The 133,261-nt window shown below is 41.2% G+C and overlaps 2 protein-coding genes across 7 annotated transcripts; one reads left to right on the top strand and one right to left on the bottom strand.

Annotated features, from left to right (window-relative positions):
- The first annotated feature begins 19,917 nt into the window (after nt 1-19,917).
- CAPN7 (calpain 7) lies at nt 19,918-52,331 on the top strand. 6 transcript variants are annotated; one of them, XM_050970261.1, is made up of 22 exons: nt 20,002-20,142; nt 21,939-22,145; nt 24,119-24,227; nt 24,850-25,007; nt 27,271-27,338; nt 28,427-28,627; nt 29,032-29,118; nt 29,814-29,940; nt 30,270-30,355; nt 32,040-32,133; nt 33,724-33,870; nt 35,522-35,628; nt 37,142-37,262; nt 37,522-37,666; nt 39,180-39,279; nt 40,940-41,075; nt 41,545-41,620; nt 43,837-43,982; nt 44,715-44,777; nt 47,161-47,291; nt 48,476-48,568; nt 48,656-52,331. In XM_050970261.1, exons 2-22 carry the CDS (start codon nt 22,143-22,145, stop codon nt 48,798-48,800), a joined length of 2,343 nt encoding a protein of 780 aa, XP_050826218.1. In that variant the 5' UTR covers nt 20,002-20,142; nt 21,939-22,142; the 3' UTR covers nt 48,801-52,331. The 6 variants fall into 6 exon arrangements, with proteins under 6 accessions (XP_009084414.1, XP_050826219.1, XP_050826218.1 ...); XM_050970260.1 differs by lacking the exon at nt 20,002-20,142 and adding an exon at nt 20,173-20,524; XM_009086166.4 differs by lacking the exon at nt 21,939-22,145 and having other exon boundaries at nt 19,918-20,142.
- Nucleotides 52,332-53,431: 1,100 nt separating this feature from the next.
- Nucleotides 53,432-104,934, bottom strand: SH3BP5 (SH3 domain binding protein 5). The gene is made up of 9 exons (XM_009086165.4): nt 104,769-104,934; nt 102,595-102,657; nt 92,416-92,544; nt 73,127-73,291; nt 65,059-65,189; nt 61,120-61,162; nt 58,979-59,198; nt 55,548-55,808; nt 53,432-54,875 (listed from the first exon to the last, which is right to left on the bottom strand). The coding sequence occupies exons 1-9, from the start codon at nt 104,847-104,849 to the stop codon at nt 54,694-54,696; spliced, it is 1,275 nt and encodes a 424-aa protein (XP_009084413.2). The 5' UTR covers nt 104,850-104,934; the 3' UTR covers nt 53,432-54,693.
- Between the last annotated feature and the right edge of the window lie 28,327 nt (nt 104,935-133,261).

The following is a 133,261-nucleotide window of genomic DNA, read 5'->3' as shown; positions in this document are numbered from 1 at the left end:
TGGGACAATTCCCTGAGAAGTCCTGAGCATTCTCTAAAAAAATCTTTCTCTATTTTACACCTTTCCTTCGCTCAGCATGAGCAACCTGCAATTCCTGTAATGCATGATAACGAGACAAGCAGAGCTGTCCTTGCTGCCTGCCAGGTATCAGAAGTAAAAACTCTGTAAGACTCAGATAACAAATTTTCTGACACTGCTATGTTGCTTGCCCCAGCTCCCAGTACTTTGCTTCCGGGAAATCTTCACTGAAAAGTCTGTGGTTTTTACTCATAAAGCTATTTTTAACACAGAATAAAATAAAACAAATGGCTGAAAACCTCATTAGTTGAAAATTAAATCTAACCAGAATTGCATTTACAACACCTACCTAAGACCACAGTTAGCTATTCTGAGAGCCTGATAAGCTTTCACTTCCTCACACTCTGTAATTAGCTATTTACTAATCACACCCTAATTTAAACTGCTATATTGAGTTGAAATTAATTAAAGCTTGCCTCTAAGTGTATGAATTCAACTAGACTATCCCAAGTTGTCAGTAATGAACATACCTATGCACATTACTATGGCTTTAAACGCTCATGTTTTAGTTTCCTCTAGAAAGAGGTCAAGCTGAAGGTTACATTTCACCTTTCATCCCAGATTGGGGAAAGAATTTTAAAACCGAACCCATTAAATGGAGCTGTGAAACTTTAGAATCTTTAAACCTTGAGGTAAATGAGTTCTTACTTAGCAATGACTCAGTTTGACCCAGAACTAGTTCACTTTCAAACTCTTAAATACTCTGTTCTTTAGCCTCAATAAAAGAAGAGCAGAAGCCTCATACCACAATTTGGGACTGTAACCAATAACCTGTATATACACAGTTCACAGCAAAGTAATGTACTAAGGGATTCCTACTAAGGGATTTGTTAAAAGGGCTAAAGGAGGCCAAAAGAACTCCTTCGTATGGATGAGTAATTTTCCCACATCAGAAAGTTCTCATGGAACTAGATAGTTGTTATTGTTTCTCTCTCTCTTTCCTATCTGTTCTGGCCTTGGACTTTGCTGTAGTATCATGTCAGTATCAAAGAAATACCATGGCAGTGCCACAGATCAAATTTGTTTACATACAGAAAAGAGTATAAAAGCAATCAATAAAAAGCATTAGAGCAGGAAACAAAAAACCCTTCACAGACCTTGTAAAATGGGCCAGCTAAACCCGGAGGAGGATACAAGTAGTTTTTCATATCCTTGCCAGTCCCTTTGACTGGAAAGTAGACAAATGTCAACAGCATAAAGGCAAAACCTTACCCATATGTGCTTCACTGACTCATTTAGTAAAGGATATTAAGTGAACTAAACACAAATATTTCATTCATGAAAACAGCTTCTCAAAGCCAAAAGTTCTTAAGAAAACCAGCAGATGTGACTCTCCTACTTCCAGGAATATTGAGTGGGAAAGCATCCTGTCCACAGGAGGAAGTACTCAAACTCATCTGGAATAAATTATTTTTATAACAATTCTTGTTTTACAATAAAAATAGTATAAGTCCTCTCATGTTGAACTACCACAAAGTGGGGAATTTAAAATTGAGGACAACAGTTTGTATGCAGCATTACACAATTTTTAAACCATCAATCATTCACTAACATATGCTAGATGTACCTTTGAGATTGGATTCTAAAAGAAGGAACTTCCCAGTGGTGGCAAGATGCAGATCCTTGCTTTATAAAAACTTAATGCTAGAAAAATCTTACCTTGCAATAGTCAATAGAAGTAAAACTTCTGCCAACATACTTGTTTAAAAACCCCACCTAATTATCCTCTCATTTCTAGTGCTGTCAATAATTCATTCTTACCAGAACCGATCACTTTTGATGGCAGGAAAATATGAAGCTAGGAAGAATAAAGACTTTTGCTTGTGAATATCTTCACAAGACTACAACATTACCCATAATAAGTTCAAGGCTCATGTTGTTTTGTCAAATGAACATCTTTGTAAAATGCAAAGAGACATACGCATTTCTGAAGAATCCTGATATTATTACTAGGTGCATATTTTACTTTGAATCATTTGGAATGAATTTTGTTTATCCAAAGGCTCTTTTCTTATTCATTGACATGAAGGAGATTTGTTTGACTGAATTATACTGTATTTGGAAGAATTATGTAAATGATTGTATGCAAGCCAATTAGAGCTGAGTAACTTTGTGGCAATCATCTTTAAAACTGCAGCTGTTGTGAAACCAGTGAAAATTAAACAGCATGTTTTATATATTGCCACATCAAGAGAATAATCCATAATAAATTCTGGAAAGCAAGTGTGGCAATCTGACACTTTCTCAGTTGTCTGCATGCCTATACAGGTAACGTAGAAAATGTGCATTGTGACACTTGCTATATACTGAAGTCACAATGCGCTGGATAAAATGTAAGCTTATTCATATGCAAACATTCATTAATAAGCCTCAGAAATGCTATCTCACTATAGCAGATATTGAAAAACAGTTTTGTGAGGAGATAAGAAACTTAAAAATGTAGCTTCATATGGAATCAAAATAAGACCAAAATTCCAGTTTTTCCCTGAAGGTAAACAAATTTAAATACAATTTGGCACCTCTGAAGTGTTGCATTTTCTCAAAAATCAGTGTTCTCTGATTTTTTTTAATGCTATATTAGGAAGCTTTTAAATGCTGAAATGAGCTACATCACACATGCAAAATGAGTGTTTGTCATACATGACTAGTCAGTATTACATAGAACTGTCTTGGCAGATGAACGAATATCACTTGAATCTCCAAACGAATGCTGAAGGTGTTTGGTTCTCTTCCTTCAAAGCCTTGTCTCTGATGTTCCAGTACAGCAAGAATTGTGCACATAAATTCTTTCACCATTATTTTATAATGACAATGTCCACTGAAATTCACTTTATGCACACTGAATAGCCTACATAGAAAATGTATTTTGACATAACATGCAATTAATAATAGCCATGGATTTTGGCCTCTACAGCATCATCTACCCTCTGTTTCCCTAGGACCACACAAAAAAGAACCCTCTGTTTCCCTAGGACCACACAAAAGAAAACAAGTATAGCATCAATGTGTTTTTCCCTGAGCACTATTAACATTTCCTGGACAATGTTTCAGTTCAAGACTACCATATGCCTCTAATTATTTACTGATTAGAATTCTTGCATGAGCCATTATGTTTCTACATTCTTATTTTGCTTTGGAAGGTTGTAGGTTCAGTTCAGGTTTAAAAGGGCTTCTAAAGAAATACTTTTACTTTGTCTGGTGTCAGGAAAGCTAAAAATAAGTGGAATCTTGCACACTGTCCTGCACAACATAATGACATACAGATAATTTATCTGCAATTCAGTCCCTTTTTTAAAACATGCTAATTACTTCCAAACACTGCAACCAGAGCTCTTGGGTCTCAGGACTTCTGCTGGTCAGCGTGACCCCGAGATGTGTCAGAAAGTCTCTTTTCCCAGCCCAGCTGTCGAAGAAGGAGTCAGAACTCTTCAGTTTTCGTTCTCAAGGTTGTTTACTGCTTCTTATTTATAAAATTCTTTCTCCGGCCTGCCGAGGTCCATTCAGCAGGTCAGACAGAGGCACACTGGCCACCCTCGGGACGGTGTTATCTTTTTATACTAAAAACTACATGTACATTATTTACCATAACTTCCCAATACTTATCATCTATGTTAGGCAGTAAGCTTCTACTCTATACCAATATAAAAGTGCCAACATCACAGCAGAAAATGGGAGCCAAGAAGAAGAAGAAGGAGAAAGACTGGACACACCCAGATTCCTCCATCTTGCCTCCTGAATCCTGATTCTAAAACCCCAAAAATCCATTTTTCACCCCGTGACAAATTATTATTCTCCTTAAACTCTCTTGACTTGTAATTCTTTATATAAGGTTGGTAATTGTTTTACCATGGGTCAAGATTAAACGCACAGGGGTATTGGGCTCTGTGCCAAGGTCTCTGAGTCCCCTGGGCAGGGTCTCACATCCTCCAGGGCAGTCAGAGGAATTTCCTGGGTTCTGACACCTGGGATCCTCTGAAAATTGACAAGTGGGTTGAAATACCACCCAGAGACATTGGCCTCAACAGAGAGTAAAGTTCCCTTTGATGAAAGGGAGACAGCAACCACTATGTTACCAAATTTATGTTACCAAATTTGTAGGTAAGAGAAATGCTTCTTCATGTTACAGAAATGTTTGAGATGTCTCAAACTTAAATGGGAAAAAAAATTCTGAAAGCTCAATTGCCCACATAAGAGACATTGGGTTTTCTGTTCCCTTCAGAAGGGAGTCTCACCCATCTTTTTTTTCTTTATGGAAGCAGTTTTGATGCAGGGAGTAGAGCAACTTAACCTCAGGGACACCCCCATTCAAGATGAATCATTATCTTTGTAATTGTTCACTTCCACTTGTAGAGTCTCACACCTACTGTGCAAGGGCATCTGGAAAGGGGGGGGACAGAAGGCAAGGACATCTGGAAAAGATGGGATTGGTACACATTCAGGTTCCTTAGCTGGTCTTAAACCTGATCTTCTCTTAAGGGGCATTTAAGTGGGCATCTTCCCAGTCCCTACCTTTGGATTCTGGAATTGGGTGACATGACTGGAGCACTTACTAGTGAGGACCGAAGGAAAAATGTTGTCGAGTATCTCAGTTTTGCATGTGTCAGTCATAGACAGGTCCCCCGTTTCCCACTGATCAGGCAAGGTGCAGTTTCTTTCTCTTCCTTTTTTGTCCTAAGTACCTGAAGAAAAACTGGTTCTTATTTTTAATTTCCCTAGCCAGGTTCAGTTCCAGATGTGTCTTGGCTTGCCTGATTGCTTCCATGCACCCTGACTTTTTCTCTTCAGCATTTTATTTTATTTTCAAATTGGTTTAACTTTCAGCTGCGCCATCAATTTTTTTGTTATTGTTGTTTCCCTAGGAAACATCTTCTAAGTATCATACAGTCTCAAAACCCATACAATTTTTGCTCTGTTTTATAGCAATCAGGTGTCTCAGGAAAGACAGGCAGCAACTTTGCTTTTTTTTTCCCAATTTATTTCCTATTCTGCATATCCCTTGGGATACAAATCAACAAAAAACAGTTTACAGTCTTCAGTTTACAGTAGATAAGGATCTGGTGTACAGATGGGGCTTTCATTCCAACCTCTCCAGTAATGTCTTTCCTTAGAAGGAAAAGGAAAAGCTAATGCACTTTTAGATTGCCCGGCACAGGCAATGACCAGCTATTTTAAGAGTGACTCTACAGGTCACACTGCTTCAAGATACAAGAGAGATATTTTGCTTTATTTCCAGTGAAAGATAGATTTAGTAGGAAAGTCCATCCCTTCTTAACACAGTAACTGGAAAAAGAGAAAAAGCTAAAAGTAGTATGAGCTAATAATGCCATGGTATGCAAGGCTAAACTGGAACAGAGATCACATGAGTAACAATTCATGCAGATCTATCCCTGCTCCAATCACAAGGAGCTCTATATAGTATGGACTACATCACACCAACTAATGGGGCAATTGCACCATTTGGAATGGTTTTAGGGATGTAGTAGCTTTAATTCTATTTTTTTAACCTTTTACTGAAAAACTGATTTCCAGCATTAAATACTGTAATGTTTTGCTAGTCTCTCCTACATTTTGGGGTAGGGAGCCCAATGGTCAGAAAATGAGTCAGACACTGCTAAATGTTTGCCTGATCCATCATTCAAACTAAACCTACTTGCAGAACACCTGGAAAAGTTTCTGGATCATCCTGATCTTGTAGCACGTTCACATGATGACAGTAGACAGGTAGTGTAGTTAATCCTGTACAGATAAAAAATCCTCACTTCCTAGGAAGGCAAAAATTCTTCATAAAAACAAATTTTAAAAGCCTGACTTTCAAAGCTTCTTACAAATATCTCGGGCTTAGCTTACAACCCTGCAGTGACATCTCATGGCTCCATAATAGCTCCAGCAGTGAACACATGCTGGAAGAGGACACTGACAAAACTGAGGAACACAAATATCTATATGTAGAAAACTGGGTAGCTGGCATTGCTATGGGATGATCTAACCCCATTAGCTGGTAACACCAGACTCATTTATCCTCCCCAATAAACCTAATACAAAATACTGCCTGTTACAGGGCATGTACATCTGTTTGTATACAGGCTTGCATCCCATCTCAACGATGCCAGTTTTAAATAAAAGGATGTAATGGATGCGGAAAATAAAATTACAAGAAACTAGGCAGGGATTAGTGAAGTTAAGGAGCAGGGTCAGAGGAAAAATTGATTCCTACCCTTCCTAACACAGACAAGCTACCATGCCAAGAGGTCAATGCCTTAGGTAGCCACCTGTTTCAAAGGAAAAAAAATGACAGTCTGTTAGTTTAAGAAGCCTGGAGCCATCACATGAATATCATTACAGGGAGCTTCATACTTGCATTGCAGAAGCCAGCTAGAGGGGAATCAATTCCATGTATTAATAAAGTTGACATTTTCTTGCAAAGAAAAACTATTAAAATGCTCAGTCAAAACTGAGGACTAAACTCATTCCAGTCTAATCAACCACTGCATCTGTATATACCTTTTCAAAATTTAATTCAAGATCAGTCTTTATTCCTTAATAAACTCAAAGCACAATATCATTTTCCAGGTCAAAAGAAACTACTGTATAATTTATTATCTCATGATGAATAGCAGAACTTTTAACTAGGTCTCTTGGGAACGTGTTTTGGGGTTTTTTTTCCGGTGCTGGTACTTCATAACTGAAAACAAACTGGGGAGGTGGAGGGAAAGCAATAGGCAGGCTTACCTCATTGTTGCTGTGGGTAGTTTTTGAGCACAAAACAGTTTTTGTGTAATTATTTTAAAAGGGATCAGACTCAGGTTTATGGTGAAAAGTCTGCTGTCCCAGCATGCCACCCTTGCATCATTCATTCTTTACTCCAGTGGCTTAAATCTTCATCATGTCTTCAGGGTCTTGATATGAATGTGTGTGCACTGTTTAGAAGAACACACAGTGAGCTTTAAATAGGCTCTATTTCTGTTTCATTATTTTGGTGACCTACTACAGATATTGAAATTTCTGGGTATTTAAAAACAGGCAATGCAAAAAAAGTAAAACCTCTAAAGCTTTAACACTCAAAGGAAATAATATAAACTTTAAGGCTATAGATTCTGCATGATCTCTACACTCCTAGCTTTTGACACAGGTCATTACTGAACTCAAACCTTGCTGTGGCAGCTTTGGTATTGAGTGAAAATTACTTGGATTTCAACTGTAGGACACATGAAGAAAATCCTCAAACACCAGTTTTCATACAAAAGAAAGGAAATTAGAACATCTGGCAAAGTGAACTCTGCTATGTTCCTAAGAATGGAGAGTTCATTGAGATCTGTTTAACTGGAATACTTCCCACTTGGCTGGTACATAAAGATGAGATGAGATCAGGTTAATAAAACATGCACAATTGCACACCTTTACTACTTATCTTGATTTCCCTTTATTACTTCATAACAGATATCATTCTCTAGTAAACATTTGTTTTGTTTGGGTTTTACTTCTGTTCCTGTGACATACTGTTTGGTTTTGAAGATTTTGATCTATTAAAGAGCCTAACTTCATTGCAGGGCATTATATGAGACACAGAAAGAAGCAGCAATGTTTGCATTTGACTGGACAACACAGACCATTCAAGCCCATGCATTTCTTTTCCTGCTCTTTTTTTCTCTCATATGATCAAACACTCATGTCTCCATTGAAGCAAATAACAGTGTTTTCAGAGATCAGCAATAACTCTGCAGATTCATCCAAGCATAAAGCAGGATAAAAAGGATAAATGAAAGGTATGGAAAGACATCCAAGCATAAAGTGACTATGCAGACTACTGGAAAAAACCAGACAACTGAGTGAAGATACGATGGGTGTTCATAAAGTCATGAGCAACTTGGAGACAGTGGCTCTTCAACAAAAGGACAGGATATCAACTGAAGCTAGATGCTGGCAGATTCACAGCAAGCAGAATGGAAGCTCAAGTACTGGGTGCTTAAGTTGTGGAATGCTTTGCAGCAGGGTGCTGGGATTGCTAAAACTTCAGATATGCACAAAGAGCCAATGAATTGAGAGTAAATGAATCAGAGGGCATTAAAAATCCACCTTTTATCTCTAGAAGTCTCTAATCCTGGAGCATTACTACATTTCTGCTGGGTTCTTTTACTCTTCTCTCACACAGACTTTCAGGGATAGCAGAAAAATTATTTGAAAAAAAATTTATGAACCAAGGATTGGCTCAATTTTTTTGATGAAAAATTTATCTTCATACGGAACACAAGGATTCTTTTTGGGACTCAAGTTAAAGATCATTGCAGAAAGCCTGAATTCAAGCTCTAACAACAGGATCTACTTTTAAAAAAGTGTACGCACATGTCACTTGTAAAACACAGCAGAAAGACAATTTCCTGCAAGATACACTGGGGATTTTTTGCCCAAATGAGTTATAACTTCCAGGCTGCTCCAGTTCCAGTTCTAAGCTGCTTCTTTGTTTCTAGGCAGCCAAACAGTCAAAGAAATGTTCACCCACCAATACTGTTGGAGGTCTAGTTTTGTTTTCCAGACAGTGCTTGCTGCCAACTTCCTTGCCTGCAGTAGTTTAAAAATAAATAAAGCACAGAAATTGTCTTAGTTCTGAGGGACATTTTCATATCATTATGCTGTTCACTTGTCTGAGGCAGACACAATTTAGTTAAAAACCAAATACCTTATTGGCTTTTAACTTGAAAAATTCAATGTATAAGTAAAAACATAAAAATGAGACCATCACATGCAAAGCCACTACTATGTACAAAGGTTATAGGATATGACAGCCAGATTGGAAGGGACATTTCCAGGTCATGGTTTCCTGTTCTTAATTCCTTCTGATTGTACTCAGCCATTTTATTTTGGTAGCTCAGAGCAGACATGCTGCAGCAATGCAGATTATAAAACCCACTACTTGCTAGACTTTATTCAGTATTGTTTTACCACACAGTTAAATCCTCTACAATGGTCCCACAGGACTAAAGGGAGACTCTGTGCAGAAGGAAAAAAAATAATAATTAGGTTTGCTTTTGAAAAATGGACTAGATTTTTTTGGCATGCTATTTTTTTATTAATATCTGGAAAGTTATGGTTAGGTTAAGACATTCCCATGCAGTGCACCTACATTTTCTCCTAGTGAAATTTTCAAGGGTAAAGTAAAAGTTTAGGATTTGCAATAACTGAATGAGGCCCACCATTACACACACATTGGTGTCCTCAGGACTTCCATGTCATTATTTTTTTCTGCTGCATTCCTATGCAATATAAATGGCATTATTTTAGCACTCATCATGGAATTTGCCTGCTGCCTGCCTAATAACTGCTTAGAACAATGTTTCTGGCCTCCTTTAAAAATGCAAACTCAAACAAATAATGTAATTTGATGATTGATGAAATCATGTAATTTGACTTAAAAATGGAAAAAATCTGTTGTAAAAACTGGCTTGACACTGGAGAAAGCTGAAGATGTACATTTGGTATCTACTCCAAATGCTATCAGATTTGTTCTCTGCATCAATTCATGAGGAAAATTTTTCTCAGAAAAGTGACAATTACCAAGATGGGTCAAAACTGTCTCAGAGTAATTGTACTCCATCCTCCCATTACAATTATTCTGAGCAGTTTTTCCTCATTCCTTCATACACATTTGTTCTTTTCACCTAGATTATATAGCTTAAGGACATGAAAATGTTTTTACCGCCAAACTATCTCCAAAATTCAGTCAGATGTCATTAGTACAGTAAGGAAGTTCATTCATGAAGGAAAAGGTTCTTCAAGCATCCAGTATCTTTCTCACCTGGAAGACAGTTATAAAGAATATGGTTATTTGATGAAATCCTGCAAGAATCTACTTTAATGAAGAAGCAGTACTTTAATTAAAGCCAAATTTTCGTTTTTAATTAGAGTAAACAAATCAAGCAAAATATAATCAAATTTTTACAGACCAACCTCATTAGCAGTATTGGCAGGAGGATAAACTACCCAGTCCTGTATCAAACCATCTTACTTAAAAGCCACAGAAACCATTACTGTGATCCCAAGGATTTCACCAAATAATCAGCCTCTCCACAGTCCACTGAGCTGACCTTGTTAATCAAGTCCAATGAACGTGAATGTTCTTCAAACTTTTGCCATTGTTGGGCATTTCCATACTTAGATGAAAGTTGAAATTTAACCCACTTTGATATATCTATATTTATTAGAACTGTTAAACTTGCTAACAAATCAGAGAGAGCAATCAGAACCTGAGTACAATGTGAGATTTAGGGGGGTGGGTGGGGGTGTGAAGATTGTAGTCAAGAGAGACCAATCGTGCACCTGAAAGACACAGTCTCAAATAAGGGTATGATATGCAAACAAAATTACTGTTAGGGAAGGTCAAGTGCAAACTCAATGAACAGTTGTCCCATTTACATAACCCTCTAAAAGACAATATGCACAAAGCAGTTTTACCTTCTCACTGATCTCACTATTTAGTATTGCTTTCACACAGTACTTGGCACAGCACAGCTGATACACATCAAGTTCAGAAATTTAATTTTGCTAGTAAAATGGCAAAAATATGTTCTTACATGAACCTGCTTCCAACAACACTCTTAATACCCAAACCTTCATGAGAGCAGCAGCCACAGGAACATACAAACTGTACGTGAAGGACAACCCACAGGAGCCATCAGTGGTTTCTGACCTATGTCTCATTGATCAGCAACAAGGATCTTCAGCAAGGGTCTTCCCAGCCAGATTCAGCAGTTACTAGCTGAGGCAGTAGGGACTGTTTCCTTCTGCAGCTGTGGATTTAGCTTAGCCCAGGGTACACCCTTTGCAAATAGAAGAGAGTAACTCTAGAAAGGGAATTTGAAATCCATGTATCCTCTATATGGGTTTTGTTACCTTCCAACAGGTTTTCAGTTGTGCCTTACAAATATAATATCAAGCAGTAGCTAATCCAGTCCAACTGACTGCCTTTGTTTTACTAAGTTATCTGTTGAAAAATTTGAGGAGGAAAAGTCTTTATTTGTAATAATCTCTTCTTTCTCCTCAAGCTGATCCTTTATGAATACACTGGGGTATAAAGAACTGGGTTTTGGTAGTGGTGGTGGGGTTGAAGGAGTGGTCTCAGTGAAAACAGGTATGGGACTGCCTTGTGTCAAAAACAGCTGACCCAGCAATAGACCCACTGCACAATGAAGCCAAGACAGGCAAAGTTTGTCACACCTCTCTGAAAAATATTTTAAGAAAAGGCAGAAAAATCTAAGACTGTGAATACCAGTGTATGGTGAACAACAAGGTGACGGCATGCCATCAAGTGCAGGGGCATGCACCAAAGCTTGCCCAAATTGATCCCCGTGTAAGGCCAAAACAGAAAAGAACGACTTACAAACACTCTGGAATGGAGATACCATTAAATGAAATGCAATTGCAGGAAAAAAAAAAAAATGGGAAATTTAGTGACTACAAGAAAATGGACCAGGATTACATCAGGTGCAGTGCAAACGACCAAACCAGGCCAAAACTAACCTCACAGATGTTGCAAAAGCAGGGGAAAAAAATCAAGGAGGAAGACACAACTTGGAGGTGAAGATAGGAGGGACATGGCATGGATACTTAAAAAAAAATTAAAAAGGAAAAAATCTTCCCCAAAGTCAAAGCCATCAAAAGGTATGGCATGCCATTAAGTGCAGGGACATGCACCAAAGCTTGCCAAAATTTATCCCCGTTGAAGTTCGAAACTGAAAAGAGGCACTGTATGCTGGAGCAGGGACAATCCCAAAGGGATTAGAGTCAGCGGAGAGCTCACACCTGAGCAAAGCACACAACACAGCAGAAGAATAGAGAAACAAGGAGCAGCAAAGAGAAACTGTTACACACTGACCTCTAACTCTTGCATCATACATCACCCTCTCTTAAAATACTACATGTAACTTGCAGCAGTAACAAGAGGGGAGGGAAGGTGCCTGGACTGAAGTTAAGCCCAGAATAGGGGGAAGAAAAGTGTTTTCACAAAGTGTTTAAACGTTTGTTATCTTTGTTTCCCAATGCCCAAAACATTAATTTTTTATGTTAATGGGCAATAAATTAATTTAATCCCCAGCTGGAGTCTGTTTTGTCAACAGTAAAGGGTGAATTATTTCCTTGTCTTTATCTTGACTCATGAGTTTTCTCACTCCTGTTCATCTGTTTTCTCTGTTCCTCCCCCAGCCCTGTCCTTTTGTGGAGATAGAAGTGTGAGAGCTTGGCTGCCAGCTAAAGCCAACCCATCATGAAGAGGAATGTGTCTAGAGTCTTAAATTTTTAATTACCTGGGAGTACAAATTTGACAGTATAACAAGCTGTTGCAGTAAAGGACTTCCTTGATTAAATTCAAGTTTCATGCAAATAACATTATTCATGCTAATTAAAATGCCTTTGTCAGAAATGAGAAAATAAATAGCACTAAAGGAACCTTTAAAAAAGGCCCACCTCACCCAATGCATGGAGTCTGAATTTTAATTTTTCTTCAAAAAGGAAATAAAATATCAACCAATACTAATCCTTAAGGAGTTGCTCCTGGTAAAAATTTGATATCCTATAAGGAAGGCTTTCTTTACAGAAATGTTTTTCAACAGATGACAGAGACCCATTTGAGCATCTATTTTATAACTCTTCTGTCCTTGAAATTGAGAAAATTAACTAGGGCTATGTAAAATATTTTGATAAATTATTATCAATATATATTTCTCTCTTTTCTTCCCTCTTTCTATAATAAGGATCACAGTCCTGTCACCATGACTATTTTGAAACAGATGCCACAAATTACAGCCCAGAAAGCTGAGAACCAGTGTTTTAAAAGTGTAAGGAGGAACATTTTGCTTTTAGAAAGTTGCATTACTTTTTGCAATAAACTAACAAATAAATTTTGGAGGACTGCAATGATCTCTGCTGAAACTGTGTTACTTAATTAAAAAAAATCTACAGAATCTATAGTGAAATGATTTTTTATTTCATATTTCTATTTCTCCTCTAGTGTTTGGGGGACCAATATTTCTGACCAGTCTGAATACTGGATGTTTGACTACAAAAACCAGATCTAATTCTCTGTGATGGAGTCAAGAAAGCTTCAAAAGCAATATTAACTCAAGCAACTTTAACCACACTCATAGGTAAATCAGAGTCAAACTAAAAATGTATTTTTAAAATTTCTGTTCCTTTAACCATACAAAAAATTCTAGCTTCAATCTAATCATAGATGGACACCTAGTGGTCTAATATAATTGATTCCTTTATTCAAATAGTTTCATAATTCCAAAGCCCTATGAATAGAAGGGATTTCTAGCATAATAAAAATTAAAATATCCTATACAATTTTAAAGACTTTATTTTCACCTATGCTTTTCCTGACATCTTATTCTCATAAAAGTACCATCTGCAGCAATCAGGAGTCTGGGTTCATATTCAGAAGCCTTCGATCAAGGAAAATTTAATTTTGTACTTAATGATTTTAATATAATCAGTAGGTAGGGGGTTCAATCCTTAAAATAGAATACTTATATAGCCTATGTAACAATAAATTTGTCGTACTTTGCACAAAAATAAACCAAGATCAGTTAGTCTGTTTAAGAAAACATTTTATGCACTGGAGAATATAAACAGACTTGCTCTGGAACAGCCAAGCAAACCAGGCCCATAAATATAGATATAAGGAGTTGCTCCTACGTAGCAAAAAAAGGTGGGCAAAGTTTCCCTAAATTATTGCAGAATCCATTTAACACTTGTGTATACATATTCAACAAGTTATTGATGAAACAGGTATTAATATTCAAAGATGTTCTGAACAAACAGCAGCCATTCTTTAGTGAGCTATTTTACCTTCCTTAGCTTCTTGTCACTTTGCTCCATGCCTCTAAGTCCTAGATCTCCCCACGTCTTTAAAATATAAACCATCACATGTCTAAAATAAATACCTGACAAATTATGTACTGAATCAAACTGCAAAACACAAATCCACAATTTTTTTATGTAGGATAAAGAGATTATTCAACATACTTCAATGACTAAAATAATACAAATTACATGAAGGGAGAGGAGGCCAACACAGTGATCAGTTTTATTTATTTTAAAGTAGTAACAACTACCATAATCTTGCTGCACTTGGAACTAAAAAAAGGAAGAGATTACCTATGGTCTGACTAGACATGAAACAGCACAGTCCATGGAAGCAATGAGAGAACACTGTCCTGGCTAAGCTACAGTGTCAAAATATGAACAGCGTCTCAGGAAGAATGTTTGGAAAGCAACTTGTAAAAGGAGAGGAGAGCACTTGGGAAAGGATGTCACTCATATGAGAGTAGAAATCTGGATGACAGTTCCATACAGGGGCACTTAAAAGCTTCCCACACAGTACTCTTCCTTAACAAGTAGAGGAAGAAGTAACCATTGGTAAAATATAGAGGATGCTGATTCTTCAAATGGTGAACGGGGAGGCCCCTATGGAACCTGAACACAGCATTTCCAACTTCTGTTTCTGAACAAGGTGGTCTCCTATTGCAAAAGTTCACAAGTCACCGAAAAATGGCAAGAAATAATAAGGTGAAGAGCCAATGGTGCATTAGAGTATGCAATCTGGGAGAAAATAAACCCCCTTGCATTTCACCTTGATCTCTAGTCCTTAGAGATCAGAGGTGCTGGGTGCAGGTAGGCTGAATTTCTGATTATAACCAGTTTGGCTCTGTAAGTCCAGTCACATTCAATAAGAACTTTCAAAATCACAAATTCATGACTGGTGCAGTTTATTGGAGCAACAGAAATAAAGATTTGGAGCAGCCATTGATAAATGCACTTATTACATTAGTGATAAATATATCAAGGCTATCTGGCAATTAATTAAGCTAAATTAACAACTCAAACTAAAGCAACAAACTCAGCTTTTCACTATACTTAACTTCACTGCTAATTAGATTGGTTTCACCAGAGGATGCTCTGACACAAGTCAGAATCACAAATCTTACCAAAAATAGGCCTACCAGTCTTTGGGGAAGAGAGAGGAGCAAGCCCAACAACTTGTCTGTGAACTGGGGGTCATATTTTCATCCTGTCCATGGAGGATTCCAAATGTCAGTGTTATATTTTTGGGTAAATGGGGGTGGGACTGTAGTCAAATCTAATTGGTCAAATGTTGCTGCTGCCACAGGTGGGGGGGCAGCCCCTTTCTCATTTCCATATTGATGGGTGTATTTTTTCACATGCAAAGGAAGGATGATGAGAGGCTTTTTGACCTTTGGTCAAGCTGAGCTATAGGACTTACAGATGAATGAAAGGCAGAATAGAACCTTGACTCTTCAGCATTGCTTCCTCTCCAAAAAAGTCAAAGCAGCAGTAAAGGCTGTCTAATCTCTGCCTAGTAGTCTGCTTCCATCAGCATGTTAAAACCATACATCCTTATCTCCTCAAAGGACCAGATACACACTTCTAACAAGGCCTGTTACACCTGGGGGAGCAGGATTCACATCTCAGGGTCAACACCCCTGTACAGAGGAGTCAGTGCTCTCTGTGCATCACTGGGACAACATTTGGCTGGGAGGCCTCTGCTTCACCCCACACATTATGTTGGTAAGCCTTGCTCTATCCAGGTGCAAGAGAAAATGCCCCTGCTCACACTGGCTCAACCAGCCTCAACAATTCTCTGCAGCAAGCCTGGCAATTTTCCACAGCCAGTGATACAAATAGTCTGGTTTGTGAAAGCCTGCTACTGAAAGTTGTGCAAGGATCTCTCCTCTGTATGTATTAAACAGCCTGAGAAATTATATGCTGGTAAATCACAGGGGAAAAAACACCACATTATGTACATAATGACAGATGCTAAACCATCAATTCTTTCTCAGAAAAGCTGAGTCGTTCTGGACAGTGCTCAGAACTTGGGTCAATGCTAAGCAGTGGCTAAAAGTGCAAATAGAGTGTTAGGAATCCTTATGAAACAGAAGAAAACAATGCAAAAGGATATAAAATTAATGAGACAACTCTAATACTGCACACTATTCTGCTCACTCCATGTCAAAGGAAACATTGTGAGATTAAAAAGAGATTAAAGGTGTGACAAAAAATAATGGTAGGAAGATAGAGTAAAGAACATAAATTTATGGGCAAAATAAAAGATGTGAGTGATAGGATCATAATTTTTTATAAGAAGGGGAGAAAGGGTGGGACAATGCACTGAGAAACAGCATGGAAGTTGATTTATTATTTTGGGGTTTGGTTTATATTATTTTAATGGAATGTTATACAACAAATTTAAACATTCCCACTAAATATTTTGAATGCCAAAATCAAAATGTGCTAAAGCAACAATTAGACTAATTAATTGAAAATAAGCCCAGCAAGCAGTATCAGAGGGAATAATATGAGTTCAACCCACAGCCTATGGAAAGCTGAGACAAAAGCCTACTTTGACTTTATCTTGCTCCTGTACTCTTTCAACAGGCACCAAGTGCACTCCAGTCAGAGGAATAAAGGACCAGAGTAACTCCTGTTCTGCCTCTGTATTGCCTCAACAAAGTGAAAGTTACTGTGGAGGAATTCACAGACCAGATCATATCCAAGGTTTGTATCTTTGGGGTTTTCAGTGCCAGGGGTGGGGGAAGCACTGAAAGCATTATAAAACATTAAAAAGCTTTGGCTGCAGTCAAATGAAAATAGGTATGGCAATAGGCAAAATTTAGGTAAGAGGCATCACCATCTTCGTGCAAACATCTATCCTTACAACATATGTTTGAAAAAATGTGGAAAAGAGGCAGAGAACAGAAAATCAAATTCAGGAGGCAGGAAGAGGAGTTGGGAGACAGCAAATTACAGCATTATGTGAGACAAAAGGAAAAGAGGGATGAAAGTATCTTCAGAGGAAGAACAAACGAGAATGAACTGATTCTGTCTTGTCAGCAATGAAGAACTATGACACAGAAACAGAGACCTGAACTTCTTCATCTGATACTGCCTCTGCCAAAAGGCATGGGCTGGATGGAATAATATTAAGATAACATACAGAGCTATGATCTTCCCAGAGAATATTAGCTGTAAAAGGCAGCCAGGAAGGAAAGAAAGGAAGCATTAGATGAGATTAGGAAGGAAGGCACATAAGGCAAGTAAAAGGTGGGAAGTAAGGGATACTCAGAACAAATATCACCAAAGCAAAGAAAAACTGAGGCAGAAGAGCACCTGGATGTGGAATCGGGATTTGTGACAGTGGAAGAAGGGGTTTAACCATCTTAGTTAGTGGAAGTGGTTTTCTGCACAGTATCTTGGGAGTCAAGAGTTAACCATACAAAAATTTAAATGTCTAGGATACAACAACATCAATTGAAAGAAATTAAAATCTTAAAAGAAATTAAAAATCTTCCTCATCTAGAGAGAAAACAGGCCAATTTTAATATCTGGCTCCAAAAGTAAAACACTACTACATGCAAAAGGCAAAACATTTATATGTGTGAAGTCCTGGCTACAGTCATGACCTTAATAACTTACTGTACTTTTAAAAGCCTTTTGTAGAAATTTAGAGAGGATTAGTAAGAAACAGAAATAAACAAACCATTTATTATGTGAAAAGGGCCAATCACAGTGACCATCAAATAGTTAAAAAAATAATTATTCAAAGCGATATTTTTGAATCCCAATTATCTGGAAGAGGTCCTAGCTTATGTTACAGAATAAGTGGTTTGGGCATGTAGATTTAAGTAAAGAACAGCATTATCTGTTGTTCTGCCCAGTTCTGCCTCCTTTGCATCATGCATGTCACTCTGAATACTGCAGAGTTGCATTTGATCCATAAATGGTTTAGTCTGAAGCCATGATACACAAATTAATTTTAGGCTATGCAAGTTACACCACTGTGTCTCAACATCAAATTGAAGCAGACCTTGACTGAAACTCCTTCTTCATTTTCATGGTATCATTACAGAAATATGGAACAAATAGAGCTTTATTCAGAAAAACCCTTTAGTGTAATGTGAATCTTTCCTGTGCTCAGACAAAACCCATAAAATTCATATACTTTGAAAGTAAAAAGTAACTTTATAAGGAGCACAACCAAAAAGGAAAGCCATGAAGAACACAAGAACTTCCCCCTATATGGCAGATCACAAAAACGAAGTTCCTTTTTGCGCTAAACATTACTGTATTTATAAAAATGCAGTCAGTAAAGCACAAAAGGGATAAAGAAGAGAAGAAGACCGATTGGGAACACTTAACTCTTCACTTAAGAAAATTACAGGGAAAATAACAGATTTCAGTACCTAGTACTTCAGCATTTAGCTGCACCTCCAACTAAATCTATAATCAGAAAAAAGGCTGAAAAGACACACACGAAAGAGAGCTGCAGAACAGAGAGTATTTTTATATCTCATGAAAACAATGCCTTGCAATAAGCTGTATTTTCCGGCAGAAATAAAAGCTTGTAGAATCACAGAATTGTCCAGGTGAAAAGGAACCTCGTCCAGCCTTCTGTAGGAAGGGGAGCATAGATGAGACTAACACTCTGACTATACCCTCTTGAAAACCTCCAGCAATGTCCCCAGGGACACTGTTCCAACAAATGGTCAATGCTTCTATAAAAATTTTCTTTCTTATGTTAAGATGAAACTTCTCCCAGTGCAACCTGTTGCCATTAACACTTTGCCATGTGGCTCCTTGTGCACGGACCCCACTCCTCAAGAATTCCACCCCTCAGATTTCCCCTGATTGCCTCTTATGGTAGAAAAAAAGAGAAAATCCTGAACATCCTAGCTAAGCAATTTAGGTTACAAAACTGCCAGCCCGATTTTGTTGGTTTTAACGAGGATCAATGCAATAAAACGGGGCTTTTTGTTTGCTTTCCATTTTACACCTATATGAAAAAGAGATGCACACTGAAAACATTCTCCTTTAAAGGCTAGAAAACCCAGCCTCAGGGGGGATTCACCATGTCCACCTCTTAAAAATTGAGAGATGGAAAAAAAGAACAATCCCACCCTGCAACCCCTGCTCCACCTGCTTCCTTTGCCCGTGGCTGAAAACAATGGGAGAGAAGGGATAGAAGAGAATCCCAGGAAGTTCTTTTCCACCTATATTCGGCACTGGTGAGGCCACACCTTGAGTGCTGTGTTCGATTCTGGGCCCCTCAGCTCAGGAAGGACATTGAGGTGCTGGAGTGAGGCCAGACAGACAATGGAGCGATGGAGCTGGTGAAGGGTCTGACACCCAAATCCTGTGAGGAGCAGCTGAGGGAGCTGCGGGTGTTCAGCCTGGAGAAAAGTAAGGGAGCCTCTCCTCTCTCCGGGGAGACCTCTACAGCTCCCTGAAAGGAGGGCGTACCCGGCGGGGTCCTGTCAGTGACAGGGCAAGACAACGTAGTCTTAACCTGTGCCAGGAGAGGTCCAGGTTGGACATTAGAAGGAATTTCTTCACCGAAGGAGTGATTAGACACTAGAACGTGCTGCCCAGGGAGGTGGTGGAATCACCGTCCACGGAGATGTTTAAGGCTGGACGTGGCACTTAGTGCCACAGTCTGGTTGACACGGAGGTGTTCGGTCATAGGTTGGATTCGATGATCTCAGAGATCTTTTCCAACCTAAGTGATTCTGTAATTTTGTAATTCTGTCACCACCGCACAGCTCGCGCTCGCGCCTCAGGCAGGAGCGCGCCGTTCCCGCCCACCGCCTCACAGGCCCCGCCCGCCCCCGCGCGCCCGAGCACGCGCAGCGCAGTGAACGCGGCCAAACGAGGCGGACAGGCCGCTTTCAGAGCTGGTGGGCGTGGCCACATGAGGAGCCGTGCGGGTGGGGGCGTGGTCAGACGTGGGGGCGTGGTCAGACATGGGGGCGCGGCCGACGGGCGCGGCGGGGTCAGAGAGGCGGGGGAAGCGGCCGGGCGGGCGCGGGGCTGCCGGCGGAGGCGGGGACAGAGACAGGGTGGGCTTCGACGGGAGCTGTCGCCGCCGCTGCCGCCGGCACCGGGTGGGCGCTGGCCATGGACGCCACCACGCTGGAGCTGGACGCGGTGAAGTTCGCGAAGCTGGCGGTGCAGCGGGACCAGAGCGGGCGCTACCAGGAAGCGGTCTTCTACTACAAGGTACGGCGGGGACACGCCGGTTCCCTCGGGGCGCCGCTGTCTCCTTCCCCGCGCCGCGGGCCGCGTGATGCTCTTGAGCTGCCGGAGGGTTCGCGCTCCCCCCTTGGCCCCCCCGAGGGCCGCAGAGGAGTGTTCGGCACCCCCGCGGCCCGGCATGGCCCTGCAGGCGAGGAGAGAGGCGCTGGGTCAGCGCGGCCGCCCCCGCCCTCCCCCGGCGGGTGTGCCCTGGGAGCGAGCTGTTCGGCCCGGGGAAGACGAGGCGGTGCCCGCCGAGACGAGAGCGGAAGGCCGTGCGTGAGCGTCGAAAGTTTGTCGGTGTTCGGAGGAGCCGCGTCCTTCAGGGCGGGTTGCGAAACGCCTTTTCCCTGCGTCCTGTTTTCAGGTGGGAACGAGCGCTGCCCGGGCGCTGGTGTTTACCCACAGGCTTAGGGGAAGCACTGCAGGTGCTCGGCTTAAAAAGCGGGAACGGGCGCTTCTTCCAGCTGCTGGAGACACAGCCCCTTCAGCCCCTTCAGTGCTTCTGGGAAGATTCATCGTAACCTAAAAACGTCTCTGCCCCGCTGGTTTTACACGTTCTTTCCTGGCCTCTCCCGAAGCCCTGCTAGGCCAGAAATACTGATCTGCCAGGCCAGAAATGCTGGCCATGTAAGCGCTGGGCATTTTGGAGAATGACAAGTGGACATACTGCCGCTCCTGGGTGTGCAGCTGGAAGCAACTGTCTTGTACAGTCACCAAATAAATAGAGAGGTCTGTGGTGAAATACGAGATGCTCAGCAGTAAGACAGCTTCAGATCACAAGCTATCAGTGACAAATTTTTAACTTCGTGTGAATATTCTTTCCGTTAGGGACCAGATTTTATTGTTTCAGTATAGTTTCAGGTTGGTGTAGCTAAGGGTATAATGAGGTTGATTCCGTGTCTTACTAAATATCTGTAGGTTTACTAGTAGTATTTAGTGGTTGTTGTGCAACCATTAGGCATTTTTCACCTATGTAAATTGTTGCTTTATGTGTTGTAAAGTTACATTAAAGTTCCATGTCGCATTGACTTCTCACCTGCGAGAAGCCTCTTTGAAGCTTCTGTTTATCCTTATCACAGTAATCATTCCACAGATTCCATTATCCTGACAAAATTATTCTCTTCCAATATTTTGTTAAGGGATCTGTAGCCTGTAGCTGGTCTTTTATTTCTTGAGTGCAAGGTGTCTGTGAAATGTTTAAAAAGCACCATGTTAATATCTTGGTGGCCTATGCATGTAAGTGTGAAAGAATAGGAAGAAGAGTCTTTTTTTTTTTTAACCCAGTTGTTAATTTTTAGAGGGCTAAATTTATATATGTAAACCTTATATATGCAAAAGTTTTAGTTGCCCATAATAACACCGATAAGTTCTGTGTTCATCAGCAGCAGCATGTGTGCATGGTCTGATAACCATGTGCAGTACTGCTTTAGTACCATGTATCTCTCCTTTTATCTGGAAGAAATTACTCAGTGCTATTCAGAATGAAAATATCTTTTTGTACAATTCGTCATCCCTGTATGCTTTTGAACATACATGTGTGGAAAATCTTTTTCACCTGCTGCATACAGGTGATATTCTTGCTGAGTGGAAAAATGCACCCCTGGCAGTCTTGGTGCACTTGAAGCTACTCAAGACAAGAGGGTAACCTAGGTATGTTTGGCTTTCCAGATGTTGCCTGAAAAATCATTGCCATGTTAGATTATACAAAATAATTACAAAATGTCATTCATTATTTCAGGGATACTTTATTTGTTTGTTTATTTATTTATATATTCCAGCACAGTTGAAGTAAGCTCTGGCCTGTCACCAGCTTTCTTATCAACCGCTCTAAGAAGTTCAGAGCCCACTGGTGCAATTACTAAGCATGTGGGAAAGCTTGGGTACTGAACTGGCTTCTGCAGGAATTTGACCTTAAGGATGAAATATGGAAAATGCTACGGTTGTTTCCATAGGCAACACCAAGACGTGTGAATGGAGTTTCTATGGTTAGCAAGTGTGCTTTGCTTCCTGCTACCATGTAACTTTGATAGATGCCTAGGGGAGTGCTGCATGTAAGCCAGCTTCGGGCAGCTTGCTAATTAATGGTACTCTGCAGAAATGTCAGGATCATATTTGGACACCGATGACTTCAGCCAAAACTGCTGAAGGCTGTTGCTGAGTCTGGCTGTTGACCAGCTGTTAGCAGCTTGCAGACTGATGATCTGTAGTAAGCTTAGTGTGACTGTGGCACACTACTCATCACAAACAGTAGTGATGCTGGAGAGATCATAAATGCTAAGTCTGAATTGCACATCCATCTGGTCACTGGAAACAGCTGGCATGCTGGCTCCACAAGCAGTCTGTCAACTGCTTCAGTCCTTTGCAGATTTGGTTTATAAAAGACTTGTTTCCATTGTGTTTTCATCTTAAAATCAGGCAAAAACAATTGTGCTTGAAATCACGGAAGCAACATCAATTATACACTGGTTTTGTAGCACTGGTTTGGAAATCCACATTTTTTCTTTACATCATATGTAGACCTCATACCTTTGTGGTACAGCACCTGCTTTGTCAGCCTGTACTCACAGTATGTCACAGACAAATATACCCATCCCTTGAGCACATAGCTGTAGTGCACTTTTTTGCCCTGCAAAAAATAGTGTGCTAACCTTAATGGGAGTTAATTGCTACATATAAATGGTACTTCTGCTTACCCTTGTGTGGCTGTTTTGTGTGATGTAGTGGGGAGATGGATGTTGGCAGGGAGCATGCAGTAGGTTCTGTGATGTTTCTCAGTGAAAATTTATCCTGTTAACAACTACAGGCTGTGTCAGGATCAGTTTTTAAGTTTGGGCAAACTAAACTGATGGGTACGGGAGTAAACTGCTAAGCTTGACCAAAATAATGGCCATAAAACACACGAGGGAGCCCTGGCCATGGATCTGTGCTTGCCCTGGGCAGCCTCTCTGAGCAGCACCTCTGTGAAGCAGCTCTCTAGTTACTCTTCTGCTTTCTGCCTTCCCAGCCTGCCTGCTACCCAACCACCTCCTCTCCTCTGCTGCTGGTGGGAAGGCAAGCGCTGCCACAAAACTGGGGGGTTTTCCCGTGTCAATAATGGGGACAAAACAAGGATTCTGTCCTCATTTTTGTGGGGTGACAGATGTTGATTCTCCATATGGTTCGGAGGCTGTGTCGGCTCTGGCTATTTATTGCAACCCTGCCAAACCTTACGTGTTTTTCATAAATTCAGTGAAGGGATAGAGAGCTTATGCAACTGAAGGCATTTTTTCTTAATAGATTTGTACAGGATGGAGAAAGCCTTAATGTGGGTAATGTACTGTGCTTCTGAGCCAGAAGCCTGTGCTCCCTCCTGAAAGCAGACTTTCACCCAGTTTGTATTTTGTGTACATACAAACATTTAAAAAGACAAGTCGGAGAAGCTTGGAAGCCTCACATTTGTAGATGTTCCAGATTGGATAGCTTTATGTGAGTAATAATAATTTTTAAAAATTCTTTCTAAACAAAGAATCTTGGCATTTGATTTTAAAAAGCTTATATATTTGTTTACTTTCGTTATTACCAGATTAAATGTAAATAACTGGAATAGCTGCATTTTTCTCGTAACCTTAAATCCTCAACTTTGAAACCAAACTGATTTCAGTGCATGCTTGAAGAGGTTTACTTAAAATCTCCTAATTTCATACATTACTATATAAACAGGCCTAAGATCTGATCTTACAGAACTTCTGAATGTTTTTGTAGTCTTATAGGTTGTCCCAGATGTGAGAAATTAAACATGATCTAGCTTATAACTTGAAACTTTTTCTTTTGAGCAGAATTTCCCTGCAGTCTCTGAGTCTTTTTGCAGATGTAAGGGCTTGCTTTCATGCAACTCATGGCTGCTGTAGGCCCTCTGTTTATGGTAAGTAATTTTCTAGGCAGCAAACATTAACTTTGTCTCCAATTCTTCTCCCTGCAGGAAGCTGCACAAGCCTTGATTTATGCTGGGATGGCTGGGTCCAACTTGGAAAACATTCAAGAAAAAATAAATGAGTACTTGGAGAGAGTTCAAGCTCTCCATTCAGCAGGTGGGTAAGGAGCTTTCTAATTAAACCTCTGCTTAAATTAATTGAGTAGAAAGTTGCTTGCTGTTGTGAAATACATATCAATGGTGTTTGCTCTGTTTTTATTATAATGATTTTCTTGTCCTTTGTGAAGAATCACAAATACAACGAGCCTATCGTGCTTTGAATTCTGAAAGATCATAAATTAAGCAGAGACTGACTTTCTAAGGACTTGGGTGTGGTATTCTTTGCTTTTAAATATTCTGAGGAACCACATCTGCAGAACAAATGTGGGAAAGGTCATTAAGTGAGATGGACACTTAAGTATATTATTATAGGTGATGGATTTTCACAAATGATGCAATATTTTACATAATTAAACATTCTTGTTCTCTATGCAGTATGAAAGAGATTTTACTTGCATTATTTCAAATCTGAAATATCCTAGAAGCTAACCTCTACTCCGGGGAAGTGTGCTGGTGCTTCCTTCCCATTGCATAGATGTTTTTAGCAAAGTTTAGAAAGATTTTGTTACCAGACAAGAAACAGACATTCCCCTTCTAATTAGAGCTGCTAGTATTTTGGTGACATGTTCAGCAGACATGTAAAAACATGTAGAAGACTAAATACTGTTTTTTTCTTCTAGTTCAGTCACAGAAGACAGACCCTCTGAAGTCAAAACAACAGTTGGACTTGGAGCGTGCTCACTTCCTAGTTACACAGGCTTTTGATGAAGATGATAAAGGCAATGCAGAAGAAGCTATAGAGTTGTACACAGAAGCAGTGGAACTCTGTTTGAAAACAGTATGTTAAGCTACAGGTTAACTTGGTGGAATTATGTGATGGTAAGAAATTCTTCCACTCTCACAAATGACTGACCCTTAAAGGCTGGCTTGAAAATGGAGTACCTGTATTTGTAAAAACTACCTTTTAATTTTTTTTGTTTGTTTCACTGTTTTTGGGGTTTTTTTTTATAGCGTTTCTTCCAGTCTTTGTTATATGTTGCTATAGAACACTGTAAATTTATGGGGACTTGTCATTTATGTGGTTTTTTTCTGAACTGGATTATACTAAAAGCTAGAAATATTCTGGGATATTTTTCATGTTGATTTTTGCCCTGGAGCAAATACCACAAAAACAGAAATTAAAAACTGTTAAAAATGAAGATGACTTGCCAATGTGTCAGCTGTATTAATTTCTGACTACATTAAAGGAAATCATTTAAGGGAAATTCATGTGTGTAACATTTTCTGAAGACATAACAGTCCACAGGTGCCAAAACTATTAAAAATACTACTTGATTACTCAAGTGTTTAACACTAAAGCTGTTATGAGTGAATTCAATTCACACTGAAATTAATAAGAATGAATTGGCTGTTACATAAACAATGAAGAATATAATTACAGGTACTGCTTTTCTCCTTTAAGTCCAGTTGCCTTAACTAACTCATTACAAGAAGAGCTCACCATCATAATGTAACTCCACCAAGTCTGTTTTTCTTTTTCTCTTCTTTTCAATGTTATAATATATATTTGTGGGTTGGTGAGGGTGTTATATTACTGTTGCTACATGCTTTAGTAACATCATTCGAGGAAAGAATTTAACAGGTTTTACCTAGGCTAAAACCCCTGGTGATACAGTGTAACCAGATCAAGAGTTAGTAGAGATGCTCTAGTTTTTCCACTTGAGCTGTTGGAGCAGAACATTTTCAGTCTATTACATAACATTTACTGCAGCAGCATGCTCCTTTTTCTCTGCTATGTTCCTCCTCCTGTTGTGTCAGTGCATGCAAATATTACTGAAGTCAGCCTGAAAATATCTCTTATGAACAGCTGCATTTATTGGGTATTTCATTAGGTACAAGATACTGCTGAAGTTTCTTTTAATCTTGACTAGCATATTCTTTTGTTGACATGATGGTAAGGTTTGTCCCTTGGGGCAATCCAAAAGTACTTTCTTCTTCCCAGGGTGAAAGGAGATTTAAGGGACTCTGCTATCTTGAAGCTTTACCCCCATCTTTCTCCTCAGTATATTCAGTGGGAGAGATTTGTTTCTTCCTTACCCTTGAAGTACTCAGAGAGCAGCCATTGCTCCTCTTCTGTGGCTGATTCCTAGATAAGTGTGCTGTTGTTCCATCTCCACTACTTACCTTCATAAATCTTTAAAAGTCTTTTCCAACCAGGAACCCCTGGAGTGTTATTTATTTGCAAATTAAAGAGTGTTATTTATTTGCAAATTAAAGTAGTTGCTTACAGAGGGTGTTTCTAGTTTTGTTTCTTGGGGTGAAAGTAGCTTGCTTTTTGTATCCTCAGTTGACATCCCTGACCTGGAATAATTGGTCAAGGCGCAAAGCTAGAACCTTAAACCTGCTTTTGGGTGCCACAGGAGAGGCCACACCTCATGTTGTGCCTCCTGCAGATTGTTTGGCTGCAGAAGCAGTGCTTCATCTGTAAGGAAGACAAAGTGTAAAATGTCATAAATGACCTCCCAAATGGGAACAGAAGTTAACACTCTTCACATCTTTGTCACCCTGTCCTAGGTTATTTTATGCTTTTGATTGCAAGTTAAAAATGTTCTTGCACCACTATATTGTCTGTTTGAAAACAAACTTATTTTATGAAAGTAAACATCTAAAATCTTTTTCCTAAGTTATCATGATCATTTTAACACATTTGGGGAAAAGAATCAAAATACATCCAATCTCAGCAGTAAATGCAGCATTTTGGTATGTATTCTTTCTGCCAATAGTGTTTGAATACAAATAATTCTTCTGGCAATTCTTTTGTGTATGGACTGTTTTTTCCATGCTGAAGAATTTTAGACATAACTTCCATTCTATCCAAATTTCACTAGAACAGCAAAATGGTATCTGCTTACACAGTATTTTTTTATGTTGAATTTAAAAAAAGAACAACAAACAAAGCAAAATATTTGCTCATTTCAAGAAGAGAATTGGGAGAAATAGCTAGTTACTCTTTGCTGTAATCTAGAAGTACGACAACTGAGCTAATGAAACATGTTGGTAGTTTTTGGATGTGTAGATTTTTCTTTAATTTTGCACTTTAGGCTACTGAAACCTCAGAAGCAGGCCTCCAGTCCAAACTGAAACAGCTGGCTCGACAAGCACTGGATAGGTGAGTACTGCTAAAGTTAGTAAACATACTTGCTGTCAGGTCTAAGTGCACCCTCTGAATTGGATTCTCAGTCTAACGTATCTGTGTGGATTCGTGTAGACTAAGCTCCTGCAGAGTTCACCTTGGAGCCAGTTGCCAGCTGATTCACTGCTGAATGTGGCAGCAGTTGTGCCAACCCTCTGGAAATCTTGGGACATGCAGAATTAGGAAAGGACTGTGTGCTTGTTAGAACAAATGCAGTATTTCAGAGATATAATCCAGAGTACTATAATTATTGGCCTCCATAAAAGATGCTGAATTCATGCTAGCAGGAAGTCAAGGTGTCAGTGTCCCTTCATAAGGAAGACAGCTTGGAAACTGAGAAACATTTTTCTTTACAATAGCAATCTAATTACATAGGATATGTGTAATGAAATCTCTGAAACAATTTACACAAGTATAAGGTCAATGTACCTTTTTTTAAATCAGCTCTATGATGGTAAATCCCAGGCTGTGTTGGGCTAAATTTCAGTATAAGCTGAGTTTTAGCACTTCTCAGGCTGTGTTCAGGAAAAAAATCCCAATATTTTGTATGTGTGTGATTATCCAGAAGCTTAATGCAGCAGTAACAAAATATGGCTCCTGCATACACAGTGTTCAAGCAGTTAAAAGACTGAGTTGTGAGAATGCCCATGGATTTTACTACTATTGTCCTGCTAGACAAAATAAATCTGGAAGGTATGAGAGGATGCAGATCAGTTTTTTCTCAGTGTTTCAGTGATCTTCTTCTGAAATTCCACATAATGAACACTTACTCAAATTCTCCTATTAGCATAATTTAGAGGCAACAAAAATCTAATGAGTTCTGTCAAAAGTAGCTAGTATGAGTTGGAATGCTACATTTTTAATTGGTTCAATAAAATAAAAATAAAGAAGTACCAACATCAGAAATCGATTTTTGTTTTTTAGAAAAAGTAGTGTTGGTCAACTGAGGTATTTGCTCATTCCATTTAACATATGTGGGAACATGAACCAAGAAAATCAATAATTGAACTGTAGTTATATTTTTATCACTGTTGTAAAGAAAATGCATTCTTTATTTGCTTTAGAGCAGAAGCACTGAAGGAATCTATGTCAAAGTCATCTCAGAAAGAAAAGTCAACTGCAGCCAAACCAAATCAGCCAGTCAGAACAGTCTTTCCATTGGGACCTGATTTTTCTTTAAATGATAAACCACAGACCATCAGAGCAGTACAAGCTAGTGAATCTCAAGGTCAGAGATACACTGCAGAGGAGATTGAAGTACTCAGGTAAGTCTAAGATTTTCCAAAATGAGTTCATGGAAGGTGTGATTCTGAGAAGCCAAAGTGCAAAGTTGTTTTTATAGATTGTACAACTGCTGCTTCACTGGAAATAAAAGGAGCATAATATTTTATATTACTCTGCCTTCTATTCCATCCAGTTCCTTTTACTTTATTTGTAGCTTATTTCACCTATAATAAAAATCAATCTATAAAACCATTAACCTTAATTGTGACTTTTGAAAACTATCAAACATATAATGTTCAAGAGGTAGTGGTCTTGTTTTTAGAAGCGCTGTGTATTATTAGTTTTTAAAAACTTATTTTATTGTTACCTTCTGCAAGTTAATCTTCAGAAGATGCTTGATAGGTTTGTAACTCTTCTTTTTTGTTGTTTTTCTTCTGACTTGCAGGAAGACTTCAAAGATTAATGGCATTGAATATGTACCTTTCATGAGTGTTGATCTGAGGGAACGTTTTGCCTTCCCTATGCCTTTTTCGTAAGTATGCTTCAGTTACTGAGCTTCATTGTTTTTATTTTCAAAACTTTTCCATATTTGGTATTTCTGTATTTGCTTTTTCAGGGTTTAAAATCATTTACATAGGCTTTTAAGCATATTTTAAGCATAATTCAGGCAGAGATGTTTAAATACTACCACTTCCTTCTTCTACTTTCAACTTAAAACTTTATTGTAGGCTGATCCTGCTCTGTAGTACTTTTGCACTCATGTCTTCAAGCCTATAAGGATAATATTATATATGGCTTTTTGGATTATTGGGCTGGGCTGGCAGCTTGAGTCTGTTTTCTGATGCTGCTCCATGCTAATGAGTTTAGCTCTGTTGCCTGTAAAATGCAGGTGATAGCTGTTTCTTCTGTAAAGGGCTATTCCAAGGAAGAGCGTGATATATAACAGCTAGATTTTCATTTATAAGAAAAAATAATAAGTTAAGATTACACAGCAATAATAGACAAAGACATTTGAGGTTGGTTGATTTCTTTTTTTAACATTTTTGCCTTTTCCCCCCTTAAAAATCACAAACTTTGAAGCAGTGTTCCTTGAAATTGTTTTGCAGCTTTGTAATTGTTCTGTGCATATTTTGCACCTATATGACATATTTAAGACTGCATATACCATAAAAAGCTCTGCTAAACTGCTATTGACTTATTTCTACTTTTTTTCTCTCTTAAATCTAGTGATAAGTGTGGGAAGCTACCATTATCCCCCAAGCAGAAAGCAATGTTTTCCAAGTGGGTGAGACCAGATGACATAACAAATAACCCTACGATGATCTATACAGTATCAAGTTTCAGCATAAAGCAGGTAAATTGTTCCCAATTAAAATTAAAATCTGTGCTGCTAGTGGTTTATCATGGGGGACCTCGTTCAAAAAGGTATCCCCAAATATGAGAGTGCTTTCCTTGGCTCTTATGAGGTTAAATAAATGGAAAAAAAATTTCTCTGTAGGGGTCTCACGTGAGCAAGCATACATTTTCTGCCTCTTTATTAGTGGCTTTGCTTCTTTTGGTTTAAATCCTTCCCTTTTTAAGGGAATTACTAACTGACTGTTTTCCTTCCCTCTACACACTGCATTCATCTCTCAGTATCTGAGTTATTACTGAATGTCCTCACTGGTTTTCTTCTCTTTGTAGACAATAGTGTCAGATTGTTCTTTTGTGGCATCACTAGCTATCAGTGCAGCATATGAAAGAAGATACAACAAAAAATTGATCACAAGGTAAGTAGCTGTTGCTTTTTAAGATCTTTTCAGACTTAACACTGCCAAGCTTTTGCAGTCTGTTCTGTGACACCTGTACACAGTCAAAACCAGCATTTGTTTCACTTCATCTCCCTTGGACTTGTGGTTTCAGCACTTCTAAGCTGGAAGCCAACTTTATATTGAAACAAAGGGTTTGTTAGACAAATGTTTGTCTAACAGCAAAAAGCTGTTAGACAAACATTCCTAATAAAAATTTTGAGTCAAAATTTGGATCAGATTGTGAATTTATTCACCACAGACATGTTCAAAGAAACAACAGTTTTCAGACATTTATATATGCTCTAATATCCAAGATTTTTTATAGATACTCCCAAAAGTCTGCACAATTTGTTGCATCATGGTATAGGTGTTTTGTTTCTTTTATTAGTACCAGAACATCTCATTCTGTCTTTGTTTAATGGATAACCCAAGCTTTATCCAGCCAAGCAGCACTTTATTAAATTTGCTGTCCTGGTTAGACAATTACCATTGATTAGGTTTTCTAGGGTGTAACAAGCCTATGAAGTGGCTCCCCTACTGTACCTGTAGTGCATTAATCAGATTTTCTGGGGTATGTAGGCCTTTGACTCCTTAACTTGCTCAAGATAGCTTTCTTTTTCTATGACATCTTATTCATCTCTAGTTATATGATAACCATTAAACAATTCTTTATTGAATTTTGTTCTTCAACTGTTGATTGAGTTCTCTAAGGGGTATGGGTTCATGGAGTTCCTTTCTGCAGGTACTGTGAGGTAATTTCTCAGGGTTTTTTTCTGACACTCAGCCAACACAGATCTAAATCAAAGCCAGCTAAAATTATAGTCAAACATTACTTAGCTAATCAAGCATAGGTCATTAAATTTTTTTTTAAAATCACAGAACTCCTGGCTATGATATAACTTGCTGTCAATATAGGTATGAATACAGACACTGGAGTCTAACTTCAGATGTGCTTTGAGGAGTAAGCAATAGTTTGGAAGGATTTTGTATTTGTTTGGGATTTTTAAAATATAAACTTTATTTATAATACCCTCTGGTTTAATTTTTCTACTTTGTTCACTGCTGTGCAACAGGTGGTCCATTTTACAACTCATTGTAGAATTAATGTTAACAACACTATCTCAGCTCCACTCAATTGGCATCCTATGATAAATTTGCCATGGATTTTCTGGACTTTGCTAGGATGCTCTTGCCAGACCAGTATGTGAATGTTTTTGGATTGTTTTGTTTTAACCTATTCTTTTCGGAACTGAATTTATATTCTTTTCAAAGTTCTGCACTGCCTTCTCCTTCAAAAGTTTGACTTGTCATTCAAGCAAATACTGTGTTTATATTATAGATTTGTAAATACTGCTTGTTTAATCATAAGATAAATTTTGTTTGCCTTGCTTCTGTTTGAGAAACAGGTGAGTTATGTTCTTTTTGCTACTATATTAAGTAGAAAGCTGCAGCAAGAGCAGGGCCTGAAAAAATAAAACCAATTTAAACATGATCATTTATACTAAATTTGAGTTGCTCTTCATTAAAAATGCAATATTTCTGCTCAATGTAAATTCTATAAACAGATTGTGTTAATCCCACTTTTATCATTATAAGTGTAGGTACAGCCAAGTCATTTATGTAGTAATTTCCTCCTTTTCTTTTTCTTTTTTTCTGTTAACAGTATAATTTACCCTCAGAATAAGAAGGGGGAACCAGAATATAATCCATGTGGTAAATACATGGTGAAGCTTCATATCAATGGTGTTCCTAGAAAGGTAACTTTTTTGGGGGAACTTACTACTGTTACTGCATGAGTCATATGTTTTAAAGGCTTGATCAGCTTCACTATGAAGTGCTTGCATAGCAAAAGATTTAGGCAGGTGTTTTTGGAAAGTATTTTTTAATTGTTAAACATTTTTGAGATTAATTTTTAGTTTTGAAGTATGCAACCACATACTTCTGTCTGTACATCTGTACTTCTGTAGACATTAATAAAAACAGCCTTACATTAAATTCATGTAAAAAATGCCTTATATTACTTAACAGAATTGTGAAAAGCAAAGAGGAACAAAGCTATGTATCTCCTATTTATGAACTAAATGTGCACTCTTCCACTCCATCTTAGAAAGAATTAAAAATTACAGAGAGGGATATCAGGAAGAGTACAGATACGAAATGACCGTAGAGGAATAACTTGATTGATAATTCAAGCAAGGCTTTGCTCAACTACAGATTTTTAGTAGGAAAAGGAAATGCCTGAAGATAAAACTTTGCAACTCACAGACAACTTCATTTTCTTTTCAGTGCAATAAATAAGAAGATAAAATAATGTGTTTCTCCACATCATACTTAATTGTAGCACAGATCATAGTGACTGATGAATGCTTATGAGAGTTCAGAAGTTGAGTGGTCATATTCATAGGGTGGGGAAATAGGGAAAACTCCTCAAAGGCTCTTAATTGTCAAAATATAACCTCTGGGTCAGGAAGTCCTTGAGCTGCAAAATTCTGGAATCTGAATGTTCCACGAAAGTATAATTTTTGTATCTGCCTTGCTCTTAATATTCTTTCCAAAATATCTCCTAAGGGCTGCCTTTTGTTAGGATGAATGGCCATTTGCTCTTCTATGAAAAGGTCTATTCATTCCTGCACAGATAGGATTTGACCAGAGAATGTGCTGTGTTGGTAGCCTGTATTTGTAATGGACCAGTGCCAACAGGAAACTGAAACATCTATTCCGAGAAACTGTTTCAGGTTACTGCAAATATGCAGTGAGAATCTGCAATGATGATGAACATATAGTACCTAATTTAAAGAAGAAATGTTAATACTGTCAGAGCTGCTGCTTTGAGGTGTTCTTCCTTTTCAGAGAGAAGAAACTTAAATCTGGAACTAGAGGCTATGAAAGTGATATGACACAATTTTTTTCCCTGAATATAAATAAATATTTATGTCTCTGCTGGCTACCAAGCATTGTCCATGCTCTGATTCCTAATTAGATGAGAAATATTGTTGGGCTTTTCTTTACCTTTTATGCTTGTAATTGCATGGAACCTTTCTGCAAGTGCCTTTTGCAGTAGCTATTGCACACTTTATAAGAGTGTACTGTCACCATCAGTACACTCTTATAAGGCAGCCACTCACATGTCACCCAATTAGACCAGTGCAATCAAGAGCTGGCAGTGGAATTTCTTTTTGACTTGGGCAGACCAATGCAGGATTGATAGAGGTGTCCATATGTGAGAATAATGGTCAGGTCTGGCTGTGTCTGAAAAGCTTTGTATTAATGAGGATTTTGTTTTATTTTCTGATTGCTTTCAAAATACGTTATTAGGTTTATGATGATTTTTCATTCATTTCACACAGGTAATCATAGATGACCAGTTACCTGTTGATCATAGTGGGGAACTTCTCTGCTCTTATTCCAATAATAAGAATGAATTATGGGTGTCACTAATAGAAAAGGCTTACATGAAGGTCATGGGAGGATATGATTTTCCTGGATCAAATTCTGTAAGTATGAGATTATTTCTAAGAGGAAAAAAATTCACTTAAATAATAATGGTTAAAATAATTTAATTCTAGTGAAATCAAAGTGAACAGCTTAGGGAGACAAGTATTTGGTTTGACATTTTCTTTTTTTTTTTTCTGTTTCTTTCTTTCACAAATATTTTTAGTGGTGCTTAATGAAATTATTCCATCAAATTAGAATGAGCAAGACATCTTGATGGTCAAAGTTAATCTTAGTTCTCAGATTTCAGTATTGATGTTTGTGGGTACAAAGGGTTTATATAGAGTCTAAATGGATGTGTTGGGTGAAGTCAAATTCTCTTTGCTCATATCAATACTGCTGATTTTGGTTTCAAACTCTTTCAATAAATAGGGCAGTTCTCCCTTATTAGGTAACAGAGTCAGCTAGGAAAGGAACAGTCTAGACATTTAGAAGGTCTCTGTAGGGGAAGCAAGTACTTTGATCTGTGCAAATTTGTTTATCAGATTGTTCCACCCATCTCCATAAATATATTTTGGGTTTCTGTAATGTGGTTACTAAAGAAACAGTCAACATACAAGTGACGTGCAAGTTATTCTTTGAAGAGGAATGGTTTGCTGAAATGGGTAGCCCATGTAATTTGTTACTTAGGAAGCCTTTCTGATTGTAACTTCATACTACTAAAATTTTAAAGATTTTTTTTTTAATTGATGGTGCTAATCAGTGTCTTGACAATCACATTCTTGGTGGATATACTTAGTAATCATCACCTCTTGAAAAATTGTTATGGAGACAAATGTGGCTTTGTCTAAGGGGTAAATGTAGCACATATTTTTAAGTGTCAGGCTGCTTTGTTTTGGAGGAAAAAAGCTGGTGAGAATAACAGTGTTATATTCCCATTGACATCCTCTAACTTGCTATCTGGAAAAACAGCTTGACTGGTGACATTTAATCTCCACCCTTCCTGCCCCCTTCACTTTCCACTGCATTCCAGCTTCCTTCTGTAATCAGGGTTACTTATAATCAGGCTGCCTTCGATTTGTAATTCCTCAAGTTCCCACCCAGTGCTGGTTATTGATACTTCAAGTATTTACAGTCTCTGCTTTTGCTTTGAGGAGTACAAAGCAAAAGAATAGGAATTAAGCAATATTTCAAGGAGTTGGGAGATGAAAGCATCTTTTTATGGGAATACATGTCAGTGTCAACTTTACAAAAAAGAATAAAAAACCCAAATCCTGAGTTTTAGAAACAAAACATAAATTATTTAAAATGCATATATAATAGCAAGGTACCAAAGTGCTTCTGAGATATGCTTTAAAAATCTGTAAATCAATGAAATAAGTAGAACAGATCACACAATTGAGCATGACTGATGATTCTGATGTGCTTCCATTCCTCTGGAATTCCAGTTTAGTTCATCAGTTCACTTTCCAGCTTTTTTTTTTTTAAGCTACTTGGAAATGTTGTCCTTGTTTAATCAAAGATTTTTTTGTTTGTTAGTCTTAATCTTGACGCTCTTATGTGTAGAGCTGTATTTGTAACTTATTTCAAAGAAACTTTGTTTCTTTGAAAGAAACTTGGTTTCCTTCAAGATGTTTTATGAATTGTGTACAGGCATCTTATGTTTAGATACGGATTATCTGTTCTGATTTCTTTTGAATACTTGCATTTCAGAATATTGATCTCCATGCACTGACAGGTTGGATACCTGAAAGAATTGCAATGCACTCTGACAATCAAGCCTTCAATAAAGACAGCACTTTCAGAATGCTTTATCAGAGGTAGACATTTGTTCTTTCCTAAGTAATTAAAATGCCTGCTGTGTTGTAGCTGTGTTACCACTGTAAAAGCAGTAGAGTCACCACAGACACTTCAACAGCATTTTGGTACTGCTACAAATTGTGCTTTATAAAACTTCCATGTGATTTCTGGAAGAAGAAAAATTGAGGTATTGGTGGCTTTGTTAGAACAGAAGATTAAAATACTGGGGAATTTTGTGTGATGGAATTCTTCTTCTATATGTATAAATAAAAAAATAATAACCTTTTCCTTGATAAAGAAAACAGAATATAAAGTCAGAGAAGAGCAGTTTGTAACCAATATACCAGTTATATTATAACTGGTACCATTTATAATCTATACCAGTTAAGTGTTTAAAAAGAAGAAGGATATGTGTTCTGTGGTTCCACACAGCTCCCTAGAACTATATTGTATCTGCTGTCCTCAACAAGCAGATATAATAGTGTTTCTAATTGAATCACAGGGTTATGCCCAATAGTAAATCTCCTGAAGGAGGAGCAAAAGTCTATCAAAACTGCAATACTGCTTTTCAGACCTACCATAGCAGTTGCATTTGGTGGTCTTAAAGGTCCAAAGTAAATGATTCTATTGTTTTGCTTATGGTGAAAGATACAGCTGCAAATTATAAATGGCAGGTATACCAAATACTTTGATTTCTTTCAAAATGGTTTTGTGCAGCCAGTGTTATGTATTTCAGTACAGTAGAAGGGGGTTATTCTGTTGACTGAAACATCTGCATTCATGATAAAAGAGTCTTTCCATAGAATTTTTTCAGTTGCTTAGGAGCTCTCAGAGCTGCCAACAATTTTTCAGATGTTCTAGTGTTGTAATTTGAAGGAATGACTAAAGTTAGGATGGGATCTAGCCATTGGAATATTGCTATTGTTCACCTGGAAATGTGTTGATCCGTGCTGTCCAGTGATCCTGTAATCTGTCTAGGGACACCAAGTGTGTACTTGGATTTTTAGGTAGGCTGGAAACATGTTAGTGTGTTTTCCCAACAGTAATTGTTCCAAAATTAACAATTGCTATTCAGGACACTAAACACCTGCAAAAGTATAGAAGCATGAACTTCTCCTTCTTCAGAATCCTGGGGGTGTGACAGACTTAATAATGTGCTATATGCAGTCATTGACTGAGTGGTGATGAAATGACATTTGTGCTCAGCTGTGGATCTGTGAAGAGTATCTTAAAAGTGACACAGCTTCAGCAATCAGCTTCAGGTTGATAAATGCTGAATTTTGTTTATGAAAATATGGAATTATATTAAAATAATATTTTTAAATTAAACTGTATACTTAATTGTGAAGAAAAATAGTTCCACTTTCTCAGTTGTTTTTCAGGAGTAGTTTCTGTTGACAAAACCCCCTATATCCTAGTTGTTATAAAGCAGGGTCATGCTAATGGGCAGTGTACAAACATGCTATTGTGGTGTCTGGCAAATGTTAGATTGTGGGATTTATTTAAGCTATTTTTTCACCTCTTTTTGAACAGATTTCACAAGGGAGATGTCCTTATCACAACAGCAACAGGGGTGATGTCTGAAGAAGAAGGAGAAAAATGGGGCTTAGTTCCAACCCATGCATATGCAGTCTTGGATATAAGAGAATATAAGGTATCAAATGAAGGTGGAGGTGTTTTCAAACTCCTGCTTGAAACCCACATGTGTTTCTAGGTTTACCCTAGATGGGTAGCTACTGGTTTTTTTCCTCTAATGGCTAATATATTTGCTTTTGTCTTTGACTTGGACTCCATTGGGAAATTTCAGAAAACTTCATGATTCTGTGTTTTTGTGATCCATCTAAAAGCACTTTCAATATGTTAAAATGACCGTGACAAGCTGAATTGACAATTTTAATATGTGTTTTTATTAGGGACTTCGATTTCTTCAGCTAAAAAATCCCTGGAGCCACTTACGTTGGAAGGGACGATACAGTGAAAATGACACAAGAAACTGGACCCCAGATTTACAAAAATACTTGAACTTTGATCCCAGAACAGCTCAGAAAATAGACAATGGTAATTAGGTTTTAAAAGTCATTATCTTTTTAAATAGTGTAGATCTTTGTGGTGAATCCCTGCAGGAAGGTGGAATGGAATGTTTAAGCACAAGGAAAGTAAAACAAATACTAGAAATTAAATAGTCCAAAAGTTCAGGAAGTATTTGTGTATTTAAATCTGTCATTTCAGGTTTGTCTGGGGTTTAAGTAATCTAGACTGTTAAATATATATCTCAAATTCATGGACAAGAAAGTACCTCCTTGGTTAAGTGTGCCGTGTCAGTGTGTGGGAGTTCAGTGCAGAGAGAACATTCTGACAATAAGCTGTGTAATGCTGCTTTTTAATACGTGAGTGGACTTTCTGTGGGTTTTTTTCCTCTCCAACGTTTTCAAATATGTATCTACATGCTTACTGTAATCAGTATTTAAATCAGTCTTTCTGGTGCATCAGCTGCATTTTGCTTTCAGAAAGATGTTTCTGCTTTTTACTGTGTCCTAGTTGCTGCCTGCAAATCTCTTAGGGAGCCCTTTTGTTCAGTGCCACTGTTTTTACAACACTGTGCCTCCAAATCCATTAGATTATAGCATTTATTGATAACCTTGTGCAAGTGCCTGATGAAAACCTTTGATTCAAACATAAAAACAGCAGTCCTGGATTTGTGGCAGTTATGAGATAATAGCTTGTTATTTATTTACCAATTTATTTAGTAAATAATTTGAAGCATTTGGTTGTTAAAATTTTATATTAAATTACCTTAGTAATTCCAATGGAGTTATTCCTTCTAGTTGGATTTACATTTGGTCTTCTTGTTTCTGTGTAGTTATTATTACTGGTTTTTAGTGCTGCAAGATCTGCAACTGCTCATGAAAGAGACATGATTTATAAGGCTGCTACCATTTTAGAAGTTTATTCCACTAGGAATTCGTTGGCTTGAAGACACTGTTGTTGGCTGGAGTTGCAATTAAGAGAGCTGTGGAGAACTAGAATAAATGCATGAAAATGTTGCAAATATACAGCAAATTTAGGGTGCAAAACCAAGTGACATAGGTGTTGGATGAAGTGTCTTAGAAATACATTTGAACATACTCACATGTTGGTTGAATACTTGATTATGCTGGATGACTGCTGAAGTAGGTTGTTGAATTGCAGGAACCTCTTTGACTGTGTATTTTATTTTTTTGGTTTTAGAAACCTAGGAAAGGGGAAATCAGGTCAGAATCAGCTAATGAGGTCTCTTTCAAAATAGCAGATTTTCTCATACTTTCTGCTTAGTGCTTAAGAATGGAAAAGCATTCTGACAGCTTCAGAAAGTCCCTGATAATAAGCAGAGACTAATTTGTTTTTTCCTTGCTTTAACTTGGTTTGGGGGGCAAGTTTAAATTTAGCAATTTAGGCAGTGCAGACATTACTACTACATTTTGCAGATATGTGTACTTATATAAGCTGTACCGTTTGCTCAGAAAGAGACTTTTGAGAAACAAGTAAAATCAAGGTATCTGTTAAGAAAATAATAACAGCATTTCCTTTTCAGGCATTTTCTGGATTTCCTGGGAGGACCTGTGCCAGTACTATGATGTTATTTATTTGAGTTGGAACCCAAGTCTTTTTAAAGAATCTACATGTATTCACAGGTTGGTCCAAAAGATAAAATTTTTGTTTCAAACTCTCAGTAAGTGTTCTGTTGTGATGTTTCCTTCCTTCAATTCTTCCAGGTTACAGCTAGGAGCTTGAATTCCAGCCCTGTTCTTTTGAGCCTGACTTTACACTTTCTCAGCCCAGGCTTTGTTTTTGACTACTTCTGTAACAGCAGTGGAGCTCAGTGACCCTTGTGATGTTTCTGTGGAACTGCAGCTGTGTAACCAGATTCTAACCTCAGTCCCACATCTCCTTATCAGAATAAAAATCAGATTTTTGTGCAGTCCAGCTCTAAGCTGTGCCTAGATAGTGCTTAAGTGACCTAGTTATTATTTGGAATTCTTTTTTTTGGCCATTTGCAAGTGAGCTCTGTGTTGTGCGTTGTCTTCACAGGGTGTGTTCACTGACATCAGAGTAGTTTAACCAGTTCTGGGGTTTTGCAGTTGTAGCTATAATAAATAATCTTCCTTGCCTGCTGATTTGTTTTCTGAGTGTGGTACCTGTCTCTTACCAAATATCCATTACATTCAGGGGGTTTGTCTCCCAGTTGGAGGATGTGTGTGTATATGTGTCTCCATTTTGGAAAGCAAGGGTTTCTATACTTTTGCACTCCACTAGACTGCACTTTGCCACTGCTTCCACACTGTCCCTGCCTGTGTTAGCTTTGCACAAGCTCCTTCATCCACAGTGTGACTGCTGAGCTTATCTGTAAAGGCTTCTTCCATCTTTGCACTCCAATTATTTCTAAAATAGATTGTGGTGATGTAGCAAGATGAGATAATGTGTCTGCTAATGTCAGAGCTCACCTACTGGTCTGTCTGTCCTTATGTTATCAGCAATTGTCCTCCCTCTGTGTAGGAAAAAGCCTTAGCACAGTGGCAGTTGCCATAAAATGGAGAGTAACAATGGTGATATTTTGAAGCTTTTTCACTGCAGCCTTCCACACATGCTGTTCAGTTTTACAAGTGTGAGAGGGACAAGGAGACTTAGGAATAGCTGTGTACACTTCTGCTTCCAATGTGCCACACTATGCGTTCAGTTATCAGCACTTCTTGTTTTTTTTCTCACTGTATTTTTCTTGTCTAGACACTTCATGAGGCAGCAGGAAGATTCTGCAGTAGGGCACCTCAAAGATCTTTAACACTTCCTGCAGGGCACCCTTCCAAGCATGAAACAGGGCACATGTTAAAATAAAAATTGCCACAGAAGAAAAAAAAGAATGGAGGAAAAAATTTGGCAAGCTTTTGAAACCAACCATAGCAGATAGACAGATTTCTACAGTTACAAAAGTATAGGTGGTTTTCATTTAATATTGGTGTGTGTAATCACAGTTATGGTTGTGTAGCCCAGGCTGCTCAAATGGTTCAGCTTTTTCTGTGCTTTGTGCGGTTGCAGTCACCAGCCAGGCTGTTTGTATTTAGCATTTTTATTATCATACATGTATTGTGATGAACTCATTTATAAAACAAGGTTCTCAGATAATGCTTCTGATGTGACTGTTTTGTGTAACCACTGCCATAGATTCCAGTAGAAAACTAGGCTTTGGTAACTTGTTACTGATAATATCACACTCTGCATATGTGTAGGAGTTGGAGTTTGTTTCAGAGCACAAATCAGTTTCTCACTGGTCTAATAACGTGTCTGTATCACTTTCAGTACGTGGGATGCAAAGCAGGGCCCGGTGAAGGATGCCTACAGCCTGGCCAACAACCCTCAGTACAAGCTGGAGGTGCAGTGTCCACAGGGTGGTGCTGCTGTCTGGGTCCTGCTCAGCAGGCACATCACTGACAAGGTGCTGGTTCTGCACTGCAAGCTCTGCCACAGCTTCTGTAAATCTTTCTGTATGGCTTTCTCTTGTTATTTCTCTTATAATTGCATAGGCAGTCTGTTACTGCGTGTGTTCAGGTGTGTATGCCTGTTTACATTTGGAATTTTTTAATTCAGCAGGTACATGTACCTCCAATTGAAATAGAGTAAAATTTGAGCTAAGTGATTCTATTCCATTGTAAAGGTTCTGAAGTAACTTTGAATCCTGGGGCCTGACTAAGTTAAATTAGTGGATGTTTGTTTACTTCAGGCATTTGAAAAAGAATTTTGTTGGGTATCCCAATACATACAAATATCACATCATATTGTGTGCTGATCAAAAGGGATGGTAGAAAATGTACTTGACCCTGATTAAGCATTCATGATGTTTCACAGAATATCAAAATTCTGATTTGTGTGGGTTTTTTGTGGTTGTGTTTGTTATTTTTTTATAGGATGACTTTGCACACAATCGGGAATTCATTACAATGGTTGTATACAAGACTGATGGCAAAAAAGTTTACTATCCAGGTTAGTGTACCTTAATTGTCAAGAAGCTGGTTGTAAATAAATTAAGAAGCACACAGAATTTGGTGGAGAGGAAAGGCCCTTTTTTCTTTAAAACTAGATGCCTCACTAAGAGGTCAGTCTTCTGAAATCATTGTTTTGCTCTGTTTGATCCTACTTAAAGTCTACACTGAAGGAATAGGCCATTCTAAACATGCTGTAAGCTCTCTTAAGAGGTCTACATAGTCCTGCTGACATTTACTTTGATGCAACATTTTCTTTATTTTTTCTGGTTATTTTTCAGTTCCAGTAGTTAATGTTTAGAGGGAAAAGATGTTGTGTGTTAGTTTCTCTGATAGCATAATTATTTCCTACATTTATGAAATTATTTAAAGGTGTGCAGCTTCCACAAAATGAAAATAATCAGGGTTAATTGTCCCATGGATTTGGCTTAGTAAATTACCTAAGCAAGCTTATGAAATAAGGTGAGCATATTTCCAAGTATCAGGTATGGAATGTTAAAAATGTTCAAATTTTATCATAATCTCACTCTTGAACATTATATGTCAGATTCTTTTCACCTTGAGGAGAAGTGGTTTGCTGTAGCTGTGAAGTAGCCAAGTATGCTTTGTTTCAAAAGAGATAGCAGATCTGAGACACAGGGTGTAAAGGTAATGCCCAGGTTGAATAGATAGACAGAAACTTTAAGGTAGAGCTAGTAAGATCATCTTTTTATTTATTCTTTCTGTTAAGTTAGAGATGGCTAGAAATGTTCCTTGGAATTATTCAATGAAGGTGCATCCTAAAACAAGTGGGATTTGGCCGGTTGCTTTTATAGATTGGAACCTCTTTAGAACCAGGTTTGCATTCAGGTAGCTGCTCATGCAACAAATCCCTTAGTAGATTTTAAAGCTTTTTTCCCCAAAGAGTGGAATTTTTGGGACTTTTTCTATTGGAATGGCTAATGAGCATTGCATTGTTTGCATCTGATCTTGTTCAGTGAACTCTGCTGACCAATTCCTCCAGAATCCAAGCTTCCCTGAGAGCCCAAGTCTTTCTGTGGAAAGATCTGTTGACACCTGACATCATCTGGTTCTGCAAGAGCTCCTCTGTGAGGAGAAGTAAACGCCCAAGTTGCTTCTGGTGTTCCTGGTAGTTGGAGCAGTGCTTATTTTACATGTGTGCCTCACTGAAAATGTTCTTAAGTGAGCAAAGCCAAAGACAATTGTGTAGTAGAGGGAATTGTTCAGTTATGCTTGAAGGAGACAGCCTAGCCAGACCAGTATCAAAATCTGAACGATTCCTATGTTTTGTCTTGCTATACAAACTCTTAAAAACTTCTGATCTCACGAGCTCAAACTTGTTTAAAACCTTTTTCCATGGAAATAGATTGGTCAAGCTGCAGTATTATTTTTAACCATCTGTTAAAATGAGATGAGAACAAAGCAGCTTAATCCTTTGGCAGCAAGGCCGAGATTTCCCATTCCTAAGCTTCTTATTGTTTTATATTAATCCTTTCCCCTCTCCCATGTTGCTTTGTGGAAGAAAATAAATGGACCTGATCCTGAGCCTATTGAAGTAATTGGCTAGACTTGGTCCTGCTTCACTGAAATTAAAAGAAGTCTGGAAAGAACCAATTAGAGGCCAAATAACAAATTACACTGTCTAATTATAAAAGCAAACATTTGGGATCTTTGTAAGTACCACATGTGCATTGGTATTGAGATGCAACTACATCTGTGTAATGATCCCAGGGATTTGAAGAGAGAGGGACAGAAAGCGTGTGTGATTTAGTTAAAGGAATTAACATGTTTTGAAGTATTGTTTACAAGGTGGCCAGAGTTTTGGCAGCTGGCATTCTGGAACTGTCCAGCCAATGGAGAGAGAGCAGACGCTTCAGAGATTTTCAAAGAGTGCTTAAACATTCATTATCTTTCTCTCGAAATTTCAACATAATTACAGCAGTCTTCTTTGAGTAGTGGCATTGGTGGGAGATGGATAAGCAGTCCTTGCACGTCTTGGGATTTAAGCTGTACTTTCAGGCATGGACTTTGTGTCTTGTCATGTGTGATGTACCTCTCCTGAAAACAGCAGTTCATGTTAAGACTGTCCTTTCTATGGGTAAATCTAGAGGCTCTCATCTGTTCAGAGCACTCGGGTCTGCTCAGTCTAATCTTAGAAGTTTTCCAAGCTGGGGGGTTTTTTGGTCAGGAAAAAGTGTTCATCCTTTTCTTTTTCAGCTGATCCTCCTCCTTATATTGATGGTATTCGGATCAACAGTCCTCATTATCTGACCAAGATAAAGCTGACCTCTCCAGGTTCCCATACCTTCACCTTAGTGGTGTCCCAGTATGAGAAACAAAACACCATCCATTACACCGTCAGGGTATGTGCTGTTGTTTCATAATGAATGTAAGCAATTAAACTGTAAAGTGTCCTTTGTTTTTAAATTTCATTAAAAGGATATTTCTGAATTAATATTGCTATCCTGGGGAGGGAAGCAATGACTGTTGGAGCAGAAGCACTGGATGACGTGTTTGATAATGTTCTCCATTTGTAGTAACAAAATTTTCGTAACAAAATCAGCTGAAAAAATACTTTCTAGAATAAAAAAAATATCCATGTACAGGCAGATCATTGGCTCTCTATGTATCCAAAATAAACCTGTTTTAGATCCTGGTTAAAATTTAAAGGTTTTTCAGCTCTCTAGGTCTTGACTTAGGATTTGGATTTTTCTCTTAACTGCTGAGTCACATAATGATCAATGCTAGATTTTTTTTTTTTTCACTGAAAAAAGAGTAAAATGCAGATTGTTTCCATTTTGCTTTTTTTCTTGGTTGGTTTTTTTGGTTGGGTTTTGGTTGCTTGGGTTTTTTTTTTTTTTGTGAGGGGGTGGGGGGCAAGGTTGTTAAGAAAATTAAATGGAACTAAGTCTTAGTCCCAGCACTGTTCTGAATTTTGAGTTTGACACAGGGTCATCTGATGGGTAATACCAGCATATAGTAAACAAATACCTAAAAATTTTGTGTAGGCAATTCTGTTTTCTTTTAATTTGTCATGGTTTTGTTTGTAAAGTGCAAAATAAATGTGTGACCTGCTGCTTCTTTTTACAACACAGGTGTATTCCTTGTGCAAGTTCACCTTTTCCAAGATTCCTACACCTTACACCATTTCCAAACGGGTAAAGAAACATTTTCTTTTGTGCATCACTGGTTTGGATTTCCATATTCGAGATGTACAAGGTTTTTAAATATATTTTGACACTACTGCCCCACTCCACCACAGAGTGTGTTGTTGCAGCTGTGCCATTGCAGACATGCTGCAAAGCCTTTGTAGAACAGACTGGCCTTTGGAACAACAACCCATACCCTAATAAGTCATCACTCTGCAGAAATCAGGTTGTGCTGGTAATGGTGCACAGTGAAAACCCCCCAGAAGTGTTGCTCATTTCCCCTTGGGATAGTTGCATGATTTTCTTGGAAAAACTCCTGGCATGATGGGACAAAATCAGCAATGCCAAACTAAAGGCACCAGCAGCAAGACCATAAGAAACAAACTTAGGATGGCAATATCACAACACATTACTGTTCCTAAATTTTTCAAAGATACCTCAAAGGTCTGTAACAAGTGGAATAAGCACTCCTGTTGCCAGACAGTATCTAGGAAGTACATCCATTGTACATTTCCTGAGAAAGTATATCCATTATACACTCCCTGAGAGTATAGGAACGGGAAGAGAGTGAAAAACTTGACTGAAACTAGGTCAGAAGCTCAGGCAGTTTTGGGGCCAGCTGCTGTTCCTATTTCAGCTGTCAACATGAGCTGCAGTTACCCCTTCAGCTGAAGTATAAATATAGCCAAGAGCTCACAGGATAAAGTAACTTGCATGTATTTTCATGTTTTAGCAGTTTTATCCTCAGGAAAGAATAAACCAGCAGTTTTACCTCTGTACTTACCATGCAAACCCTGGGGAATTCTATTGTAGTCAGAAGTCTTCTGTCCAAACAGTAACTTGTTCAGGAAGAGAGAAACAAGGGAGTTTGGGCCACAGTGGAACAGTCCATTTGCCAGGACACTCGTGCCTGAAGCCCAGGACTGCAGGTGTGGTCAGGGGGACATGCTGGCTTGCAGCTTGGCTCTCAAGTTCAGACAATGTTCTATACCATCTGTTATTTCTGGAGCAGTCCCTTGAAGCCTGTTCTAGAGAATGGTGAGTGAATAGAGAGATTCCTGAGAACAGCAAGATGGTTTGCTTGGTTCTTCCCGAAACCATTGTCCTAGAGAGCTATTAAAAACGGGGTTTACTTTGAGGATGTGTTTTAAGAGGTCAAAAACATATTCAAGGTGAAAAGGCCTGTTTGAGGAGGGACATCCATTTTATGTTGTAATACATTTGAAAAGAGAATTAAGTATGTAGAAAACTCCTGTTGATTATTTGAACATGTCTGTCTAGTATTAAAAAGAAAAAAGGTATGTTCTACCTATCCAATGCCAGTTCTGTCTTTAGGATTGAATACAAAAACTTAGTTGCCTGTATTTAATGCCTGTTTGCTGACTGCTTAGCAGTCATCACACTCAAAAGCAAGCAGAGAACTAAATCACAGTTTAGCAGTAAAACAAGTTCTGTTAGATGTCCTATACTGGAGTCAAGTGGTCACCTCTGGAGCTCACCAAGCCCTGATGGGATTCCTGGAATTAAGTGCAGCAGAAGTGGGAAAGGGCTAGAAAGCTCCACAGCACACAGCAGTTTTAGGTTCCTGGGTAGTAGCATGGTAGGGGGCAAAATTCCCCTTGCTTCTGTACTTACCATGTTTGAGAGCTTTGGGCACTGAGTGGAGAAATTGAATCAAAAGGGAAAATGCTGCCCCTTGCTGATTTGACAGAGACAGGAGAGATGGATCTCAGCTATAAATCTGTGGGAATGCCTGGCATGCCTTACGAGTCTAACCTTTCAGTTTAATGACTAGCAGGAGGAACTTGGAAACAGATGGCCTGCTTCTCAAAGTCTGAGCAGCATTTTTCCTCTTGAGTGTCTTTATCCTTGCAGAATCTGTCCTTGTGGTTATCTTGTCATTGCAGTGCTGGCTCTCAGAGTGCACAGAGGTGATGGACAGGGCTGGAGGCAGAGATCTTTAAAAGAAAAGGTTACAACACTCTTGGTGTTGTACTGCCTGTATTGCTGCTGTTTCTCATTTAACCCAACAGGGGAGTGTCTGAGGACAAAAAAAATAACCTGTGTAGTCTAGTAGGCATGGGATAGATGGGAATGTGTCTTCTGTTAGCTGCAGTTTGTCACAGTCAGAAACAGTCACTCAGTGCTTGTTTAATGTATGCTGGAAAAATACAGTACAGGGATGGGATGTAAGGCTTTGATCAAGGGGGAGGGGGAACTGCACGAGACTTCGTGAATGCTTAACACCATCTCTCACTTCACTTTAAAAATTATGAGAGCTCACTAAAGTCAGCAATCTCTAAAGTGAGAGGACCCTCTAGTCTTGTTTGTGTGTATATATAAGCAATAGAAATCCTCAGGATCTGTTTTCTGTACTCCTGACTTTTTTCAGGTTAATGGACAGTGGAAAGGTCACAGTGCTGGAGGATGTGGAAACTTCAGAGACACCTACAAAAATAACCCCATTTATCAATTCCAGCTAGACAAGAATGGACCATTGCTAATTGAACTACGGGGGCCGAGGTTTGTAGAAAATAATTGTGCATCAATACAGTAAAAGCATTGCTTTCAAAGATAAAGCTTTGTCAGTATCCCCTTGGGGAGGGTGGGAAGCTCATGGAAAATCCAGAAAACAAGGTGTGGGAGTTGACTCAGATTTAGTACTATTTGTTTCTATCTTTACCATCAATAGTGTTTTAAATCTACACATTAACTACTGAGGGAAATCCTTGACCTATAAGGAAAGCAGCAGCCTTCCTTTCTCTTTAAGTTTTGGGGTCTGAGCAGAGCTAGGGAAGAAGGTATAAAGGATTTCTTCTTAAAACTAATTATGATCATAATTCCTTTTATTTTGTAGTAGAGCTAATATGCAAGATACTAAACCCTTCCAGCTCTCAAACACCTCTGAAAGTGCATTTTCTCTGCTACTAGTAGGACAGGAGAAGTGCTGGATGTCAATGTCCCATAAAGTAGACTTATGCAGGCCAAATTCCTTTGGCACAATTTAATGATTACCTCAAAATACCAGTGTTCAGTACTTCTGAATAGCAACATCTCCTGACCTGCAGTCAACTTGTTTATCCTTTGCAAAGCTGTACAGTGGGCCCTACAAAATGGCAGAACTTTTCTATCTCTCCTCCCCTCTTTGAGGAAACTCCTTCTCTCATGAAATGAAGATGAAGGCAGAGGTGTGGCTGCCCAGTTCCATGAATTGAGCAGTTATTCATTTGCATTTTTTCCTGCACTTGAACATCATATTTGGGTAGTTTGAAGGACAGAGGCAATGGTGCCTGTCACATGCATTAACAGGAGCAGACAAAGTGTCCCAAGTTGTATTGCAACATGAGAAATTCTGCTGAGATCACTGACACTAAGTCCTCTAATAGCAACCTGATCACACCCCAGGATCTCTGCCATGTGGTACAGGAGTGTGTCACATGCTTAACTACTTGAATTCTGCTTGAGTGCCCAGGCAGGCTTCTAGCAGGCATTTTCCCTACAGTCTAGTTCTAAACCTGAACTGAGTTCTGTCTTCCTCCAAATACTACATTCATGTCATGGTAAATTTGACTTAACATTTTTGCCACAAATGTGACAAAACTTCTAGATGTCTTTTAGTTATACTGTGTAGTTTTTAATAACTAGCCCTCTTTGTGGTAATCCTGCTGAGCCAAGCATCTAAAGCAAGTCTGTGGTGTCACTTGCAGGCAATACAGCGTTGGTTTTGAACTTGTCACCGTCTCAACAGTGGGAGATCCTGGTTCCTATGGCTTTCAGAAAAAGAGCAGTGGTGACTACAGGTAACACTTAATGAAGTCTTAATGAAGTATAGAGATTTGAAACATACTTTAGATCCCATTTCTAACAGGTAGTTTTCTTTATCATAGGTGTGGATTTTGCTACTTGGAGGTGGAGAACACATTTGCTGGAGTTTACAACATTATCCCCACCACATTCCTGCCTCAACAAGAGGGTCCTTTTTTCTTAGATTTTAACAGCACTACTCCTCTTAAGGTGTCACAGCTGCAGTGAGGAGACAGAACTGTGCAGTGCTGTTTAAGGAGATGGTTTTGATCTGTCCTGCAGCCTGAGAACAGGTGAAGAGCCCTTATTACACCTGCACAAAAGAGAGTTAAATCCTGAGTTACAGCCAAAAGCATGGAATGACAGATTGCCAATTAATTGTGGCAGGCAGTTAGCTGTGGGTTTGCTGCTATGGTCCAGGAGTGAGCACTGTTCAATGGGCTTGGGAATAGGCTAAAATGCATATATTCAAATGAACCAGCAGAAGAACTCAGTTTATTGCAGCTGTTCCACACTTTGAATCAAAGTCTAGTGAGTTACCAGAAAAACAAACATTGAAATTCCCTCCTCCCCACATAGGGTATATGGGTAAAGATTCTATTCTTAAAAGTAAACATATAAGAAAAAATATTCTTGTGTATTCTGCTTATTCAGTCTCAGGACCAAATAGCTTTCATTACATATTTGTGCTGCTATCTATGTTTTCAGCACTGAACTGGTTCTCCCATCTAAATGTAAATGTACTACTGCTGAGCCAATAGTATTCCATGTGTCATCTTCTCTGGAATATGTATATAGGAGTACAGGAAAGGAAAGGTTCCAGCTTTAGCTATTTCTAAAAGCAGAGCAATTGCTTTGCTCATGTTATGTGTACCTTGAGAGCTGTTACTTCATATCTGTATGACTTTAGTACATAATACAGCATGAGGTTCTGTGGCTTTCTTCCTGCCATCTGCCAGAGCCAGGTTGATCCTGATGAGCAGGAAGGACAGGAGGTTATCCAGCAGTAGTGACCAGGCAGTGCAGCACAGCATTCCCTGAGCAGCTGTGAAAGGTTTTCATCTGAAGATCCCCTGTAAGATTCATTGTATCTACTGAGGCTAGTCTCAGTTGCTGGTGCAGGGAGATGGGGAACTGCCCACCATCAGCAACTCAGCAAAGAAATATTTTTTTTTCATCACTTTTGTAAGTATGCATCATGTAGGGAAGGATCATTTAAACCTCTCTCCCAAGACACCACAGCTGCAAGGAATGCACTTGCTGATTCCATTATGCAAGACATCTTTGAAAAGATACTTTTTTCCTTTTAAGTTGAAACCAGTGAAGGAATTGACCACAGCACAAGGTCAGTGTCATCAATAGAAGCAGGGTCAGAGTTCTTAAGAAAATAGTGGAGGTGAGATTATTGCAAAACAAGTTATTTTTTTAAAAGACTCCCCCCCATGTGTGTTCATCCTCTAGATCTGTATAAATTGTATCTGAAGAGGATTCAAGATGATAATTTTTTATTTAATACAGCTGCCTCAGAGATCCTGAAATCGGATTAAATTTTGTCATTTTTATAAAATTTACAGTATTTCATAATTGGGGGAGAGGGTATTTTTAAAACAGCCATAGGAATTTCGTTGCCATTCACACTGGTTTGGCAGTTTTACAAGCAAAAAGGTAGGATTTAAATCTTGCTTTAGGTTACAGGTGTCACTTGGCCATTGGGAAACTGAACACATATTCTACAGGAGCACCAGAAATAGCTGTGGGCTAAAATTATTCCCACAGAAATCTGCTATTAGTCCTCTCCAGAAAGTAGAAGAACCTTTTGTTTCATTTCCTCCATCAGACAGCTGCTTAACAAGTGTCTGGCACTGAAAGGGCAGGGATAGCTCCTGCCTTGGAAAACACATGCCTTGCTGACTGCAATTCTCTCAGAGACCATCTGGGCTAGGCAATTTGTGACAAGTTTGTGACTTACCTTCTTTTGCAGGGAAGCTTCTGATGGTTATTGCAATAAATCAACAGAAGGACGAGCATGGGCACAAAGAGACATGAGAAAAAACCAGATTAGGTTCTTTGTGGTTATGCTTGGCTTTTGGAGTATGTGCCAAGGACTGCTTCACCCCTAGAATGTCAAAGTTTCATTCAACTCCCATTTTCCCTACAGGTTTCTGTTAGGTTTTTAGCTGAGGCTAAACTAGAGTAGCAGTGGAGTACTCCATGTATCTCATCACCTCTTAACTTGGAGGTACTGAAGAAGTCTCAACTGAGTATATTTTTGGCAGTACAAAAGGCAGATGCCAGAAGTGCCAGCTTCCAGCACCAAGTTCTTGCACATTCTCTGCTGTTTGAGATCAAGCTGGTAGACTTGCCTAGAGGAAAATCTGTTGTTGTTCTTCAGTAGTTGGTTTCTATTCGGCAGGAAGGAGTTTTTCTTTCTCTTTCCCCCTGAGCACAAGTTAGTGCCAAAGCTTATGCTGCAAGAAATGAGCATAAGGCTCAGCTTCCGTACTGTGCAGAACTTCACTGAACTGAAAAGTAAGAAATGTACTCACTTCCCTAATGCCAGGCAAAGACATTAGGGCCAAAGGATCCTGTCCCCACTGGGATATGCCAGTATTTCTTACACATGTGGAACAGGCAGTGGATTGGGCTCATCCCCATTAATGCACACGACTGAAGCTTAGTGTCACTCTTATATATATAAAGCAAAGTCTATTCAAATATTGCACCTGCATAGGTACTAGGATGCCATCACTGTGCATTTCCCTCCAGATATAGGACAGAACACTCAGGTGAAGTATTTAATATTAAAATATTAAGTATTTAAGTACTTAAAATATTAAGTATTTAAGATTAAAATATCTATATAAATTGCAGTCAAGGGATTCTGGTTATGGCAAAATAATTTTACAATAAAATTTTCTTGCCCTTTTTTCTTAAGAAAAAACATTGATGCAAGCATTTAGGATTTGCTTTAGTGTTTTCTGTCAAATATATACTATAAAAGTATTTTCCACAATTAAGTCTGGAAAAATTATTGCAAAGTGAACTGATCCTTAGATTTTAACATGACCTCAGGCCACTAAGTTAAGCTTTTCTTTTCCCCTGTACTGTTTAGCATTTTTTGAGCCATATGACAGAGAACATAGTTTGTTCTGTTTGTTTTGTTAGGAAGACACAGGTTAGCCCTTGACTGATCCAATCCCTCAGTTCCCAAAGATTCAGTGAGACATAGTACCAGGGATGAATGGTATCAACAGCTTCCATCCCAACTGCCCCAGACTGTGAGTCTGAGTTCAGTCCTAGTCTCCTGCTGCAAGCTTCATGTAACTATTTTGTACAGTAATTATGCATTTAACCACACACTCTCTGCAGCCTTTGAACAGCCACCTATTTAGAGCTAAGTTTGTGTACATACAGTAGAGGTTTTCATCGCTTCATCTAAAAGGACACTGAAATTGTTTGATAATACCAAAGAGAAGTAGAACTCCTAGGTTAACATTTGCTTTATACATTCTCAAGTCAGGGCAGATGAAGCAATCATGTATACTTTGATACACCAGAGGCTTATTTTTATACCCATGAAGGCAGCTACCATCATGTTACACTTCAGGATCCATGAAGAGCTTAAGTAACTGGAGAAAGCTTGTTCATTTGCTTCTACTCCATAGCAATGTATGTTCATTTAAGTCTGTCATATTTATAATTATGGCTTTTATGAAGTTTAAAATAAAATGAGTTTTCCATTAATTTATTAGACACACAGTTGTGCCTGTTTGCTTGCATGTTTGAAGGGTGATTTACCTGCAGGGTCTGGGGCTCACCAAAGGAGGAAGGTTGCACCATGATCTTTCAGCAACTCTTGCAGCAGGGTGATAGAAAAGGAAGGGCAGAGTGGGTTCCACACCCTTTCAAACTTCCAGATCAATAGTTTTACCCAGCTGGGAGAAGAACCCAATCAGGACACAGGCAAGGCAGCACACACACCAAATTAATTCATTGTGCCCAAGTGGGGGAAGTTTGGGTTTCCAGTCCAAACTGGCAAGATGAAGAGAAATTTGATAACAAGAGAGGTTAAAAAAATAAAATCAAAAAAAAAATCACCACCAAAACAACCATTCAGAGAACCCAGGAACATGTAACAGGTGTTGACTGGGAGGTCTGCAAAAGTGAAATTCAACCACAAAGACCTCAGCTAGTTTTCTAACTGAATGCAGCACAGACAACAGCTCAGCCATGAAAGTTTAAGTAGAAACACTTAATACAAATGTGGCCCTCCTGTAACTGCTTTTCATATTTAATACTGCCTATCCCAGCTTTTTCCTAAGTAATGATCACATCAGAAGGTGGAACCACAGATTTCTTTCCTAAGCATTTTCTGTGCCTGGGAACTGTTGGCAGTGAAAGGTTTCAGCTTTAAGGTCTTCAGAAGATGTAAACATGTTAATGTCTAACACAGAAACAGCTTAGCAGCTATAATGTGATGAATCTATTTTTCTATGAAAACAGGATTCTTTGCCTCCAATTCTGCATGGCTTTACAGCCCATTTCAGCAGCATTATTAGGTAAAGAGGTCTTATGTAACAGAATACCTCCCTTCTCCTGTACACTAAGGAGGTTTTGGAGAATCTGACTGAAGCTCTGGTCTTGTGGCACAGTTCAGAATAAAATGTGAGCCACATAATGCAGCGATTTGGGAAGCTGGAAAGAGACACCAGTTGCCCACATACCTCAATGGATTCTAACACCAGCGTGACCTCAGCCTGCAGTCTTCAGCTGGAAGTTGATATTTAGAGGCTAAACTTGCTGTGGGAGAAGATTGGTTCCTAGCACTTGAGATAAACTTCACTTGCACAGACTCAAGATGTGGAAAACAAAAATGTTTACTGTAGTGTGAAGAATTTTACATTAACTTTGAGAATAGATACACAAGCTGTGGCAGGGATGAAATACAACAGGACTGCAAAAACAGAATAGAAAATACTTTGGGCAATACTAAGATTCCCATCAAATCAACAATATAAACTGACATTTTAGAGAAAATGGTGCTTTCAGAAATGCTTAGTCACCAAAACTGAAGAGTCCTAGGATTTTTACTACCACTTATTAGCATAATTATCAGACACTACTACTGCCTAACAGCTGCTGGCAAAACATGCCCCGTGCCCTTTCTAGTTTTATTCAACATTTTGTCTAGGGCATACTAAAATCCCAAGTCCCTTTAACAGTTATAAACCCCCACACAGTACAACCTACAGAGAAGCTTAAGAACACATTGTCAATCTACACTGGCAATTCCTTTTCTTCATGCATATTTCAAGGGCAAACCCTTATCATAATCATCCTGAAAACATCTATGACTCCCATTTTTGAGGGGAAAAAAAAAAAAACTTAAAGTGCTGAAAAATAATTCTTCTCAGGGAAGCAGAAGGGCAAGGGGCCAATCAACTCTTTTTGGTCACTGGAATCACCTGCAGAGTCCAAGCCAGACTCAGGAAGGTGTCTAGAAAGGGCCTCCCACTGCTGGGCATTACCATCCCCTTCCTGTCATCCATCTGTTTTATAGGCTTTTAGAGGCATGACTCATTTTATTTTCTGTGAGCACCAAGGGAAGAGTGAAGGCTTTCAGACCCCACACATGCAACAGCTTTCCTGTATACAAAATATTTCTACAGTTTCAGCATAATAAAGACCAATACAGATGTTTAAAGATTATGCCACTTGTACTCAAGAGACTGGTTGTATCTAAAGAGCATTTCATTCTACAAAACCGAAGCCAAACCACTCTCTGCAAAAGTCTGGCTTGAATTTCAGACCCCCGACTGGCATGAATTTACACGGGAACATTACTAGTTATTGCTTCAGCCAGGCTGCTACAAAACAATTTACAAAGTCTGTGAAATATGAGCACAGCTTAAACATTTGATAACTCGTCCAGCCTATAAAGGATTTACTGAATAAAAACTTCAGCCCTCCACATCAATTAAACTTCTTAGTGCATTTTTAAATTCTCAGAGTAAACGCTTAAGATTTGGCATATATTATTGGCACAACGTTCTTCAAACACTTAGAAGTTCATGTATAAATATTCAGACTCCCATTATTCAGGACAGGGCACGAGAAGGCCTCAGCCAATCTGGGCAGCTTTCCTGCCCGCGCAAATTCCCTCTTTGATTTTCATGCACTGCAGGGAGAGCTGCTTCATTCGGTTATCCAGAGCCAGCCCTTCTGTGGAGCTGCTCCTGGTGCTGCTCCTGTTCTTGTTCACTCTGTCGCTTGTCTTGTTCTCAGCCCCTTCTGCCCTATCCCCTGCAAAGAAAGGATTAAACTGGATGTTAAACCCGGATTTCATTCTGCAAGTTAAGCTTCAAGCAGGTGCCTCTGCAGCTTCCTTTGCCAAAGCACACAGAAAGTACAGGAGCAGAAGCAAGATGCTGTAACAAAACCAAGTTGGCCTTCCAAGCCCGGCTCATCCTGTGCACTGCACCAGCAAATTAGTGAGAACAGCCTTAAAATGGAGCAGACAAGGGGAGTGGTAATCCTCTAGTCTGAGTTAGTCAGCCAAGGCTGCCAGAGCCTGCAACAAGCTCCTTCTGGCATGTTATTTTTTGTGGGGATTTTGGTTTGGTTTTTTCCCCCTGGAAAGCAAGATTTTCAAAAAGCAGGACAGTAATTTAAATAAATGAGCTCAGACTTTCCTCCAAAAAAATGTACCATGAGAATCCCAGTGATCACTTATTTAGTGAGAAATCTCAAACCCCTGCACTAAGACAGAACTGGGGAACACTCCCAGCCAGGAGAACAGTAATTAATACATTATAGACATCGCTGTTAACCTGAGACACACGGCCTTCCACAATTGCCTTCCCCTCAGAAGCAGCCAGCAGCTCTCAGCATTCCCTAGCATATGCCTAGGGGAGCTGGGAAGGTTTTCCTGTTCCCTTTATGAAGCTGAAGAACACTGGCCCCAGCTGTGCATACCTCTTTCAGCTTCACACTCGGGTGAGGAGGCCCCACTGCATTCGCTCCGGGGGCCCAGGACAGGGAAGATCATCCCAAACTCAGAGAGGGAGACAGGGCTGGGCAGGTCCAGGCTTCCAGGTCGTGTGGCAGGAGGAAACTGAGTGGGCACCTCACAGGGACTCGTAGGACCAGAGCTGAAGCTGGACACTGACTGAGTTTCTGAATCTTCTTCGGACACAAAGCTGCTGCCGTTGTCATCCTCAAACACTTCTGAAGCCACTGCAATATTCAAAGAATATTCCAGATAGTAATTCAGCCTCCCCTCCTGCACCTTCCCAGGCAAAGGCAGTTTTTCAGGTTTGCATCTTCCATACACAGACACACTGCTAACCCATGGGCTGCCCCCTCTGAAAACAGGTTTTCTGTTCCCTGTGCAAAGCCTTAGCCAGGTTCTGCCCTATAGAACCTGTCAGGCCCTGCAAGGCCAGCTCTGCAGCAGCTACTGCTCCTCATGCCAAGAAGCTCTTGGATTTTTACCAGCCCTGCTGGCTTTGTTCACTTGTGGTCTTCAGTAGACAACTTAGGTTAGAGCCTCATTCCCTCCCCAGCACTATCTTGATCCCTGTGCAGCCTCCTGGTTATTTAAGGGCTAATTAGAAAGAGACAGGTCCCAAGATTTCTTTTTGAATGAGGATCACCAAACAACACCAAAATAAAATTTAAAAAAAACCAACAAAACAAAACATATATTATTTTCCCTGCTTGTGTTTGCTCAGTTCTGATTTCTAATTAAAGCAAACCCGCTCCAAACTGTCTGTCTGGGTTAAGCTGCAGGGTCCTTATGAACAACCAGAAGAGAAACCCATTAAAGAAGGTTCCATTTTGTGCAACAAGGGTGCAGATTTTGCTGAAATTCAACACACTTCAGAGGCTCATTGCAGGCTGGGGACCAAAGACTTCTGCACACAGGCAGTCCCATTGGGATCAGAAGTTTCTCTACCCACATCAGTCTCTACACCACACAACAGTGTGCTGGAATTTCACTGGCCTGAAGAAGTCCCAGACACAGCAAGACATCCACAGTGACCTGAGGTTATCTTCAGTTCCTCCTCCTGGCAATTCCTGCCATTGTTAGCCAGGCTCAGAATCGCCTCGGAAGAGCAGCAGGAGCAAAGCAGAGGTGTTAACAAAATGGCTCAAAGGAGAAGCTTCAAAGAAGTTCTCCTGTCACCTTGGCAGCCTGGGGCTCACAGGCACCACTAGGACATGAAGGTGCCAACAGAGGCTGTTCCTGACATTTTTATGGCAGAGATGTTCAGCCTCTTTCTGCTGGACTTGCAGATTGCTGCACTTGCACATTGCAAAATTGACCCCAAAGGCTTCAAACATAAAATGGATAACATTATCCACCTTCCTGAGTCCTCTCCAGGGCACTTCATACTCAGAGACAGCTTTTCTTGTGGTCTGGGTTTTGTTGTTTTGTTTTTAATGAAGTCAAATCTAAGACTGCAGAGGGGCCTTTCTTCTCACTTGCTGTGTTCCATCAATATATGGTGAGCAGTACAGATAACTTTGTCGGGGAGAAAGCAATAAAAGTTTTGGCAAAAAAGATGTTTCCAATTAGAGTCCTCTGCTTGGCAAGAAGTACTGACATCAGGCAATCTACACATGGCACAGCTTAAACTGTAGCTTCCTTTTCACTGTCTAAATTCACCATAATGCACAGGAGCATCTGCAAGGGCCAAGAAACTCCTGCTGATGACGAGATCTTTTATCTGACTCCAGCAGACAGAAATCAAGATACAAAAGGACCTTGGTGGAAAGCTCCCCTCACATTACAATGAGAACTTAATCCAGGCTATTTGATTATTTAATCCAGTCTGCTAGTCCTGCCCTGTCATAACCCAGTTCTGTGTTGGCACCAGACACAAGCTCATGTCCTTCCACTCTTGTCAGACTGTGCCATTCAAAGAGAGGGATGAGCCCATGCTGCTGGTCCTTGCCTGAAGCCTCAGCAGCAGCCAGGGGAGCCAGCACTAATATTAACATTAACTTTCCTGGCTCTTTCTGCCCCTGTATCCCAGGTCTCTGAACTCCTTCAGCACAAAATACCCTAAAACTCAGTTATACCTGAGGCTTTCAAGAGGCCTTCTGCATGAGGAGGGGGAGTTGCAGGTATCTAAAAGAGACAATTCCTGCCTAGGTTGGAGAGAGTCCACCTCAAGGATTAAGGGTGGCAGAAGATAAGCAGCCATACTGAAACCTGGCTGCATCAGCTTTCCAGACACAGCCCTCCCTTGGTGCTGCAACTCAGGTCCCAGCTGCACAGTACTGAGTGAGAGCTCCAACACATCGTGCAGAAACTCCTGCCATGGCAGAGGGTGGAGGCCAGCCCAGGGCTGCTTCCCAGCTCCTAAGGCTGTACCATGGACCTACAAGGCCTCAGTGCCAGTACACACTAGGGTTTATGGGGAAATTGCATCTTCTGCCTCTGGGCACCAGGGTTGTGCAATCATCAACTCCTGCAATCCTGACCTAGACTTTCCCCTGTAGAAACAAAGCTGAAATACAAATTAAACTGGAATTTGTGGGACTGGGCAGCAAGAAAAATACTTCCTGCATCAAGAAGGGGAAAAAGTGTCCAGGAGGGAGGCAAAAGTAGGCCACATGTAATGTCCATCTATCCACTTTCACCCAGAGCCAGGACAAATGGCTGGGTGACAAACTCACCATACAACAGACTTTGCAAGACAAGGTCCCCATGTGCCACCAGAGAGCAGAGGTTACCTTGCTTGTTTGGAACTTCCTTGAAGGTTGTTGCTGTCCCACATTTCTCCTACAGAGCCCCTCAGCACACTGCAGCAGCATATTGCTGCTTCTTCACTTCCCTTGCTCCCAGCACACATGCTCTGCTGAAATCACACCTAGGCAAAAGACTCTACAGCACAAAGGAGCTTATCCTTACATGCTTCCCTGGGAGCATCACACCCTTCTCCACTACTGTAGCCACAACTTTAGCTCCCTGTACTACAGGCCCAGCACTGGAAGACAAGCACTTGACCCAGAAGGTCTGTTCCCAGACTGGCTGAATGATCTGCCACAGCCTGCAGCCTCCCCAGGCGAGTCACTGCCAGCAGCACCACTGGTGTAAAATTAGACACAAGCTTTGGAGCGTGTTCATTTTGCCCCTTTCATACAGCACTGTGCAAAAAACTACAGGGATGTTAAGGGAATGGCTGATGCACTTTAACTCATTATCCTTTCCCTTGAAAATTGGCTATTAAAGAATGTAATCAACTCCTGCAATAACAAGAAGCATCACAACTTAGCCACAGTCTCACAGCAGCCAGCAAATTTCAAAACTGCAGAATACACAGAGCAGCCCTAACGTCAGCATTCCTTACGATGCCCATGGGATGTTCCCAGGCAGGAGAGTGCTCTGTACTCACTGGAGACGGTGTCTGGCTCCGGCTTACTCGCTGCCAGGTCTTCCACAGAGGCGTTGCTCCCCTCGGCACCCACGCCACACCCTCGGGGCCCCATGGCAGTGGACCTTCTCCTCTCATGAATCTCATCTGAGATCATCTCCAGATTTTTCAAGGCAGTCTTATATTCCCCCTTTGCCAGGGCCAGTTTGGCCTGCAGGTCATCCACTGTTTTCTTCAGTTGCTAACAAGGGAGACAGGTATTAGATGGACCTTCACTACAAACAAGGCACAGCACGCGGTTCCCTCTTCCATGCCCAGGTGCCTTGGCTCTGCACAGGCAAGCACAAACTGGGGCTGGTATCTAGGGGATGGGAGAGTTCAGAACTCAGAAGCACCCTGGCCCAAGCAGTGCCACTTGTGAAGGAGACAACAGCAAAGGAAACCATGGGAGCCAGGGGCTGGAACTGCCTCTGGAGTGTGGTCATGGCCCCTGGCTAAGCACAGAGCAGAGGCCCCACTAAGATGTGAGCAGGCAGGATCTCTCCTTAACAGGAATGCAGCTCTCAGCTATGTCACTGCTTATCCCAGAGCCACCCCTAAGGCTTACTGGCAGCCCCGGTCTGCAGGGCCCAGCAGGGCTGGGGGTCACCCCCCAGGGGGCTGAGCCTCACTCTCTGCTGAGCACCAAACCCATCACTCCGGCCCACACTAAACCTGCAGAGCAGAAAGCAGCAAACCTCAAACCCTGACAACCTCAGACCCTGACAGCTGTAACACAGCAGTTCCTGTGTCCCCAGGCACAAACACCACCCCACAGCAAGGGCAGAAGTGTTGTGCATCCTATTTCCCAAAGGGAAAACACTGCTTGTGTGTCTGTAGTTCTCTCAATGCTTGCTTTTAATGCACAAAAAACCATCTGTGCTTTTTTCATATGGTTTACACAATCACCTTGCTTCAGGAGGGCACTGAGCAGCTGCCATGGAGAAGCAACAGGCCCACAAACAGTGTGCCTTTGCCCGTGGAAAAAAGGGAATTTCTCAAAAGATGCTTCTAGGCAGCAGGGATTATCGGCCTGGCAGACAGCCCAGGGCAGGCAAGGGCTCAGCTTGATGCAGCAGCAGCTGCAGGCAGGCAAGGCAGAGGAGGAAAGAACACCCAAGCCTGGAACCTGGCAAGGAAAAAGGTGCACACCAGAGTCTCTGAGGCTTACAAAATACTGCTGAATCTCTGGCAAGAAAGGGCTCGCAAAACCTTTGTGGGATATGCCTTGCACCCTAGACAAGGAATGGAAATTCTTTTCTAGCTAGGATCCTACTGACCCAGCACCCCACTGGAGCCTTCCTGCACCCATGGCCAGCAGTCCAAGGCAACGTGCTCCACTCAAACCCTGTGCCCATCCCACACAGCAACAGCACTGGCCACTACCCTGCAACTGTGAGGAGCCAAAGTCCCCCATTTTAGGGGCCACATGCAACAAAAGTCACTCAAGTAGAAAGAGAGTGATTCTTGTATTTGAATTTGTAGGGCTGCTCTGTCCTTCCATCCCCAGCAGCTCCAAGACTGGCTGTAACAGCAGGGATTACCACCCACACAGAACTGCCATGCCTGGCCCAGGGCCACTACACCCTGCAGGGCATGTGCTGTGCCCAAGCACTGGCCAGACACTGCTGCACCACACAGAATGCAGTGCAGAGATGCCAAAAAGCCCTGGAAGCCTAGCCAGCCAAACCCCAACTCAGAAATTCACATCTGCATGGTTTTTGAACACTGCAAGCAGGTTACTTATTCTGTTAATTGATACAGCCAGTGAACATAAAAGAGCATCCCAAGTACAGTTAAACAGTCTGAAGCATTAAACAAAGGGGGGAAAAAATGAAACCCACAACAAACAAATAAATCCCAGACACATTAAACTACAAGATGCAAAGATAGTCAAACTGTACTCTTTTGGTTCTGACAGAGTTCAAACACTCTTATTTCACACAAGGAAACAAAGACTCTCTTAGTCTTTTATCTTTAAAATGTGCTTAGCAAATTGCTCAAGAGGTTTTGAATTGGTTTTGTAGAGAAACACAACATAGTTGTCAGAGCACTTTAGATGCAATTTCAGTATTTACTGTAAGCAGCAAAGAGTTTCAGATGGATCTGAATTACATACATACCTCTAGTTGGACATAGTACTTCGCCTTGAGTTCAAAATAAGGTCTGTAGGAAAACAAAGAAGAGTTGTTTACAATCACTGGGACTGAATGCCATGTACTGGCGTGGGAGTTGCTCTCTTTGTAGCATTAACACAGCTATTTTGTGTATCACTGCTATCCCAGGAGACCACTATCCAGATGATGGAACACCTACACATGCTCTCAGTGTCTCTCTCTTACTCCCTAATGCATCTATTTCTCATGGGTCCTTTGACCTAAATACAAATTGCAAAATTCCAGTTTTTGGAGTTGACAGCATAATTCCTCCAGGCCTGGATTCAGCAATATATTTAAATGTAACATCCAACTTCAGGCATAGGCATCCTCTCTCTACCCAGCTACTTTCTGAGCCCACAGCACATGTGAATTCCTACAGAAGCTGAACCTTCTCTGTGTTCAGGTGTGGGGGGTGGAGGGGCAGTTCTTGGGTTTTCCAGTGAAGGAGAGGGTGTGAAGAGAGGTCAGAGCACCACACACAAGGGCACAGCACCTCCCAACAGTGGCCCACCAGGCACTTCCCTAAACCTGCTTATAAGGTTGCAAGAGGACAGGGGTACAAGAGGTGCAGTACAAAGCCTAGAAACCACTTTCCATCCTCAAAGTTTTGAAGCCCACAAGCCAATATTGTCTGATACAACTCTGAGAAGGAAGAAAAAAATAGCCCTGTTATTTAGCAGGGCTCACCACCCTCTTCCCCTCTCTGAAGCTCTCCTTGAAAGTAGGGGAGAGATAAACAATCAGATATGCCTTACATGAAATCATGAAATAGAATGTGAACTATTCCTGTTATGCTTCTACCCTGACAGCAAGGCTCTTCTGAGCTCTAAGCCCTACTGCAGCTGCATTTTGGACTGTGCACTAGAATTCAAGAATGTGAAACATTGGCTTTCTGATCCTATATTCTTTGAAGGGTTGAATTCACTACACTGTCACAGACAAAATAACTGAGTTGTGTTTCCATTAGAGTAGGTTATTTCCAGCTCTGATAGTTTAAGCACCCTCCCACCATCACCAGGAGCACATAGCCAAGTCTCAATGCTTCCAGTGACACCAATGCAGCCAAAATGCACCTCTGCCTTCCCTTAGTGGGACATCACCCTGCCAAAGGCTACACAGATGCACTGCCAGACCAAATAAAACACTGCAGTTGAGAATCTGGATACAACAGATAAAGGATCCAACAGCCCTATCCCAAAGCAATGGTAGCACACAGATACTGACAGAATGATGTTGCAGGGAAACATGCACAGGGAAAGCAGTGAAACCCACTCACCTCAAAGAATCCTGATTCTCAACCTTCCCTACACTGGTGCCAGCTGGGAAGAACAACCAGGCTCGAGTCCTAACCTCCCACCAGCTTCCACAAGCCTTGGGAAAAGTCCCCTCTCTATCAGTGACAAGCACAAGTGTCTTTGCATGCTGTGAAAAAGCAATCCACACATGCACATGTGTGTGTACACAAACCCATCCCTGTGCACAGAGGAGCAGGAATGTCTCATTGCAACAGGTGAGAGAAACCCCAGCTCAGCAGCACAAAGGACACCACGAGCCTGCTGTGCAGGAGCTCACACACAAACACTCCTGGTCATTCATGGCTCACACACAGCTGGGCACCTGGTGCCAGCAGGAACCAGGGCACTGACAGGGGAGGCACTCCCATGTCCCAGGGTCCCTTCATTCCCTGACATCCATGGCCCTGTAACCACTGAGGGCTGGTCTGTAACTCAGCAGGGCAGGAGAGCTGATCTCTGGTGTCCTACAGCTGAGCCCAGGGCACTGCACTGACAAAGTGCTTTTCAAGTCAGTGACAGAAGAGTGAAAAGCACTCTGCCCAAGGCACTAGAGCAGAAAGTGACTTCCAAAAACCAGCTAACACAGGCAAGTTCATTATCCTACAGCTCAGAGACACTGAGCCACAAGATCTGGTAACTGTTAAGAACATGCAGCCTATGCACATTCATAGATCACAAGCAAGTAAGCACCCAAAAACTAAATTAAAAGCAAAACCAAAACAAAACTACCCAATAATCCTTTGCTCATCAACTTTACCCAGTAAATCATCTAAATTACTTTCTTCCAGGATGCCCCAGTCTTGCTTTCAAAACAGTAATGCTTTAAGCATCTTAATCCCAACTGAAGCAAGGAGCAAATGCAAATCATTTTCTGCCCAAAAGAGAGCAACTCATTCAGTGTGTCTATCCACAGGTTTAAAGAGAAGATGAAATAAAGGCCAGAAAGGCCGAAGTGTTACAGCCAGGGCTGCCACACCACTCAGGGAGGAAGTCAGAGAAGGATGCTGGTGTTAAATCCTTCCTGAAGAGCAGCTAGAGGCCAGCTGCATCCTACAATAAAAACAGCTCCAAATTCAGCAGCCTCATTTCCAAGTTTCTGTAGCCACTTGACACCACTGATGTTTTCAGCTCAGCTGCAATTTTCCTTTAGGTAAAAATTGCAATGCTGGGAGACAACTGACCCTTCCAACATCCCTATGTAGCATAACTTCAAAGACATCCACAACTATTTGTGGCACCAGGCAGCTTTCACATCAGTACTAGGTTAGAAGTGGCATTTCTGTACTCCCTTTATTAAAGGATCTCCAAAACACCCTACCTAGATGGTTTATGCTGCAATCAGCACTGCTGAGAGACAAAAGAATACACCAGGATCCTTCCAAGAAGTGGAAACCAGCTTGGCCGGAGGAGAATGACACAAGACACCCCTCTGAGGGTAGTTCCAGCAAAGAAAAGAAAACTCAGAGGCACGTCACACAAGAGGCAGCTGGGAAACCAGGCTCCACACAATCATAAAAAGCTATGTAGGACCCCACTGACAACTTAATCACGGCCTTTATTTTTTTCCTATTGCAAGGAAGGCACTCCCGGCAGCCAAAACTGTTCTCAGCTATTGCCCTTATCCAGAGGGATCTGTCATTTAGGGATCTGATGATGGTTTTCACAGCCCCTTTGCAGTGCTAGACAAACAGCATGCAGCTCATTCTAGGAAGTCACACCACTACACTGTTTCAGCAAACATGCTTGAATCCTGCTTGAGAAGTGCTAATCCTTTCTTGAATTGAGCAAACACCAATCAAAATAGATTTTTAGTTGACCGATTTCACCAAAAAGTCATTTTTAGATGGAAGGGATTAAAAGCTAAATACAGCAAGCAGATTGTTTAGACAAGCCACAGTCTGGAAATATCAAAAAAAAAAAAAAAAGACTGTGAAATATAAAGAGGATTAAGAACTGGTTGCAAACAGGGCCAAAATTTTAAACAGGTTCTGAGCAAAAAGCTGTTTCACTTCTCTGCAACAGAGCCAAATTGCCCAGTAAATGCAGACACAATTATTAATGACACGAGCTGCTTAGCTATGCCTTCTGAAGGGTGTTTCCTTCCCCAAGAACGGCTCTCACACAGCTTTGCCATGGCAGCAGGAGGAAGTAAACAAGCCTCGAGTACAGCACCTTACACCCGTGCAGTCTCGCACCTTTCAGCTTTCTGCCACTTGCTTTGTTGCTCTCCTAACTAAAAATAAGAACTGTGAACAATCCTAGGCTGTGAAACATCCACACAGAGCTCTGCAGACAGCACTTGTGTGGATCCCATGTGCCTGTTCCTCAAATCACACACCACCAAGGAGTTCAGTGCACTAGAACAAGACCAAGATGGGGCTCAGAAAAGGTTTCTTATCCCAGTTCACCAGTCCATTGAGTCAGGTGTTTCAAAAGGCACTTAGAAGGACAACAAGGACAAATACCAGCACCAACTGTGCTGTGAGGCTGCTACACACAGAGAGGAACCCAAAGAGCAATACACTTTCACAAGTACAAAACCCTCATAGAATAGGTATTTCTCCCAAACAGCTTTCACCATAAACTCCACTTCAAACATAAAACATACTTTGATTTATTGATGGCTCTTTTCAGCTTCTTCTCCAGTTGTTTCATCCTTCCCATGGCAGCATTGTATTTGGCTGCAGTCTCCTTGTGAACCAGCTCACTTCTCGTTTTGGTCTGTTCTGCCTCCATGACCTTCAAGGGGGGGAAAAAAACAGGTTGAGCAGCAAGACACAGTGATCCATTTCTATAATTTCAATTAACAGCAACTTCATAATCTCTCCTATCAGCTCATCTCAGGAAAGCGAGGGTATTGAAAAAATTACTTCCAGGGAACCTACTTAAAAGTCTTTTCCAAAAAGAGCAGCAGGTCTTCAAATACTGTGTAAATTATGACAAAGGTTTTACAGCTTTTCACACAATCTCTCTCACAGGAAGTTTAGAAGACCCTCAGCTTTTGGGAACATCCATATTTTAACCCAGTTAGATATTCACAAGTGAAGCAACACTAGCAGAAGTCACCCAGTTACATTCAACAGCAATGTTTGTTTCCTCCTGCTCCTCTCCCGGGAACCTAACATTCCCAGCAGAGAGCTTGCTGGTTGCTCAGCTCCCAGCTGCAGCCCCATCACTCTGGAAAGGGCTGGAAGCTAACCACAGCAGAGGGAGGACTCAAACACAGTTTGGCCTGAACAACCAATCACTAGAAAACTGTGTCTAAGATGGCTCTTCTCTTAGAAAACAGCTGACATGCCTGAAATCACAGTTTCAACACTGAAATGCAAAGGTTCAAGCCCTGAGCTGACACTCCCACTATGCAGATAAGGAAAGTTATGACCGGCCCCCTATCCTCATGTATCAAGATATCTAGAATACAAGTCTGATAAGGAGCAGCTGAGGGAGCTGGGGGTGTTCAGTCTGGGGAAAAGGAGGCTCAGGGAGACTTCATTGCTCTCTACAACCCCCTGGAAGGAGAGTGTAGCCAGGTGGGAATCGGCCTCTTCCCCCCAGTAACAAGCTACAGGGAAGAGGAAAGGGCTTCAAGTTGCTCCAGGGGAGTTTGAGATTGGATGTTAGGAAATTTTTTTCATTGAAAGGGTTGTCACAAGCATTGGGAAAGTAAATGTCTCTCCATACCAGTTGCACTGCTGGTATTCCACAGCCACGCTTTGCCAGTAATTTTATCCAGGGTACTTTTATTGTTCAAATTTGAGATGTCTGTACTGTAAGCAGTCTTTACTGCTTACAGTAAATACAGAAATAACATCTAAAACACAGAAAACATGTTTTATTTGGTGCACTAGCTATCAAGATCCAGACAGAGAGGTGACTGATTTTTTTTAAGTCAGAAAAGTGGTGACACTTCTCTGTTGCTCTGTCAATGAGGGGAAAGCAGTTGTTTTTTTTTAAGCTTCCTGTTTTGCAGCTATGAAGGTATTCACACAAAAAATGGCAGGACTTGATTCTCTCCAGTACTGGATTTTGTAATGCCTCAGCTGTGATACCAACTACTCCACAACTTCCCATAAATTTGCTCCGCCTGGCTCCCACCACCACACTACATCTGAGCTCACATATGCAGAGAGAATATTCAAAATATCTTGATTTTAAATAACCTCACCCACAAAACTTTTTTTTAAAAGGAGTGCTAGTCCTCCCAACCCTCAGGTTGAACTGAACAAAGAAAAGAGATGGTCAGCTCTGACTCACTCGGATCACTGTTCCTCTCAGGAAAACTGTCATACTGTCCTTTCTGATGCCTAAATGAAAGAGTGAAACTGCCAAAGCCATCAGCATTAACTTGGAGCTCTTGCTGCCACACTTTTTGCTCATCTGCGCACATCACTCATTATTAAAGAAAGGAACTGCTAGAGAACTTTAAACTATGAGAAATAAAGGTTTTCAAAGGATCTTCTGATCAGATATAAAATAATATACTCAACCCCAACACCCTTCAACTTTCTCATATATATAAGGCATCCATTTTCAAAGAAAGGGAAAAAGAAAAAATCTATCAGGCTCATAACATATTCTCTCCTGCATACTGAAAAATAAACTGCAGCCTCTTATCTCAAGCAGCTGTTTTGAAGTCAGTTGGTGCACAGACTTGCCTTAGTGAAACATGTCAGACAAGGCTGGTTTTAACGTGGAAGTCTCTTAAATCAAACTGCAGTCTCCAAAGACTGCACAGAAGGTGGTTCAGCTTCTCTCCAGTGTGGCAAGGAAACTGCAATTTAAAAATGCCGTAAGCTACAAAATAATGGAGCAACTGGAATTTGCCAATGCTCAGTTACATGTCAGTCCCTGACATCCATTCTTAGGGCAAAATTAGCATAAACTTTGATATCTGGGATAAATCACATTATAAGTACGACTAACACCACACCAGAGTTATAAAGCAGGTTAGGTGTCCAGTACTGTGCTGATTTTTCAAATGTCTCATATCAAACATCACAGAAATGCTGAACTCTGAGAACTGGGATTTGAGGATGACACATTGCAAACGCCTCAAAATATCTGACAAAAATGTGGAATTTGCTACCAGCCATATATATCCACATTCATTACCTTGTCCAGAAAGAAAGGGGAAAAAAGGCTATATACCTCATCCTTTTGAGGAATCAGTGATGTATGAAAATCTCTCTTTTCCCCCACACCCTTGTTTTCCTGTGGGAAAAGCACTTCAGCACTTAAGCACTTCATTCAAACAAGAAACAAGAGAGATCATCCACCCCTCCACAAAAGCCAAACAGCCTTTAAATGGGGAAGCTGTTCATCAGGGCTGACAGAAACAAACTGCAAATGATGCTGCAACCTCTGCAGCTGGGAAGTTCAATGTAAGACCAGCTAGCCTAACTCCTCACCTCCTTAAGAAGGCTTAGAAAAAGACAGACAGGCTTGTGTAGGAAAGAAGTACTTTTTATTAGAGCTAATAATACATTTGGTGAAAAAATTGCAGCGTCATATGGACTTGTAAACAAGCTCTTGGTCACAGTTCCAAAATAAGCTGGTTTGTCTAACCCAAGTGCATCTACCACCCACCTTGCCTTGTAGATGCTCCTAACCCATCACAGATGCAGCTGCATCACTTAGAAAAAGGCAGAAAAAGAAGTGAGGATGACATCTCTTCAGACAAAGGCTGCTCAAGACACATATCACCTCCTGACATTGTACCTGCCTTGAAGCTCACCCTCAGGGTGAGCAGGGGACATAGTCTTGGACAAAAACACCAAGATGGATGAACTTCCAGGATACCCACACAACCACCAGACATTCCTGTAGCCCTTGCCGGTCCCTAACTACTGGATCACCTACCCCAGGCAGAACTCACTCTCCCAGGTAGCACAGGCTATAAGATACAAGTAATGGGAGACAAAGCAGGCAAAAACCCCCAACACAAGGATTGATCAATTCCTCTTCTCTCCTCCCCTACCCTCTATTTTCTACCCAGCTGTCTGGGAGAGGAAGGTCACTGTAGAGTATATATTTACCATCAATAAGTCTGTACAAATAGCTTTGCTCCACCCAAAATGTTTCCATAATCAAAAGTAAAAATGGACTCCAGGCAAAATTTCAGTAATAATAACAGATGCAAAAGAACAATTTTATCAGTGGAGCTGAGCAAAGCTGACTATCTAAGCCAGAGAATTACTCTGAAGGACCACTTCTTTCACAAGACATTAAGCTGATTCTTCTAGGGGAAGAATTAAAAAATAATGGAGGAAAGAGACAATATAGTATCAGTAAACCAGGAGGAGAGAATCAACAATATGAGGGACCACAAAAAAATCACTGTATTTCCAGGATAAAGTGACAGAGATCAGGACAAGGAAAGATGTGGTTTGTTGTTTCTTTCACAGACTTCTCCCCTTTTTTCCTCTAAGTTTTTCTAGCTGCAGGAAGTATCTCTCCTCTCTACATCACGAAAGCACCCACACATTTTACACTGACAGATGGTACTTCACTGTGTAATATCAAAGGGAGCTTCACAAGCCAAATTAATCCAAGAGGGAGCATACCTCCTCCCTCTTTACTCTCCCCTCATCCTCTCCTTTTTAAAATGTCTCATGATCAAGAGCCAAAACATTTCTTCTCCCTGCCAGAATTTATGAACTCAACATATCTCAGGAAAGACTGTAAAAGCAGAGCCTTTTCAAAACTGCAGATTGCATCAGCAATTAGAAATTAGAAATTTCTCTTGAAATTCATGAAGCATCTTCCTTTCTGCTCCAGCTTGTGTCAAACTAGATGTAACACATCTATCAATACTTTCCTTTTGTACATCTTTATGAATTATTTTCAATAGGAGCATAAATGTGAAGATCTTTTAAAATACTTCCTCCATCCCTCCAAAATTCAATATCCTTTGGTCCTGTCACAGGACTGTCTTTCATAGCCCTGCTCTCTGCACCCCAAACTGCAGCATTACAATTTGAGGTAGAACCAGGCTGGTATCCACTAGCAAAAACATCATCTCCAAATTTTAAAGAGACACTGCAGTTACCAAAATCCTGGTAAGCCAATGGCTAAGACTGAACAGCACTCTTCCTCCCCAGGCAGCTTAAGAGCTCATCAAGCCTGTCTACATTTCCAATATAATCAACAGAGAATTTATCTTTCAATGAATTTGCCCCTCTGGCCACATGAACTGCTCTCCAGACACCACTTACTGATCAGATCGCCTTTCATCGTAATGGAAATCTGGCAAGTGATACACAGTCAGGTTCCAGACATGACACCATGAGCTAAATTCCAATCTAAGTGTCATGACACTTCCCAGATCTCTGGAAAAATGGATATTTAGGAAAAAACCACAGGACTTTACCCCACACAACCCCATACACATCAAGTTAACAGCAGAAGCGGGCAAAGCAGCTGCCTGACTTGCAGGATTGCACCACAGTCCAGTGCTTCTCTGTTGTGAACACTTAGCTCAAGCACAGACATTTGCAGGGATTAGCTGCATCTTCACAGGCAGGTAGGCAGGAATCCAGCTCCTATTTATGCTCCCAGCCTCCTTTGGAAACATAGCTCAAACTGCGAGGTGCAAAGAAATTTCTGAGTGATAGCCTATACTCCATGTACACGTTCATGATGGTTCTGCCTGTTCCAGGAATAGATTTTCCACACATTATGCTCCCAGCTCACCCAGGAAAAACAAAATTTCAGTAACTGTCCCATTTTGCATCAGTTGAATTGTATTATTTTCTAGATCAGTGGCTACAGAAGTCTTGTTTGCAGAAGCCCAATAGCTCGTCACATTAAAAATAGTGTTAATAGCTTTTCAGGCTATCAAGACATCAAAAAGCAATTACAACATGCAACCCTTATCTCTATTTCCTCCCAGTGAGGGTCTGGAAACAGCATTTCCTGTTTGGTACCCTGGAACTCAAGTCTTTGTCTATATCCTTCAGGTCAAGTGCAAAAGTTGACCTGGCAGCATTTCCACACATAGCTGTGTAAAAACTCAGTTTCTCGTCTGTTCTGTCGCCCACCCTTTTTCTTTATGCTTTCTGTCTACAGTGTTTGTCAGCTACCAAGCTGCTACAGGGCTCAGGTTTGGTCCCAAGTTTCAGATTCATTCAGTAAAGCCTGCTCCCTCTGCCTAAGAATAGCAAATAAAAACACTTGACTCTGGCCTGACATTTCCATCAGAAGAGAAACAAATGAATCGGTAGCCCACTTCGAACATTTAGCTCAGAGGTGCTTTTCTGCACTTGAGTCCTTGCTGTAAAAGGCCTGGAGCAAGATTATTCTCTGCCCACTACAACTGCCACCTAAAAATGCATGCAAAGAAAGCTAGAAAATCCAAATAACCAGAGTGCAAAAGCTTTCTCCAAGAGCAAGTTTATATGTGCCAGTAGAAGATGTCTATTTCTTAACCCTCAGCCTTCACCCACAGAAACATTTTTTTCCAGTAGTGATTTCTAATGTAATTCACAGTTAATGATCTGAGTTGTCAGCAACACTGTGGCAAGTCAAGGAGAACTTTTGTTCTAAAAGATTTCATTCTCTAACCTCTTTTCATCCATAGCTTGGTAGGCAATACCAATGTTTCCTCCTCCCTGAGATCCCAATCATTCTGTTTGCCTCACTGAACACTGAGCACTGCATTAATTGCATGCACTGAAGCCAAGTGAAGCTTTCACCCCACTCTTAGAGAAGACTCAAAACTCAGTCAAGCACTCCAAACAAACTAATGCTGGGTGTGCTCAGTCAGGACCTGCAAGAACATTTTCACCCTTCTTGGCTCTGGCCTTAGCCTTAAGACCTCCAACACAGCCAATGAAAATCACAAGACAAACTTCCATGGAACTCTCCCAAAACCTGCTGCACCATGGAAAAGGGGCAGATGGGCACTTTCTGGGAACTGAGTTTGCCCAGACTATTTTAAGCACTGGGAATTGTTGGACAACAAGTTTTCCATTCATGGAGCCCTCAGCTGCTCTATACAGTCCACTCAGTGCCCAGGAGATTTTACAGCTGCAGTGAGTACACCTAAGCAGCCCATTTACTGCTCAGCTGTAACAAATCAGAGACATTATGGCTTGAACCACCCCCCAACAAGCAGCTGTCCTACAATCACTGACAGCAGCTATCAACACCACCAGCACAACTCCACCAAACACTGCCAGCAGCCAGCTGCTGCTCTGAATCACCTGGTTTGCTCATCTCAGGTGCACACCTCTCACAGACTGTCAGGGAACGATCAAGGGTTGTAGAAGGACACAAGGATGCCTTTGAAATTGCCAAGGAAAAGAAGAATTCCTTTGTACTCTCAAGTTGCCATTGTTTCTTTCATCACCCGCCCCAACACAAGTTTTTGTTCTGCCAGCTAGAGAGAGGTAGGTGGCAGATGTGACTGCTGTCACTGTCCACCAAAACTCAGCAGTTTAGCAGTCAGGAGCTCTAAGCAACTCCTTAAACACTTCTGGTTTTCTCATCTATCAATTCTGAGAATCCAAAATTACCTATTTCTGGACTTTGTTCATATGGAGCAGGGTTTACAGCCAGGAAAAATAACAGCTGGCACACACACACTGCAAAGGTGGGACTGCCCTCGTAAACACAGAAGTCACCACATCTCCAAATACCAAATTATAACAGGGACAATAACACAAACAGTACCCTGGAGTTCATTTTCTCATTAATATATACCAGGTTTTCTATCTCTTCCCCCTACACACAGCAAACATCCTCTCTCTTCCCTGTTTCTTCATCAGGCAGCTGGATTTTAAAATTCACTCTGAAATAGAGCCTTCCTTTCAACTGAGAAGCTTCTGCAACAGAACAGAGCCACTGTTGCACTGAGGACTGCACAACAATATGAGCATTGTATGGCATGACAGCATGTTTGGAATAGCAAGTTCAGCTTCACTGGCATATTAAGTATATGCAGAACAAAGGTTTTTAACTTGGATTTTTGGTTCTTTTATGTTAAAAAAAAAGGCAGAAAGGTTTATTTTAACAGAGAGAAGACAAATGACAGGAAAAGTCTTCCTGACATCTGCTAGAAAGAATACTGTCTTTCTTTGTTAGTGCATCTCTTCTGCAGGTTTAAGAAGACTTTACAAAGGAGGTAAGACCTTGTCTAAATCCCAAAGTTAATTCAGGATAAAGCAGCATAGAAGCTTAAAATGCAACACAAGATTTTGAGTAATTCCACATTCAAACACACATTTCTGAACCAAAGTGACTTGTTCAATGGAGTCCATACAAAGAACAGGTTATACTAAAACTGGAACATGTCCCTCTTTTGCCAGGGTCAACACTCCCATTACACACACATTCAGGAATAGGCATCCATCCCCATGCAATTATTCTGGCACAACTCCAAATGCAGACATGCATTAAGACATTGTTTACCCCTGTAAAATAGATGGTAATAGCTTTTTTTTATTTTCTGTAGAGAGCTACTCCATTACACTAGCACCCCCAGACAGAGAACTAGAGTTGTCCCAGAAGCAGCCAAGGCCCAGACCACTCAGGCTCAGGCTTCACCATTTCCATAGCTTCATTTCCTACTGTCATGTATCTGGACCAAAAGGAAAATCTTTCAGAAACTGGGCCTCATACACCACAGGGGAACACAAAGTATGGAGAAGGCAGGTGCTGGGGCAAGTTGGTGTTACCCTCTGAGTAGCGTGGTTGAGCATCTCTTGCCAGGCAGAGTCAAACTGGCGCTTGTCATCCTCCAGCAGCCTCTGCTCAGCAAGGGAGATGGTCTCTTTGGCAGCACGCAGCACTTCTGTGGCCCTCTGGAAGTCCTGAGTCGCCCTCTGAGCCTCCAGCTGTGCCTAAAGGGGGAAAAAAAAAAGGCTGGGATTAGAGACAAAGGAACCCTCACAGTCACATTTAGAAGATCTATGACACAAATCCCAAGATTTTTATGGAGAGCCACACTGGTGTCACTATTTCCCAAACTTTTGCTTGAAATGACAGATTTTTCACTGCAGGAAGTCCTGCCAAAGCAGCAGTTCCCACCCAAAGAGATCATTTGCCAAGAAGTTCAATTTGGAGCTGATGGCCTACAAATAAGCACCTGGCTGAGAGATAATACCAAATGATGCAGGTTTAATCACTGATGAACAAACCAAAAGAAAGTGAAATAGCAAACTAGTGGCATGTCAAGGAAACACTGAGAATGGCACTCCCTGATTTTAGTCAGGGTGACTTTTTATCTGCACCATTAATCATGCTGAAGAAATATTCTGGAATTATTAGCTTGCTATAAAGAATAAACAAGTTCTCTGAGATGGTGATTGCTTAATTCTTCGGGTGTTTTCTTACTTTGCTATTGCTGGTACACAACTGGTACAGTAAGTCCCCAGCACATAGACACAAAAATAACCAAGGGAATTAAAAAAAAAATCTTTACCTGACTTTTCTACATTATATATTTCACAGATTTTTATTTAAAGGAATATTTTTGAGCAGTTTTGCTCAGAAATACAACCCTTCCAATGTAAGCATCACATACAATTAATTGAACATCCAGCACTGTGAAGAGAGTTTTCATTTACACTTCAATGGTTTTTCAAAAATAAACTGGAATTACCCAGTCCATGCCTATGAAAAATGTCTTTGACCAGACATGACTGACAGAAGAAAATAATGAATAAAACTTCACATATCATGATATACACAGATGGAGTCTGACAATCAAACACGAGGAAGGACTCTGACATACAGATAGCTACACTGAGGAAGATAAAAGTATTATGAATAAAGGAAGATGTTTTAGCATGAATAAATGGCCATTGTTTGGGATGTGGCTAAAAATTCCTGATATAACAGTGGAACAACAGGGCATTTTTCAGCAAACAGCTGGCTACACTCCCTCAACAGCAGTGGCAAACACCTCCACACCTGAGACACTTCAGTTATTTGTAAAGGTAATGGAAAAAACCCTCCCTCCCTGCCCCATGGCAGGGAAGATGGACTCCTAATTTAAACACAAGTCTCAAAAGGAAATAAAATGCACTAAGTTTCCCTCTCCATGCCCTGAAATAGCAGCAAGCTCTTAGTTCCTTTCCTCTCTCACATGGAGGTACTTCACCCCAAGGTAACCATGCAAAAATAGGAATTATGTGTCAGAGGTCCTTCACTTACTAGCTGGAGAGGGAAATCAAAATCATCACAATCAGAGCAGTAATTTCCTTCCAACCAAGGTCCCTGATGCATTTCCTTCTGAAGTGGCTGGTGACGTTTCCCACAGAGAAGTTTATCTAACCATGCCCTTCGTTGTTTTCAGGCAGTTTACACCCTATCACCCTGCCTACAGCCTTTGTGAAGTGCCAGGGCACTAAAATGTTAATTTCCATGCAGAACTGCACATTCCAAGGCAGCACAGATCCTTTGGGCCAAGGTTAGTGCATGCACAGCATCCTGGTACAAGTTCAATGCCAACATGATCTCTTCTCCTCTCTGAAAAAAAACCTCACATGTTACATGTCCTCATCACCACAGTCTCCAGCTGCCTGCTTCAACTATATTTATGCATTTTATAAATTCAGAATAAGCCTGATTACAGAATATTTCTATTTAGCCACTAACTAAAATACACCATGATACCCAGCAAGCACAAAAATTCACCAGTACAAAAAAGCCATCTGAGGATCTTTAAACAAGGCTCAACCTGGGCTTCCAACAAAGAATACAGCAAAAAGTCTGAATACAGCAAAAAGCCTGAATCTAGTCCCCAAAATAGCTACCAAATTTTCTAAAAACCCACAATTTTTTTTTTTTCATCCAGTAAGTTTGGCCTATGCTAGTAAAGGAATCAAATACAAATAAAGGCCAAAAGTTTCCCATAAAAGTAGTTTGAGATAGGATTTTAAGACAGGAAATAAAATGCAGGACTCCAGTAAGAGCCTGCACCAAATACTGCAGAACAATGCTGAGGACGCCTGGAGGAAGAGCAAGACCAATTTTCACAGAAGACTTTATGAGAGGGAGCCAGGTCCCAGCAGCTTCCAGCAATAAGTTTGTGAATGCAGCTTCAGCTCCTTGGCTGCCCTACTGCATGAACAGGCCTGCCCACCTGAGAAATGAGTTACAAACACACAAATCCAAACTGGAGACCCATTCCAAGCCAGAACCTCCTCAGCAAGCAACTGCTTTCGAAACTCAGTACAGCCAGATCCCAGGGGCAATGCAAGCACAGAAGTACAGTTTTCTCACTGTAATGCATCAGCACTTGAAAGTTTCTGTTGGCACACACACCTGGGTCAGGGAGCAAGATATCTGAGCCAGCAAAAAGCCTGCAGAGCATTAGGAGCTGAGATACTTAATCCCCACAGAAAACAACACTTATTGGTAGCTTGCAGTACCAGTAGCCCTTCTGATGAAGGCCCTAGTGGCCAATTGACTCTAAAAAAGGAAAACTGTCTTTATGATAAAAAAACCAGAAGCCAAATTTACAATTTATTTCGATTTCTGCTTGTACCTGGACCTGTAGGACAGTGACAGCTGGAGCTGTTAACAGGCAGGCCCACAACTCTAGGTCCATAATCCATTCAGGTTCGTGCCCTCTAACTGTGTGGGAAAATGGAAAACTGAAACAAAATCTTACCTAAACACTCCCTCCCAGCTGCATTTATTGAATACTGTTCTGCAGTGGCAATTTGGAAACACTGTTTTGTTTCTGAGCAACATAGTTAGTCCAAATAGCAATTCAGATCCGACAATTATCCGAAGTCAGTCTACAGTCTTTAATTTAAGCAGCTTATTGAAAGTCTGAGAAAGAAAAAACCGAATGCTAGGGTAAAGAACGATACATTTGTCATTAGGAAAACATCAACAGGTTTGTGGCTTTGCCAATGTAAAGAAGAATACTCAAACACTTGTGTTCTAATACAGTTACCCAATAATTAGCCTTCACTTAAAACTGCCTCCAGCATGTACAAGTTGTTCTGCACCATCACCAACAGGCTGCTCTCAGGCCTAAGCCCTCAGGTCACTCCATTTGATGGAAAAGAGAGTAGCCATGATCTTCATGTGCTTTTAAAACCAGAGAGAAACCAGCAGGAGCTTGCTTCTCCATCCAGCCTCCTTATATTGCACATAAACTTCACCACTTTAGATAGTGGCTGTTTCTCTCAAGACTAAAATCCAAAATTCAAATGAATGGATGAAAACTAGGTTGTCTTTCATCACAAACTCGTGTTTGAGAGAGGCTTAGCCTTGGGGTAGAATGAGAGAAAATGTACTGGGGATGAGGACAAAAATTACTGAGGGAAGCTGGAGGCAAGCAGGATGTCAACTTTCTGCCTGTCATCCATATTGCTGGTGCTTGATGGAGTCTACCCAAGACAGAAGTGAGGATTTCTTTCATTATAGTCAGAAGAGCCAGTCCGGTGAAGCCTCTTTTTGAAAATGAGCAAGTCTTGACACCTTGGTTACTGGGGAACCTGTGCTCCAGCTCCCACTGCCAGGGTGACAGTGTTCATTGTGTTTCATGATCAGTGCTTTCTGCCAGGAAACTCCATTGAATGCCTTCACCACTGCAGGCCCTTCCTGCATCAGTGTAAAACATAAAATGGGAGTCCTAAAGAAACAGAATTAGGCAGAGAATGAAGCTGAGGAGAATCCCAGTGTCACAGCACATCTGTCACACGCTGTCCACACAGAGCATCAACTCTTCCTGACATTCTGTTTGCCCCTCCTCTGCAACTCTTCTTCTACAAGCAACCAGCTACAAACACATCTCCCATAACAGTAAATCCCTTCCCTACAACCAGCAGCACATGCAGAAGTCCTGCTCTGCCCACTCAGCCCCCTCCTCATGGCCAAGAGCTCTCTTTACACCACTCTCCACCCTCTGCACATGTGACCTCCTCTCACCAGCTCATCCACCTCCCTGATCTCCCTGGCTCTGACAGGCACAGCCCTGAACTTCCCACGCAGCTCCCAAAGACTCAGAAGTGATATGCAGTAGCAGCACTCACAGAGGTAAATTGGGCACTGTGGTATAAAATGTGTCAGCTTAGAAAATAAATTATGTAAAATTAAAGGGGTACTGGCAGGATTCATAACTGCAAGCTTTTAATATATTATATATTAATACATTAAAATATAATATATTATTTTATTATATATTATATTATATAATTATATTAACATATATTATATTAATATATTTTATATTATTATATTATATATATACTATATATTATTATATATTTTAATATATTGCTGAAAGATGCTCAGTCCTGACAAATCCCTTTTGGGGGATAAAAGCTGCACCCCCATGGGCAGTCCTCTGCTTCGCCTACACAGGGCCTTGCACAGAAGGGAACCAAGCACAACAGACAGATTTATGTTGTCAGCTAGAAATTAAAAAAGCACTAGGCCATGGCAAGCTAACAGAAAACAAAACCAGGCACTTTTTAAATGTAGTCCTCCTGGAACTGCCAACACCATACTGACATCTGCTTTCCGAGCAGAAAACTGTGCATTCTTTAATTATGAAACACAATTTTCTGATTAGTCTACATTAGCTTCTATTGACCCAAACCCTCTTTGTAGTCAAGATCTTGCCCAGTTGCCAACAGAGGATTTTTCCCCACCTTCCCATATCTATTTTGAACCTATGACATATCTCATCTCGTATTTCTTCTCATCTCTGATTTTTGTTTTTGTTTCTGCACAGTATCACTGACACTGAAACATGGTACAACACAGCTATAGCATTCCTCTGAGGTTAGCCAACATCTAATGTACCCTGATAGGCACTGCTCAGCCTCTGACACGTGAACAGACCTGCACACAGCTCACAGCCCAACCAGGCTTCCCCAAATAGATGCAGAGGGCTCATTTTGTGGAGACAAGCCTGTGCAGAGCTTCTCCCCTTGGCCAGCCTCACCAGAGGACCAGACCTCAAGTACTGATATATAATAAAAAGGACATCGCAACACAACTAGAAATTTTCCCATTAGAAACATCAGTCAGCAAAGATCAGATATTTTCAAAATTGGCTTCTCATTTATCCAAGTGAATCTATCCCATTCTGCACTGCCAAGACCTTGACATCCACTTTATTTCAGCATCTCTGAATTATTGCCAATGAAAGACAAGAACAATTTCTGTTTATGAAATCACCATAAGCTGGAATGTGAAGGGAACACACAGCTGCTGGTCAGAACAAGGCACCAGCACACTCCATGCTGGCCCAAGGCCTCTGCTCTAGAAAGCACTTGTTTGTTACTGTGAAACCAATGCTTCTCCTACCCATTAATCTTTAAAACAATAGTTTAATTGCCACCAGCAAACATGTACTTGCTTACTAGCAAATAGATAATGATTAACTGTGTTCCAGTCCCACTCTTCAGAAGGAATCAAGTTTCAGATGTTTTCATTCTGGCCCTCTTTCCTTCTTGTATCAACATCCCACGTCAATTTGCTGTGCAAAGTACAACAGGGAACATGTTTTGAAACAGGAACTTTACTCCATCAATCGCCCACCAGAGCTGCTGTAGCACTGCCTGTCTTCAGGGATCCCTCTGAGTGCAGGGACTGCACCAGGGCACTCTGCACAAGTTTCTGGCAGGAATGGGGACAGCAGGATCACCACTCATTGACCACAGCATCCCCATCCCACCCAGCTCTGCAGCAGATTGAGTGATTCAGAAGCCCCCGAGGTGAAGGCAGCTGAGTGCTCTCTGCACTGCTCACAGTAACCAGCCACTGAGTGCTGCTATTTCAGCTTCAGTTTTCCTCAACGTGTTTTAATCCAGCTGGCAGGAAGGAACAAGAGCAGCAACCCAGATGTCAGCACAAGGGCTAATCATGCTCAACATCCAAACAAATAACAACAACCTTGGCACTGGCACAGCTCCACCCACAGCAAATCTGCAAATGATCCTAAGTCAGAGGAGGTGACTGAAAAGGCAGCGCTTCAGCCTAGATGGACCTTGGGACACTTGACTGGGCCAAGAGACTTTTTAGGAGGAGCTAGAAATAGCTAGATGGACCTTGGGACACTTGACTGGGCCAAGAGACTTTTTAGGAGGAGACCTGTGGAGTCCTGCACTTGGGGTGGAACAATCCCACGGTCAGCCCTGTCAAAAGGACCTGCACATTACAACAGGTGTCAGCTGAGAAAGCTGAGAAGGTGCAGCCTCTCTGGGAGTAATGCAAACCATGTCCTAGGCTAAACTAAGAGGGCATGGCTACCAATCCTGCAGACAGCTTACACAGAGAGGTTTCAAATCCCCATATCTGACAGTCTTCAAGACACGACAAAGCCGTGGCTGATGCAATCCAGCAATGTGATAGGTCTGCTTTGAGCAGAAAATTGGGATCTGATGACCTCCAAAGGTCCCATACAACCAGTATTTCAATCAAGTATTTTTCCTAGTTTCTCAAAATCTGAAGAACATTTCTGCAAAAATGTTGCAGTGGTGCTGAATGTTCTCTTAGATACTCATATGCATTTATTTTCCTGAATAAACAGACCAGTGGTGCAGCTGGGGGGGAGGGGGGTATAAGGGTTCTGTTTGCTTTTTTAAGGATGATGACCTTTCTTTCCCCTCTCCCAATAGCCTAAAAACTCTGATCCAAACCAGAACTGAAAAGTAGTAAAAACAGTCCAGAAACCCCTTCTAGCTATACTTTTCTAAAGAACTTCTAAAATCCAAGGCCATGGGAGTGACCTCATTTTGACACATCTGAGGCCTGAGCTATATAATCTATGATGATTGTTTACATCAAAAAATACAGTCTCTCAAGAGTCTGAAACACTCTTCAGTTCTTGATGCAGTTTATTATGAAGCTATATAATTGAACATGAGTTAGAATTTGTTTTTTCAAAAGCAGATTGAAAGATTTTTAACTGGATGGAGAAGGCAGAGGGGAGGAAAAGGTGAAAACAAGCCTTGCTAGAGTTTTGTGAAGAACAATTTCCTCCCTACTGCATAAGCACTGAAATGCCTATGGAACACTAAAACCATGTGAAGCTTAGTCTCTGTTTTTGATTAGGTGTTTTATTCTTGCGCTGGGCTTTTTGGTCCCCCACATATATCCACCCCTTCTCTTCTAACAGCCAAATTGTTGCAGAACTGACCTGACTCCTGGTTGTGTGTTACATTCCTATGTAGTCTATAAAAAGGCTCAGGAAATAAGAGCAGACCTACAAAGCATGCTTCCAGAGACATCTAACTCTGTGCTAAAGTTAGGTGGTATGTGTAACTCCTTTAAGACAGGATCACGAGTGTGTTTGAAGACCCAGAAGGTTCAGGGCACAACCAAGAGCTCATTCATTAGCTGCTTCTTTCACCAGCATGCTAACAGCTGGACTCCTCAAGGCAGAATCCCACCTCCCTTCTTTGGGAGCTGCATAAGGAAATGAGAAAGAAAATATCTGAACACACAGCTCCCTTAAACACTGTTAAGGCCAGTGCTGGACTGGTCTGAACAATCAGCTGCCAGCCCTTCTCTGTTCTCTGGCAGCTCCCATCTAGGTTGTAACCAGGATCTTGTGAAACGAGGGCAAGGACATCCCCTCTGAGCTGATCACTGCCACTGTGCAGTCAGTCATCTGAAACCTGCTGGTCTCCTTGCTGGTTTTCATTGATGTAGCTCCTGGCCTTACAGGAACAGGGAGGTGATGCTCACTTGGGTGCAGAGATTGCATGGCGGACACTACCCCAAGCCTTCTGCCCCTCCTTTGTTTTTCATGTGGTTGTTGAGAGATGCTGGTGTGCTTGGAGTTACTCACACTAATTAACAAGTCTGTGGCACCAGTGGATGACAAATGGTTCAGCCTAATGCCATCCAGGCACAGCCTTGTGGGCATTCACTGCCATCTGCTTGTTGGGCAATTGTTTGTGGCCAAAATTATTAAGCTGTTGCTTTCTGGAAGAAGGGACTATAGAATATGTCCAGGTTTTAATCTCAAAGGTAAAAGATCTTATTAAGAGAGAAAAACACTGAGGTAATCCTCCCTGCTCTATGCACCTGCATTCTGAGAGCTTAGGCAGTGAGTCAGCGAGTCTAGGGCTTACAGCTGGTTTCCAGGTTTACAGAGGCTCTACATGCTCATCTGCACCTGGCAGCAGCCTGCTTTGCTGGAATTAAATATAGAAGCAAGGAACAACTCCCATGAATACACCCTGGAAGAGGGACACCGCCTGCGTTAGTGGCTTTTTCTAATTATCCAAGATAATCAACATTCAGCACACACAGATGCAACAGGTATGTTCAGGAGAAACACTGGTTCCTTGTCTCATGTAATCACCACCAAAACAGCAAATGTTTTTAAGTAGAAGTTTCCAGAGTCCTGGCAAGGGATTGGCAGCCTGGTTCTGAAAGCACATCTTGTGCATTCATACTGGCATAAGCACAGACAAGGCATGTGGGTAGGAGTTTCACCTGGCTGATGGGCTGTTCTGGAGATGTGCTCCCAGTTCCCAGAAAGCCCCACACCCACCAGCCTGTCCTCAATACCAGGAACACACTCTCTGGAAGAAAGTTCTAGGCTGACCTTGTCCGCCTTTGCACGCTCACAGATACTTTTTAGACAGTCATCCTCCTAAGGGACATGTTGAAAATAACTATTGACCCTTCAACATTTTTCCTAGTCAAACTACACAACTCCATAGCACACGTGAATAACAGGCTTGCTACACTTAACCAAAAAAGTTGCAGGCGGTGTCCTGGACTAATGAAGGGCTAAATCCATTCCTCGAAGGAAATAGTCTATGTAGCAGCAGGAATAGGGAATATGTCAGTTCCACTCCACAGCAATAAAATCCTCCTTTGAGAACAAGCCATCAGTTTGCTCACACTTCACCAAGTTAAAAGAACCTACCAAGACAAACCAAACAACAACAACAAAACAAAAAACAAATAACCACCAGCAACAGACACAGCTAAAAGAGGTGAACATTTCTCCCACATCCTGGCAGCAAAATTTCTTGTTGAACAGTACAACTTTTTGTTTGTTGCAACTGAGATGTATTTCTCACAGAAACTAAGTCAATGCAGAGCCATTCCCACATGCTCATTTCCTAATACAAAAATTAGAGTCTTCAGATAATCTTTTGCAGCAAAAACAGACAAAAGCTCCAAAATCCATACTGTTTCACTAGAAGTCATACCAAAACACATCCAGAAGGCAGTAACCAACATCCATATCACATCTGTTTTGGCTGCAGATCTCAGCATGAGCATTTATCACTCCAAAATAAACTCCCACCTATTTAGACACTGTACACAAGAAATGCTTGGTTGGCTGAAAAAATTCCCCAAAGTTGCAAGACTTGTGCTGCCTTCAGCAGTCATCCCTGAGCCATTATCACACAAAACAGGTAGACAGGATATCACCCTGACCTCAAGCCACCCAGGCTCAAATGCCAACTACTATTTTTAACAGATTATCCTGTCTGTGGTTTACAATCTCTTGAAATAGACTATACGAGAGGCCAGACCCAAAAAAAAAAAAAAAAATCGGGGGAGAAAATGGTGACAGACAACAAAGCAAAGCAACCTTTCTTTTAAATTGTTTTAGTTTGGTTTTTTTTTTTTCTGCAGATTAGTGTTCTGGCAATAGCTGTAGAAGTGCTACACTCACACAAAGGAATGCATAACCTAATCCCTCAGGTTTTTCCAAACTGAAGAGGATGCAAAATGATGTCACTCAAATCTTCATGCAACAGCAGAGGAAAAAAGGGATTCTGCTCTATTTTCACATTCCAGCACTCTTTGAGAGCTGCTTACACCTTCCTGCCAGTTCCAGCAACTGTTATTGTATCTGTGGCTAAACATAATAGCCAGACCACCTATACCACTTCTTTCTGCCTAAATCAGCTGACAGCTATCAAAAAAACCCCAAATGTTTCTGCACCAGCCTTCTCCTTGTTACTCCAAAGAACTGAGGGTATTTCCACACCAACTTAACCCAGTATTCCATTACTTCAGACCTACTTGCACAATACTTTAGGTATTTCACAACAGAAAAAAAAAAAAAACATTCTTGAAGGTAGGAAAAATAATTAGGTCATTTGATTCCCAACAATTAATGGAGAAGATGTTGAGCAGCCATCTGGCTTTGAGCTACTGCCATCCACTATGGCTGAGAACTGATGGAGGCTTTGTAGGATTGTAGAAAGAGACACTAGAAGAGAGTAATGCTTTTCATCTCTCCTAGATAAATTCTTCAAAACAGATTAAATAGTATTTTCTTCTACTTTTGCATAGAATAGCAGAAGAGGGAAGAACCTCTAATTTACAGAGCACAGTCAACAAATTTACATGATGGAGCCCTCCAAGGCACATCAGCAAATGAACATAAGAAAACAGTTTTTATATCAGTAGCTTATACAACCACCCTTCAACAGGATAGTGCTCACACAAACCAGAAATGCAGGGTGTATGAATACCAACCCAGAATAACTAGACCCATACACTGAGGCACAGAGGCTCAGGGAGATACAGGTCATCTAACTTTTAGAGAGGGACAGGCACACACACACAGAACTTACGGACACAGGTATTTCAACAAGCAAGTGGTTAAAATTAGTTCCCACTATCCAAATGTGCCAGGAACATTGTACTTGCAGATGATATTGTCACAGATGCCACCTCCTCTGCAGGAAATAAAAGCAGCAGAGTACTAAATTTGAATTGGGTAAGGATTTTTTTCCATTCATCTGAGAAGTAGCAGTTGTCAGTGCTCCCAAACATGGGACAGATTAAGAGGGTAAAAACCTGCCAGCCACAGTGACCTACTGTCCTATTAGTAAGGCTGATGGGAAGACAAACACATTAAGGAGCTTTCCTTCAAAGATCAGATCTTTGGCATAACTTCCCTAAGCCGACCAGGCAACATCTGTCATCTTCTCTACAGTTTAGGGACACCCAGTTTGACACACTCCAACATCACACTCTTCAACCAGGTGACAGAGCCAGAACACAAAAGCCACGTTTTTTATTTACTTAAAGCCTGACTTAATGTTAATAAATCAGCTAGGCAAAACCTAGCTTGTTGACCCAGGTAAGGGACCCTGACTTCCCTGCTTCCAAGGCTTTGTTGCTACTTTGGCCTGTAGGAAAATGCAACAGAGCCATGATTCAAGACTTCAAATACAGTTTTCAAGTTCTAAGCACTCAGGAGGAACAAGCAGAGCACACCAAGCACAAGCTTGGTGCAGCAGCAGTGAGACACTGAGCACTGATGGCAGGGTAGTGACTCCCCACACACTGCTCACGGGGTTTCAGATCCCAACTGTGCAAACACGACGGGGGACACTCCATCAAACTTTGAGCATGGCAAAACATTTGCTTGACTGAATCCAAAGTACATTCTGCTTAAGAAAAAGGTTACAAATTTCAGTGGGTTCCCTGGTGAAAGTCCAGGAAGTGACTCCTCACCCTCAATAATAAAGTTACAGATTCCCTTGCTTGGCTTATGCCCTCTTCAGCCATGTTTTTTGTGGGAATGGAGATTATTACAGTGAGAATGCCCTTTGGGATCACAGCAGTGGGAACTCCACATTGCACCACAGGACTGACGTCACATCGACAAGGTTTCTCCAAGATTTAATGATGTGTTTTGTAATAAAAAAATCAAAAACATTGGTGGGAGGAAGGGGTTCAGACCTAGAGCAGGCCCATAGGGAGCAGAAAGGTAAAAAGGACAAACAAAACTTCACAGGCAAACAGGTACAACACACAGCCTCAATGCTTCATTCTTTCAGGCACTTCTTGCACAGCTCACCTACGTTTCCTTCCTTAACCATTTCTTCACAGCACTGAGCTTCCTGACTGCTCACACAGCAAGTTCCATGTCTCTTTTTCCTTCAGAGCACACCAGATCCCAGGCAAGGCTTGTGCCTGCCTGCCTGCCTCCCTCCTGTGCCTGCCACAGCACCAGCCAAGGCCATCACATCAGCCTCCATCACACACACAAGCTCCTCAACCACAAAGTCTGTGTTCAGGAAGGGAGCTGCTCCCCTGCCTCTCCACCAAGTAATCTAAAAATCACAGCCATTTCCACATGGCTGATTTACAGACCCAGGGAGTGAACTGCTTCTCACACCATTCACCCCACCTTCCCAATCCAAGCATCATTCCCTCCCATCTCCCAGTGCCAAGAGGCTCCCCGAGAGCCACCAGGGTGGCTGCAATACAGCATCCTCAGTTCAAAGGGCAAACAGCACAGGCAGGGCACAAACAACACAACCTACACTGCCAGCCTAGACTGCTTATTGCAAAAGGCCAGAGCAGCAACAGCCATCTAAAACACAAATAACACAAAATGCAAAAAAAAAATTTCTAGTGATCAGACAAGGGGAGCAGATTTAAAATAAAAGGGGAGAGATTACATGTTAGGAAGAAATTATTTACTCAGAGAGTACTGAGGCACTGTAACAGGTTGCCCAGAGCAGTTGTGGATGCCCCATCCCTGGAAGTGTTCAAGGACAGGATGGCTTGGGCATTGAGCAACCCAGTCTAGGGAGCAGCACCTATGCCCAAGGCAGGTGGGCTGGAACTTGTTGATATCTAAGGATCCTTCTAACCCAAACCATTTCATGATTGTATGATTACTTAACAACAAAAACAGCGCTGAACTATAGCCACAGAAAGCAGTCATGTGCTCTGGACATTTGGTTTTTTCCTTAAACAGTTGGGAGAATTTGCAGAAGGTTTGTCAAAGTTTATTTTCAAGTCTCTCTATTCCTTCCTGTCAAAATGTGAATCCACATTTTGGATAGTTATTTGGTTTATGAACAGTTAACCAGAAACACTCTTTCAGCCAGGAAAGGTCAGCTGGTTGTTTCACTGTAACTGTGCCAATAATTTTGCTTTTTACTAGCTCCATGGCAGGTCTCCAAACAGGAATGCAAGTCTGTCACAGTTCTGCTGACATGTAATTTTTGCTTCTCAAGTTCCTTCTCCCTCCACCTATTTTTTTCTTTTTTGCCAAGATAAGCTTACCAGATTAGACAAATCAGTCTTAACTCCTTGTTGTCCTAATCATGAGCATCAGGACTTCAGCTCCTAAAAGCAGGATGGAGAAGGAGATTCCTTATGACATGGGAAGTCAATATACTGATGGATAACACATTTAGAGTCTAGGGACCAGAGGGAAAGACCTGGATATCTACCACTGTTGGAACTGGATCCAGGAGCTGTCATCCACACTCAATGCTGCCCTCCTTTTCCCAGCAGAGCCAGCTGGTGCTGTGATCCCATTAGCTCTCACTCACTGAGTGAATCTGGATACAAAGCTTGGGTGCTGCAGGAATTGAACTGGCAAGACCACAGTTTACAGTTCCTAATTAATCTTTTAAGGATGCTCAGCAGTTTTGAACATCCAAGTTACAAGATTTTAAAAAGCTTTTGTTTCCTGAGCTAAGGAAGTTACCATCTGCAACTTTCCATACTTGCCACACTAATTTCAGACATCTCAAGCTGAACAATTAGAAGCTGAGATGCAATGGCCACTGCAGAAAGTTTTGTTCATTTACTGGCTTGATCACTACAAAGAAGGGTATCAGTTTCATCTGCTGAGGAAGAGTCTAGGTAGGTGTGCTCTTATCTGCTTACACCCCTCCCACCTCTACCACCAAGTGGCTCAGTTACCTCCTCCATTCCTGTTCTGCAAGATTACAGCAGCTACTTTTGATCCTGACTCACTTTGAATAAAAAATTCATTGAATCACACCAAAACTCACATTTGAGAGAGGAAATAATTTCCCAGTGCTAACTGGATTCCCCTAAGTTTTGTGAAGAGAAGCAGAATGGGGGTGCAGGATCTGAATATCTGAAAGCTCACATCAAGTAAGTCTTTCTTTTCTCAGCTGATTTCTTCACACAGATGTGGCAATCCAGTTATAAAACGGACTACATGATTAAAAGATTATTAGTGAGGTGAGAGAAAGGAGTTCTACAACATAAAAAGTAGCAGGGAACAGGATGGGACAGCTGTCCCTACTTGTCTATCAACTGCACTTCCTCCTGGGTATGCCTGGACATCAATGGAGAAGAACCACTGTAAATACTCATTCCAGCAGGTTTTTCCAATCATTTTCAGATAAAAAAGTGCTGCTTAAGTATGCCAACAACATGAAAAAAATAATTAGTTGTAAAACCTAGGAAGACTGACCCAAGAGGAAGCAGAACATGCATATCCTCATACATGCTGTGTGAACACGTGGTACAGGTGGGTCCTTTACTGAGATACACAGGTATGACCCAGCATGGATCTTTCACTTATTTTTGCCTGAAGCAAGTTTTCTGACACATTTTTTCTAAAAGCTAAATGAGGCAGGGGGCAGAGGCGTGAAGGGAATATCACAAAGGGAAATAATGTCTCTCTCAAATAGGCTCAGAACTAAAGCTGAGCAAAGTACCCTCACTCCCAATCTGAGCCAATACAATGTAACCCCTCACACTGCCACAAAACCAAACCAAACCAAACCAGCCCACCACCAAACAAAAACCAACCAACAGAAAAGAACCAAAAACAAACCTAAACAATGCTGAAACTCAATTAAAAGCAATACTCCCAGGGCTTTTAGTTAAGTTAGGGTCACTAAAAATACATGGATTGTTTTATTTGTGGGAGTGGGAATACACACTTTTATCAGATTATTTTTCCAGCAGAAGCAAAGCAGAAAGGCACATCTCCTGTTCAATTTGTCTATGGGTTCACAAGTGATGATGTATGGACAGCAGTGTTTTAATGGCACCTCTCACCCAGTGACCCCAAAGTGCTTTTACTTCCCTTAATGAACTCAGCTCCACAGCAGCTTGACAGCTTCATTTTACATGGGAACTGAGAGAGAGATGAAGTCATTCATCTGTGCCATGCAGCAGCACAAAATCAGCTCCTGCCAGCCCAGTGATTTATGCATTAGACCACACTTGCTTTTGCACAGCATCCTGTCACCAGGGAGGTAGCACACTTCCCAGCTCCGTCACTTGCTCAGGCACTACTGAGAACACCATTGCGTAGGCACTTCCAGCCCCAGCTCTGCAAAATGTTAAGTCAACAGTGGCTTAAGACACTCCTTACCTCAGAGGCTCAGGACTTCTGTTTACATTATTAATGTTTCCTGGCAACTTCACCCTTCTTCCCCATTAGCTTTGGGTAAGAAAAGTCTCATTCTTTGACTAGACAACTAGGGAAGCAGCTACTGGTGAAAAAAAAAAAATAGAAAAAAGAATAAACCACCACCCAAACCAAACAAACATGGGAAGTTTGATTTTCTGATCATTTAGAACCTGGGCCATCTTCTGGATTACAGGAATTTCATATTGCTGCAATGTGGGCATTGCTTGTGTACATGCACAATCCTCTACATGCCAAGGTTCTTCCACTGAATGTGGGCATTACTGCTTAAGTTAAAGAATAACATAAAATGACAATATGCCAAACAAAAAAATGTTCTCACAGCACAAGTACTTCAAAATTTGATTAAACAACAAATTTGGATCGAAATGCTCCAAAACAGTAAGGTTTTTGTCTCCAACCAACACAAAAGGCCCACTGCTGCACTAAACAAGGAATCACAACAGTTCTGTCTTGGCAGAAGTCACATGAAATCTCCTTGAACAGGAATATGAGCTAGATCTCACTTGAGTCTCAGCAAAAGCCAAATTTACTGCTTTGGTACCAAGAGACAGCATCCTGACTCCCAGTGCCACCATTTCAGAGGACAAAGTACTCAGATCCTAACACTAAGGGACCAGTGTTCTGGTGAAGCACAGTTTCCCCCTGAGACAGACCAAGCTGTGGCTCTCCTGGCAAACATTCCACAAACAAGATCCTACAGGACCTTTGCATGGGAGAGTTAATTTGTTTTGAATGCCCTATCTTCTGCCAACACAGGATTGCACAAGATGGGGATAAGGGTGAGTAGACCAAAGAGCTCAAGATCCTAAAGCTTCTCCAGAGTTATACTTTAGTTGGTGACCTGGTTTTTGGTGACCCCACATCACTGCCCTCACAACTTCTTTAATGGGTTTTATCTTAATAGATGAAACATGTCTTTCCAAAAGAGACTTGTGCTGGTGCCATGTGAAAGCAAACTCCTCAATGTGACTTACTACAGATTGCATTAGGTAACTTACCCTGCAGCTGACATCTTAAACCCAAGTAACTCTGGACAACTCCTGCGTTTCTGCCAAACTAAGAGTCATTAATTATGCAATTCGGGATTTCCAAAAGGCTTAAAATTTACAAGGTCATAGTTTTACTTCCCTTTAGTGAGAACAACAAACGGGAATTTACATTTCCCTTTCTCTTACCAGTAGAGTCGCTCATTTTTCCCTTATTGTTTAATTAAAGCTCTTTAAGCCCTCAAGAACCTTGTTCCTGTATTTCTGGAGGCAGCCTAATGGCTCTAAAATAAGTGTAAAGAAAGGAGGAAGAAGACAATTCTTCATCTTCCAGATGTTATTATTAATTTAAATTTTAAAAAAAATAATAACAAGCTCTTCCCATGATTTCTCTACAGTTTTGCAAATCAAAGTAAAAAGAGAAATGCAAACTGGCACCTAACCATGTTAATACTCTGGTACATTCCTCCAGTTTCATATTTCCCTACCTAATCACCCCTTCTCCATGCTCTATCACAGTGGATTTGCTCCCAGTTATGTGGAACTTTTCTAGATTAAATTAAAACTAGAAAAACTCTTTAGGCAGATGCTTTACTGATGCATCTGAAATTGGCAACAATCTGTCCAATTTCCCAGCTTCCAGAGAGATTCACCATAGTTCAATGCTTACATTCCTCTTGGCCCTCGCATTTTCCATTTTAAGATATTATTAGACAAAGGGCAAAAGGGAAACCAGAGACCATCTTCTATCTCTGTCTTCTGAGCAGATACAAAGTGGGAATTCTGTTCCATGACCAAATCCATTAAACAAAATGAAAAAAAGGGAAATGAGTGGTTAGAAGGGCAACTCCTGCTTTAAAATAAAATGCTATCAAGGAATTAAAAGACAAATGTGTAGCAAATAAACAGATCTGGAATAACTAGCATTTAAATCTAGCTAGTGACAGAATGGATTGGGGAAAAAAATACTGTTCCCTCTAGCAAGCCTACTGCTGGAGCAGTGATTCTACTGATTTAAGGACCTTCAGGAGCTTGGGTTTCTTAGTGGTCTTAAAACGTACCTTTGAACCAGAATGACTGAATGGATTTCAGGGGTAGCAGAGACATAACAATACAAAATTCCATTTCCAGAACATAAACTGTTGCCAGCTTCAAGACAGAAGGCAAAGTTCGCTGCTGTGAGTTTGAGATGTTACAAACCTCAAAGTCAATTGATCTTTTGATGGGTTTTTTTTGTTTTGTTTTTGTTTGTTTGGTTTTTTTTTTTTTTGTTCTGCAAAGTGTGTGCTTCTACCATTAACTCTTCCAAGTGTAACTCTTGAAGTCCTATGCACGCTGTGCCTTATCCAGCTATTTACAGTAACAGAAGTATAAGATCATGCTCCAGGCAGGGTCGCAGGGATTGTTTTTCCAAATTGCACACACTAGTTTACACAATTACTAGCTTCTGTAGCTCACCACTGGTTTATCTCTAGCTACAACACAGTCCTCAAGAGCAGGGTTTCAGAGCACTTACAGATGAGAGGCAGATACTTCAAAGCACAGCAAGCAGGGCAGAGTTTACCTCTTTGCCACACTGCTTCCAGTCTGCAGGATTAAGCCTAATACCCCCTGCACCTCATCCCCATCACCTGAGACAATGCCTCCAGAACGATGCTATGCAATTTAAAGCATCAACATAGTCACATATTACCTTGCATGCCACATGCCATCAACCCAGTTCCTGCCTCACCAACTTTCAAGGAAATGAAGCTTATCCATTCCTCCCTTTCCAGTGTGCTGTTCTGTGGACATGTTCTCTTCCCGCCCCTTCTCTTACCCTGAGAATTTACTCTCTGCCTCCTGGCACACACCTATTCTACTTTTCTCATCCCTCTACCTACTTTTATGAACAAAATCCTTCTGCAGTTTTCATGTATTTCACAGATGCCACCCATCTCTCACTCTCCCCTTGAACACAATCACATCCCAGCTACCCAGCCACAGATGCCACCCCACACATCCTTCCAGCCAAGCACAGAAGCAGCAGCTCTAGACACTTCTTCCTGACTCTTCCTGCCTCAAGAGAAAATAGAAATAGCAACCAGGAACACGCTTCCCTTGGGGAAAAAAACAAAAAGCCTTACCCACCAGCAAGCCCCACCACCACAAACACCCAGCAGAAGCACTACCTAAGCCACCACACACTCAACTCTCAGCAGCTTCTTCCCTAAAATGAGATGCTGCCTCACATGTCACAAGCTTTCTGGCTTTCTCTTCATCCAGCAGGTCACACTCTTCCCTCCACACCTCATCCCTCCCTGAGCTCCACGGGCCTATCAGTAACCAAGCAGTAGTTGGGGCATGGGAAGAAAGGCCCCGATGACAGAGAAAGCCAAGCCCAGTTTGTCCCCAAACCAAAACACTTTAGAGACACATTTAGCACATTCCTACTTCAGCACAACCCAATCAGCACCAAACCCTGCCCCACTCCAGCCTTTTTCCCTGCAGCTTCCAGCTGCAGCCATTTAGCTGCTGAGCATTTTGCTTTAAGAAGAAAAACCACATACACAAAGTCTACACTGTATTTTCAAATAAGTACAACTACTGATAGGAGAGAGCTCTGAAAGGCCATTTACAAAGAGAGAAGAGAGCTGGTGTTTTGCTATTGTGTCTGCTGTAGCTGTTCTGGGTTTGAAGAGCATGTGCAGCTGTGGCTGAGAAGAAATCCATTTTGCCATCGATTCCCATGGCTGACATGCAACTGAAGGCACAGCCCTGTGTAGCCAAGTGCATATGCTTAGGATGTTATTAACAGCAGGAAAGCAACACCATCAGTGTGTGCCCACAAGCTTACAAGGCAGAAATTTCTTACCTGCCTGGCCACCCTCCGAGCTTCCCAGTAAGGTTTAGAGTCTTCCACAGCTTTTCCAATCTTCTTGACCAGCTCATCCAGTTTTACTGTTGCCTCGACCAGCACAGAGCGGAACTTCTGGCGCGCATCCTTCAAAACATTGCAGGAAGGAAAGAAAGTACAAAGGCAGATTAGAGCTTTAAAAATTATTTCTACCTGTTTGTTCCTACTTTCAGGTTCCTCTTTACCTTCACAGAGGAGTTGACACATTCAGAACAGTTACTAGCATTTGGATTAAGGCAGAATTTTTCAGCAGAGGAACCCTGGAACCCAGAGCCAAATCCTAAAGCCAGCATCCTGGACACCAAATCTTTCTCTTCCAGTGACAGCTTTTATATAAGCCTTTACCTCTGGCAGGGTTTCTCAGAGAGGAATTGTTTGTAAATTACTCACTCAGTGAGGAGGCAAACAAGCTCTGAGAGGGACTTCAATGGCAAGGACATCTCACATACATAATGCTAGAATGGTGCTAGCAGGCAGGCCAAACCCCCACAGCAGGCTGGCACATCAGCTGGAATTGGCACAGAAAGCCCATCTTTTCAGCTATGGTTTCTATCAATGGAGAAGGGCACCTACATTCCACTTCACTGTTACTATTTTCTATATTTAAAAAACTCAGCTACTTCCAAATGGGATGAGTCGATCTCCTTACATGATTAGCTAAAGCAATTAAAATATTTTCTCTGCTGGACTGAAATTTCCACACACGTAAGCAAAGTGATTCTGATTTCAATCTCAGAATCCACCACAGACTCTAAATAGATGAAATTATTGCAGATTGATGCAAATTCAGGTTGGGACCTGGCCCAGGATTTAAGGAGGTGAAGAGGAAGGGCCATGTGAGCTCTCAACAAGGCTTGTAACTCTAATTAGAGTGCAGCATTTATGCAGACTGCTGGAGTGCCAAGTTGATAATCAGGAAGCAGCTGGCTTCAAGAAGTGCCCTAATTCAGGAGGGTTTTGTCATTATTGTTGACGATTTCTAGAATGCAAAACTGCTTATTCACTGGAAGATTTAAAATACATTGCAAGCTGCCACTATGCTCTCAGAAGTGGAAAAAAAATGCAACAATACATCAGTTTTTGCAGAAAAAGCAACATACTTCTGTAAAAGCTTCTTTGCTTCCTTTTTAGAGTTACGTAAAACCAGAAGCAGCATCAGCATTATCTTAGTCCAGGCCAAATAGCTTTGGATTCTCAAGGTACTCCAATTTATTCTAAGGAATTATTCAAATGGGTAACAAGGTCAAAATTGGAGAATTAAATGGACATTAACTTATTATTTCATTAACTCAAATCCAGTCAATAATCACATTTCTCTGTGAAAGCCTGAAATGTATCATTTAAACAATATTTATCTAGTCAATGATTTTCTCAGTGAGAAGAATTTGAATATTTCCAATTAAATTACTGGACCATACATGGTTCACTGCTCAAAATGACTTTCATAAGTAACTGAAAAAAGACTCCAAGCATGATGACTATATTGCAAGAAAAATATTAAGTACTGAAGTATTTTTAACAAAGAGAAAATTACTTTGCAGGTGTAGGAACAAAATTAAAAGCTCATTTCTAAATGAATGAGCCGGAAGATTTCTTTTCACTCTCTTTGAGAAAGCTGCATTTAACAATATTAGTTAGGCAAAGCAAACAATTTAAGTTTAAAAATCCCTATGCAGTGATTCATCCAAAAGTTCAGTTCCCATGTTTGTAAGATCACTTGGAACAAAGAAATCATCACTACAAATCTGTGCGTGGAGACCTACCCCAAATTTACTCATGTAATAATTATATACAGTCTTATCCCATAGGAAAAAGATGACTAGTCCCCACTTGGAGTTTAAAAAAACAAAAGAAATGAAAACAAAGGACACTAAGAACAAAGCAGTCAAATTAACAGCAACTTCTGTACCCATTCATCTCCCTTTAACTTTAAAGCAGATACAAATTACAGAACTCCAAGTGCTCCTCTAACTGGTGCCTGAAGCACGGGTCTTACAAATGGCAAAGCAGACATTTGCCTGCGAGCAAACTCCACTCCACATAGTACTTAGTTACACAGAATAGGAAGCTTCAGCTGAAGAACACACTGGTGTGAAATTCCAGTTTATCATTTTCCTCCAAAGATGGCTGGTTCCTCTTTTAAGGCTTAATTTAGGTCTGACCACCCTCATTCTGGCAGCGAAGAATAATAATGAAAACCAAAACGCCCCGGAACTTTGTATCATTCATCACAACTTATTTTAAGTGGCATTTATTCTCGGGCTCCTGACTGCCAGGAACACAAGCCTGCAGGCTCCAACACCTTCGGCATGACAGAACAAGCAGATGCTCAATTCTCTGCTGGGATGAGTCCCCCACCAAAGGTTTCCAGCCATCCCCTTTAGACCCAGCAGCAGGATGCCAAGGTCTCTGAGGGGGGATGCCAAACCCACACACACCACTTTAACTCTCCACCAGCCCCAACTACACTACAAAAGCAAACCATCCCACACCATGTGTGTGATCCTGTGGGAACCCAGTGCCTTCCCAGCACTCAGCCTCCTCAACCAAACTGACCCAGCTCTCCTGGCCATGCCTCTGACCTGGGAGCTACGGCAGCCCCTCCTGAGAGCAGGGTCACAGCTCCCTCCTACGAACACTCAGCCACGCTCCTGGGTCCAGGGTGTGGGCCCTGCCATGTGTTGGGAGAGCACCTGCAAAAGACATCACCCTTGGGACAGCACAAAACTCCCCTGGCAGGTAATCCTGGGGAAGTCTGAGTAAGTACTACAGGTGCAACAGCTATTTTACACTTCATGTGAAAATGGGGAGGTCAGAAGCACCAAGGCAATTGCACCAGTCAGTAGGACTGAGCTTGGGGCACTTACTCCTTATGGGACACGAGAAGCACATCTGTTGCTCATGGAAATGAATGGGCCTATGGTCAAGGCAGTAACTTGGGAATTGATTTAATTCACTACTTTTTATGTCTGGCTTCCCATGTTACTGCCAGTGAGACACTTTGACCCACATGTGAAGTAGTTCAAAGCTATAAATCCTCCTAATGTGTTTTCTGTAAGACACATCAAAAACTCAGAGGCTCAGAACAGCACACCGCTGCAGCTCATTTGTGGTCCCCAGCACACACTAAGTCCTACATCAGTGTTAGAAAGACAACCACAACATTTTCAGGCTAGTTATCAAATCCTCTGGTGTGACTTGCCCCTCCATACAAATGTTACCACTTAACTGCCAAACTCTTGCTTCATTTAGACCTTTATCTAGCCCACATAGATAACAGAAAGGAAAATATGTCAATTCCTGCAACTTGCTGTTGTGAGCAAAACTAAGACAGTGCAGCATATGCCATAGAAATTTTCTAGCACAGTCCTCAATCTCTAGTTTCTGTATTTCAGTTTCTTGAAAGATAACTCATACCAGCAGAAATGCTATTCATTGATAACAGCAGCCTTAGGAAACACGTGAGTCACACTCACCATTTCTGGGTCAGTTTTTATGGGTTTTTTTGTTTTGCTTTTTAAAAACATATTTTGTTTTTCTCATCACTGCACTGAACACATACACAGACTCTAACAGAAGCAGTGCAACTGACATGAGACATCTCAAACACCCTGACATTTTTAAAGCATGTTTTCCCCTCTACTCACTGTCTAATCTTCTATGATCATTTTTGAGAACACCTTGCTTCTGATTTTAGAAATAGAAAGGTGACATTGAAAATGTTAGCCAGTCAGCTTTCAGTGTTTTTTTCCCCCTCCTATTTGCTCAAATGAGATGATGATAAACCTTTTACAAGCTGGACAAAAGCCGATTAAGGCATTTATCCTCAATGTGTGTCGCAAGGTAAAAAAAAAAAAAAAAAAAAGGAAGTAGAGCAGGAGAAGCTTCTTACTTAAATTATAGCCTTAACAAGTAGACTCTCACTAGCTAGGTGTTTGTCATACACACACTCTAGCAGGCAGGGCACTTAGTGTAGCACGTGGACAGCTGCAGTTTACGTTTCAATATCTTGATCTATGGCTGCAACAGCTCCATGCTCATCAGCTTTCCTTCTGGAAACCCTTAGCACTTTTCTTTCAAAAGAGATTTCACTAGCACTGTCTTAAGAAGCATGCCAGACCTCTACCCCATATACGGTTTTGCTGCAATAGTTCATGATTAAAAGCAGACTTTGTTTCCAGGGACTTGCTGCTGGGCAGCTTTTTGACACTGCACCAGAAAGAGGGACCACACTTAAGGACAGGTCATCCTTACAGCAGCATTTTGAAGATCCATTCTCAAATGGGGGGGAAAGCTGAAAAACTAAAATACAATTTTCAACCTATACTGCACCTGTCAGAGGAAAAAAGCATGCCTGTTTTCCTCACTTATGAGTGATGTTGATGAGCTGGTGTTAGATGCCAGATGACAAGCAAATAACTATCTCTGCCCATCAAATTAAACATGTATTTTCAAACAATTTTATTTTTAAAATGAGCTTTACATATCAACCATGTCTGAATCATCCTAGTACCAAGCACATCTAAATTTCATTTACAAAGGTTGTCTCATGGCAATTCTGCCAGTCTGCTGCGCAGAACCTCTGGCAAGCATGGGAGGTGCATGGAAATGGAACTTCTGGCTGAGACAGGCTTCATCTATTTCCAAGAGGCTGACAGGATCCATACCCATATTTTCTGCTACAAAGACCCAGCAGCTGTAAAAGCTCATCTTCAAACTAAACCAGCATCAGTATCATACATCCACACCAAACGGATGCACAAGGTGTGCTCAGAAATCTACCTTCATGCATTAAACCAGTTAAAGTGCACTTTAAATGTCTCTTTGGTACCTGAGCAGTTCAAGTAAGCCAGACTGGCAACCAAACAAATCTTAAAAACAAAGTGCAAAGAAGGGGAAAAGTAATATCTCAACTTTTAAGGGATAAGAAAAGCCTTCCATTTGTTGGTTTGTTTTTTTTTTTTTTTAAGGCAGATACTAATTTGCCATCCAACAACAATTTAAAAATCAATACCTGAAAGTTGCTCTAACCTCCTGCTTGCAGACAGTTACAAACTCAGACTACCTTTCACTACAAATGTTTCTAATTCCCTTAGAAGAAGAGAGAAGAAAGCAGGCGTGAGAGGGTACTGGGTGCTCCTTCCAAAGCAAGATTTCTCCACCTAGCCCTTCCTCTCTCAGGCTGGAAACCCTTCTTTACGTCAAGAACATGAATCAAGTAAAGCCCTTTGACTCACTTGGTTGACAAAATCTTTCCAGAGCCACAGCAGAGGAAGAAGCCTTCCCTTACTCATCCTTGGATGAAAGCAGAAGGCAAAACAACAAGGAATTCACACACAGGAGCCATTTCCTATGGAAGCAAGTAGATCATAAAGAAATGTGGAAAGATTTGTCCTGATAGCCCTGGAAAAATCCATCATACATGTACATCCTCCTCCAAAAGCCAGCAGGAACACCAGCCAGTGAGCTGCTTTGCCCTTATCTCTGCATTCTTTTGTGGACATTGGAAAATGCTGCACAGGGATACTGATAAGGTGGCGGATGTTTCCACAGATAGATGTTTCCTCAAGCCAAGCAGGCATTCTCAGAATGAGATTCCAGACACTGAGAGGTCATTTTTCTAAAACCTGAAAAATGGAGGATTTTTCTTTAAAGTCTACTTGAATGTTTTATGCGTGACAAGGACAACAGCTCAAGTTTTTTTCCTAAAACCAAGTATTTTAGTGAAAAAGTAAGAAGCAATTCTAAATAACTGGTGAATGTCTGCCTGTCAGTGGGAAGCAGAGAATCAATTCCTTGTTTTGCTTTGCTTGTGTGTGCAGCTTTTGCTTTACTTAACTGCTTTTAACCCACAGGCTTTCTCACTTCTACTCTTCTGGCTCTCCCTCCTGTTCCACCATCAGGGAGGGAACAAGGGGCTGTGTCATGCTTAGCAGCCAGCTGGGGTTAAACCATGACAAAGTCCTTCCCTTTCTGAGAGAGGATGAAATGCTGACAAGGCTCTCCAGTGAAAGAGCACCACAGCTAATAAACCCCTTTCCTTATATCCAACAGCAACCCAGGGTGGCCTTTATGATAAATCCAGGACTAAAAGTACCCCAAAGTCTTGCAGATCAGGACTAGAGGATCTAGGCAAGCACACAGGAAGGATCCCAGCCAGGCTCTCTGATAAGGAGCATGGCTGAAAGCAGCACTGTTCAGCTCCAGTTTTCCTATGCAGTATCTCCCATGAACAAACATTGGCAAGCTCAAAGCTCCAGCAACACAAAAATCTCTCTCTAACAAAAACCACGTTTGGGATAGCTAGGATTCCAGTGGTAACTTTAATGGTATGTGCTGCATTTCCCCTCCCCGCAAGGCTGCCAGAGGGTCCCCGGGTTAATTTGTTACGGCTGAGTTGTACTTTCAGAGCCAGTCCAAGCCCTGTGTGAGCTGGCTGGATAGGCAAATCCTGCACATTTGTTAAGGACATTCACAGCTCCTGCTGCGAGTTCAGATGGAGATGAACTTCCAATAAACAGGAAAAAACCTCTTGCACTTGGCCAAAACACACTTGTATCTCCCCTGCAAGACGTTTCCCCCAGCCCTTCGCAGACACTTCAAACATAAACAGGGACATTAGCAAAGCCAAGTGTTAAATCCCTCAGAGAACTCTTTTCACCCTTCTGCTGTGTCAGTAATGTTCAGCGTTGCACTTAGGATGAGCAGCATTATGGATTTTAAATCAAGTCTAATCAAAGATTCATTAACAGGCAATACATTAATGCAACATATAACTACAAGCCACTCGGTGCCCTTCAGCAGCTCTGCAACTCCTGAACAGGCAGCTAGTGTCAGCAGGTCAGGATATTTCTTCAGGGTTTAATAGGATAGGTCAAAAGTGCAAAAAATGAGTAATTCTTCCAAGCAAAAGAATATATGCATCCAACTTCAATGTATCTGTTCGAGTCATGCCATGCATGTATATCCTGTGCTCTCACAGGCAGTATGGGTGCAGAAGTTATTTCAAAAGATTAAAAAACCCAGGCTGTTCAACTTAAAAATAGGTCATATGGCAGTTTAAGTGCAGAGCTTAAAAAAGTGACAGGCTGGTCAACTTAAAACAGAATTCCCCATTTTATCACCTCTGTAAGCAGTAGACACTAATATTTTCTACATTGCTCAAACAAGGACATTCCTTTGGCTACACCAGGCCAGTGCAGTCTCAAGATCCTAGAAGCCTCTACTGAATTCAGCCCCATATCATTTTCCACTGGATAACTCAGCATTATTACTTCCATTCTGCAGATGCAGACCTAAGGCACAGCAAGAACAGAAGCATGGGTTTAGAAGGATTTAACAGGGTTTTTTTTCCAGTTAATGGGAACTGGAGACAGCCAGCATTCTCACTTAGAGCAACTGACACAAAGCTACATACAGGAAGTCCAGAACAGTCGTGCAGAACTCAGATGCCACAAGGTTACCCTTCCTGCTTATCAGAGAGTACATCAAGTCACAAAAACGTGGGTGGCTTTTTCTGAACCTCCTTCAAAGAAATATACCTTCTACTCAAACACTCCCATTGCTTTTCCAGATTATTCTGGGGAAAAAAAAATCAACAGTGGGAATCAATGGACCACAAAGTAATATTTCAGGAAGCTGGTAGTCAGCAACTTGTGCTCTAAATAATGTAATGATACATCTATGTTCCCATTAAAGATATTGAAAAGATGAAGAAAATAGCTCATAGATACTAGTAAAACAGGATAAATATAACTCCATTGTCTGGTTAAAAAACACCCACACACATCTTTCTTCCAATGAAATATAGCAGGAACACCGCAAACTAGGAAGGGGTAGTAAGAGGGACCCAAAGCAGCTAAAAGTCAAAAGTGCAAATCTTCAAAGGGAAACTCAGCATGGCTCTCCCAGAAGCCCATATTTTCAACAGCATTCACGGATTTTGGAAGGCTTTGAAGCAGAATGATCCCAGTTCCAAATTCCTCCTTCCAAACTTTCCTATAAGGCTGCTTGGCAAATCTTTCTTTTCTTGTGCAGAGTATGAATGCAGAGATTTTCTGCAAACCACAAGTGTTGGGTGTTGTGGGATTTTTTATTCCTTTCCCCTAGAAAGGTTTTAAGTCCATTTAAAATGCATTTATCAAACTATATATAAATTAAGTCTTGCTTATATCATCCAACTGCATTTGTCCTCAATATTTAGGCAGATCAAATGTAATGAAAAATCTTTACAGATCAAAAATTATGCAGTTACATGATACCACAAACAGGCATCCATCCAGTAATAAGATTTCTGGATGAAAAGAGAAGAGGAAACATTCAAGAAAGCATCCTCTTGGTGGTATTTCACCTTAATTCTATCAAAAACTGCTCACAGTAAGCACTACAGAGAGATCTGCAGTAAACACTTAATGGCAAAGTGCAGAGAACGATGATATGAATTTCCACCTATCTAACACCTGGTATTTACCAGGCTGACAAAGCAATAATGTAAAACCAAGCTAATGTGGAAATTCTGCTCTTTTATTTACAGTTGTATTTCCAGGAGCCTTTCAGCCTCTACAGCTCAGCATGTGCCACACACACAGTAGCTACAAATCTGCAGGCTCAACAAACACTTGATCACATGAATAATTTTAATCAAGCAGCAAAATCCCATCTTAAAGTCACTGGGATTTATTTCATGAGGATGCCTTTGCATTACTATTACTACTCCATCTGCTTCATAATATATCCTGAGTGCAAGGTTATGACAAAATTAATGAAATCCAGGCAACTATCCATAACACCATCTTTCAATTTCAGTACCTCAGCATGAAATAAGGAGACTGAAAAGATACATATAATAATTTTTTTCAATATATCTATATAAAAATTCCTGAAGTCCATTTAATTGCCACTGGTGCAGACTAGAATACTGATTTTTGAAGTTCACTCATATAATTTAAATCATGCTAGTGACACTGAACAGTTCCCACAGCAAAAATACTGTTTCATTATGCATAGTAAATAGTTCCCCATTTAACTAAGTTTATTAACCAATAAATTCATGATCTACATGACAGAATATGCAAACAAATGGGGATAAGAAAAAAACTACAAGACAAGGCTTGCACAAAGATCATAACCCCATTTTCTGATCAGTGCTTTCAGGATACTCCAGTATTTTAAATTCTACAAAGAACCACGCCCTGCTTGAGGTATCCATCTCATGAAAAGACATACAAGAGGAAAAAAATTTAAAAACAAACAACACATATTTCGATATTTTGAAGGTACAGACAGAAATCTACATATGTACTTTCATAGTGCTCCTCACTGCAATCTCAGAATGTTCTAATACAGTATTCAAGACTTTGTAATGATATCAAAATTATTTAGGATTTAAAGTCATATTTTATGCCAGTTTTTCTTTAGCAGCATATTTTTCCTATACTTTCATTATGTTTATCTTCTTTGTTTTGCAAACAAAAGAAAATTCAGACACACGCATAGGAAATATTGTTTTGCATCACTATTAGATCAGTAATGCTGAGCCTTCCAGAATAACTACCAAGTAGATGAAGCTCAAATTTGGGGATTTAGAAACAATTTCTTCAGAACTTGCTTTAGATTTTTAAGTATCCCTAAAAACCTCTCTGTATAAGCAGGAAGCCTTTTATTCCAACTTTCCTTCATCACCTTCCTTGCTCAGGAAGTGATGACAAAAAAAGGCAAAGATAACAATCTAAAAAAACCCCAAACAGCCACCAAAGAGAAGATCTTGGCAGACAGCTGTATGGCAAAAACCTCTTAACCAAATAACTTTCCCTGCCTATAATCAACAAACACAAAACAGTGAGTCGTAAAAATAAAACTTGTCTAAGCTTAGTGTCAAAGCCTAAAAATAAGTTCTGGCAGAGGTTGGGTGTGAGGTTCTCCACATAGGGTTTTTACACTGTAGCATACCTCTACCTTTCCCCTTTCTTTTCAGCTGTTAGGTTAATTCATACCTTTAAAAACATCATTACCAGACTCTTGCTGCAAAATTACCATTCAGGATGCACAAATTAAGGAGGCAACCCACTCAAAAACACTGTCCTTTCATTCACAAAATCCAACATGCACAAAAGGAAAATGCAAGGATAAATTCTGTACCTCCAGCTCCGTCTCTCTGCGATTGATATCATCTGTAGATTGATTCAGTTTTTCTAGCTCCCCCTAGAAGGAAAGAAAGTCAGATGCATAGTAAGAAATCAGGGAAAAAACATGTCTGAGAAGGCTCATTCAGCATCCCCACTGAAAGCTCACAAGGGCTGTGGCTAAGGAATTTAGTGAAAAGAGGAAACCTTGAGACGTCCAGCTTAACTTTGCCACTGGTCTTCCACTTTGCTACTTAAAAGAAAAAATAATCAGAGAAGCTCTATAGTTTTATGTTAAGGCAGCACATTTCCTTTTCTGGCTACTTCACTATTACAAATAAACACAAGGTATATCTGTTTCATTAATCAATATAGTCAATATCAGCAAGGTACTGGGAAGGCAGACACACCCACCCAGAAGATTAGCAAAGTTTGTACTATCACAGGAGACACTCAGTGAAAGGACAGAACTGATAAGAAACACATCTTGCTGCACAAGAGGCATTTTATTTTGGATTTTGGCAAACTATTTCTTAACCCAACCAGTCCATAGGACATGCAATTATGTTTACATAGTTTGCCTTCCTGCCAACGTTTTGATCCCTTAACAGCAGAAACAAAGGTGTTAAATCCCTTGAATAAATATGTAGTAGAAGTGGTGTTGGCATGAATGAAGTTACTGTAAAAATAAAGCTCATTCTTACTGACTTTCTTACCTCAAAAAACAACCCTTAGGAGGAGATTTGATAGCTTTCTTTATCTGGGCAACAGGGTTATAAGATTTTTAACTGGAATGTTCTCCAATTTAAACATTATTTAATTGTCAACCCGTGTAACAGAACACGCCTGGAAATGTTTTGCTGTACAAACTGAACACTCTAAATTGATTGTCACTGGAGCAGTTTCCCACTGGACTACAAGAATGACTCTGGTTACAACCAGAAAGGAATTCATTACAACAGTTTAGCTCTCTTATCCTCAGCGGTCAGATTTCGTTTCCTACTCCTAGGACTTGGAAAACACCTATTTGTGTATCTATGTTGTCTGAAACAAACACTCATCCAAAAATTATCTAATAGTCTCTTACTGTAAGGCTCAAAACCTCATGGCTCTCACGGAAGCAGACACAGCAGCCTGTTTTTCAAACCAAACAGAAAACTGAACAAAAACAATTGTTTTGCCAACAATTCACAAATCCTATACCTGGAAACGTGTAGCAAGCTGAAGAACCTAAGGCCAAAATTAGATCAATAGACACCAACCAAGCTCAGCCTCTTAAAATCAGGGCAGTACCAGGCTAGCTTTTGGCTGAGGGCCTCGCTCTGTGTAACCATGTTTTGAGAATTTTGCAATGGCTCTGCACAGCCCTGGAAAACAAAATGCTCATGATGGAGAAAAGAATGGCAATTACAGCGAGCAGGGACCTACGCCAAGGATCCTCTCAGCAATGTACACACGTGTTATATTCATTCATGACAAACAGTACCAGCAATGCTGGAGGCAAAAGCCATAAATCTGCAGAGACCTAAAAATACATTTCATTTCGGGGACCACAGCGTGCTTCAAGTTTCTACGGTGCTATTGGTCGAGACACGATTTTGGGGAGAGAAGCTTTGTTTAGAAACCATGCAAGAATAAAAAGCATTGCAGAAGGCATTCACTGAGAGGAAGCACCATATTCCACTAAAGCTCCTTTTTCCAAGAAATAAAAAAAAATAACGATAAAAACAATAAAATAAAATTTAAAACCCTACGTTTTCCCGTAGAAAAATTTATGAATTTCTAAGCACCAGCCCCGCTCCACGAACAAGGTCACGCTGTCATGGTCAAAACTAAAAAGGGGAGAGGGGGATTTCAGCAGCAGGAGGAGAAGCAGGAGGGACGCCCGGGAGAGCGGGGCGCGGAGCGATGCCCGGGGTAACAAAGGGCTGGGGCGCTCCGGGGGCGCTGCCCCGCTCCCGGCGGGCGCCCACACACCCGGGGCTGCTCCGCAAAAAAAAAAAAATATATATAAACACACACATATGCGTGTGTATATATATATGTATGTATGCTCACACGTAGCAAAAGCAATGAAATAAAAGGCAACCATTATTACATACATTACATTACTACATACAGCCACAACACACATATTAAAACGAACTCGAGGGAACGCAGCCGCCCCTAGGCAGGCAGGCGGGCCCTCACCTGGATGCGGGGGTCCACCTCCTCGTCCTCGGGCCGCGCTGGTTCCTCGGCGGGGCGGCCCCGCCGGCCCCCCGGCTCCATGGCGGATCCCGCTCCCTCAGCTTCGGCCGCTGCCGTTGCCGCCGCCGGCGCCTCCCGCTCCCGCTCCCGCTGCCGCCGCCGCTCCCGGCCCGGCCCCGCCTCCGGGGGAACCCCTCCCTCCCCACAGCGCCCCCGTCCCTTTGTGCCTTCGCAGCGCAGCGAGGAAAGCCGCGCCAAATTGCGGGGTTTCCTTTCCCCCCCCCCGCTTCTTTTTCTTTTTATTCTTATTTTTTCTTTTACCGCTCCCTCACGCCCCGTTTTTCTGGCCTGCTGATTCCTGGGTCCCCCCCGCAAGGGCGCTGCGTGAAAGCAGGATGGGTAGTTCCAGGTGCAGGGAAACGCTAAGGACACCTTGCTGGCTTTTTTAATGTATTTCTCCCCCGCCCGCTTCTTTTCTTCTTTCCTCTTTTTCCAGCTCTGCTGGAGGCTGACATGCCCATGGAGAGGAAAAAAAAAATTTAAAAACGGAGAGAGGGAGAAGAGAAAAATACTAAAGGCACTTTCAACAACCTTGAAAATTCAAATCAAACCCAGATTTCTATTGTGTGGCAGCTAAGCAGGCAACTATTGTACCTACTGCATGCAGTAGAAAAGACATACTGAAGACACATCCTTTTGTTTTCAGTAAAAAGGAACTTTGTACGAGAAATATGCACATGCATGGCCCACGTCTAGCAGAGCACTTTGGATTGGTGGCTCCCTAATCACAGGGGTGGATAACAAGTAATTTTGAACAGATGAGGAATATATTTCCACCTTTAAAGTATCACTATTAATTTAACACCACTTTTTTTTTTGTTTGAAAAATCCTCAAAAGGTAGTAAAAATATGGAAAGTTTAGATGTGGTGAAGAAAGGAGCATCCTTTGTGAGACTGAAGGTGAAAAAGAATCTCATATCTCTTTAGAAGATAAAAATAAGGGGGAGGTAAAATAAGAAGATAAAAATTAACATTGCTAAGGTAATAGAGGTAAAAAATGAGGCAAAAGAAAAGCAGTCAAGCTCTTCCAAATGCTATAAAGCAACTGGGAAAAAAACAAAATATGGGAAGAGAGTGACATAAACATTTGAAAATAGTATAAACATGCAAAGTGACACCAACAATCTAAAATAATCAAGGAACAGAGGAGGTGTTGCAAAATCGCAGATGGGTTGTTTGCAACATCTTCACTGCTCACAGCAGAAAAAATCATGTTAAGGGGGAAAAAATAAAAAGAAACCAAAAACCAAATTAGCCGAAGCCAAGTGTTTGCTCTTACTGCTGTCTGTTAAGCGATTCCAATGTGTACACACAGCCAGAGGTTCCCAGGACCTTGGCCTTGCTTTTCCCTGGTGTGCTGTGGCTCATGCCAAGACTTTAGTGGTCAAATGTCCAACACTCCCATCATCCTAAAACAGCACAGAAAACACAAAGCTGCACATGGAAGACTTAATGTGGACAGTCCTGCTGTTATCACTTTGACATCTAAAAAACAAGACTATGTAAAAGACTCACTGCAGCCATGCCCTGTTCCTCCAAACCTTGCACAGGCTGACCCATGGTGATGTCACAAAAAGCACTGCCCACTGCTTGGGGTACAGAAGGGCTCCTGCCCACACATGCTCTCCCAAAGAGATTTGTTATGTTTGCACAAAGGGCCCTCTTCTTCCATTGCCACTGTGACAATCCTCCTGATTGTTGCAGCTGGAAAAGCTCCAGCCAAACTCATCAATCTGCCACCATCAAGGCAGAGTAAGCTGTCTCTCTCCTTAACTGCACAGTGGATTTAGAAAGTTGGGAGAGCTGCCTGCAGAGCTTAGCACTGTGCAAGAGATGGTGTGGATACACAAGCCCCTTTTCCCATGAATCTGAAATCTCTCATAGAGCCCTGAGGCCATTGAGATCATTTTATATCAAGCCAATACGTTGGGAAGATCTAGATATAATAAAATCAGTGAAGAATGCACATCTGTCATTGCTGCAGACATCACTAGGGCATTTAACAGAGAAGTGGCCTGAAGGAAAAGACTTGACAGAACAGGGAAAGGGAGACTATTCAGTACAATAAAGATCAATAAGAGACTCAAGGCTATTATTTACATGTTCATTTTCTTCTCTTTGCCACGGAATGGTTTTTGCTGAAACTGCTGTCCCATGCAAAGGGCAGCAGGGCCCAAGAAATACCTGAGGAACAAACCTGTGCATCACGCATGGGCACAGTCTCCTCGGGTTTGTTGGTGACACCAAGCTGTGTGGTGAGATTGGCAGCTTGGAGGGAAGGGACGTCATCTAGAGGGACCTTGACCGGTGTGAGAGGTGAGTCTGGGCCAACCTCTTGGAGCTCAGCAAGGCCAAGAGCAAGCTGCTGTGCAAGAGTTGGGGCATCCCAAGCAAAAATACAGGCTGGGTGGAGAAGGTACTGAGAGCAGCCCTGAAGAGAAGGACTTGAGAGTGTTGGTTGACAAGAAGCTCAGCATGACTCAGGAATGTGTGCTTGCAGCCTAGAGAGCCAACCACATCCTGGGCTGCATCAAGAGAAGCATGAGCAGCAGGTAAGGGAGATGATTCTCCTGCTCTGATCCACTCTGGAATGACTTATCAAATGAAGTTCTTTACTGTGGGGCTAGTGAGGCACTGGCACAGGTTGCCCAGAGAAGTTATGGATGCCCCACTCCTGGCAGTGTTCAAGGCCAAGCTGGATGGGGCTTTGTGCACCCTGGTCTAATAAAAGCTATTGATGCCCATGGTTGGATGATCCTTCAGGTCCCTTCCAGCCCAAACCATTCTATGCTCTGCTTAGAGCAAGAAGTGAACTGGGGTAGATGGCATTTGGGTGTTACTTTTGCCAAATCATGAGTGGTCTCATCCCAGCAAATCCCTCCTACGCAATCTGTTGAAGTCCAGACTGCTCCCCAGCCCCACCCCACTCCCAAAAAGCCAGTCATGCTGACCTTTTCCTTCCCCCACAGGCCCTACATGCGCCAAGGCGTCTGAGCAAAGCTTGCACGAGCCCTGGCTGAGACAGTCTGTACTTTCTCCTGTATCAATATTTCAAAACCCCAGTCCCAAGTATTCAATATTTGAACAAAGCACTCTGAAGTCAAGGCAGGAAGAAACCACTTGCTCTTTCACTAATGGGATTCCAGAGTGGCCACAGCAGAGAATTAATCCAGACTTGTCAGGCTGGGCTGCAACTTAACATGAGCTGTGCTGAAGAGGGTACAGCTCAACCAACTAAAAAGCACAAGGACAGGTTCTGATGAAGGAAAAGCCACAATCCAGGCTGCTTCAGCAACCAATTTAAGTGTATCAGGCAACACCTCTGCCTTGTGGCATTACAGCAGACATTTAGGGTGCTGCATCATTATCATTAACATCATGCCCTGGAGCACAGAAATCCCTAGGCAAGGGTGATGTTCTGGCTGAGAGAACAGCAACAGCTCGACTTTTGGGGGAAGTTGCTAAATAACCCCATTATCTGGTCCCACAGAAATCCTCAGTGTACAGGCAAAGGAAAGATTGAAATGTCTGTACTTTGAGGAAGGAATACAGAGAAGAATTCTCTTCCTCATTCTGGAAGATGGTTTGTAGATTCGGTATTACATTGCCGAATAGCCGCTGGGGAACTAGAAGTTGCATTTTAAACAAAATCAGCTGGGAAGAAGTATGCATCATTGAAGAATTGCCTGAGGAAACATCCTAATGACTATAGTTAATTTAGGGATAAAATTCAAAGGGAATGGATAGTGTAATTTTACATATATTTGATAATGGTAGATTCTGAATGGATTTTAAGGAAGATTTTTTTCCCAGATCTCATCTTACATTCAAACTTCTGCTCATACTTGCCCTCAAAGCTTGCTTCTGCCCCAGCACTAGAGGCAAGAGCCTGAAACACAAATCAAAACTTGCATTTTCTTCCTTATGAACATGTATCTTCTCTTTCTGAACATTGATAGCAAATTAAGCAAAGTTCAGGACTAATTAATGCTCATTTGACTACTGAAGACACATTTCAGCTCATGGAAATGTTCAAGAAGAAAACAGCCTAAGAGACAGAGCCCTGCATAATACTGCCCCTCTCCTCATAGGGACTGGAGAAACAGTTCTGCTCTGAAAAATTCTTCTGCTTCCCTTGATGATGGTGCTAGAGGCTAACTTTCAATTGGCTTCAAATGTTGAAGTGCTGTTGTAATTCGGTTTTAAATAATTTACCAACAAACGAACACAGAAGTGTAAACAGTCCAATTCTAAGGAGTAACAAACACAGTCCCCAAAATACATTTATGAGCATAAAATCTACCATGTAGTTTCTTAGCTGAATTAACCCTGAAGACCAGTTTACAACACTGACTTTTGCAATGTTATACCAGAAATTAGTTTAACTCAGGGAATGTCTCATTTAAACACAGAGCCACCACCTCTATCTTCCAAACTGCAGCAAAGACATTGCTCTGCCAGTGTTCAAATCCAGTATACTTTCCTGGTTTTCCAGAAGTCTACTGCTGCATGTGTTAGAAATATTTTTAAACATTAAGTGGGATCTCACCCACAGTTATTTGAAGAGGTGGGCCTCTATCACTAAATCTTTTATAGGAGGCTAGCACAAAATTTTTTGGAAGGTATGCACCACATTTACTGAAGATTTTAAATTTCTTGGATGCATGTGCAGGGTACTAAACACAAAGTGGTCAGAATCAAAACTTCCCCCAGCTTATTTCTCAATAAATTTCATGCTTCCATACTCACAGTGGTTGTGGCATGTTTGTGCTCTGCATTTTAGAAAGCACTAAAAATCAATCATCTCTCCTACAGCAGTTTGTTAGATGGTATCGCCTTATGAACTTGCACACAAAGAAATATTAATGGAGCTTGAGCATCTGTGGTACAAAAAACTTGTAGATTTCCCCACCTACAAGGAATGTATTTAAAGAAAAGGCTACATTCCAAAATACCCTTTGATTTCACTTCTCTTTAACAAGCACAATTTAAAATTAAAAATAACCTCCAGGCTTCACAAGGCTACAAAGAAAGGAGGCTCATTTTAAAGAGGTACAATCTATTTTCAAGCCACACTAATCTTAGTATCTTCCATAAAAACTAAATACAAAGATTATTAGCAAAATTATCTGCTGGGCAATTTTCTATTGTATATACATTTATCTCCTATCATACCATGAGTTACTTTTCTTATTATTTTGAAATGTGAAATTAATGATGCTTCATACAAAGAGTGTGAGTGCAATGTAGTTTTTTATACACACACATAGATACACTCACATGCACTATGCTATATATATATGTGTGTAAAAAAATGCATGGCTAACAGCTTGATGGATTTCCCTGCTTGTTCTTATTTCATTGGGAAAGAACCACCATCATCACAGGAAATTTTCTCCTCCTCCAAGCTGTCTTTTGGCAAGGCTGGTGGTGGTGGAATTTCCCACTGGAAAAAGCCATCCATGCAATGACACTACACTTGCAGCAGTCCTGCTGTTTCTCTGGCCACAATGCAGAGTGGGCTGCTCTTGCAGATTTAGAAAATAACATGAGCCTCTTCCTCAGATCTGCTGCTGAATGATAAGGAAGATCCCTTCATACTTGAACAGGGAAAAACCCTGTACTGCACTCTTTTAAGTTGAATATATCCACCTAGGTTCCCAGTCCTGCTATCTGCTTTCCTTGATAAGCAGTCTCACATCAGTTTCAATGGCAGCAGGATCAAATGCAAAGGTGTTAGTCTGTACTCAAAACGAGGCCTTAGACAAGAGGTATTGGCTCGTGAGAGCCAAAATGAGATGCAAGTGCCATTCTTCTCTACTCAGCCTGGCAATTCACTGAAGTTTTGCAGCGGTGTGGATACATCATCGCTATTCAGTACAAAAACACCCACCCTCCTCCTTTATTCTCTATACTTGGACATCTATGCAAACCACATCTAAAGCATTTATTTAAAGAACCACCTCTGACTCTCAAGTGTTGTCAGCCACGTGTAAGAATACATCTCATTTTTTCAGTAGTGAGCTTAAGGTTCAGGCCAGTTCCATATTTGTAGCTATTTAACTGTATCAGTAGATTTCTCACTGGTAAATTAAAGGATAAAATTCATTCACAGGTTTCTTGCAATCAGCCCATGCTGTTCTTGATACCAAATGCAACACTGACAGAAGAAGGCAGGAGTTCCTAGAAAATGTAAGGACAAAGAAAAAACTCTAGGTAGTGAAGTTCCTGTGGGTCTGGTTCAGGGTGCTCATTTGGTGCACTTTCTGTGAGAGAGCCAGGAAGGGCTGCTTAAAGCTGGCAATTTCCACAACCCTTCCCTCATGCAGCATGGCTACTCTATGCACATGGCACATTCCAGCTCAGCAGGAGAGGGTCTCCATGTGTCTCCATGTGCCTCCTGGTCGCAGGCAATGCTCCTGACAGATGCTTTGTGACACCCGCTCCCTGCCGTGACTCAGGGAGCAAAGGTACCAAAGCCTGTGTGCAGGCTGGAGCACAGCTCTGTGCAAAGGCAACCAGGTGACTGCTGAAGGCTCTCTGACCACAGACTTTGCTTCCTACTAATCTTGTTATCAGGTAGAAATTCACTCATGCCCTACTTTAAGCTGCTGAGCACACATCAAAATCTTGAGCTTCTGTCAGAGATCTCAGAGCATTCCTTCAAGCATCAGCTATCCAGAGAACCTTTCCCTTGGGATCCCAGCACAAATCCCATTTCTTTTACACGCCGATTGATTAATAGAGGGAAACAGCACAGACATTTCAAGTAAGAGCATGGCCCAAAGGATGAGGGGAACAAATACCTATTGAAAACTAACTTCCTGAGTAGACCAGGTAGCTACAGGAAGATTTGGGATCTCATCATCATCATGAACAACTCTAGTGCAAAGAGAAAAGGCAGAATCATGGTCTGTATCTAGAGGAAAAAAAAAAAAAATACAGGGATGGGCAACCAAAGGGCAACTCCTGCCTGTGAGTTGTGGAGGCAGACTGGAAGCCAAGAAGAAGACAGCTGGGAAGCCCAGAGATAGGGACAGGCCCTTCCAGAGCCAAGTCTCATTAGCAAGATATTAAGAAAGGTCTTTGCACTTCCTATTTACTTCCTAACCACATTTGACTGCCTATAAGCAGTGACAGGAGAAATAGGAAATGTTTTTATACCCTCCTCTATAGTTTCCTTTCCAGGCTGGCTATAGCCTATTTTACCTTGTGCCAGAAAATATGAAGCTTATGAAGTATCTAGATACAGAAAAATTTGTCAGTTTTCCAATCTGAATTTGATGTCTGCAGGATCCTAAGTTTCCACACTTCAAGTGTGCCCTTCCATGTAAATATGTATATATATATATATATATATATATATATATATTTTCACAGGAAATTCAAACCTTTAGAATACTTGAATTAAAAATATCTGTCTTAGATTTGTACAAGTGAAATGCTTCCTGTGTACAAAGCCCCTTTTTTCCCTTTCCCAGCATTAATAGCTAGATTTTCTGCTCTGGCAGAATCAGACTTTTCAGTGCTTCCTGTTACATTAAAAATGGAATGATTGAGCACATTGTGAGTAGGAGTGAAGCAGAGTCTGTTTTAGCATCCAACTTTGTATGTCAGGAGAAGTAGTGATTAACTGTGATCCCTCTTCTGCTTTATCCCATGCCATAACCTCCAGGAGCATGCTGCTGCAGAGCCACATCCCTGCATTTCCATCTTGGTGCCCAAGAACAGCCTTCAGCAGCAGCACCAAGGCTGTGAAACCAAAGGCAGCTACACAGGGCAGGTTTTGAAGCCTCCCTGGCACAACCATGCTGCAGCAGTACCTGACCAAATGCCTCACATCTCCTAGAGATCAATAAACACCTTGGATTGCAATGCAGATCTCACCTCTGCTCCGCACTCCTCAAGTCTGTCATCTCTACTTCTCCCTCACCATCCAGCTCACCCCTGTTTATTCCCCAGTCTCAAAACCTTCCCCTTCTTTCTACCACTGAAAGTATCATTTAACCCATTGTTTCTCTCCTTCCTTAATTTTTATCTTTTTTTTAATTATTATTTTTATCCTTCATTTCTCTTTTCCTCTTCTTTCATGTATAAACTGTTACACAGCAATTGCCATTAGCTATGCTAATGGTTCAACACCACCATATGTCAAAATGATGCAGCTTCATCATTTCACCTCCCACTTTGGGGTTGGCTTTGTTCATCTGTTGCAGAGACTGAAAAACTTTTGCAGTGCCATTTTGAGTATGTTGATCTGCCCCAGAGCAGAGCAGTCTCTTCTGCCACAGGAAACACATTCAACCCTAGCTGCAAATTCCCCTCCACTGAAGTCTCCAAGATGAGGGCAGTTTTGCAAATGTGAATAAGAGGTCATAGGGACAGAAATAAAACATTTTACATTGAAAGTCCCTGCAACTCCCCCAGTGGTTAAAAATTTTTCTCTTTTTTTAGATGCCCTCTAGACCTCCAGAATGGGATTCACTTTGTGCAGATAACTAGATTTAAAAACTACTCCCTTTTGTCTAAAAGGGCATTCATTCTTTGGTTTTCCTTGTTCTGTTGACACAAGAAGGTAAAAGGACAATTCCTTTATTCTCTTCTAGTGACTATATCAGAACAGCAATTTTCTAGCTCAAATTGCAGGTATAGTTCCTAGATGTAACAGCCACTACATGTCTCAGGAGCAAGTTCTACAACAGCAGGAAGAGATAAGAGAACACACATCAGCTCTTTGGAAAATCCTGCCCAAAAGGATCATGTTGAGCCTGACAGATTGTCCTTTATTAAGATGCAGATGAACACAAATCACTCCACACTGGGGACTGTGTTCCTCTGATCTAAAATGTGACCCCTAAGCCTCCTTTTTAGCTCCTTGGCCTTTCCTCCAGTTTCCTTCCATCCCTTTATTTCCTTCTCTCCCACAGGGTAACTCCTTTCAAGTGAGCTGTTCACACCAGAAGCCGCACATACACCCCTGCACCCACACCTCTCTCGAGGCACCTAGGCACAAATAAATCTCCTGGGATGCAAAGCATCTGAACTCCCTGCAAGTGGTAGGTATGCTGAATACCTGGGAGAGATTCTGAGTAGGACCATGGGATTTTTTATATCCAAAATGTGATTTTATATGTCCAAAAAAAGGCTACCTTCATTTCTCTGAGTTTTTCACATTACTTTTTGTGAAAAAGCTGTTCGGGTCTTGAAAGGAAAAAGATGCCTAGGTGGTTTGCTGTCAGGACCATTTCAGCAAATGGACTTAGGAAATCAACCTGGAGGAAAGTAGTTGAAGGGATTTGCATTTGATGGTTCTGTGAGGATCATCCAGTCCTTGTTTGGAGAAGGATACACACATTGCAAAATAAGCTGAGAAGATGTTTGGCATATCAATCTCTCAACAGCCAGCCTACCAGAAAGGAGAGGGATCTGCCTCCTTGGTCACAAGAAGGTTTGGGGTGCTCAACACCCTGGGGACCCAGAAGGGTCTGTCAGAATTCCCAGACAAATTGGGAAAACTGTCAGTAATGCAAATAAAAGCTGCTTGAATGCAGTCTGGCATCTGCACTGCTCCCCAGCCCAGCAAACAGGAGTGGGAGGGCACCCCAGTATAGCAGAAGGGACAGATTCAGTGTTCCCACTGCCACCTCACAGTGCTGGGATGAGCAGTGGGACACCAGCACAGGAACACCCTCTCCAAACAGCAGGAGATGAAACTGATTTTCAGGTCAGGCATTCTGCAGACAGAGCAAAAGGAACAAAGCAGATGTCAGGCAGGCTGCAGTACAGCTCTCCTCTTGCAGGCACCCCTTTGCAGCAGTAACTCTTTCAAGGGGGGAAGGGGAGGAAAACCAGCCACCCAGCAGTGTGTTAATCTTCACAGATGGAGCAGCTTTAATGCTGTCTAATCCTCCAGAGGGAGGAAACAGCATTTCCTTTGTGCCAAGGATATCAAAATGGTTGAAGATGGCAATCTCCACTGACATTAACTTTATTAAAGGAGGGGTATTTCCACGGGCTCTGAGAAGGCTTGGTCAAGAGCCAGCTGGAGATGGACTGCATGTAAACATCTACTCCTAACAACAGAAAACAGCAGGCAGTCAGGAATTCCTGGAAGAATATACAGGCACCAAGCATGCACACAAACTGGAGATTGCATATCACAGCCACACACGTTAATTATATAGCTATCAAACATTGCATAACAGCAGCAATGTGAGCAGGTAGTTACTGCTTCTTACTCTTCTTTAATTTGGCTCCTCTATTATTTTGCTGCAGCTGTATAATCAACTTGTACTCTGAAGAGGGAAGTGGTGCCCCTGGGTTGTCATAACAAGAATACCAAACCTTCTTGAGCCACTTCCTTGGCAGTGAATGATTTTTACATATAAATTGGATGCAGAAGTGAAAGAAAGGATAAGCTTTCTCAGTAAATTTTGAGTATCAGGAGTCAGCACTGAATTAAATTTTATTTTAAATAACAGTAGTATTTACATTCCACTAATAGATGCTTTGTTGCATCTAAATATCAAACAACTGTCACTTCACAATGGAATTGCATATAAAGCCAGTTCTTAAACAGTTTAGGTAGTGCACAATTCAAGCATCATTTTGGATGTCAGTACATCTCACCCAGCCTGCTTGGGAAAAATGGAAAATTAAAGCTCTGAATCAAGGATCTGAAATACAAAGCTCTACTATTGTAAGGGAAGCAGAAAATGCCCACGCATTCATCTCCCCTTCCTGGAGGACAGTTCAATTATCATCATGTCCCCAAGCAGATTTTGCACTGAATCACTGTGACATCTGCTAGGGAAATGAACACAAATCTATATCTGCATGCAGCAAATACATTGGCAAGGTTGCAAAGGGGGGTAGGGAAATAAGTGTCACTTTTCACACAAACTAGAAAATGACAGCTTGTCACATCCATGAGTAAATACTAGCAGGAGTGAGAGGAAGCAGGATGCTTCTTCACCTTTTCCCCCTCCACAGCATTACAGAGATACAGATTAAGGACAAAATTGTGGCTCCTTCTTCCTTGCCTACAGTAACAGCATCTGGACATTTCACCATCTGGAACACTAACAATGATGGATCATATCTGCCATTGGCACAGGTTAGTAGAGCTCCCCTGAGTTCAAGGGAGCTGTGCCTCTTTCCTAGCTGAAGGATAGGTCCAACATGGTAGAACCTTTGGAAACAGAATCTGGAAGAGCCCTAAGGACTGAGGGTACAGAGCAACCTCCTTCAGGTCACTTCTGGCAAAGAAGACTTGCCCATTGCCTTGTCAGCTGCAAGGGACAATTTTATGATACGAAAGCAAGGGGTTTAGTCATGACTTGCATACATGCAAAAATCATGATGTAACATAGTACAACTCTCTTTGTACAGACAAAAAAAACCCAAAACCCAAAACAAACAAACAAACAAACAAAAAACCCAAAAACCCAACAAAACATAGAAAAAGGATAAAGCTAGCTTTAATACTCCTGGATTTCCCCAAGGTAAGGTGTATGCTTAAGGACTACTGCTTCCAAGCCACCCACCCATTAAAGCTGGTCTGTCTGAGCCCATGGCTGCCTTCTTTCAGCCCAGCACACGAGGCTTCACCAATTGCATCACATGGCAAGGCACAAAGTTGACTCCCAAGTGCAGAATGGAGGAAAGGCCATGGTATGAAGTTACTGAGAGAAAATCACCTTCTAGCAAGAGATCCCTTGGCTCCAAAACCTAACACAGCTGCACCATAACACTGAGACCTCTCCTCCACTTCAGTCACACACGAGGTTGGAGATGAAGGCAGCACAGCAGAGCACAGCTGAGACTCAAATACCTTAGTTTCATGCAGGATGTGTAAGATGGATCCACTTGACACATACAGAGGAAGCAGCACCATTATTCTGAGCTCCTTTCAAGCTAACGATACCTTTTACACAGGTTTACAGTAGCTGCAGCTGTTTTAGAAGGAAACAGGCTCTCTACCAAAAATACATAAATGGGTACAAAACCTCTGCATGTCACATTCTCACCTGTAACAAATGCATTGCATTAACATTTAACAGTATCTCACTACTAGAGCAGAGCAGAGCAGAGCAGAGCACCCTTTCATCAATTATGGCTTGTTTTCTGGTGCACCTTCCCCACACCCAAAAGCCTGTGTTCAGACATTCCCTGATTCAAATGGCAAGATTAACATGACTGTAGAAAGGGTATCATTACAGTTTCTTTTTAAAGAGATGTACAACCTTCCACCCACTCTTTCTTGTGCTTTTGCAGTGAGAATTTCTTCCTAATTGGTATCCAAGTGTGCAGTCAGATCAATTTCTCTTCAAAAAAGAGTGCTGCTTTTTATCCAGATGAAAACAGATACTACAGACTTCACTTACAGGCTCTGATTTTAAAAATTACTCTAATCAGACTTTGATAGAACCACTCTGATAACAGATGTGTGACTAATGTGTTTCCTAATGTTATGATAATTCAACTACTAAATAAATAAAGAAATGGTTTAAAATGGGAAAAACTTTAGGAATTTGGACAGCAGCAATGAATGCCTAATTCAGAGTTCAAAAGTCTCCTCTGAAATATTGTTAGTTCATATCCTCCTACTTCTCCACAATCCTGATCTTTAAAAATTAGGATAAAGAAAGCTTTGAAATTTGGACTCTTGATCTGAATAAACTTTTTCATGTAAGAAATAAACTTTAAGCTTTCAGGAGTTACATATTTAGAGTGTGGTCTCACAATAAAGAACATTGATTCTTCTAGTCAGAAAATTAGAAACAGTTTCTCCTGAAAACTGCATTACATGGTTTACAACTAGGAACTGCCTGAAAAAAAAAAAGGTAGAAAAGAAAGACTAGAGGGTTTTTTTTAAAGCTATGTAAAGGAAGGATATTATTAGAACTGCCAGAATTCTTTACATTGGCATATTGCAGTAGGAACACTGAAATATTTCTCTACTAAATTATGGTTTTCAGCCAGGCATTTAAAGTGCTATTTTCACAAATCCACGTGGTCTAACTGAAGGGATGCTGGCTAGAGCCAGGCCACAAAGCAGAGGTGGAGAAGAAGTGTATGATCTGCCAGGTACCTCCTTGTGGAGGTGCAGAACCTCCACTCTGTAGCCCGTGGCTACAGAGCCACAGCCTGACCCACAGCCAGGCTGCTGCTGCTGCTGCTGCTGCTGCTGCCAGCCCTGCCCCAAGCACTGCCATGGAAAATTGCAGTATGAGCAGGTTCAGGGACAGCAAAGGAACACCTCTATGTCCTGAAGGGGAAAAATAAATGCAAGCAAGAAAGAAAACTTCAGGTTTAAAACTGACCTTCCTTCCAAAAGATGCATTAAAATGGTCTCACAGCTATCTTACACAAGCAATAAAAAAATCATTGAGAAGTTCAAAAGACACCAGTTGCTTTTATCTGACACACATTTTGGTTTTGAGCCTGTACTTCTGTGGGGTTTCTCAGATGAGCAGACCTCTCTTCTAAGTATTTCTAACACACCTATTGACTTAGATTCCTATCCTGCAAATCCTGACAGTCATTACATGCATTCTTGTCTGCAGTATCCAAAATGTATTTTATATCTATTTTATCTATCTACTATATATTATATCTAGGACATCTTTAAAAATTACAAGCACATGAAATACAACAGAGTAATGTCACAATACAAAAAGTCCAGCAGTTTTTAAATCAAGAAATCTTAGACAGGTTTCCCCATCAACTCCAGGTAATCTGGTACATTTCCCACCTCTTCATCTACAAGAACTATAAGTGGGGGAAGAGAAGGAAGAGAATTCTGCAACTTTTGCATAATATAACCAAATATCCTCCTCCTCTTCCCAAAATGGCTTAAAATAGATTCACAGTAGGCTCTCCATTTGGGGGTTCTTACTATCATCTGCCATTGTTTCAAGCTCTGCATCTCAGAGGACTGGGAACTGAGGTTGTATTTCTGGCAAAGAGAACTGAGTCTGTAATACAACAGCCTGAACCAGGACTCCAAGAAGAAAAACAAAACAATGAAAGTGAGCTGCATATTGGGAAGATAGTATAGAGATTTGACATTGCACACAAAGCCTTATTTCCCCACTCCTTGCTTACTTTCTCTTCTACTGGTGTCCAAATTGAGTTTTTGTCTTTCTTCTACTGCATGTGCTCCCTACTTTAGGGCCAACTGAGCAACTTTGCTTTGTAGGGGCTTTTGAGGAACTCAAAGCAAGACAATGAAAGTTTTCTTGAGTGTTAAAGCCAAGTCATGCCAAGTGAGCAAACTTTACTATTCATACTGATTAGGAGTTTGAGCCTCTCCCTACTGTATGATATGTTATATCAAGAGCCTTGAGTCAGATAGAGATGCTTGGGAAAAACAAGAAGAAGGGAATCACTTCTGACTGCCTGAAGTTCTCAGCTGGGTCTCACATGAAGCCTCAAGGAAAACCAGAGCCTACCTCCCTCTGGTCCTCTTTTCATATCCTAAACAGACTGCAAGTGGCCAAAATACATCCAGAGGTCCTTAACTCAGCATTTTCTTCTTTGTCTATGCCCTTGCAGCTATTTAGCCCTTGCTAGTCTCAGTATCTCAGCTCAGTGAAACAAATCCCTTAGTGAGCCTGTCCATCACTCTCTACTGCTTAATCCTCCTCTGCCTCAAGAGACTGAGCACGGGACCTGCAGTTTAAGTTTCTCCAAACAGATTTTCTGTGTAAGACACTACCACACATTTCCTAGCCAGCTTTATGGAAATCCTGTACTGTCCAGGTAACTCTAAGGAACAAAGCAAACTGGAGAACAGATAGCTGAAGCACTTATGTTGTCTTGCACCACTTGACCTTTGTGTTCATGTCATAGTAAGGATCTTCAACTAAATCAGCTCTCTAGGCAATTATTTACTCTACCTGTGCTTTTCTGCTGGTTAAAGATTCCATGTTTTTTGGAACCAAAGCAGAAGCCCAGCAGCCTCTGTGTTTTTTCTCACACATGTCACGTGTGGGAAATGGATTTGTAATTCAAACATAATTCTCCTCTCCTCAAATCTCTCACTTCTTCAGTTCAGCTGGGCTGCTCTTCCTCTCACTCCTACTTTCTGAAGGGAACAGGACTCACAATTGGAAAATAAGCACTGGGCGGTGGATCTACAGAGCACAGATGCTCCCTTTGCACAAATATCTGTAATAACCACTTGGCTAAAAGAAATTAGAACATTTGCTTACAGTGAATGAGGTTTCCCCTTTTTCTGTGCAGCCTCACAAACCAGGCTGCATTATATGTCGGCTCACAGAACAATTAATGAAATTTAGGATCTTTTTTAGACGAAGAACTTGCTGAGATGAGAGCAAATGGCTGAAGGGAAGAGGCTGGATGACATACTCTGCTGAGCTGCATGTGAAGAGTGATGTGAAACTGCTTGAACTCACTAGTCAGCAGAACAAGATAACAGAGAAGGCTCTTGCTGCTCATATTAAAACTATAATGTGAATTGTCTACATTTTTCAGAGGGCTTAACAGAAAAAGGAGAAATTAAAAGAAAAAAAATTAAAAGAGAGATGTTGGATAAGGCTATAATAAAGTGCAATTAACTCTGTGGTTTGTGTAGAGCAATTTCCTCCAAGACATCCTCAATGCAAATGAGGCACAGCAGGAACCAAGGTCAGTGAAGGAAGCAGTGCTTTTTACAGAGCATTCACCTGTGGAACTTATATTTTATAAATAATAAATAAGAATAAGGATGACTAAATCCTGATAGTTTCAGCCCAAATTTGGATTCTGCTGTTGTAAGTACCATGTAAACACACAGGGAATCAAACCTGCTCTCAAATATCTGCAGTCTAAAGACAATAAGCTAGAGAAGGAAGGAAATGTTTATTACATGCAGATAACAAGGGTTAGCTACATGGTAGCTTGCATTACTGAAGGGAGAAAGCCAGGCAAGTCATTTTACTTAAGGGTAGGAGGATAATAAAGAAGGACATTATGGAAAATGGGGAAGAGGGCTGGACAGAGGATAACTAGTTGATGGGCTGTATTTCCTGGTTCAGAACTCACCCTGAGCCAAGCAGGCACAGAGGTCTGCCTTGTGCAGTCTGCTGGCTGCAACCATGTACCCCTGTGCAACGTGGGACTCTGCAGAGGAGCCTCCCAAAAGTGCAGCACTGCTCCCTTCCCAGGCACACACAGCCAGTGCTCCTCAGCATCCACACTCTGCACAGGCCTGATCACCCAAAGCCTGCACCACTCAGTGGAGTGTCTGTCTCACCAATGTCTCTGAGAGGAGGAGACCCAGGCAGTGACCCAGGCTGACAAAGCAATGCTCTGTAAAATTGTTAGCTCTCCTCACCATTTACTGTTCTTTGCATTTTCTGGTGAAATTTCTCAGAAGCCAAGAAATCCCAAGTGGCATCTTAAGGCGATCAGGATGAATATACTCCATAATACAAGTGAGTACCCATGGAGACCCCTCTGGCTTTCTCCCTGCCTGCACAGATACTCACTTTTTTATTGAAAACAAGGACTTCGAGAGAGAAGGAAAAATGGTGCACAAACAAGACTATCCCAACATTCAGTCATTTGGGGGCCATGCTGCAGGTCCAAGTCACACAGTTTATCTGAGAAAGCAGTGTCCCAGCAATGCACAAGGTTTGAATGCATGTATGCACTCTTTTTAGGCTTTCAGAACTTTGCTGGTGCACCAAGCATAAAAAAAAGTTTGAATTCTTCAAGCATTTTTTTTCCAGGTCATGGAAAAATGCTCCCTTTCTAAATGCTTATTAAATTTCTTTGTGTTCATATATGAAGTGGATAATTCTGGATTTCTGCCTTCTCTCAGAACAATGAGCAAATGGGTATCTATGCTGTTAACTCCCCTATTGATTTTGTGATTCACAGTGTAATCAATTTGCCTGTCTCTCCCCAGACTTCTGCCTCAGGGCAAGGACAGCTATACTAATGGTATGGGACAGTGAGGCTGTCTCTGTTTGCTGCTGTTGCAAATACTGCTGATCTGTGAACATACACTCTCAATTTTATTTTCTTTTTTTTTCTTTTTTTTGGCCTCCTTCCTCTCTAATGGCACATTCACCTTAGGAGGTCAGCAAGTAGGTAAGTCCCAGATTCCCATAACAATTAGTATCCTCCCTGTGTCTACACCCAGCAAACTGATAGAGCCCACTCACAGCTTACCAAGATTGTCAATTTGCATCCTTTACCACCATGACTTAGGCTTTATCTGTTTCTCTTCAGTCGTATCAGCACTGTGTCTATGTTGATATTCCTGTATTTGTGGATCATGTCAGCTTGTGACTCACTGGCTAACTCTTTGCTAACACAACTGTGTGGTTTAGGAGAGACTTGTTTCAGCTGAAGCAGTATCCACTTTTTCTTTCTTCCTGAAGCTCACCATCCTCCAGTCCAACCTATACTCTCTGCATTCCACCAGCAAGTAATGCAACCTGTGGGTGGTTTTGCATCCTTCTTTCAAATGCTGCATTGTCTTGGCTAACAATGTTTGCCAAAGTCTCTAATTCAGCCCATTTTGAGTTCTGGCATGTCTTTCTGCATTTCTTCTAGTCTCTAGATTCCACTTTCTAGTGCCTCCACAGTACTGGACAGTTGTTCAACCTTCTTAAATTTCCTAAACCAGCCTGGGGGCATCCCTCTGTCTTGCAAACTATAATCAATTGATATAATTGGTCAGTTTTGGGTTGTCTAGTTAATAATGTTCTCTGACCCCACTCAGTGCACAGCAATTCATCAGGGACCGTGTTAACTCCCTCGATGGAAAAAGCCGGTGTCTCAGTTTGCATTTTCAATTTGTATTCACATACTAAAAACAGAACAAAAAAATGCACTCTTCACCTCTTCTCTTTACTTGGTTACAATTCAAAAGTCTGAGACATATCAACTGATTCAGAATGGGAGGAAAGAAAAAGTCATATGACTGTCTTCATCTTTTGCTGGTAGCCACTGTCTGCATAAAAGGCTTTTTCAGTTGGCCTCTGCTTCTCCAGAGCCACGTCAGCTGTGGTGCCATTTTTAGCTGTGACATTTTCCCCACTTAGAATATTTTCTTAGTCCATTATACCCCGTGTACCATCTGCTGTACAATAGCCACATGGTGCCAAGCAGCCTGGTCACAGTCTGCTTTATTCAGTGGACGAGCCCTAATTGCTCAGCCTGGCACAATATGAGCCTGCCCACGGCACAGCCTCCCATTCCAAGTGCTCGTGCCATGGCTTCTCCGGGGTACAGCAACCCAGCCCAGCCTGACAGAGAGCTGTGACACCGACTCCTTCCGACACAGAGACACAGAGGGTCATGCTTCCAGTGCTTCCATGCACCTGCTGTGAGCACAGGAGGGAGCAGCCACGCTGCAGGCCCCCAGATGCCCTTTGTTCCCAGTGTCATGATGAGAACACGGCAGACAGGAAGAGGCTGGGTGGTATTTTCGGGGTCCCCTGTGGCAAGAAGGAATGATGAATCTGACTCCATATTCTTAGAAGGCTAATTTATTATTTTATGATATTATATTATATTAAGGAATGCTATACTAAAACTATACTAAAGAATAGAGAAAGGATGCAGACAGAAGGCTACAAAGAATGATAATGAAAACTCGTGACTCTCTCTCCAGAGTCTGACACAGCCTGACCGTGATTGGTCATTAAGTTAAAACAATTCGCATGAAACCAATCAAAAAACCACCTGTTGGATAATTAATCTCCAAACCACATTCCAAAGCAGCAAAACACGGGAGAAGCAAATGAGATAATATTGTTTTCCTTTTTCTCTGAGGCTTCTCATCTTCCCAGGAGAAGAATCCTGGGCAAAGAGATTTTTCAGAAAATATGATGGTGACAAGGCTGTGAGACTGGGAGCCCAGGAAGGCACTGCACATCCTGGATGCAAATAATCCCAGAGATTCCGCTGTCCTGCCTGGTGCTAAAGAGTGCTGGAGGGGTGGGGAACAGGAAGACTGGGGTTGCAGTGTTGTCTCTAGCTTTGTATTGGATGCAGCCTCAGTAATGTGAGCCAGGATCATCTAACCTGTTGAACAAAGGGCAAGTGCCAGTTTTAGTATCTCTCTTGGAGGCTGTACAGCTGCTGGCTCTGAACACCTTGGTGCCAGCACTGTAGAGTGCAAACATCCAGTCTCATCCTTCTCCCCCATGAGCTGGCCACGGCTCCTGGAATCCACAGGCAGTGACACAGACCAACCTGCCAAGAGAAACACCACAGGGTAACACCCAACACCCTCGCTCCACCTCTGCTTCAGTGTGTAGTGAAAAAAGATGCCAAGGCTGAACACAGTCCTGACACAACCAGAGAAACCTCACAGTGCCACAGCTGTGACACCCCATCAGCCTGTGCTAACCAAGGAGGGAAGACTTCTTGTCCTGCCCAAATACACCAGTACACTCTGGGTCTGCTGCTCTCTCTGGGTCTGCTGCTCTCTCAGCCTGTACAGACAAAGGAATGTTTGATATAACAATGACACATTTTCTTTTTGATCCCTGGGTATTTAGAGGGAAAGTGGTAGGCCAGATGCTACTTCTATATGGTGGAAATCAGGACAAGTTCGGTGGAAAGGGAAGGGAGAACAACTTAATGCACCAGGAGTCCAGCACCACAGTATTAATACTCACCTGTCAACCCCCACTGTAGTTCCCAATCAAAGTAGCCTTTCCTTGGAATGTCTCAAGGCCCAAATCTGTGGTAGGGTGTGGGCTCTCCACCAAAGCCAGCAGAAACTGATGGCACAATGCAGCATTTTGTAAGATCAGGCCCTTGATAACAAGTCAGAGGGCTCTGAGCAAGAGAGCCCACCAGATGCATTTGTAGATGGGCAAAGTGCCTGTCCTCTCTCAGTCCTGGAGAGGGGCCAAGAAAGAACTGAAAGAGTCTGAAGAGGCTGCCTGTGGGCAGCAGGTCCTTTGTGACACTTCTCCTGGGCTGAACATACCTGCCAGTGCCACTCACTGCTGCCTTGGGAAGTAGGAAAAAGCAGCTCTCAGTCTTTTTCTGCCTGTCATCCAGTTGCTGGGAGGGAGCCATTTGGCTACAGCCTTTGCACAGTGCTTGGTGATAGGTTTCATTCATAGAAGCCTTTCCATGAAGTCACTTATTTTGGGTTTGGCAGATCCCACTAACTTGTGCAAAAGGCAAGGAGAAGCCAGCTCTAAATAAAGAGAAGGGAAGGTGCAAGAAAGGCAAGGAGAGGAGCTATGTTGTTACAAATCAGTTTCTGCGCTGGCAGCTAATTAGCATTTACACTACTTCAAATATTTAATATCCAAAAGAATTGCTGTTCTTAAAATGAAGAATTGAAGAAGAATTACTGTTCATAAAACACAATTGAGGCAATTTTACATGTAGCTTATTAGCAGTAATGGATTATACTGAACACACCATGCTTAAAGAGAGATATAAAGCCAGCAATATGTAAATGCAATTTTATTCTATTCTTCCTCTTTCCCTTGAAATGAGAAGGGCTTGCCAGAGACAAAATGGGGATTACTAAAGCAGGAGAAACTGTAAAATGGCAAACTAAACTGCAGCTGACTTCACACAGTAATTAATCAGAGAGATACTGCCTCTCTGGCCATGTGCATCCTATGCATCTCTGCTTGAATGGCTGCTCAACTGGAGAGCAGCTCGTCTGTAAAACAGAAGTGGGAAAAAATGGGAGCAGTTAATATAAGCAGAGATTTGTCTAACATTTTCGTGGAATTAAAGAAATATTGTATTAAGCCACTGCATTTTGAAATTTGTATAAAGCACTGCAGCTTCTAATGTATCAATGTAGTGGGACATGAAACAGAAACAAACAGCAAGCTGTCAATGCAACAAATTACTGCCTCATGGGTAGAGACAATTGGAATCCAAGCTGCTATTAACAATAACAGTATTTCACTGTACCCTCCCTCACATTATGCTAAGAACATTCCCTCTAAATAACAAGTATCTCTGAGATGCAACTATATTTTCTTTAAAAAAAAAAACAAAACAGTTTCTATTTCTTTGATATTCAAGTGCTATTTAAGTAGACAAAAAAGAGGACTTGCCTGAATGTAAGAAAACACTCTTAGTTGTCTGGTCTACAGTTAATTTCCAGCTCTTCCTACCACCCTGTTAAAGATTTAGACAATTCAGTGCTGGGGCTTAAAGGAAGGTAGCACTGGTTAGTGGCTAGTGCCACCTTGTGAACAAAATCCCAAACACCCTTCCTTCACCATTTTTACCAAACTACTTATGCAGCAAAGTAGAGTAAAAAAATAAAATCCAACTTTTGCACAAGTAAGTAACTTCATGATAAGAAGTTTATCCCACATTTAGGGATAAAACATGAGAATACAACTTCAACCAGGCCAGACAAGAGCTTGACTAAATAGAGACAGTCTAGAAAGAAGAGAAATGTTTTACAGTACAGCTGATGGTAAAAGAAGCTATTCCTTTTTCACTGCATTTCAAACAACACAAACACAAGGATAACCAACACTCCAACTTCCCTATGGACTCCACAAGAGTGGGATTTGCAGTATTCTGACGAGCAACAGATAGGAAAGACAGGAGAGACCAGAGGAAGAGCAGCACTGACACTTTTTATGACATACTAACAATTTTTATTACAAGGTGTGTACCTGGCACCACACAACTGTAGTTGAAACTGTGCCACTAAAACTAAAATTATTTTGTATGACTTAAAGCACTTTGATCCATTTTTCTCCTTCTCACCCACCTCTCCTACACCACCACTCCATGAATTTTGAGTACCTACTTCATCAGGGTTTTTACAGTTGTCTAATCAGTGTTTCCTCTTTTCCCAATATCAAGGGTCAGCAAAGAGGGGGATGCATTAGATCTCCCATCCTGAAGTGCAAGCCCCTTTGCCATCCTAGAGGTGCAAGCAGCTCTCAAGGAAGTCAGATGAATTTTCCCCTCAGCCTTGTCAGAAGGACCCTTTCACTGTGCCCATTTCTAACTAGGGAAAGTACTTCCAGTTTTGTCCTTTTGCCCAATCCTTTCCTTTTCAAGCTTGCGTTGTGGTTAACTCTTCATCTCCTACACTTTAAAGACTTGATGTTTTGGTGGGGGAGCCAGCTAAGGAAGGCACTGGACCTGTTGTTTGTGAAGAAAGAAGGAGGGATGGGTCATATGATGGTTGGAGTCCATCTTAGGTACGGTGATCACAAAAAAAAAAAATACAGTTTTCTATTCTCAAAGAAGGATGGGGATCAGCAGAATTACTGACTTGGATTTCCAGAGGGCAGACTGTTTAGGAGACTGTTGATAGAGTCTCTTGGGAAGCAGTCCTGAAGGGCAAAGGAGTCCAGGAAGGCTGGACAAGCTTCAAGAAGGAAATCAAAAAGTTGCAGGTGCAGGCTGTCCCCACATGCCTAAAGAAAAGATGGAGTGGAAGAAGAGAAGCCTGGTAATTATACAGGGAGAAAATCAGAAGGGTCAAAGCCCAAGGAGAACTTATTCTGGACACTACCGTAAAAGACAATCAAAATGTTCCTATAAATACTTTAGCAACAAAAGGAGAGCTAAAGGGAATCTCCATTCTTTACTGGATGCAGGAAGAAACGTAGTGACAAAGGATAATGCTGCCTTTGCTTCAGTCTTTAACATTAAGTTGGTCTCCAGGTACTCACTGAAATGGAAGACAGGGACAGGGAGCATAATGAAGATCCCATAATCCATGGGCAAATTTCTGTGACCCACTACACCTATGCAGCCAGCGGGACTAGGAAGTGATCATCCCCCTGTGCTTGGCACTGCTGAGGCCACATCTTAAAACCTGTGCTCAGTTTTGGGCCCCTGAAAAAGGCACTGAGATGCTGGAGCATGTCCAAAGAAGGGCAGCAAAGCTGGTAAAGGGTCTGGAGCACAAGTTTTATGAGGAGCAGCTGGGGGAGCTGGGGTGTATTTAGCCTGGAGAAAAGGAGGTTCAGGGGACACCTTATCACTCTCTACCACTGCCTGAAAGGAGGGTGTAGGCAGGTGGGGATCAGTCCCTTCTACCAAGTAAGAAGTGATAGTACAGGAGGAATTGGCCTCAAGCTGCACCAGGGAATGTTTGGATATGAGGAAAAAATGTCTTCACCTAAAGGTTGTCAAGCACTACAGCAGGCTGCTCAGGAAAGCAGTGGATTCACCATGCCTAGTAGTACTTTGGAGATTTGTAGATATGTCACTTAAGGACATGGTTTAGTGGTGGATTTGGCAGTGCTAGGTTAATGTTTGGACAGAATGATCTTAAAAGAGATTTTTTTCCAACCTAAAAAATTTTATGATTCTTCAGTTTTCACTCCAAGATCTTTCCCTTCTCCCTGCAAGGCAGAAAGTGAGAGTAAAGGCTTGAAGTCACCAAGGAAACCAACAGCAGGGCTGGGAATGGTACTCATCATTCAAATTGCAGTAAGAAGACATTCAGGAACCAGTTTTTTTGTCATCAGAGCCAGTATCTCTCATTAATAAAGGATCTGCTCTGCATCAAGATTGCTAGTTAGATACTGAACCAAGATATGGGAGATAATTTCTTCAGTCCCATTTTCACACTTAAATTTGAAGTAGGGAAAATATTAATCTCTGTGTCTTACCACAAGAGGGATGTCCTTTCTTCCTCTTCTTACCCATCTTGCATAATTGAATGGTTACAGTTTTCAGGACCGAGATTGTCTCTTACTCTCTGGGTCCACAGCACCTAGGAAAATGCTGTCCCATTCAAGGGCTCCCAGACATCACCACAACAAGCATGTAGTGAACATTTTTAAAGGGGTTTGTTCAATAGATTCCTTGTTGGAAGATGACATGTGTTAAACTTGGCATTGGGGCTCCATTCACCCTGGTTTCTGAGACTCTTCTGTCATACTGTACAATCTATAATTCCAGTAGTTGGTATTTCTTTCCACGTCCTGAAATATTTAAGACACGCATCATAAAAATCAATAGCAATATAAAATCAGCTGAAGTAAGGATATATTATGTGAAAAGCTCCAGGAATTATCAAATCAAGCCACAAAAGAAAATTTCTCATACTTTGCTTATATTTATGCCTCAGACTTTACTCATATTTATGAATGTAATCAGCAGTAACATATTCACAACTCTCTACAAGGCTACATGAAACAGAAACCATATCATCACAGTAACAGGGAGTTACACTACTGCTATCTATGCTGCAAAACCATTTGAGTGTCACTGGAGCAAAGTTTGGCATTGCACATCTTCAGCTTTGTTTGGTATTTAAATGTGAATACTGCTACTGTTGCAGCTACAGTTTTAGTTTCATGCTAGGATGTTGCATGCTTGAATGCTGCAGGCCCATTCAAGCTCCTCTCTTGAAATTTTTGAAAGATGCTTTTTCTAAAAAAATAAATTTCTAAAGACAATGATATTAATTTTTGGAATTTTTTTACAGTACAACATAATGCTGCCTGACACTGAATTTCCTGCCAAACAACAGGCTGGCCTGGCACATGAACAAACTATGTTGCTGCTAGCATGAACAAAACAGTCTTGCCCCTTCCTCAGTCATTCACAGGTAACCTGTTTTTTTACAGAAGTACTAACGTATCTTAAGATCTGTTCTAACTGCAAAATCATTTTATCTCACTGATCTACTATTGGTGATTGAATCAGGCAAAGATCTCCCATAAAGAAGTCTGTGAAAATGGAGTACAAACTGCACATTATGGAACTGAGGTTAAAGCTCTCAGTTGCTAAGCTTACCCCCTCTTCAGTGGGCTTTTGAGAACACCACTGCCCTACTTTAGGAGGGGCTGTAGGGTCTGTTTGTGGTATTTTCTTTTCCTTTAAGGTTTATGGGTTTTGGAACTTGGAAAGTAGCTTGGAAAGGAACCCTTAAGCCTAAGGGCAGGTTAGTATTTCATATAGAGGAAAATTTGTAAGAGGAAGATTTTTCACTATTTCTAAAATACATTCTTGGCTCTGTATTAGCTTGATTGGTTCAGTTTACTTTGAGGTGGGTTCTTGTCTCTTCTGAGTTTTATTTCTAACAGGCTTTTTCCTGGCCATTGTTTCCCAGCCAAGCAAGGTCAAGATTACACAGATAATTGCAGATCCTTAATTTATTAGCTGCTTTCAAAACCAAAACCACAACCTGAAACTGTTACTGGAAGCTGATCCAAAGCCAGCAAAAGTCTGGCATACACTGGATGGAGCCAAGGGGGCATGCTGCTGCATCAGGTGGCAAGTCCAAACACCTGCATATTCAACTTTGAGTGACTCAGATTCATCTGGTCAAGAGGTCACAAACTTGATGCTCCCTGAGGCCAGGTCCTAAAGGACTCAACCAAGCACCCTCAAATTCTAAATGTGAGATCTGTGATTAGAGACTTCACCCAGATGGTCACAGCCAAGTTTATGAAGTTGTACAGGATTTCAGAACTATCCTCCTGAAGGTAGCTCTGAAAAAATGGTGGCAATGGTTTTGAGGCATCTTCAAACTATTTTCATGTTCCTGTGAAATGTGGTTTGCAAATAAAACAAATAGAACAGAACATCTCTTAGTTGTGTAATGAAAAGAAGCCTCCTTTCCTCTCTCCTTAACTTCTTCCATCCTGCTTTTGAACACTCTGGTTTTAGCAAAATAGCAACAGGCCAGTTACATTTTAATGAAAAAGACTTTTATTAGATGATAAGAATTCCAAATAAGAGTCCTATTTCAAACAGAAGTTTGAACACAAAGTTGGGGGAAAAAGATCCAAAAAAAAGCACATTAATATCCTTACATTTCAGATGCACAACAATCCCATAGGTATGAAGATATCATTATCCCTTTGAACAGCAGCTTCTCTGCTGTACCAAGTTCACAACAGCAATCCAAGGGTCCAGAGAAATGAGCTGTGGAAAAATAGTGAGTGGAGCCCAGACAGTAAGCAGGCTTGTCCACCTGTAATTTGCCTACTTTCTGACTTTTCCCTGTAGCTACCGTCATTTATTTCCATTCTAACTTCTCTGGATGCTACAGGCATCAGAAAGCAGAGCTGCAGTTGATTGGTGCCATCTAACTTAAGACAGCACAGCACCTCAAAGTGGGAGCTGTGAAAAAGCACTGAAGTTACAGGGAAGTATAAAGCTTCTTTCAAGTCAAAGGAGGAAAACAGAGCTGGATTTGTATTTTCAGTCCCACAGCTGCCTTTCTAAATATTTCACATCATATATTTTTCAAGCATATAAGTTAAGCCTATGTCTTTGGCAAAGATTTTCAAAAGCAATCTAATTTTTCGAGGCTGGGACCTAAAATTTGCTGGGAAAGAGGGTAAATGGTCACAAACAGAATCATTTAACTAGAAATGCACAAAATCACCATTAATTTGGAAGAATCACATAGTCGTCTTCTTGGGCCCTTGTCTTCCCTGATTTCACAGCACCCTGCTGCAAATACAATGAACAGTGCACATCAGCCTAGGAAGTGGGAATGAAAAAGGTTCCCTAATGGAACATCTCACCTGGCTAATAGCTTCTATCTTTGCAAGCAATGCCTCTGTGTGCCTCCCCACAGTGCAGGCTCACCATCTGCCTGTGCTCTAATAAATGAACTCACATTACAAACACAGAGCACAAACATACTCATATCCTGAGCCTACTGCACCCAAGGGTCAAATGTTTTGGCAATATGCATCACTAGCAAATGTTTGCTCCCAAATGTTTGAAATGGCTCAAAATCTTCCCTAATAACAATTATAACCAGTGAAAAATTCATCACAGCTATATCATGGTAAGGTAAAACTCCTTTAAAAATTCTTATCTATTTTCACTAATTGTATCTCAGCAATATCTTTCCAATATAAAATTCTGCTTCCCACAGAGTCTTGCATGTATTACTAATACCACACACCTTCCTGCCTCCCTGGAACATCAGCCTAATTTTGGAACCTGCAGGCTTCCATTTCCAAAATTTCACTTTTTAGATGAACAGCTTATTTATTTATATGTCATCCCTGATCTGTAAAACTTAGGAATTTTTTTTTCCCTAGAAATTTTAACATAATCTTACCATTTTTCCTTCACACACTGATGCTTAACACCGATATCCTCTCCAAATAAGCACACATATATGTGTATATATATTAAAAAAATATATATATAAATATATGTGTGTGTATATATATATATATATATATATATATATATATATATATATATATATATATATACACAAACTAACTCTTCCATAAAGCACTTCCTAATTTGTGTTCTTCAGTATATTCAGATGTTTGAACTGTTCAACAGATCAAGCAAAAAAAAAATTATAACAGGTGAGCATATTAATGACATTTTCAATTTCATACACCAGTTTTCTCCTAGGAGACCAAGGCTGCTTACAGCTGCTGGAGTTTCAGGTCTCCCTTTGATAGCACTTGGTTTCATAGAAGTGATGCACAATCAACCATGGCTCTAGAATTACATTAATTACTTCAATATTCTGCCTTTGGAACCCAAGGAGCTTTCAGGTACCTGGAAGATGCACCTGAAATAGCTTTTTGGCTACCAAATGAACCACATAAAACCTGCTGTGATACTATCACCCTAAAGTCCAAATGCTTTTTTCTCAGTAGTGCATATTTCTAAGGAAAGAAAGCTCACCCATCCATACAGTACAGACACAATACCTGTGTGGATTTCTGTCTAGTTGTAGCTTGTTGTCACACATCAGACTACATCACCCAAATTCGACAGAAGCTGTCCTTTGACAGAAAGGACACACAATGTCAGAGAACTCAAAGACTTCATACTTCTGTAAATTTGTTGAAAATAGACGACAGTCAGACCTTATCCATGTCCTCACTGCTCATTAACATCATTCCTTAATACATGCTGTCCAATTCCAGGAGGAGACATCAGAGAATCCCACACTGAAAAGTGGCATTCAGGATTCCCTGACTTCGGGAAAAACTTTAATCCAACTTCAAACTTTATTAAACATCAGAGAACGTAAGCTCAGGGCACCAAATAATTCTTTAAAAATTGGGTTTTCTCAGTCCCAGTACTTCAACAATTATTTCCTTCTATCCTAAATATTGCTCAGAACAGCGTGTTGGCATAAAGGAACTTACGACTTATGCTTGCCAAATGCAGCAGCTGCTTCATCTTAAGGGGAACAAAAAGAAGGTCTTCTACAGACAATTGAGTCATCTCAGCAGCCTCCACTGACTGCAGACAAATCAAAGAACAATCAGGACATTTATTACAATCACAGCACAGTGGCTGGGTTGTGCAAGGTGAGCATGATTCAGTGCATATATGCTTTTCTCCAAGTCATTTTAACACCATTATCCCTGATTACTACATCTCCCTAAGGACAGTTCTTCACAGAATGGTTTGGGTTGGAAAGGACCTTAAAGATACCTAATTCCAGTCCCCCTGCCATGGTTCTCAGAGCCCCATCCAACACTGTCAGACAA

The sequence above is a fragment of the Serinus canaria genome, chromosome 2 (genome assembly GCF_022539315.1).
Source record: "Serinus canaria isolate serCan28SL12 chromosome 2, serCan2020, whole genome shotgun sequence".
In the NCBI taxonomy this organism is placed as follows: domain Eukaryota; kingdom Metazoa; phylum Chordata; class Aves; order Passeriformes; family Fringillidae; genus Serinus; species Serinus canaria.
Note: the sequence above shows the minus strand (reverse complement) of the source record. Positions and strands in the feature narration are given on the sequence as shown.

Bases quoted from the DNA above. Each gene is read 5' to 3' on its own strand.
- CAPN7 (XM_009086166.4), top strand. From the start codon at position 20,041: ATGGACGCCACCACGCTGGAGCTGGACGCGGTGAAGTTCGCGAAGCTG. The intron at 25,008-27,270 runs GTATGTTAAGCT...TTTGCACTTTAG, and splicing joins TGGAACTCTGTTTGAAAACA to GCTACTGAAACCTCAGAAGC. The intron at 35,629-37,141 runs GTAGACATTTGT...CTTTTTGAACAG, and splicing joins TTCAGAATGCTTTATCAGAG to ATTTCACAAGGGAGATGTCC.
- SH3BP5 (XM_009086165.4), bottom strand. From the start codon at position 104,849: ATGGAGCCGGGGGGCCGGCGGGGCCGCCCCGCCGAGGAACCAGCGCGG. The intron at 59,199-61,119 runs GTATGTATGTAA...CTCCCTTGTTAG, and splicing joins AGTACTATGTCCAACTAGAG to CAACTGAAGAAAACAGTGGA. The intron at 54,876-55,547 runs GTATGCACAGCT...CTTTCTTTGCAG, and splicing joins CGAGTGTGAAGCTGAAAGAG to GGGATAGGGCAGAAGGGGCT.